The sequence below is a fragment of the Planococcus citri genome, chromosome 5 (assembly GCF_950023065.1).
Source record: "Planococcus citri chromosome 5, ihPlaCitr1.1, whole genome shotgun sequence".
Taxonomy (NCBI): domain Eukaryota; kingdom Metazoa; phylum Arthropoda; class Insecta; order Hemiptera; family Pseudococcidae; genus Planococcus; species Planococcus citri.
Window position 1 is genome coordinate 46,656,368 of NC_088681.1, and position 144,179 is coordinate 46,800,546.

At 34.9% G+C, this 144,179-nt stretch overlaps 1 long non-coding RNA gene across 1 annotated transcript; it reads left to right on the plus strand.

Annotated features, from left to right (window-relative positions):
* Window positions 1-331: 331 nt before the first annotated feature.
* Window positions 332-121,236, plus strand: LOC135849154 (uncharacterized). The gene is made up of 5 exons (XR_010559498.1): window positions 332-472; window positions 655-709; window positions 36,850-36,922; window positions 84,717-84,807; window positions 121,174-121,236. It is a non-coding gene; the product is annotated as an uncharacterized LOC135849154 (long non-coding RNA).
* The last annotated feature ends 22,943 nt before the right edge of the window (window positions 121,237-144,179 follow it).

The following is a 144,179-nucleotide window of genomic DNA, read 5'->3' on the forward strand; positions in this document are numbered from 1 at the left end:
TTCCCATCGTTTAAAAATTGCCAACTAAACTATATTAATTTGCTATATTATGCACATTCATTTGACATGTACGTCGTATATCGCGTATGGATTTGCGATTTGCGATTACTTTGCAAATAGTAATAATAGACGAAGTAAAGCAGAGTGAAATGAAATTCCAATCCTTCAATCGTACTGGGAATAAGTGTTTTTGCGGGTTGCAGTACGTTTCCGCGAAGGGTGTCGTATTTGTTAACTTGCCACTGCCACTGCCACCTCTCGCAGTACTCGTTTGAGTTTAAATACGTGTAAAACGTGTAATTTTCCGATGAAATTGTGCCAAGGGTGAGAATGAAAAAGCAGACAGCAGGGGATGGCAAAGTGTACAGTAAAAGTTATTCGATACCATCTGTGTATTTTGTATCGCGATGCAAAAGTTGTTGTTATGTTTTCAATTACTTAAGTTTGTATAGTATATACGATATACTACTATGTAAGTAAACTAAATGGCGATGTAAAATGTGTCATTTTGAGTGAGCAATGTTACACCATACGGAGTTACGGTGCTTTTAAAATTATTCATGTAAAAACCAACCCTTCTTATTCTACATCTGAACTGTGATGTTTGATATTTCAACGTCTTGTATTAATAATAATGTAATATTTTGTTTGCAGAAGCTGCAGTGCATAATTAATTCCACGAATCAAATGTTGAAAATGTGACATGTAGGTGAGTTGAAGTACATTTACCTAGCATTGTTCTTACTTTAGTTATGTAATTTTATAACTTAAATATGGAGAAGTTTAGCTCTGTTCATGATAAGCCCATAAAAATTTATACGAAGAGAAATTGCCAATTGGGCTTATAATAGAATGTTTGATTGCGAATACGTCCATCTACCTACCTTTAGAATGTGGCAAAAATTTGCCTTTATTTGTCCTCTCTGTTCTCTTTTGGTAGAAAATTTACAGATATTATTTTTCAGTTTTTTTTTCAACTTTCTAGAAACTTGAAATTTACACGAATCATGTATCAAAAGTACGCCTCCTGTTTTTTCCTCTCTTATAAAAATGCTGATGGGGTGTAGAAATGAAAGCATGGTATCAAAAGGTTTAGATGAATAATTTCCAGGCAAAAAGGTGAAATAAAAACTGCAGAATAATCCATTGCAGGGTAAATAAATGGATTGGGGGAAGGGGGATGATCGAAAAGCGAAAGTCGTCAACCGCATTTTACCCTCAGAATTCAATTTTCTTCATTTTCCCCAAATTTTTCAAATCATTGTGTTTTTGTTTCTTCTATATCTACTTACCTTATTTGAAAAATGTCGACCATTTTGGAAATTTTCAACTGGAGTTCAACTGCAGAAGTGCAGATAGTTGATGTTCATAAATTCATCGAAATAATTATCTATAGGTAGATATATCCAAAAAAAAATATTGTGTTAAAAGTCAGAAAAAGAGATAAGAGACCGACTTCACCTGCATCAAAATTCAGGCATTCAAAAATTTAGGTGCTTGAGTATATTTTCAGAAAAAAGAGGAAGGGAGAAAGGAAAAGAATTTTCTTTCGCTAAAAAAAATATATTAGGAAAATAGGTGCAATGTAAAAAGACGAACAAAAAGAATTTTCCATATCAGCAGTAGATTTTGGGAAACATTCGATTGATTGCTGCCTTTTCGATACTCAATATTTTGGTAAACGATTTTTAAAAACATTTTATTAGTTGATTTTTTGGGAAAATATTCAATTACATGATGGATTTTAAACAAATTGTATAATTAGATGGTTAATATTCAATTGATGATTTATCACAAAAAATCCAATCATTAAATTTTTTAATATTTTATAATAAGTAATTGAGAAATAAATTTTATCCGTCAATTTTTCAATCAAGTGATCAATTTTTAGACGAACTAACGTCTAAAAATTGGTAGGTAAATATTTTCATTATTGATTTTTAAATAGAATTTTTGAAAATATTCAGTCGATCGATTTAAAGAAAAACCGAACGAAGAAATTTAAAAAACAAAAAAGTAAGTAGGTACCGACTAACCTACCTACTTATTGAATAGTTTTAGTTCAAAGTTTAATCAATAAATGTTTGAGAAAAATATTTGAATTAGATGAAAATAAATTTTATGGGCCAATGAATTTTAGAAACATTTTCAACTGATTCAAGGAAAAATCGAACGACAAAATTTCGAAAAAAAATACTGAACGCTCTTACGGAAAAATTTCATTTGTGAAGTTCGAAAAAATCAATTTTATGGGCCAATTTTTTGATCAAATTATGAATTTTGGAAACATTAGGTATCAACTGATTCGAGGAAAAATCGAATGACAAAGTTTGAAAAAAAAATACTGAACTCTCTTGGGGGAAATTTTATTCGTGAATTTTGAGGGAAAAAATGATATTAAGTATGTTAAGTTGCTGAAAATAAATTTTATTGGTCAAGTATCTAATTGAATTAATTTTCAAACGAACTCTTTTATCAAGTCGACGAGTAAAAGATTTTCGATCCACTAATTTGGAAAAAAATGGATCTACAAAATTTCTATACTTACGTACAGAAGAGAAATTTTGTTCATCAATTTTTCAGAAAAATTTTCAGTTAGATCATTCTCTCCCCCTTCCCAGTTTCAATTGGCGTAATTCGTTATCAAACGAACTACGTTATCAGTTGATATTCAGTGTACACTTACCAATTGAATAAAAATTGAATCGTGCACTTTTTTAAGTGTATACTTACTTACTTACTTACCTGAGTCAATTCGTCAATTGAAAAAGAAATTTAACGTGGTTGATCGGCATTTCAATATTAATTCCCATTAATAAATCGATTTTATCCATTATGAAATTGACATGGGAAATGAAAACTATTTATTTAAGTATTATTATTTTTTCAAAATTTACAAATTGATTTCTTTATTTTCTAACTTTTTCAAAGAAATGTGTAAATAATTTTTTTTTTCATCTTTTTTGAATAAATTGCTACTTGAAAAAAAAATGAAATTTCCTCTCTCTAAGGAAACTTAAAAATTTTTTTTTTCGAAGTTTTTTAAAGTCTGACACGAGTTTATAATTATTTTAATTTGCCAAAGTGGCGAATTTTGACTGAAAATACCTTCTGCATTTTCAGTTTTAAATGATTTTACAAATATTTTGTGCGGCTTTGAAGAACTTGTAAAAAATTGCAATAAATTCTTGCCATTATGTCAGACTTTCAAAAATTTTGAAAGTAATGACAAATTTTATTTATGTATAAGTTTCGTGTCATATGACTCTTGAAAATTGTAACATGTCTATTGGACTTTTAATAACTTGAAAAAAATACTTACAATTTTATGTCAGAGTTAAAAATACATCCATGGCTCAAAACTTTCCTTGGATGGGAGACTTCACATCCATTTTTTCAACATTTTGAAAATTTTTCCACATAACTTGTTGAAATTGTGTATTTGTATCTGTATCAACAGGATGTTGAGCCCTCGTTTTATTTTTCATTAAAATACGAGTAAGTATACTGAAAATTTTTCGTGCTCATGAATATTTTTTTCGTCGAGAAAAGCTGATCTTTAAGAAAACAGTTGATATTTTTCAATTTGAGTGAAACATTTTCGAAATTTTTGAAACTTATGAAGAGCTATTCTTTTTTGAAAGAGGCATGGCGAAGAATAAACGACATTTCTTCACCCCCCCTCCCCCCTACAAAAAAACTTCTAGAAATAGAAGTTGAAAAAATGCAAAAAAAAAAACGTTTTCTAGTATCTTCACCAATTATCAATCATGAAACTTTTGGAATGGTCATTGGTCATGGATCCACCTGAAATGAAAATTTTTCGGACTCCTACCCCCACCCCGTCAACTCAATATCATGACTGCAATAATCAGAGACCCCAAATAGCTACTTACATGACTTCAATGTGTACCTAGACCTACTCTGGGCCTTGAAAAGTACTCGTAACAAGAATGAGGTGTGTAGCAGTCATCAAAATTAAATTTGTGCTCTAAAAATTGAAAAATTGATCAAATTCTCGCCCCTGCATAGCTCAAAATCTCCATTAAATGTGAACGTAGCTCGAATACAATGCAATAGGTGCTGCATAAAAATGTGTAGATATAGTGTATACTGTATAATGGTAGTTTACGTACACGTAGAGCGAGAGAGATACTTATACAGACGTATACGTAGTCGACAGTCGTACATGATACACGTATTACGAGTAAATATGTATACTTGGCTGTACGGAGGTATGCGATTGCGAGCTTTGACGATGACGTCACGCTTTATTACAATATCAGCAGCAGCAAATTGCAGCGTGTAAAATGTTTCCTTTCCAATTTGGAACGAGCCAACAGGCGTTTTCAAAGCTGGTGATAAAAAGTTGTGTACGATGTATATGTTGTACCGAGATTCTTATTTGTGTACATGGTAAATTAAATACTACATACGTAAATTGACTACGTTATCGATAACCCAATTGACGTCAATTTGTACACCGAATAGAACAGCTGATCGGATGTACAGACACAGAAACAGACAGAGAGTAAATGATTGTGTACGAATACATGGCCTTTGCATGTCTTATGTGAGTCCAAGTACATGTAGCTGATTGATAGTGAGCTGATCTTTGCTCATTGCCCACTTGTGTATAGATCTAGACAGACATAGACTTCTGGTATCATTTTGAAAACAGATTATGTCTCTTTATTTTGACTTTTTTATGTTTGTGGGATTTTTAGGACAAGTAGGAGTTGTAAAGTATCTATCTGCATTTGCAAATTTAAACTGTCTGAGGAACCAAATTGGTCCATTTACACATAAACACTTCTTTTTCTCCAAAATTTGACCCTCGTGGGATAAAATTAGAATTTTTACATCAATCAAAAGCTCCCCATCAAGTGCTCCAGTACACGAGTGAAATTCGTTAACAAAAATATGAAACTAAAGCCAGTACACTAATTATAAAATTTTTATTTTGCGTGCAGATTGCTACAGCTTTTTTTTTTTTCAATTCGTTGCATACATTAATACGTAGACGTACCTATATATTTTAACAATGCATCCAATTATTTTGTGCGTTTTTGACATACATAGACCTACCGATTCTTTAAAATTCTCATAAATGCAACATGTTATTTCATTTAATAAATTATTCATATTTTTTTTTAGAAAAATAATTTATCAATTTTGCCATCAGCGCAATGTTGGTTCCCTATAATCGGAGGAAATGTACATAACTAATTAGAGGTGGTTTTTTTTTGCATGTAGTTATCAGTCTGTATGTTTATTATTTATGCATTATTATTTGATTAGGATGTACGGTACGTGCAGTAAACATGACGAGATGTATATTATATAGGAGAATAGAACCAGTAAAGGGGAGGATTTCAAAAGATAAGAGATCCAAAATACTTACTCGTATAGGTGGTATGTGTTTTGTATAGGCAATAATTCAAAAAAGTAGAATGGCAAAAAAACAAAGGAGAAAAGATGTTGGTTCGAGGAAGAAGAGAAGTAAAAAGACAATGTGAGGATATGTTAATGATGACGATAAAATCATAATTTTTTAAAATATTCAAAGTCTGGACTTTTGCAGAAAATGTTGCGAATATGTTGCCAAAACTACGTATAATTTTACGAGTAACTGCTCGAGTTTTCTTTCAAGACCGAGTATAGGTACATATTTGTTGAAATATTTTGTCGTTTTGTCTATTTGTTGGGTGGGGGGGGGGGTATGAGAATTCAAAAGGTTCGATTAAGTTTGTGAGTAAATCACCTATTCTAATGTACTCAAGTATTATTGCTTTAAAATCCTTCGTGCTTTCATTTTTTGAAGCAATTTTTCCATTTTTTTTCTTCATTTCCCAAAAGTAATAAAAGTTTGCAATGAGAAATTTAAATGAGACTCAGAATGTGACTGGTCGAAGACCATTTTGAAAGAATGAGAGGAAGGAGAGGGCGATTAAATAAAATATTACAGAAAATTATAGTTGCAAAACTTTCATTCAAAGTGTTTTAATTTTATTTTTAAATTTGTTCTTTGATTCGAAACGTAAATTTTTATCATCTTCAAAGTTTTATAATTTTTTTTTTTTGGTTCAAAGATGATATAGGGAAAGGAAAAATTATTTTCTGATGGAATTTGATAAAAATTTGAATAAGTACATATTTTACTTCTTTTTTTTTTTTAATGGTATAAAGAAGAAGTATAAAGAGAGTCAAGTCGAATGGTTCCCAAGTTTTGATGAATATACCCAAGATTATGCGATTGTTTCCTTTTTGTTTGATGAACAGATGAACAAGAAATATTCTATACTTTTATTAAGCATTTTCTAAAAAAAAATAATTATTATTACCTATAGTAAAAAGGGCACGATAATAAAAATGAATTGAGATTAGGAGATGTGGAAAGTTTCTTTATGAGAATAATTTTGAAAGATTCAAATCAATTTTTTTTTTTATGCATCAGTGGATCACACAGAGAGTTGCTTTTGTAGTCTTTTCGCATTTTAATTAATTTTTTGGGAGGTGGGGAGGGCTAGAGAGAGGTCATAATAAGCAGAAGAGTATTTTGAAGCTAAAAATGTTTTCAAAAACTAGACAATTCTGGCTTATTCACATTTTAAAATTGAAGATAATTGTGGTTTAATTTTTAGAATTGCAATTTTTCAGAAATTCTTTCACATTTAAGAAAGTTTGAAATAATAATTAATAAAGTTTCAATTTTCATTCATGAAATTTACTTATCAAAAATTCTCAGCTTAATGTATTTGAGTTTTAAATAAGAACATGGATCCTTTTCGAAAAAAGAAAACACTCCTCTGGCCCATCCCAAGCAATATTTATCCCCCCTCCCTGCACAGAACTCTTCAAAATTGAGAACAAATGAACACAATTTAACAGAAGGGTGACAGTTTTTCAAAAATTTTAAATTTTTCCAACCCCCCACCCTATTTTAAGAAGAAATCTTCCATGGCTTCTCAGTAGGTACGAAAGTCCCACAGTTTTTAAAAAAACCAAAAAATTTGAATGACAATTTTTTTCTATAATTTTAAGTTTTCAAGTTGAAATTTCTGTAACTAAAAACTTTTTTTTGTAAACCCCGCCCCCTCTCCCCAAGAATCTTGGATTGGATTGGATTGAATTGTATTAGACAATGGTGGTCTTCCAGTGCAGAGCTCCATGGAGTTGAAAAAAGGGCAAAAGAGATCGTAAAAGAAATTTTTCAAAAAAAGTTTGGGGATGTGGGGGAGGTTTTTTTGAAAAAAAGGCTTATTTCATAACCTATATTTGGATAAATCTGAAACAGAAATTGAAATTTAAAAAAAAATGTTCATCGACTTCTCTTTTATTACTGTTTTTTTCAATTTTGTCGATAGTTTCATTTTTTTGTGGGGAAACGGATTATTTGGCAGAATTCTGACGTGAAAATTGAGAATTTTGAAAAAATTTCGCCAACTCTTGAATATTTAAGCTCATTTTTACTTCTTACTGAGAAATTTGAAATTTCATGGAGAAAATTCAAAAACTTTCTGAGGGCTCCAAAATGGTCTAATGGTCATGTACATAGACATAGACACATATCTCGACCAAAAAAAACCCACATGTTACATCGTTTTTGAGAATTTTTTTCTTTTCTTTATTGGTGCAAAATTCAGTATTGAACTGGTGTTCCTGGAAGTTCTCAAAAACTGTCTAAAATGGTCGAGAAAGTGCCCATTAAGAGCCAACTTAGGTTAAAATAAATGCTGAAGTTAATTTTTTATCATTCCAGGGGAATAGAAATACAATTTCTGGGGGAAATTGATAACTCTCTTAGGGCTCCAGAATGCCTCGAGACTGATTAATTTTCGAAGTAATGGATGAGGGAGGCAGATTCACCTGACGTGTTTACTCACTCTGGTTAATTTTGTGTAAAAAAAAGTAGGTATATTTGAGAAGAAAAAATCAAAAAAATTACCTCAAAATAAATTAACAATTCTTTTTCATTTTCAAAAATTCGACAAAAATTCAAAAAATAAATTTCAGCTCATGAAATTTTGGCTATGGAAGTTTTTATGACATACCTACTTTTATTCTTATCTGGCAACCAAGTTTTCAATTTTCACCTTCCCCCTCCTCTACTTTTTTTGTGCTGATGAAATTCCCTTATTTCAGTTATAGTCTACCTTTCACTATTGAAAATGATAAATAAAATATCATAGGTAGCTATTTTTTTCTACTGACAAGGGAACCTCTTGAGGTGTCACCCTCCGATTTGAACGGGACTGCGATTTTTGGAAAGAGCATAGTCTAAAACCCCCCAAAACCAAATTTTCAGCTGCCCAAGTTCATTTTTCGATTTTTGGCGAATTTTTGAAAATTCAAAATTGACTGTTTTTGGCGATTTATGTTTTTTTTGGAAGTACATACGTACTTGATCAGTAAAAATGGTCAAAATAAGTCCCAAACCTAATATTAATTACCCGAATCCAAATTTTACCATTTCCAGCCATTCTGGAGCCTCCAGCACGATTTTTCGATTTCTCCAAAATTTTGAATTTGCTGCAGAAGGCGTGAATATGAAGTTGGGCAGCTAAAAATCGAGTTGTGTATTATACTCGATCTGTTTAACGAGTTTATCCACATTTGAGTCGATTTTGGGAGTGACACCTCAAGAGTGGTTTTTGACCAGCTTTTTTCAAAACTAAAAAATCCAAAAAATCAAAAGTTTCCCGTTTGTGTGGAAATTTTTGAAATTCACGCGAATCGCTGTATTTTATTCAAAACCAACCCCCAAATCCCGCGGTCCCGTTCAAATCGGAGTGTGACACCTCAAGAGATTCCCTTTTGAGAAATCTTTCGAAAAAAGTTTCAAGTTGTAAGCAAGTCATATTTTCAACAAAAAAAAATTGAATTGGTTTGGTTGGGAGAGGGGGAAGGGAAGGTCAAAGTATTCAAACTTATGATTAAATATCGTCATCCAGGAAAATGATCATTTTTTTGTCCACTTAAGTCATTAATTGATCGAAAAGTTGGGGGCTTGTGATTTCTTAACCCTGGAAGAATGCAATGAAGAGAAAAGTAGGTACGAAAATATTTCTAGGGTGATTCAGAAATTGGACTTACTATAGCACATTTTGCCAACTTGTAAGGCATGAGCAAAAAGGCAGTGTCGCAGTCGCACATTGATTACTCGGGCAATTTTTCTGCTCCATTTATTCGCGAATGCATTTCGAAAGAAAGAAAGAGTGAGTGTAAGAGAGACAGAACGAGAGACGAGACGACGACGCGTTAATATGCGTCGCCGACGTCGTCATCATCATCATCATCGTCGTCGTCTGTATACTTACTTACTTACATTGTGTATATATGCGATATAATATACTACATAATATAGGATTAATATTATACTATGTATACATCGTACAGTATACGTAGGTACGTGGCGATTATTTGGCAATAAATTGATAAAAAAAATTCGCGCATTGCATTCGTTCATAGTATAGGACTTTTAGTCGACGATTACACCATCGCGATCTTTTTATTTTTATTTTTTCTGTTCGTAAATATATAATTTTTTTGAGGTCAATTACTGATGCGAAGGCGCGCGAGTATACACAGACATTGCGTTGTTGAAAATTCGAGTTGTGTACGGTACCTATATTATGTAGTGTACTTTGTTTGGTATATGGTGGCGATGAAGGGGGCGAGGGGGCAGCAGGAGGATGGCACAGCAGCGTGGCGGTGGTATATTTATGTATATTGTCGATTTTTTTTCCTCAACTGACTGCGACGTTGTGTTTAGATTTTATGGCATTGCCAGCTGAGTCGAGAGTTTAACGAAAAGTTTTCGAACGATGATACGAAATTGGATGAAAAAAAGGTCCAGACGAACTCTACCAATTCGTAGGTAGCATTTCGAGCCTTTGAGTGTACGTTTATGGTAATACGAAGGTAGAGAGGTACCTTCGCTTTTGGCTCGAGGAGTATTTTACGTAGCCCCGGATCTGTGTGTGGTGAAAACTTTTGCACTCAGCATACGAAATGAAAGGGTGCGAGTATATAAGACGTTCGAGCATGAGGAAGAGGATGAAGTTCATATAAGAGAGGATTTTCCGAAGGGATGTGGTAACTTGGAACCCTTCCTAGAATGTTGGTCGGGTTGGTCGGCGTTTTCTTTTATTTATTTATTATTTTTTTTTTTTCGAAAAAAATCTACACGCTGCGAAATATTCCCTAGTAAGGGCCTCCGCTTGTAGCGTAGACGACGACAACAACGTCGCGAGATTACGTAGACATACTACCACACGTTCACACATTGTTATACGGACGTATGCACACGACGGTAAGCAGACGAGGGCGAAGAGCGATGGAGGTGATGGCGGCTCGATATTGTGATAATGAGTACCACTGACCCGGTGGCCGGCCGGTCTTAGTGGGGCCACTATTGGGAGAGTTGCAGCAACTTTGTAGCAACGACACGCCGCCCAGGTGTTCTCAAAATTTTACCCAGGCTGAAATTTTATACGCCCAACGTCGTTGTCGTCGTTCGTAATGCATCGTGTCAGCTGGCGTTCGTTACACAAAGAAAAATTTCCCAAAGCTTGGTTTGCGAATCGTCGTGACGTTAGATGCAATTTGCTCGAGCGAATTAAAACGAGGTGCAGTGCACACTGCATACTGTGCTCGAGCCATCAGCTGTGATATTGCTCAAATGTGCAGGTCAAAGGTTCCAGGAGTTTGATTGTTGTACATTTTTATCCTCTGGAAAATGAAGAATAATTCGCGGATACTTTTGATAGAAAAATTCAATTCGAAATACTCCGAAATATAATGAAGCTTGCATTTGAGTAATCTGCCCTGTTTTTCGTCCGCATTATAATAAGGTTTTCGTATATAAGTATTTCAATATGTTGAGAGGTTTTTTCCCCCAATGACGTGTGCGGTGCCTACCTCTGACCGTTTAATATACGAATATTTTGAAATATTACAAGTTGAGGTTCTATTTAATAGGCTAATTTTTCTTTGTGTTTATGTCAAAGTATACTCGTACGTAATAAATTTCGTATAATTTATATTCACCCAAAGTATACCTATATTATACGCCAAGTTCGTAAGCTGCAGTCGAATATATACTCGGGTAATTTGGTGAAAGTTTGAAAATTACTCGATTTAAAATGTTGTGTCGCAGACGTCGTCGTCGTCGGACAAATAAATAGCTCGGCGATATTTTATCATAATTTTACGATCGTCGTCGATGAAATTGGAAATTATTTTAAGAGCTGGTGAAAATAGCCATTGGTCACTGATCTTTGATGTTTTGAGGGCTGAGGAATAACGAACGAGAAAATGTGAAATTGATTATTTTGCTGAAAAATTGGAACGCTGAAAGGTGACCTTTTTTTGAGGGGGAAAATTGGAATCGAATGTAATAAAATTTTTAAAATTGGATGTTCGAACGAAATTATTTTTTTTTTTGAATTAATCGTTTGAGAAAATTATTTTTGAAAAAATTATCAACTCATTTGGCCAATTCTTTGCATTCTGTGGACTTTCGAGTTGGTTTTATTTTTTGAACGAGATAAAAACCGTGTGCAAGTCTTTTTGGCTCATTGTCCATTGCGTCTATGATTTTGAATTGTTTAGATTTCGTCGAATGTTCATCTGTAACTTTATGAGATTTTCAGTTCTGAATAATACATACATATTTTTTATGTTTTGAAACGAATATGATTGCATTGCATTTTTTTTCGTGATCAAATCCGTTGATGGGATGATTTGGAGGCCAAATTTGAAGCTCGTTTTTCGAAACGATGCTCAAGTTTTCAAATTCTATTCACCCTTTCATCTTACTCATTTTTATTCTATGTGTATATATTTCACTCCAGGAAATCGAAAAAATCAATCTTTTTTTTTTGAATGAATCTGTTTCTATAGAAAATATATCATAAATTGAATTTTATTGAGGTGGTAAAAATTTCGTAATTTTATAAGAGTTTTGTGGAATTTCTTGTTAAAAATATTTTGAAATTCTTAAATTAATTTGCAAGATGAGTAGAGCTGGGATTTTTATGCAGAAATAATTATGATGAAAATTTGCAATATTTTATGCAAATTTTTTCGTACACAAAATATGCAAAAAGAATGTAAAAATTTCAGTTTGAGTGACGTATACTTGAGAAGGATTTTTCAAGCTGAAAAATATGAAAACTGTTAATTTCAAAACAAAATGAACCCATTGATGAAAAAAATACTCATTGTTCTTTTTAAAAATAGGCAAAACAAGTCATTTAATATAGGTGAATTCATGAATTATTTCGGGAAAAAGTTTTCTTGATGATATTTTAGCAGTGTTGCAATTTTTTGTTAGCCTTTAAAATCTCAATTTTTGCAAAATTTCCGTAAATATGCGAAAAAATACTAAAGAATGCTCAAATATATAGATGCAAAAATATGCAGGTTTTCCCCTAAAATATGCTAAAATATGCAATTTGGTCTGAAATGTGCAAAACATGCAAAATAATATTGGGTTAATTCGTTAGCAAATTTCATAATTCGTGGAGATCTTTTTAAATGTGCACTTAGTCTATAGAAAAATATGCAAAACATAAAAATTCCAGCTCTAAAGACGAGTTTTTTTTTAAAAATTGGGGTGAAATTTGTGGAAGAGGGAGGGAGGGGGAGTTCCTGTTTCCAAAGTAATGATTTTACAATTGAATATTTTAATTGCAAATTTTTCGTCCTGAATTTTAAAAATTTTTCATTAAATTTACTCGAACATGAATTTTTAATCGTAGAATGTACTGTATAAGTAGATGTGGCGGTGTTGCTTTGTACTTATGTATTATTTGGTGGTAAATTTTTTAAAAATTTGGATGAGGATGAACAGGGGAGGGAGAACTGGGAGAAGTAATGCAGAAATAAATCTAGATCAGAATTCGTATGTAAATTCATTAAATTTTTCAGAGGCTGTTTGATGTAATGTTTTTGAAATTTTTATGGATATTCCCATTTTGTATTTTAATAGCAGTGTTAAATTTTTGATAAAATTATAAAATGAGAATTTGGATGGTTAATTTGGTGGCATTTTTACGATTTTTATTTCTTTAAATGTCATTGAAAGTGCTTACAATTTGGAGAAAGAATAAAATTCGGACTGAAACATGATGATTCTAATTTAAAAATAATTTAATGGATTTTGTTTCGGGTGGAAAGAGATTATGAATTTTTATTTTCGAAAATTGATTTTCTCTTTGTTTTAAGTATGCTATAAGTATACAAAAATTCAGCAGAATACGAGCGAAATTTCTTCGAAGTATTTTTTAAAATTGTAAAATGGAAATAAAAATAATTTTAAAATGCAAAAATGTGCTCTTTTATGATCGATTTATTTATAAAACTTCGTGTATGTTTTTAGTCGAGAGCGTTGCTTTGGTTCCATTTAGTTTCAAATTGTAGTAAAAATATCACGAACAGTTTGTTTTTAAATTTTATTTCAGGTACTCTCTTAAAACTGATTAGTTTTTCAAAATGTTGTATCATTTTTAATTTCTCTTTCTACTTTTTTGATCGATTTCGAATTTCCGTTTAATTTCTATCAATTTCTGAGTTTGTTTGTTTGTTTTGTTTTTTTTGGTAATCTAAAAAAAAATGATGATTGAGCTCTGTCAAGTGTAAATTTTTCTACATAAGTATAAAACAAACAAAGATTGAAAATTTTGCTTACTTACTTGATTTATGCATTTGAATCTGTGGACATAGAAATACGTAGAGACAGCTGCAGTGGAGTTGAACTTTCAACAAAAATGTTGACAAACATTAAATTTCTGTATTGTTTAATAATGTTTAAAATCTGCCTATTTAACCATCTTGATGAATGTTTAAAATTGTAGATATTAAAAAAAATCTCGAGATGCATTTTAATCTAATCATGTTTTTATTTCAACTTTTCGTTGAAATTGTGAGAAAAGATGAGTGTTTTTCTCTATTAAAAAAATATAAGAATTAAAAAACCAACCCAGACGTGAGAAATTTTAGAATTTTTCTATTCCTAAAAACCGCCATCTTGTTGCCAATATTTTCGCTGCAGGCCACGTAGGATAGCACAAGAATATCCGAAGTCGAGCAAAGAGAAGAGAAATTACGTTCTTCGTTTTCCTTTCGTCTGATTGGCTAAATATCTCGTATTCAAACGTCCAAGTTTGTATTCGCTTTACGTAAGCATAAAAGTTCATTTAGTTTCGTTTCGTTTAAAAGTCGAAAAAAATTAGCCTTTTCTCGTTGCATATTGCAACGATGGGTTGGGTAGTTTCTATTAAGTAGGTATTTTTTTGCCACCCGCTGCAACCAAGACAAAAAGTATAACTACGAATAATCGAATACTTATTAAAGTCTGGTGCACTTCACCTCTCCACCATCCGACTTGGACGCAATTCGAATGCAATTATTGGAGAATATTTGAAAATGATTGAAAAATTTTTCGTTGCGAAGTTGCAGAATGAAGGAGGAAAAATAGGGTCTCGAGAGGATACCATAGTTATTGTTTTTCCAATTTTTGCGTTCATTACTTTTTTTCGAGAGCTTTTTCAATATTTCCATTTTTTTTTGTGAACGTGTAATTATTAAATTGTTTTTTACTTGTGATTATTAATAGAGATTCGTGTTTTTAAATCGAGGTTGCGAGGGGAGGGAGTGAAATCAATGAAATCGATGGTTTCGTTATCTTTATTGGACGAATAACTACTGATTAAAATTTTCCCGAGAGAAAAAAAAACAAAAAATTTTCCACGTGCCTACTTACCATAGGGAATAGATTCACCATTTGAAGATCTAATTTTATATTAGGGGAATTCAAATGCTTAGATAATGATTTTTTTACTTTTTGAGGTAGAATTTAATGATAAAAATTGAGAACAAAATTGACACAGTTTTTTCCACGAATCGATGTACATAGGTGCCTATTAAAATGATTTTAAAAAATATGCCCAACATGTATGTACCTACTTAGACTTCGCTGTATAATTTAATTACTCGTAATCGCCAATCGGTACCTATTAAATAATTAAGTATGCAGCAATAATGAAATGCTATATGCCCACAAAGTGATTGAATTTTTATGTCAACTTTATGGTATTTTCTTCGAATATGCAGCTATTAATCTAAAACCATCGTCGAATCATAACATTGGAACGCGGATTTCGAAATTTCATTGGAAAATTGTGCTGTACCTACCTAAACAAAAGGTGAAAAAAAAATCGTGACTAAGAGACTTCCATGTATTACACATTATACGATACTTTTTGGTCATTCGACGAATACGAATTACGCGAATATGTCGGTGGTCTTGATATATCTCGAATCAAGATGGCTGGTTAGATTTTCCTTTGAACGAATGAGTATGAGTTTAATGGTATTTGCGAATCTGGAATGAAAAATTGCCGAACCGGTTTTTTGCGCGTTAGATACCGCGATGAACTGAAGTGATTTTTTTTCTTACTTGCTTGCAACAATGAAAGCTTCCATATTGGATTAGAGATGAGCTGGTAATGGCTAATACGATTATGACGAGATTAGTGGTGAGTGTCGAGGCTTTAACCTATGAATGAATGTAAGCGATGAATTGATCGATGTGCATTTTGTGTCGGATGATATGTGCAGATTTTTCAGCTCCGAAGATGGTAAATACCATGAAATATAGCGTGGTGGGAGGTTAGAAATGTTTTTCGTGGTGGAATTTTTATGATAAAATTTTGTAGAATTTAAAATATAAGTATTTGTTATGATTTTAAAAAAATAATGATAATTTACCCATGTTCCTTTTCTCTCCGAAGATATTGAGAAATTTATTTTATGACTATAAGTAGGTCCTTTTTTCTCCTTATGTTTAATTTCAAAAAAGATCAATTTCGTGTTTTGTGTCTAAAGAAACTCAGCTAGATTGAAAGAGCATGTAAAACTCCCTCGAGAAAACTTGAAGGTCCTAAAGTTAATTTTTTGATTTTTGGCGAATTAAAATTGTTGAAAATTTGAAAAATCACTAAAACGCTGTTTTAGGTCAATTTTCAGGGTGTCCACAAGCCTGGAAAACTTGGAAAAACCAGGGAAAAGTCAAGGAATTTTGGAAATTTACACCATTTTTTACTCAAAAGTCAGGGAATTTTGTGAAAGGTTATTTCAAACAGATTTTTCCATTTCTTATAATGAAAAAATTCACATTCGCTTTGCTCAGCAATTGGTCGGTTTTGTCATAAATTGCCAAATTCCCAGATAGTCTTGTTTTTTGCAAAAATTGTTGAAGTTTTGTATTTTATCAACTTATAAGTTATAAGGATCATTAATAAAGCTCGCTCTTTAGCGTTAAAATGTTTCGCTTTTTTGGTAAAAATAGTTAAAAATCTCCGTCTTTTACTGAAATTATTGTGGAAGTCTCGTTTTCTGTCAAAAGTAGCAATTAGTCTCGCTTTTAAGACTAAATTGTCAAGAATTTTCTTCATTTATTTTTGCAAAAATTATGCTAGGAATTGTGTTGTTTTTTTGCATCCGAAAACTCCCACTCTTTTCCAATAATACATAGTTCTAATGTGTCGTTTTTTCGCCGGAAATGGCTAAAAAAAATCTTCTCTTGTGCTGAAGTGGTCAATTTTTAGATTTTAATTAAAAACGAAAAGTTCTGTTTTTTTTGATAATTTTTTTTTGCAATGTTTTGTCACTTTTTTTTGGTTACTTTTTTGAGCGTTTTAGGTTACTGAAGTCACTTTTTTCGGAAGAAAAGTGAATGAATGAATGAATGAATGAAATTATTTAAGTATATTAGGACGCTTCAGCATCTGGACTTTTTTGCGTCCACAATAGATTTACACAGGGCTGTTGAATTACCGTAATTTATTTGCTGGTAAAATATGGCGGTAAAATACCGTAAAATACGGTATTTTACTGTATTTTACCAATTTGGATATGAAGAATTATTTGTACAGTGGAACCTTCGATAACTCGAAATCCAAGGGGAATGGTCATTCATTCGGCTTATAGAGGTTTTCAAGATAATCGGTTTCAAGTTATGCAGTTAAGATTTTGAGAGTGTTCGAGTTATAGAGGTCTTACGAAATGAATGAATTGAGATATAGGTATGTAAGTGCATAAAAGATAGAAGTATGAATTGAAATATTCGAGTTATAGAGGTTAACGCCAGACAATGTACGACTTACAGAGGCTTTCTCACTATTTTTGGAAAAAGTTTAGCATTGAGTTACAACTAAGATAGGTAAGTGCATAGAAGTATGAATTGAAATATTCAAGTTATAGAAGTAAACGCCTGACAACATACAACTTATAGAGGCTTTCTCGCTATTTCAGCAAAATTTTGGCTTCAAGTTATGACTGGTTTATGTAGCCCATTTCGACTTATCCCGTCGACCATATATAATGGAGGAATAATTCAACAGTGAAAAAATGACAAAATGTGACGGCTAGATTTTGGATACAGAATCCTGGAAACCTTCTGCTCATGCGCCAAACATGATGCTTACGGTGCTGGTGGAGAGAGAGAAGTGAACTGTCTCTCTCTCCACCAGTGCCGTAAGCATCATGTTTGACGCATGTGCAGAACGTTTCCAGGATTCTGCATCCAAAATGTGGCTGTCATTTCCTGCGATTTGAATAATTCGTCCATTATACACGGTCGACGACTTATCTGAGTAAAGTTAACATTGAGTGTTACAGAGATTTCATGGGGAATGGAGGTTGGTTCGGCTAATGGAGGTTTTCGAGTTTAAGAGTTTCGAGTTATCAAGGTTCCACTGTAGTTCAACCTTTAGTTTGACTTCAAAGTTCTAAACTTCTGACCTGCCCATGAAGTGAATTTTCATCTGTTGGGTTTTATTAGAGATTATAGGAAATTTTCCATGGACATTTTTTGGAGATTTATAGGGAAAATTTTTGGTAAAGTTTCTAATTATAAATTTCCACGGAAATTTGGAAATTCGTGATGGAAAGTTGGAAAAAAAGTGTTCAATTTTGCTTTTTGGTAAAATACGGTAATAAACTTTTGGTAAAATACTGTAAAATATGGTAAAATACCGCCGTAATTTACTGACATAAATTACCTTACAGCCCTGCATTTACATTAATAAACAAAATGAACCAAGTACAGACAACATAACAAGTGAAAAATAATTCACAAAATAACATAGCAAAAAAATAAAGATTCACTAATAATGAGGTTGTAGATCCCAATGTATTTTAAAAAGGTGAAAAACTTCTGACATATATCTTCATTGTCTGTTTAAACATCTTCATAAGTGAGCTCCCCTAGAATCTGCTCTCTGTCTTTCTTATATGTACGTAATACGTATTAGGGATGGTGGTTAATCAGGTGTATGTGTACAAGCTGTGGAATTTCAAAAAACTACCTATTGAATAAATTTGAGTAATGTTGACATTAAAAAAATATATTTCTTTATGAAGTCGTCCTTTTTTTGGAATTGTAAATTTTCCAGAGCTTTTGCCCTTGCTTTGCTCAGGCCATTTAACATTGAAAAGACGAGAAGAGACGAAAAGATGAGAAGAAACAAAAAGAAGAAAAGATTAAAAGACGACATAAAATAAAATAGATATCTAAAATAAAATTCGGGATTGAAATAGAATAAAATAAAAATTTCAGTATTCAGTTCAGTATTTATATAGTTCAGCATTCAGCTTAGTTCAGTATTCAGTTCAGTATTCTGTCCAGTTCATAATTTGTTTCAAGTTCCAATGAAAGATGTTTGAGGGTTTAAGTAAAAATCTTAAAAAGTTTTTGAAAAATTATGTTCTTCCATAGTGTCTATGCTTGAATGCGAATTATTAATACATACAACTTTTGTTCTTTCAACAGAACGCCTCTCTTTTTAAAAATTTTGATACCATCGATTGAGCTCAGCACGTTAAAATCTTGATTTTTCCCACTAAAAAACTCCAAAAAAAATGCCCACCAAGTTTAAATATTGAGCTCACAGTCATGCTTGGAAAAAAAGGGGCACAACCAGGGCTGGTGACCGAAACGATCGTTTTGTTCCGTTCCGTTCATGAACAAATCACTTCGCATTTTTACTGTTCTGTTCCGTTTTGCTCATCATTTTTTTGTTCCGTTCTGTTCTGTTCTGTTCCGTTCCGTTCCATTTGTTCTGTTCTGTTCTGTTCTGTTCCGTTCCGTTTTAACAAGGGGGGGGGGTAATCCTACCTGGCAGACATTTTTTTAAATTGAACTAGACAAAGCTAGATCCAATCATCGAATGAACAAATTAAATTAACAATTAACATGCAAAATTTGACACCATCCAAAATTCTGAAAATTTCAAAAACTGAAGTGCATTTTGTTTCTCATTTTTAGATGAATTTAATTTTTTTTAACTCAAATTTGGTCCCAAAATGAGAAAAAAATCAAAATTTTACGAAATTGTTGGCAAAATTGGTCTTGTAACCGTAACGTATCGAAAAGTGTTCGGTAGTTCTAGTTTTTATTTTTTAAATAAAAATAAATTTCGTTTCGCGAATTCTAAATATCGCTGGTTACGTATTAATTGAAATTTTGTCTTTTTCGTAAAATCGCGTAAACTGTTGGCTGTTAAATTATCGTTATTTTTTCGTTGTTTTCGTTAGTTAATAAGTTCATTCGCGTTAATATTATTCTTGTCCTCGTAAAGTAAAGTCGTCGAGCATTTTTGCTCAATTTCTTTTGTCTGGTTTATTGATCGTTAGGTCAATGACCGTTTAAAATAAATATTTATTTATTTTGTTGAAGTTTGTTTTCGATTTGTCGAATGTTAGGCAAGTTTAATATTGTTGTGAGTCAGGAGTTATCGTTATTAGTCGATTCTCCGTACATGGTAGCGTAGAGCGTAGTTCGTAAAAGCTCTGTTTCGCAATTCGACGTCCTGTGTGGAATTTTCTGGCTTGTGTAGCTTCAGCGTATTGGTTCGTGTAGTGTTCGACGAAGTAAATGTCGACAGTCCTGTCCTATTTGCGGTCAGGAAAATCGGTCAACGTAGACGACGACGATAGTAGTTCAGATAAGCGTAAATCGAGCGCTGAGTTTCGTGGTTTTTCTGAAAAAGAAAAACCAGAACAAAGTATACCGAAGTCGAAAGGTAAAAGTAAAGTAACGTTACAGCACGTATCTGAGTCAGCAGGTGATACCGAAGCTGGTACGAGTTCCGCGGGTTCCGGTGATATTTCCAACGATCCGTCGATCCCTGTTGATCCCGTTCCTCCTCCGTCTAATCCGTCATCCGGTCCTCCACCTCCTCCACCTCCTGGTCCATCCGACGACGAGTCCGAAGGTAGTGAAAGTAGCGACGACGAGTCCGATGACGTAGCTGTAGAATCCGATTCGAGTAGTTCGTCGAGTGAAAATATGTTCGGTGCCGGTGATAATCGTGTAATGGAGTCGATGATCTTTCGCGGTACGGGCTTCGTGGCCTGGAAGAGAAAAATAAAGGTTATTTTGTCGGCCAAAGGACTTCAAACCGCGATTCTCCAAGTAAATTCGTTATCGCCGCGTAAAAAAGCGAAAGCTTTAGACATTTTAATTAGGCACGTAGCTGAGAACGTTTTTTGGTTGGTCAAGGAGACAGAGGATCCGTACGTATTCTGGACGGAGCTCAACTCCTTGTACCAGGCGGAAAACCAAGCAGCGATAATCGACTGTCGAACCCGTATTTCGAAGATTGTCATCGATATGTACAAGAGTCCGAAAGAGTTCCTAGAGGCATTTTATACGCTAGTCAACGACATGGAGAGTCTGGACGTGAAATTGACTCCATCTGAAGTCTATACGTATCTGATCAATGCGTTAGGCAATTCGCCTAAGTACGAGTCAGTGCGTATGACTGCTCGAGGACTAGTTCACGTTACAGCTGGAGACCCAAATCCGAAAGTAATTTCGTCGTTGCTTTTGAGTTTGGAAGATGCCTCGAAGAACTCCTCGACTTCGAAGGGCTCGACAAGTACCGGTTCAGCGATGGCCGCATCCGATCAATCCGGTAATAAAAATAATCGTAATCGTAATCGTAATAAGTCGCGTAATCGTAGTTCGAACTCGTCCGGTAATTCGTCGAACGGTAACGGTGATCGTAGTGGTAATAATGGCTTCGTACAAGCCAAAGATCGTACCTGCTATAAGTGTCATAAACGGGGCCATATGGCCAAGTCTTGTCGATCCGCCGGAGGGTATTATAGAAACGATACCAACCCTCGGGGAAGTATCGTTTGCTATCGGTGCAATCAGACTGGGCATATCGGTCGTAACTGCCCACAGAACGGTGATTCGTCGCGTAATAACGGTGGTAACGGTTCGTCGAGTGGTACGTCGGGTACGTCTGGTACTGCAGGTTCGTCCGGTTCGTCAGGTCCTCGTCCGTCGATCGCGTTAGGTCTGTATTCGTCGTCTCCTGAAAAAAAGGAAAAAAATCTCTCGTTTGAAGATTGTCGTAGTAGTGATATCGTAGAGAATTTTTTGAAAAATAGAGTCGGTCGTACTAATTTCGGTGACAGTGTCGCGATATCTAATTTCGGAAATTCGCGTAACGTAAATATCGGGTCGAACTATTTTTTAGGTGACTCGACTGCTTTGAATCTCGGTGAAGAAAACGCGTACGTCGAGACAAACGACGACGACGGCGTTGATTTCATCACGTTTGTCGTCGATAGTGGTGCGACGTCGCATTTTCTGAAACATCGTGGAGTCTTGCACGATGAGAGGAAAATAAACGAAAGTTTACAATCCGCTCATTGTGAAGTCTCTTTGATCAAAGAAGGAGTAGGTCGATTGAGAGTTCTAGCCGATGACGGAAACGTCTATTGGTTGAACGAGGTATATTACGTACCTAGTCTTTCTTTTAGTCTTCTGTCCGTATCGAAAATCGTAGCGAATGGTTATCGTTTCTTCTTCGATGAAGATCCTCGTTTGGTCGATCCTGCGGGAAATTTAGTGTCAAAATTAGTACTTAATGATAATGGATTGTATACGATTCAATTTATGATAAATATACCTCCTATGTTGTACTCCTGTACCAATTATTCATCTGCGTTGATTACAAACGATAATAGTGACTCGACAAATGTAGGTAATACTTCGACGACGATAGGTAATGACTCTGGTGTTGTAGTTTCGAACGTTTCAAGTGTAGGTATAGGAAATACCAGTACGTGTAGTGACAGTGATGTAAATCTGAAAAACAAAAGAAAAATAATTAGGTTGAAAGGTGAAGGTGACATCTGGCATCGTAGGTTGGCTCATACGAGCAAGACGGTACTAGATAAGATTCCTGAGTTACGTGGATGTGATTGCCCACCCTTCAATCAGTGTCAAATTTGCTGTAAAGCTAAACAAAAGAAACATACCTACGATTCAAGTAGGTATAGGTATCCGAACCCGCTCGATCTTGTTCATATTGACGTAATGGGTCCTATTACAGAAGGACTAGAAGGCGAGCGATATTTGATTGGCTTCGTAGATGACTGTACGAGATGGGGAGTAACGTTCGGAATGAGAAGTAAAGCCGAAGTAGGTACCTACCTAAAAAAATATGTCAATATTAGTGAAACGTTGTGGAATACGAAAGTAAAGCGTATCAGGTGCGATAACGCTAGTGAGTTTATTGGAGGTACCTTTAAAGAGTTTGTCGACGAAAAGGGCATATCTATGCAGAACAGTGAGCCGTATGAGAAGCAGCATAATGGCACCGTCGAACGTTTCTTTCGAACCATCCAAGAAAAAATGCGAGCTCTGTTGTATGAAGGAGGTTTAACGAATAAATTCTGGCTTTACGCTGCTTACACGGCAAACTATGTGTACAATCGTTTACCACATTCTGCCTTGAACGATTTGTCACCGTACGAGCTGTGGAATCGTAGAAAGCCGGATTTATCGAGAGTGAGATTGTTTGGAAGCGTTGCACGAGTTCTGGTACCGCCTGAAAAGAGAAAGAAAACCGATGAGAAGTCGATTGATATGGTGTTGTTAGGTTTTACAGAGACAGGTTATGTATTGTACGATGTTTTACGAAATAAATTCACAAATTCGAGTTGCGTAGAAGTTGATGAAACGCGTAAGATACACGATATCATCAACGATCATTTGTTAAAAACATCGGTAACAGTTAGTGTTAGCGACGTAGAGATCGTACCTACGGTTCAAAGTGAAATACGTAGTTCAGTGGAGCCAGCTCCTGGGTGCTCATCTTGGGTAAACCCAGATGAGTTGAGCGAAGCCGAACGTAGCGGTGAAATTCACGTTGATCGTAGTATGATTGATACTTCAGCTACCGACGATCGATCCGACGATTTTGCTGATTTTGCATTGGCTAGCGTCGATGATTTATCGTACGAACAAGCTCTGAACGGTCCAGAAGCGAAGTACTGGAAGGTAGCGATTGACGAAGAGTTAAAGGCGATGAAAGTAAAAGACGTTTGGTATCCGGTATCTGAAAGTAGCGTAAAAGGAGAAAATTATTCGAAGGTAGACAGTAAGTGGGTTTTGAAGAAAAAAATCAACTCGAATGGTGGGGTAAAGTATAAAGCGCGATTGGTTTTACGTGGTTTTAAAGATAGTCATTTTTACGAGTTAGATGAAATATACGCGCCAACCCCAAACCAACCGATCATTCGATCGATGCTAAATCTTGCGGTAGTAAATCGTTGGCAATTACGCCAATTGGATGTTAGCACAGCGTTCTTGAACGGTGACATTAATCGAAATGTCATGTTTAATCCACCAAAAGGGACTAACGAAGAGAAAGGAGTAGTTTACGTTTTAAAGAGATCTTTATACGGTCTCAAAACAAGTCCGAAGTCCTGGAACGCTAAGCTAAACTCGTACCTGTTATCGTTGGGTTTTTCTAGAAGCAAAGTAGATCCTTGTGTTTACTTTGATTCTGAGAATCCGCTTCGATGTGTATTCGTGGTCTACGTCGACGATTTTCTTATCACAGGATGCGATGATCGTCTTATCGAATGGTTGGTTAAGAGTCTGAATGAACGTTTTGGAATCAGAGACCTGGAACAATGCAAGAAGTTTATCGGCATGGAAATTAGTCGTAGTAAAAATCAGTTAGAAATTCATCAGAATTCTTACATAGAACAGTTAGTTAGTGAATACGGGCTGTCTAATTCGAACAGTATCTCAACTCCAATCGAACCGAACTTGAAGATAACTAATCTCAAGCTCGATAAAAGTTATGAAACCAAAGTGCGTGGTCTCTTAGGAAGTTTAAGTTACATAGCAAGGGGAACACGTCCTGATATTGCTTTTGCTGTAAACTTCCTAAGCAGATACCAGCACTTGGCAAATAAGGAGCTGTTCGAATACAGCAAGCGTATATTAAGGTATTTACGTAGTACGTTAAACGTGAAACTTACCTACGTAATACCTGAATTCGTCGATAAACACTCTGTAAGAGTGTACGTAGATTCAGATTTCGCCGGTGATTGTTTAGATAGGAAGTCAACGTCTGGAATTTTCATATTGCACTATGGCAATGTAATTGACTGGGTAGTCAAGAAACAAAATTGTGTAAGTCTTTCGTCGTGTGAGGCTGAATATGTCGCTTTAAGTACGTCTGGTAAGGAAGTCTTGGCATGGCGAAATTTATTTCTTGAATTGGAAGTTCGTATTGATACCGTTCCGGTGTATTGCGATTCTAACGCAGCGATTGCCGTAGCGAATACGGTCGAATCAAAACGTACTAGACATATAGATGTCAGTTATCACCATATTCGCGATCTGATTCTTAAAAATGTGATCTATCTACAAAAAGTTTCATCGATAGATCAACTGGCTGATTTATTAACGAAAGCCACTACCAGTACGGTGTTCGAACGTTTATGTAAAGTTTTATATCGCGTTTAACTATTGTGTTCGAGTCGATTTTTAAGTATATTTTAAGTGAAATTTTGCTGTAAAAATATTTTTTGATCGTAGTGTTTATAAACACCGGTAATGATAAGAAGCAACAAGTTTTTCGTTTATTTAAGTGGTACGCGTGTTAGGGAAAATATTTTTATGGTGGGGTGTTGGCAAAATTGGTCTTGTAACCGTAACGTATCGAAAAGTGTTCGGTAGTTCTAGTTTTTATTTTTAAATAAAAATAAATTTCGTTTCGCGAATTCTAAATATCGCTGGTTACGTATTAATTGAAATTTTGTCTTTTTCGTAAAATCGCGTAAACTGTTGGCTGTTAAATTATCGTTATTTTTTCGTTGTTTTCGTTAGTTAATAAGTTCATTCGCGTTAATATTATTCTTGTCCTCGTAAAGTAAAGTCGTCGAGCATTTTTGCTCAATTTCTTTTGTCTGGTTTATTGATCGTTAGGTCAATGACCGTTTAAAATAAATATTTATTTATTTTGTTGAAGTTTGTTTTCGATTTGTCGAATGTTAGGCAAGTTTAATATTGTTGTGAGTCAGGAGTTATCGTTATTAGTCGATTCTCCGTACAGAAATCCTGAAAATTTATCTAGAAAACCAGAATTTGGAATGTGCTATGTACTTATAGGTAATCTTGTCTCGCCGAATCAATTGAAAATGATTTTCAGCCATTTTGAGCAATTCGGCATTTTCTGCAACCTTCCAGCAGATTATTGACCTTTTGAGAATCGAAATTTCCACTAAATTTTACCAAATGAAGATGGAATTTGGAAAGCTGAAATTTGTTCTGTTCTGTTCCGTTCCATTTTTTTTTCTGTTTTGTTCTGTTGTGTTCTGTTCAAGAACACTTCGTTATCTTATTTTTTCTGTTCTGGTTTTGTTCATTTTGTTATGTTCCGTTCCGTTCCGTTCCGTTCTGTTCCGTTCTAAATAAGATTTTTCCCTGATTTGTTTATTGTTCCGTTTATTTGTTCCGTTCCGTTCCGTTCCGTTCCACCAGCCCTGGGCACAACTGTAGATCTATTAACGATATTTGGAGCTCATGACGTTTGAAAAAATTTGACCCCTCTCCCCCCACCTGATCGCATGTGAAGAGTTATATTCCAAAACTCGCTTTGTCCATTTTTATCAAAGTTGAGTTTTCAGTGGTACCTGGTAGATGAAGTATTAACTCACATTCCTACATCATCAACCTACCAAAATGAGGTGTTAAACTCACATAAATAGCCAATTCACTAAAAATTAAAAAAAAAATAATGTTCCAAAACGCGCTTTGTCCATTTTTATTGAAATTTTTTTCAGCAGTATTTAGTGGATGAAATGTATACTTATACTTACACTCCTACATCATAAATCCACACAAATAAAGTGCTAAACTCGCCTAAAAAGCCAATTTACCCGTTTAAAGGGAAACTGTTTTTCCTCTCTCCTGAAAAGTTGTGAAAATGGACAAAGCGAGTTCTGGAATATCACTCTTTATGTGTAATTCATTTTTCAAGAATCTGGAAAATTTGAGAAATTGGTCTGGAAAACCTGGAAAAGTCAGGGAAAATCATTTCCAGAAATGAGTGGGCCCTCTGGTTTCGACCTTCCAGCCCCATTTGACCCCTTTCCCTGGTCAAAAAGTGGATTCTTGAACTATTTTACGTGTTTTTTTGATGTTAAGGAAAGCCTACAGCCTCTCCAAATTGACTTAGAGGGTCCAAAAGTTTTACAATAATATACCTACAATGAGAGGATGAGAAACTGAAGTGCCTTTTGCAGGTTTCGACCTTCCAACCCCATTTGACTCCTTTCCAGGGTCAAAAAACTGGATTTTATGGCTATTTTATCAATTTTATGTGTTACATGACCTTTAGGACAGCCTGTAGCTTCTCCAAAGTGACCTGGACCGTCCAAGTTTTCACAGTACAATGGGAGGGTGTCGCTGAAGTGCCTTTTGTAGGTTTCAACTTTCCTAATATAATTTTAATTTTTTAATTAATAAACACCGCTATCGTGTTTAAAAACGCTTTTACGTAGCGGCCGACTGCTTCGTATTTTTTTTTCTTTCGCGCAAAAGGCGCAGGTTAAACAGCATTTTCACAAACCTATAGCATTCTCAATATGACGCGATGGTCTGAACTCGAACTCGACGCATACAAATGCACAAAACAATACGTAAATTACTTCCAACTTAGGTGATATCTACTCGGCAAACTTGCAAAAGCACCAGATGCAATCTGCCATACGTGCCTTTCTGTATACCTATTTACAAATATCTCACTTTTCCTCCCAAGTAATCGATTCAATTAGGCTCGAATACTCTTCTATTGTATGTACACTTCAGTTTAATACCTCCTCCAAAAAACTTATACCCATAACCACTACCACCGCCACCATCGCCAAATTTACACCCCACTGATCAAACACTAAACGATTTTTAATTCAGGAAATGAATAACGAAGGTGCGTGTGAAACGAGCCACTTTATCAGTCGCATCGACCTTTTTTTTGTGTATGTAACGAGCAAAAAAAAAAAAAAAAAGAAAAAGAAAAAAACACAGTAATTAAAAATCATCTTATCGTATTACCATTTTCGTAATATAAATAGCCAATTGGTCATCGTCGAGTTGAAAACACGAACGAACCAACCGACGCTTACAAATAATTAGTAAATTAACGAGAAACCGAATTTAAATCCTAATAATTCTGCTTTTTGGCATATTATCATCGTGTACTTGGACTTACACTGTACCGAGCTATGTATGTACAAAAAATACACATTAAGTGCCCCCTATCTAGTACTCGTCGCCTGTACTTACTTATGTACGTACATTTAGAGATACATATTCTCTGTCTTATGTAATTCGTCTTATAACGATATCAAGATCGCCTCACACTCTCGGACTCGGACCGACTACCAAATTGGCGTAATTATCATAGAAGAACACAGGTGAATAACAACTCGAAACATTGTTTGTACCGTAATTTTCATCACAGATACAAAGTAAATTTCAAACGTAGAAAATTGAGTATGTTGAACTTGACTCGCTTGTTTCGACCAGAACTCGAATAACGCTCCTATTTTTAATGGAATTTCTGCTGTTTCTCTATCTCTATACTATACACATTTCTCAAGGTTATCGATGTTTATAATCGCAGGTTTTTTCTCTCTCTTTTGGCCAGTTTTTCCATCTTTCTGTTTCTAGTAGTAGGTCTACCTCTCCGCAAACACAAACAGGTATGAGAACAGATAAATGTGCCTAACCTAGCGACACATCAACCCTATGATATAATGACATATTCTCGCAACCCATGTCACCTTATTAAACATTCAAAGGGTGCCAACTTTGTATATATGTACTATACGAACACTTTTAACAAAAGAATCGAATCGTAGGTACCTATAGTTGATGTCACTGAAATGGTGAATGGATGGAAGGAGACAGGAGGGGTTGAATTAACACGACCGTCAAAATCAGATCAGATCACGAACGAGGTGCAATATAATTATGGTGCTTATTGTTCGATAAAAAAACTTTAATAAAGACATTAAGACATTATGAATTATGCTAGATAATCCGAGACTTTGCAGGAGATCAGATAACTAAAATAGGAACAAATCCCAAATCCTGTATTTATTAGGTAGGTAAGGTACATCCTTGATCCGGATTTGGCTTACTGGGGAAGTGGGGAAGGTTGTGAAATTTATTTCTCAAAACTTTTGAAACATATAGGTAAATATTTGTACCTATGTATCTCACAGCCTCCAAAAAGGTCAATGACACCAAGAACCATTTTCATTGCATCACTTACGTAGTAGGTAATCAGCACCAATTCGCTAATTCAATTTTTTTCTATTGCACAAATTGTTAAAGTTTTCAGCTTTCGAGGGCTGGTACCCCTTCCCTCCCTAGTGGTGGACTGGCCTAAGGGGCCTCACGTTACAAGTAAAACCAAAAACATACTATTTTCAATCTCAATAAACATGAATTTTTGCAAACTTTTGCCCTCGCTTCGCTCAAGTTTGTTTGATTTTCTTTTACTTCATAATTGAAAATTTTAATTACCCAAATTTTAAAATCGTGGAGTCAAAAAATAGGTAGACTCGTCGTAAAAAAAAAACATTATTTTTCATCTCTCAAAATACAAATTTTTGAAAGCTTTTGCCCTCGCTCCGTTTGGGCTCCTTTCCTTTTTTTTCACATTGAATTAAAAAAAATATATCATTCAAATTTTTAAAAAAATGTTGAGATCACCCCAAGTTTATTTTGTTTCAAAATGATAGCTACTTTTTTACAAGACTTCCACTACTGGGGTCAACTACTGGCCAGGTTACCTTATTCTGTTTTTTTTTGCAATTTTTTTCTGTATCATAATAGTTTTGCTCGCTTTTTGTCACTTTTTTGGCCACTTTTCAATTACTTTTTGGCCAATTTTTCGAGCTTTTTCAGTTACAAAATTACTTTTTTTGAGGGAATAATTGAGTACAAGCCCTGCCCTCGTTTTACTCGGTTCTGTTTCTTGGGGTGATGAGCAAATCTCCATACTTCGACAAAAAAGCTTACTTTCATGTAAAAAATGCTTACTTTTTGAAAATTTTAGCCATAAAAACTTTTATGACAAAATTTTGCCGAAAAATCTGTTTTTCAACTTTCAACAGTTTCAGTTCATACAAACAAGTGAAATTTTTTTAAATTTTGGCCAAAAAAAGCAAGATTTTTTGATAACCTTTAGATGTAAATTTTGAATCTACAACTATGTCGACCAATTTTCAGAATTAAAATTTCTGTTTTAGTGTTTAAAAGTTCAGTAAACGTTTAAAAATATCGCTCTTTTCTTTTATTCAAATAACATTTTGTCAAGTGATCAACTACAGTAAATGCTTGTTATAACACTCTGCAAGGGACTGGAATTACAGAGCGTTATAAGCCAAAACACGCTATAAGCAAAAGTCTTGTTTCAACCCTGATTAATGTAATAAAAGAAGTGGAAACGTGAACTTAATTTTGAATTTGAACAACTGTTCCAGCTGGAAATAAAAAAATCTGAAATTTTGCTTTGATTTTGAGGTCTGCTATAATAATATTCCTAAATGTGTCAGTTTTACAAAACTGTTTTCTGTGGTCAAAATTTTCAGAAATCCTTGCTTTTTTGTTCCAAATTTTCCAAAAAGTAATCAGTTGCTTACCAAAATTTTGAAAAATTTTACTTTTCAATTTTCTTCTCAATATTATGACAAAAAATCTAGAACTTTACTGTTTTGTAAAAACTTTAGATAGGTACTTACCTGCCTTTTTTGTAAGAATTGTAATCAAGCTTTTATTAAAAGCCAGCTTCGATGTGAATGTCGGCCCATCCACATCCGTCACTTTTGGATGCCACATGTCGATGCGAATTTCAACTCTGTTTCGAGTCAATTGTCGATGTAATTGTCGCCCCATTGTTGATCGGCATTTATGTCGACAATTGGCTCAACACAGGGTCAAAATTTACATCGACAATTGTGGGATCCAAATGTGACGGATGTGGATGGATCGACATTGGCATCAAAATTTACATCGACCTCCAGCTGCACAAAATGTAAAATTTTTTGAAAATTTTTTCCCAAAAATGATTTTTTCTTACCCCCCTTAGTGGCCATTGCTCGTGCTGAAAGCAGCATCGACGTGGAGGCCACTTCTGAGAAGTATAGACAGAAAGTCCATACAATTTAGTAGTTGAACATTTAACTCTTTATATTGAAAGGTGCAATAACTTATCTAAGAGTACTAAACTAATACACTTTCATGTCACATCATGTCGATGTTAATGTTGATGTGAAATTTGACATCAACAAGTAAGTACATCCACAATATCAATGTAATTTTTCAAATTTCAGAAATCTTTGAAAATTTGGGCGATGTTGGTGTTGATGTATTTGTGGATAATCGACTTTCACATCGAATGACGTAACATCAACAACTCCAAACTCCAAACTATGGGTAACAAATAATTTTATCAATGTTATTAAAAATTTGTTTCTCTCTTCAAATAAGATCATATTTATAAATGTTTACTGAACTTTTAAACACTAAAACAGAAATTTTAATTCTGAAAAATTGGTCGACATAGTTGTAGATTCAAAATTTACATCTACATGTCGAGATGGCATGTCAAATGTGTCGGAAATAATGAGAAAATTTCGAAAATTTTCATCAATCTGGCTTCTTTACGGACAGAAGATTCCTATTATATAACTTATTGGTCACTTTTCCATCATTATGTTGAAAAAAAACGTGGTCGATGTAAATGTCGACGTCGACAATTGTTGAACAGGAAGGGTATCAAAAAATCTTACTTTTTTTGGCCAAAATCAAAAAAATTTCACTTGTTTGTATGAACTGAAACTGTTGAAAGTTGAAAAACAGATTTTTTGGCAAAATTTTGCCATAAAAGTTTTTGTGGCTAAAATTTTCAAAAAGTAAGAATTTTTTACATGAAAGTAAGCTATTTTGTCGAAGTATGGTGATTTGCTCATCACCCCAAGTTTTTTTTTGTTTCAAAATGATAGCTACTTTTTTTACAAGACTTCCACTACTGGGGTCAACTACTGGTCAGGTTACCTTATTCTGTTTTTTTTTTGCAATTTTTTTCTGTATCATAATAGTTTTGCTCGCTTTTTGTCACTTTTTTGGCCACTTTTCAGTTACTTTTTGGCCAATTTTTCGAGCTTTTTCAGTTACAAAATTACTTTTTTGAGGGAATAATTGAGTACAAGCCCTGCCCTCGCTTTACTCGGTTCTGTTTACTTTTTATTTTCAAAATTGAAATTTTTAAAAACTCGTCATTCAAATTCTAAAATTTTGGATCGAATGAAATGAACAATTTTTTTCAAAGATTGTTTTTACCTCTTGAAACCTGAATTTTTGTAAAATTTTGCCCTTGCTTCGCTGAGGCTTAGGTCAATTTTTATCTCCAAACTTGAAAAAATCCCAGTTTGAAACTTCCATAAAATAAATTCAAAAATGAAAATAACTAACAATTTTTTAATGAACCCAACTCGTCATTTTATTCGGATAAATTATAGTAATTTTTTTTCTTATAGCAGTCGACAAATTTCCAGTCAACACACCCCCTTCCACTCTACTCCCCCAAAAGAAGTGCAGTTTTTTCTTGTCAGATCGACTTATTTTCACAAAAGTGAATAAAAAATTTAAAAAATCAATTGTACTACTCGCATTCAAGTATCCGACCCTGAGAAAAAAACGTTAAGAGAAACATGAGAGGGGAGGGGTAAAATTTTGAGGGCCCCATGGGTGGACATTTTTAAATTAAAATTGGAGTTTGTAGACTCGACATTCATTCTGCATTTGGCTATACGTTGCTCGTACCTATTTTACAGCGTTATTAGTGAAGTGTCGTTGAAAAAATCACATCCAAAATTTGGTAAATTCAATAACTGCAGATTATGTTGGCTATAAGTTCCTTCCCTTGCTCGTATGAAAATTTGACTATTTTGCAAGTTCAATGACTCATAGTCAGTAGTTATCTACGTTGTTAACGAGAATACAACTCTACGATTTGATAATGTCCGTAATACATAATTATTTGACGAATCTATAGTGTCATCAATCAATCACGATATTATAGTTCATCTATCATCAGGTTATGGATGTATGTAAAATGTACATTTATGTATAATGAACTTATTGAATTTCCTGCAGAAACTGATTTCATCGTTTACATCTGCATGTATATATGTAGTTTTCTTATACAGCTGTCATACCGCGTTGTTGTGCTTCTCTTATTAAATCGTAATACGACAGAAGACGACGACGTATCGTTTTCTCGGAGTCGAATATCAAAATATTGGAAAATACTCGACAATGGAGCTGAAGAAATGCGAAACAAACCCTTGTATTCTGTACCTACACATCGCAGACGTGACAAATGTATTGTCTCGGCTGTCATTGTTTTTCATTAGTGTAATAAATCAGTACACTGTTTAAGGTTCATCGTCTCTTGACAAAATTTTTAAGTTCGTTAGAAACAATGAGATAATATTTAACTGTGTAGAGAATTACGAAAAGAAAATCGTATTAGTCGGGTTCTTTATTGTATATATTGTGTGTTGTATGGGGTTTCTTTGTAAGTTTTTTAACCCTCTTTTTGTGTGTGTGTGTTTTTTTTTGTCAAGGGGGATGAGAGGTTAATTTGATTAAAATTAGTAAGTTTTTAAGTACCTTATTTTTTGAATACCTTTGGATAAAAGTACTGTAGTATTTGGGTCAAATCCTGCGAATGAGATTCTTATACTCGAGGATACGATATTTGATCAAATGGATGGGAACATTTTTTTGGGTATTTATCGATATTCGTATCGTACATACGAAGTTGTACGGCGAAAAAGCAAGCAGGCGTGTTCAGGTATATAATATAACCATTCCATATTATAAATATTATAAACATCTCGATATTCTGGGTATCCTATCCTATTTTGTACTATAATCTAGGACAATAAGAAAGCTTCTTTTTCTCTCTCTCTCTCTCTCTTTCAAAAGACGAGGGTTTTACGTAAATAGGATCATTGTAATAAGGTTTTCACGTCCTAGGAATGGGTTGTTTGGCATATTGAGAAGAAATAAGTGAAAAAAAAACCATCGTCGATATTATAGTACACATAACGCGGTAGGCTGAGAAATTCCAAAATACACATTCACATACGACGAACACCGCACCATGAACAGGGAAATGAACAATGCTACTAGAGGGGTATGTGTATGGTGGATGTAGTGGCAGCGCGGTGGCAACAGGTGGCGTGAGAAAATGGTACAACGAACCCTTCTGCAGGATCTTTTACCCTCTGCCCACGACCTCGTCTCTTTCGGCTTTAGTGTGAATGTAGTTCACCAGTGTTCATTATAAAAGCTACCGGAATGGATTCTCAAAGTGTTTTAATGAATTTATCGCCGCTCTAGTATATGTGTTTATTTATGTCGCCATGGATCGGTTTGCCTTTGCCTGCTGAAGTTCTCTATCTCTTTCTCTCTCTATGGATGGTCGGTGTATTGAGCGAGTGTGTGTATTGGTGATGAGAGGGTGGGAAAGGGTGGATTTTATTTTATGGCTTTTTGTTATCATTATTTCGAAATCCTCGTCTTGGTGAGAGATTGATATTTCGAATGTGGTGTAATGCGACGAAGAAGTTGAGGAAGGGTGAGGGGTTGAAATTCACTATATCTTTTGAGAGAAAGCTGATTGTGCGTAGGTCACCTCTTTCCAAAAACTGAATTCATGAGATGTTTATCACAAATTCGTATCGAGGATATTGCATCAGTTGTGGGAATATGAGCCCGAGATGGTTATTATAATGAGAAGTTCAATGATCCCCTTTTTATTAGGTACATGTAGGTACGTATAATTGTATACTTATAGTTTGAGAAAGGTCCCTGTGTGTGACATAGTTTTTCTTTTCAGAAAACCAGGAAATGAATAATTTAACAATGCCCAAGTCAATTTTTTTGATTTTTTTCAAGAGGGGTAGATACTTGTACAATAGTTTCAACATTTTTCTCTGTGAAATATTTCCTCTTCCTCGTCCTATTCAACTTGTCAAATGATTATTAAACGTGTATAGATTTATTTTCGTTGTTGATTTATATTCGAGAATGAAGGACTAATCGTTGTAAAAACCAAGAAGTTTTTTTTGGAATGGAATGGAATGGAGTGGAGTGGAACTGAAAAAACTTTACACGGATGGATCAATCTGGAGCACTTACCTGGTGGTAAATCTAATCTTCTTTGATCCTTTCCTCTCCCTTCGATGCTAAAATCATACGTATGTTCAAAATAGCTGCCAAGTTAAAAAAAAAAAAAAATGTAAATAAGTAGGTATGCTTTTTAAAAATGAGTAGGAAAGTACCTAAACAAAGAAATAGGTATGTATTTTAATTTTAATACTGTTTTTAAAATAAAGTGCATTAATATCAAATTTTGATTTTTCGTCTGAAGTTTTTATGTTTTTGAAAAAACTCATTTCTTGGTTTATTTTTTCTTCTGCTCATTTCTCATAAAAGGATACGCAATGTTCTTTTTCAACTGGCTGCACTGCTTTTTCAAGGTTATACGGTTACATACGAAGTCAATGTCTTGCTTCCTAATGAAAAAATACCAAAAAAGGTGCCTTTTGCCAAAAATTGTCGATTGAAAAGTTTTGTTCATTTGCGAAAAATTCCAAGAAATCTTACTTTTTACCAAAAATTGACCAAAAGTGTTGCTTTTTGGCAAAAATCACCAAAAATTCCAATTTTTTAGCGCTTTTAAAGTCTCATTATTTTTTTTCCTCAAATTTCCAAAAATTAAGAAGAGAAGTGTCGTTTTTTTTATCAAAAAAATAATCTAAAGAAATTTTCAAAAATTATCCATAACTTTCTCTTTTTCACAGAAATTTTCAAAACGTACCACTTAATTTTCAAAAAGTCCTGCTTTTTGCCAAAAACTGTAAAAATTTTTCACTTTTCAACAAAATTGCAAAAATTTTATCTTTTTTTTTGAAAAAAATTCCAAAAAATCTAACTTTTTCAAAAATTGTCCAAGTTTTGCTTTTTTACCAGAAGTTTCCAAAAAGCTTTTCCTTTTGTTCAAATTTTCTTAAATCTTGCTTTGTTTTGCCGAAATTGCCAGTTATTCAATTTCTTCATTTCAAGTTTGTCCTCCCCTTCCTATCTTTCATTCCTTGAAATACAAAGTTTATACAAAGACTAGAAACGTTGGAATTAAGTAAGTGAAGAAGAAAATCCATCGAAATTTGAAAATGATCTTTTGAGGTTTCAAAAATTGTTGATGGTGGGTGAGAGGGGGGGGGAGAAACTTTTTAATGAACCTACACGAATACCCTCTAAAATAATTTTTTTAACGTTAAAATTTTGTACAGTGAAGGGGGGATTTTCATAATTGAATTTGAATCACACGTTGTGATTTGTCATTTTTCTTTTTTGGAAAAACCAACATTATTTAATGATAGACCCCGGATGGTATTTTTTACGCTTACATTAAACCCCCTCCACCTCCCTCACATAAAAAAAAGTAAAAATAAAAATGAATTCAGCGAATTCAGAATTTTTTGAGAAGATTATCTGTTTGAAGAAGTCCACTTTTAAAACTTTTCTCAAAATCTAGAAAAATGAAACATGTTTAGGAAGAGGAGAAGGAAGTTGGTTTCTGCCTGAATATTAAGTCCTCATTTTGTGAATTCGGTTTCAAAATAAGACTTTTTCTTGTTTCCATGATAAGTGGATCGATGATGTATTTTTTCATTTTTTTAAAAGAATTTTCAAAGTATTTTTTTTGTTTGTTTCTAGTTTTTAAAAAATGCTGTCTAATTTTAATCCTTACAATTTTTTTTCAAAGTTCATCAATCATGTTTTTTCATCTCTGAATTTTGAGTTTGGTAAAAATACCTATCCACTTTTGAGCAAAAAATCAACCATTGAAGTATGTTCATTAAAAATGCACTAATTTCTGTAAAAAGTATTGAAGTTTTTGAAAAAAATTTGTAAAAGTATCAATTTTGCCAAAAAAAAAGTTGTATTTTGAGGTAACTGTGCCTCGTTCATTTTTTTTTTTTTTTTTTTTTTTTTTAAAGTTTGAGTATCTAATTGTAAGTACATTATACAGCTACTCAAATACTTGAATTTTAAACAATTCTGAAATAAAATTACGTATACATCAGATCCTTAATTTTTTATTCAAGACTTGACGACCTCATTTTATTACAAGCCTCGTAGTACATTTGCTTTAGGTGTAGGACTAGAGAAGTGTAGCTCTCCCCCCATTTCAATTTCTAAAGTGGCTCTAAAATTGAGTGGGATGAAAAAACAGGCGTAATAAAAACTTATTCATTTTCTTAAATTGCTTATCCCCTGAAATTTCTTTCATTTAAAGAAATTTTCGTAGGCAACTTTTCATTTTTCATACTAACTAAATTAAACTTTAATACTGTATTTTTATTTTGCAGAAAAATCGTCGTACAAGCGAAGAGAAAAATTCACAACCAAATTTCCTGTCCGTCATCGTCGTCGCCAGATAGGGTATGTTCATTATGTATGTAGTTGTTTTTTTTTTACCAAGTAATCGTTTCTTTTGTGATTATTTAATTCAGAATGGTTAAGAAAGAAAAATATGTAATACCTAGAAATTAATGATAAGAACGGGAGAAATTCCCTCTTGATTTTTTGTAATAATCTCATCATGATTCCTGAAAAAATTCTTCCTCTTTCATCCTCAACGCCCCCCCCCCCTCCAGTCCCAAACAAATGTCATAAGTTATTCAGAATGTTAGGCATCTTTACATGTCATGTAGAGAGTGTTTTTTTTTTTCAGCTCTACCTTTGGTTGCATAGAGTGGAGAAATGGAGTCGAAGAAGGAGGAAAAAGAGGACTCCCTTTTCTTCCGAATGCCTCGTTTCAGAGCAACTTTTATTCACATATCTCGTTGTCAGAATGTGAAAAAGGAATAAGCATGAAGACTTGGGGAGAACAGATACAGTTTTTAATTAAATAGGTACCTTTAATGTGCTGTTTATTTCCTGCGGAAATAGATGTTGTGAAATTTCAAGTCTACTGCAAAAAAACTAGCTTCCATTTTCTCACTTCTCATTTCTTCAGCTCCACTCCTCTTTCTATCGTTTCACTACTCTCGTTAAATATTTTTGAAAATCACTCCAGCGATCTGTAATTGAAGGGTTCCTTTCCAAGTCGGCCTAAGTCCATTTTTTTCGTTTCGAGAAAAACACAAATAAGTGTTTTTCTCGCCCTTCCGCTTCAATAATAAATGATGTGATTATATGGTTGTGAAGCTTGATCTTTCTGCTTTAAAGTACCGTATTGGTATTTTTTTAATTTTGCGTATTTTCAGCTCCAGAGCGCGTCAAACAGACAGAAAAAGTGGACTTAGGCCCATTTGGAATTATCTGATGTTAAAAATTTCGAAAAAGAGCTGAAAAACGCGTTTTTTCAAAAAAAAAATCACGAATCATTAATTTAATACATTTCTGAAACAATTTCATTCGAAGCACCTTCAAATTTCGTCTCTCGAAAATCGTTGAAAAACTTGGAAAAAAAACCGGCACAACCGCACTTGTATACAAATACTCGTAAAAAATGGATTTAGGCCACTTTGGAATAATCAGCTGTTTTTTCGAGCCGGCAAAACAGCGCTCCTGAGCGAAAAAAGTAACGCCAGGTGTTGGGACAAGGTGATAAAGGTGTTAACCGACCTGTACCAGCAGATGGCGCTGCTAACTCAAAAATGATAAAAATGGACTTAGGCCGACTTGGAAAGGAACCCTTCAATTTTACTAAGATTTTTTTTATCCAAATCAGTTCGTTTTTTTTTTTGGAAATGAAGAGGAGAGGGAGGGGAAGGGGAGGGGGAGGGGGAGGTGCATGCTGAGAAAATGAAAAAAAATGGCCAGGTTTCTTGAAATTATTTTCTGGGATGTAACTATTATTTGTTTTAGGGGGGTGGATAAAAATTTAAATTGAAATATTGATTTTTTTTCAATTTTGTTCAAATTGAACAAGTGGAAAATTAAAACTGTCTGCGAATTTTTTTTGAGAATATTTTTTGTGACTGAGATGGTAGTTTAGACTTTAGAGGGGGCTTTTGTAAAATCTTTCAACTTTTTTACGAATAACGAAAAAAAAGTTGTTATTTTTTAAACATACTGACCTAATTTTCGATCCCCAACTATATTTCTTACCTTCGAAGTATGGGTTTGATTTCATTATAAAGTACAAATATCGATGTCTCATTTGAAATTTGAAGATCCTTTGTACCTATAGCTTGTAAACACATGTTGATATTGATTCAAGTATCGAATTGAGTTGATCAGCTGTAGGAATATCCTTCAAATTCGGAGCATATTGGATTCATTTATTTAAAGCCTTATCCTTCATGGCAGATTGCTTGACACCTGACGAGCTTTAGCCTGTGTACCTGTACAAGGTACCTTAATACTCTATGTTTTATCGCTGAAATAGTACGAGATGAGACAGCTGAGTTAATACGATGCGAATTTATTGCCGCTAAATGAAAGTCTTCTCGATGCATTGAAGTACTTACCTACCTTAAAAAGATGAAAAAAAGCTCCGGATTTAAAGATGGTATATCTGCTCGAGTCGTATGTAGATTTTCCTAAAGATTTTCAGAGACGATGACCTCAAACGAACGATTTAATATCTCGGTTTTGTTTTTCAGTTTTTTCGATTCGAGTTAATTTATTTAAAGTACGAGTAATTTTCGCTCCCGAGAGCAAAGAGCTGTACAAAAAAGAAGTAGAAATAAGTGAACTCGAAATACTCGTTGCTCGCAGCTGAAAAACGAGAAGCGGTAAATTAATATTAGATTAGAAATTCGCGTTTTTAAAGCTCAAGCTCGACCTGATCGTACGAGTATTCAAAAATGAACATTTTAACTGCACCAGACAGCGGCGTGTTGCGCTTATGGTATTAATCTTTTTAAAAAGTTACCATTTGTGACAGCAGCGCAGCGTGAAACTTGGAGCTTTATTTTGAATATGTCATAAACATCAGCTTATGGTTCGTTGCTCGGAAATATACCTGAAGTTAAAGTAGCATGGCACACTTTGTCAAGAATATACGAACAGGGTAAAATAAAGGTACCGCTGCTAAGGTTTCCTTTAATTTAGCAACTTTTGAAAGTATGACAAACTGATGAAGGGTCGATTAAAGAGCTCAGCGTAGTTATTCGTGTCTAGAAAATTTTTCAAATTGACCGCTCGAATTTTAAACGCCTTCAGTGTATCGGTATATTATAAGAGTTATGCAACTCAATTAACATCTACCGGGTGAAATTTTTTTAATCATGTTGTGCAGATTGATCGCTGACAGCGAATTGGCCACGTTGGTGTGTTTTTTTTTATTCAACTCGGACCAGGGAAAGGGTTGAAAACGAGAGAAAATCCGTACATAAGAGCGCGAAATCGTAAAGATGGTTTTATTGCGAACTCGTGAAGCTCATTTAAGAGTTAATTATTATATAGCGAAGGGGTAAATTGCGCTTTGCTCTTTTTCATAAGTTCTTTTACCTTTGTATTGATTTTTTGCCTTCTCGCTATATACTTGGGTACTTTAAGTGGTTCTTTTGTGAAATAATACGCCAAATTTGCAGATACTCTTACACCAAGTGGCTGCAAATGTCGAGTGTGTTCGTTTGCCTGGAATTAATTTACTTTTTCATATCGATAAGAAAAAAGTATCGGGGAGTTTTTTCTGCGTGAAATTCTCTTATGGTAATTTTTTTACCTTCTATATTTTAACGCGGATGATTGGATTTTACAAAAGTATCGGATTTTGTTTAGATTTCAGTATTTTTACGATTGGTTTATTTAAGAAAGAATATCGTAAGAATTGTTTCGTTATTTAGGGTAGCCGGTAGAGTACGGGTCGAAGGGATTTTCTAACGAAAAATAATGAAGTTGAGAAGTCAAAGTGTTAAGATATTGAATACAATTTAGATTATTTTGACAGCCTTTTGTTTACATTTTCGTCTTGTACAGAAATTTTAACTCTTTTCTTAAAAGAGCCTTCGTTATGACTAGATTATTCTTAAGGAATCATCAACTGCCTAAAATTGAGAAAAGGGTGGAGTCTGAATGACTGAATGATATTCTATTATTGCTGATTTTTAAAACTAGTTTGTTATTTGTGAAGAAATAGGAACAGGAGATGAGGAGGGAAGAGGGTCGTAGAATTATTTCACTTTTTTTTTTTACAAATTTGAAAAATAACAGAAGTTCTAGAAAATCTTGAGGAGAACCCTTTCAAAAACTGTTGAGGAGAAAAAAGGACATTTGTGATGAAAAAATGGAAGAATTATTTAAGTACATGGTGCCCAGAAATATCGAGTACCCCTAAAAAAGTTTTCTACTAAAACACTTCGGTTGGTCACAGTGAATGATAATAATGATAGCACATGATTGGTTGTTGGACTGGAGAGATAACATTTCACCAATCATATGCATCTATTTCACGTTGCCAACCTATATTTTTAATGAAAAACTTTCTTAGGGGTACTCGATATTTCTGGGCACCCTGTAAGTATGAAATGTAGCACAAAAAGCCGAAAAGACGAAAAGTCGAAAATACAAAAAGACAAAAAGACAAAATGACAAAAAGTTGAAAAGATGAAAATACAAAAAGTCGAAATGTTGAAAAGACAAAAAGTCAAAAAACAAAAAGTTGAAAAGACGAAAAGACAAAAGGTCAAAAAGAAAAAAAGTAGAAAAGACAGAAAGACAAAGACAGAAATACGAAAAGAAGAAAAGACAAAAAGACAAAAAGACGAAAATACAAAAAGACAAAAAAACGAAAAGTCGAAAAGACAAAAAGTCAAAAAGTTGAAAAGATGAAAAGACGAAAAGTCGAAATGTTGAAAAGTTGAAAAGACAAAAAGACAAAAAGTCAAAAAACAAAAAGTGGAAAAGACAAAAAGTCAAAAAGACAGAAAGTCGAAAAGACAAAAAGACAAAAAGATGAAAAGACGAAAATATGAAAAGACAAAAAAACGAAAAGTCAAAAATGCAAAAAGTTGAAAAGACAAAAAGTTGAAAATACAAAAAGGCGAAAAGAGGAAAATATGAAAAGTCAAAAAGTTGAAAAGATGAAAAGATGAAAAGACAAAAAGTCAAAAAGACGAAAAGACGAAAAGCGAAAAGACGGAAATATGACAAGACAAAAAAACGAAAAGACAAAAAGACAAAAATCGAAAAGACAGAAATACGAAAAGAGGAAAAGACAAAAAGATGAAAAGACGAAAATACAAAAAGACAAAAAAACGAAAAGGCAAAAAGTCAAAAAATTGAAAAGTTGAAAAGTCAAAAAATCGAAAAGACGAAAAGAGGAAAAGATTAAAAGTCGAAAAGACAAAAAGACAAAAATCAAAAAGACAAAATGATGAAAAGACGAAAATACGAAAAGACAAAAAAAACGAAAAGTCGAAAAGAAAAAAAGTCAAAAAGTCAAAAAGTTGAAAAGACGAAAAGTCGAAAATACAAAAAGATGAAAAGAGGAAAATATGAAAAATCGAAAAGTCGAAAAGACAAAAAGTCGAGAAGTCAAAAAGACAAAAGGTTGAAAAGACAAATAGACAAAAATATGAAAAGACAAAAAAACGAAAAGACATGAAGACAAAAAGTCAAAAAGTTGAAGAGTTGAAAAGTCAAAAAGTCGAAAATACAAAAAGAGGAAAAGAGGAAAAGACATAAAGACAAAAAGATGGAATGCCTGAATGTATGAAATGAATGAATGGATGGATGAATTAATAAAAACAATAAAATAAAATTTCCGTATTCAGTTCAGTATTCAGTTCAGTTCAGTTCAGTCCAGTATTCTGTCCACTTCAGCATTCATTTCAGGTTTTAATGAAAGATGTTTGAGGGTTCCAATAAAAATTTTAAAAATTTCTTGATACTTAAATGATTTTTTCCATCACGTCTATTCTTGTAAATTTTGAAAAAGTCACTCCATGTAAGTTAAGTGCATACAATTTTTTATGCTTCGATGAATGGATTATGGATGAACGGATGAGTGGAAGAATAGATGAAAGAATAAATGAAAGAAAAGAATGAAAGGGAAGAATGAATGAATTATGTATTAAAAAATAAAATAAAATAAAATTTCAGTATTCATTCGCTTTAGTTAATGTTTCAAACACTCGAGGCCAATTTCACTTCATTTTTGCAAAAATTTTAGATATCAATTTTTGGCAATTTTCAGCCATTTTCATGCCTTTATGAGTAATTTTTACCAAATTCCATCCCATTTTGGTAATATTTGATCCATTTTATTGATATTTTTTGAAAATTTACGAAATTTTTCTCGATATTTCATCAATTTTTACTCATTTTTATTGTTCTTATTCAATTTCAACAATTTTTTACGTTGTTTTATGCAATTTTTTGTGAAATTATGTTCAATTTTATCAACATTTCATCACTATTTGGTGATTTTCAAATTTTTTACAATACCTACTTTACCGAAATATTCTCTCAATTTTTTTGACTAAATCGCTGAATTTTTCAATGACCCGCTCATCTATGGGGTTCCTTACTGAGTATAACTAAGAAATTCTCTCATGAGGTCCACTTCCCACTTGAGTAGTGCAGAGGAAAATTCCTCGTAGATTTGAGTCTTAATTAAATTGACCAAAAAAATAATAATGATAATCTACCTAAAAGTTGAATTCGATATACGAATAAACCTCGATATTGTTCAATATTCGCAAAATGTTTCCTTAAACACGAATAATTGCACAGATGTTCAATACTTGCAAAAACGTTGTATTGTTCCGAAAACCGAGGGAAGGGGGATCTTTGAAACGGTTGTGGTTTCAAAAAAAAAGGGAGTGTACTTTTTAATTATTGGAATTTTTGACGATGATTTGTTGGATTGTATTAGGATCTAAGAGGGTGGGGGTGCAGCAGTCCTATTATCGAAAAATTAATTATCTTTTGTTGATTTTTTTTTTGAAAATTTCAAAATCTTGAACCTTTCGCTTGAAAAATGAAAATTTGTTTTAGAGGCTCAAAATGTGTCCCATGATCATCAGACGTCAACCTTCAGCTTTATTTCAAACTCCTTCATCAGTTTCCAAAACAAACTTCAAAGACCATTCTATTCTTTAGCCACGAAACAAATTTCGTTCATCCCCATTCCCTCCTCCTTCCTCGTGTCATGGTATAAATTAATGGATTGCAGCGGCCCAAGATTTTTTTTCTGACAAGAATCGTGCAAAAATTACGTGATATGTACAAAACGCATCAAGTGATCGATTCTCCAGTCTTCTACTCGAGCTAGGTCTATCACACGATGGAATTTTCATTTGGGTTGCCTCTGCGATCGACGCATCTTTGCGAATCGCGAAAACGCTACCTTCGCCTTCGTCGTAGACTCGTAGTCGTACTCGCGCCGTAAAAACGCGTAAATTTAAACCGTCTCTCGACTCGTCCAAAATAAGAGGTCAACATCCTACAAATTACCTGTAGTACTCAAACACAAAGAACGTTACCGGCCAAAAAAACTGCATATACTCTCGACCATGTATACTCGTACTATACACCATCTATACATTTTCGTAGGTTCAGCACAGGACGGTTATTTCTCCTCTATATTTTCTTCGCCTCTCTATCTACCTATAGATTACCTACCTCTACATATAGTTTACCCACGAATCGTGCAAATCGCTCAACTGACCTGCGGATTTTTGGTACATGGAAAGAGGTGTCTAAAAATTAAGTTGAGGTTTGGCCGCGGTCGTCAGGCACGAACATCATCGACCAAATTATACGCGATGGTCGTTTTCGTTTCCATTGTTCTACTTTGTGTGTGCCTCGTTCCACCCATCACGACTAACGAAATTTATTACATAAGCCGACAGTCGTCATTTTTATCAAGGTTACAATTTAGCGAGCTGGATATCGGTGATCGGCGGCAGGGTATAGATAGGTTATTTTTGTTGCGGCAGCTTGGCTGGCCGAGAGAACTGACATTGTTGCAGGTCTACGACTCGACTGGCAGGAAGGGTTCGCTGGCTGGCTGCGTGTTTTTCAATTATTTGTACGTTGACTTTGTATTTATGTACGAGAAGGTATCCGGGTCTTGGGTCACGATTTTGGTACGAGTAAATTGAGCACTAGGTAAGGTACGAGAAGGAACAGAGAAAGGTTGCTATAATTTTGTACGTCTGTGTGGCTGCGAGAGCTGGTGAGGAGCAGTCATCAACTATAAGTTTGGTGCTCTGGGAAAATTCGCGAAATTGTTGCGAAGGTGGCTGGATTTTTTTTTTTGAAATCTATACTCCTTACAGAGCTTTTTTTTTCGTCTACCATAGGCTGTCGTATGATAATAGAAATAATTGCACCAACCCCCCTCCCCCACCGATCCTCTGGGAAAACTTTTTTCTTAAAGGAGCATTCTGAGGAACATTTTAAAGCAAACTTGCCAAAAAAAAGGTAGGTCCTTGTAACAAAATGGCGGCCATTTTGATACAAAAAGTCAGCCGAAGAACTTGACAAAACTAGATCGAAAGAGCATGCAAAACTTTATCACCAGCCAAAAATTTAAGCATTTTCCAATTTTTGGAGAATTTTTGAAAATCAAATTCAAGTCAAAAATGAGTAGAAAAATCAAAACTTCATCAAATTGACCTAGAAAGCTGGAATTTGAAATATACTCTATTTTCAGCGTGCCAAATCGATTGGAAACAGTTTCAAACCGTTCTGGACAGTTCTGGAGTCTCTAGCAGATTTTTGAAACTGGAAATTCCATCAAATGATATTGGAAATCCGAAATTTACGCTGCTTTCCAACTTAAACATGCTATTAAGTGGGCTGCTGATGAGTTCAAGTCATTTTGGAGCCTCCAGCGACTTTTTGAAAGTTGTTGGAACCTCCAGTAGATTATTGAAACTTGAAAAATTTCATCAAATCGAGCTGGAAATCCAAAATTCCCTCTGCATAGTTTCAAAAGAGTTCATGATTTATGCTTGAATTGTAAAATGAAAACACCTGATTTTCTTCAAAATTGCAAAATGTCGTGTTATTGAAAAAATTGCCAAAAATCCTGTTTATGGTCAAAGTGTTCAAAAAAAAGTCCAGTTTCCAGCCAAAATCTGCAAAAAAGGTCTTGATTTTTATCAAAAATTTCTGAAATGTCTTGTTTTCTACAAAATTGCAAGAAATCCCAAGAAATCATGTTTGTTTGTTTTTCATTTTTTTTTTATTCGCCAGTCCAAATTTCAAGTGCTAAAGTATGAATTTTTGAAAATCAAATTTACCTAAACCAAAAATGAGTAGAAAAATCAAAATTTTACCAAATCGACCTAGAAAGCTAAAATATGGCATATACCCTATTTTCGCCCTGCCAAATCGATTAGAAACGGTTTCAACCCATTCTGGGCAGTTCTGGAGCCTCCAGCAGATTTCTGAAACTTGAAATTTCCACAATATGTCGTCAAATTAAATTGGAAATCTGAAATTCACGCCGCAGTCCAACTTAAACACGCTATCAAGTCGGCTGCTGGTTAGTTAGGGTCATTTTGGAGCCTCCAGCAACTTTTTGAGAATTCTTGGAGCCTCTAGTAGATTTTTGAAACGTGAAATTTTCAAATGGAGTCGAAAAGCCGAAATTCATTGTACACATTACGTGCTAAAGTTGATTTGGATAGATTTTGTGACACTTTTTGAAAAATTAAAATGTCTAAAAAGCCACTGGGGGCTCCAAAACGGATTGAAACTGTCTGCAATCCACCTTGGAAATATCAAAAATAAGATGTGAACTGAATTTCATCTTTCTACCTCAAACAGAGGCGGAAGAATAATTTTTCAGACTTTCATAGACATATGAAATCGATGCACAAAAATATATTTCAGACCGTAATACTCAGATTTTGAAAAAAATAACGATTACCTTATCGGCTAAGATCGCCCAAAAAGTAGTTGGAAGCTTCAAGTCGACTTCATAGGGTATTGAAGTTAGTTTGCAGAGTGAATTTCGGTTTTCTATCTCCATTTGATGAAATTTTGTGGAAATTTCCAGTTTTAAAAATCTGCTAGAAGCACGAGGATTTTTCAAAAAGTCGCTCGAGGCTCCAAAATGAATTTAAATCTACCTGCAGTCGACTTCATAACGTATTGAAATTAGTTTACAGAACGGATCTCGGCTTTCCAACTGTAAGTAAGTATTTGATGAAATTTTGTAGAAATTTTAGGATTTTAAAAATCTACTGGAGGCTCCAGGACTGCTTAAAGTGGTTTGAAACCGTTTCCAATCGATTTGGCAGGGCGAAAATAGGGTATATGCCATATTTCAGCTTTTTAGGACGATTTGGTAAAATTTTGATTTTTCTACTCATTTTTGGTTTAGGTAAATTTGATTTTCAAAAATTCATCAAAAGTCAAAAAATGCACTTTAGCACTTGAAATTTGGACTGGTGAATAAAAAAAAATGAAAAACAAACAAACAAACAAACAAACAAACATGATTTCTTGAGATTTCTTGCAATTTTGTAGAAAACAAGACATTTCAGAAATTTTTGAGAAAAATCAAGACCTTTTTTGCAGATTTCGGCTGGAAACTGGACTTTTTTTTTGAATACTTTGACCATAAACAGGATTTTTGGCAATTTTTTCAATAACATGACATTTTGCAATTTTGAAGAAAATCAGGTCTGTTCATTTTACAATTCAAGCATAAATCATGAACTCTTTTGAAACTATGCAGAGGGAATTTTGGATTTCCAGCTCGATTTGATGAAATTTTTCAAGTTTCAATAATCTACTGGAGGTTCCAACAACTTTCAAAAAGTCGCTGGAGGCTCCAAAATGACTTGAACTCATCAGCAGTCCACTTAATAGCATGTTTAAGTTGGAAAGCAGCGTGAATTTCAGATTCCCAATTTCATTTGATGGAATTTTCAGTTTCAAAAATCTGCTGGAGACTACAGAACGGTTTGAAACTGTTTCCAATCGATTTGGCACCCTGAAAATAGTGTATATTTCAAATTCCAGCTTTCTAGGTCAATTCGATGAAATTTTGATTTTTTTTCTCATTTTTGACTTGAATTTGATTTTTAAAAATTCACCAAATATCGAAAAATGCGCTTTAGCTTTTGAAATTTTGGTTGATGATGAATTCTTGCATGCTCTTTCGATCTAGCTTTGTCCAGTTAAAAAAAATCGTGTGAGTTCATGTTGGAAAGCAAAATCTGATTTTGGCCGACCTGTCAATCAGAATGGCCGCCTTGGTACTCTCAGAAAATTCGCAAAATTGTAGCGAAGATGGCTGGATTTTCTTTGCGATCTGAGGAGATATGCATTCCCCCTCCCCCCTACTACAGTGGACGAAAAAAAATGCTAAATTTTACTCGTGTTTGATGTGGGATATTAATAATATTGGTAATATTGTTTAGTCTGTGACATATTTGTAATATGTTAAATTCCGTCGCGTCGTGCCGCCATCAGCCGTCGTCCATTGCCTGTTACCTCTCATAAATATAGTAAATACCTGCACATTTCAATAATAAAAAGAAAAAAGACGCGTGTGAGCGTCGAATCGATGATGTATTCGTTTTAAATTATTGCGGAGTGAAATCTACGCGGCTAGACGAGATAAGCACCGAAGAGTTTCCCATCGTATAGGTTTATGAACTACACAAGGTATGAGCAAATGGCTGATATGGGCAATATTGCTATTATAAACATTGTAGGTAAAGGTATATACGGCGATGCTCAGCTGTAAAGAGAAAAAAAGCTCCGCAGACGAATGGAATGGAATGGAATTGCTGAACAAAATACCAGCCAACGTGCTAGACGTTGAGCTCAGCAAGCACGTTCGTTTCCGGTGTAAATGTCTCGTGGTCTCGCCTGCGTTGCGAATTTTCCATCGTTGCAGAATGTCTGCGAGATGTTGGATCGAGTCTAATTATCAAATTCCTAGAAGTAGCTGACTTCTGATAAATGAATGTACTCGTAACCATCTCGAGCTAGAGACGTAATCGTAGACTTTTGAACGTTGTAATTATACCACTCGATATGAAATGCTATCAAAGAGAGTATGACGTGCATGGTGCATGTCAGAGAGAACACAGACCTACTAGATCTTCTCATCTTTCTTTTCTTTTCCCAGAAAAATATATAGACTTTGGAACGACGACATCGACAATCAAAGGTGTTGAACAAATGCTTTTTTTTCCTTCTTTGTCAAGACCCGATCTCTGCAAATATTCCTAGTACACATAGCCAGATACTGTATCATTATTTGATCGCAACAATGTATTAATGATAACGATCTAACATGATTAATAGCGATGAAAGATAACGATAGGTTCTGCTGTAGCATACTTGAGATGAGGATCTTGGCGAATTTTTTTTCTGCGGCTTTAGAATAGCTGTGGCAGCGTTAAATTTCGCATGATCGGTTTCACGAAACCAGACATGTTTATTATTTTTCAATTATGTATTCTCAGGTTTGCGTGCTGTTGTTGTTGTTGTTGTTGTTGTTGTATATTGTCTATGTACTACATGTAGGTACACAGACTGAGAAAAAAAAGTGCCATGCCACAGAGAAGAGATAGTGTCTTTATGTTCATTAACCGCATCCGACAATCGGAGCGGCGGCGTATACGCCTCCGCGATTATGTTGCATTGTTCTTGCATTGTATTCTTTATTGCGGTTTTATTCGGCGACTTTTTAACGCTAAAATGTGTTTAATAATGGCGCTATATGGTCGGGTGGAGTGTGCCTGCCTCTGCCTCATGGCTCATACCTGTGCCGAATTGTTGACTAGCTGTAGTCGTGTTGTCTTTTTTGGTATTTTGTATGTGTACGTAGTACAGGCGAGTGGACTTATATTTTACAAACGTATGAGAATAGTAAAGATGTATAGCGTATATATATGGTGTTGTAGGTGTTGAGATGTAATTAGGTTTTTTTTCTTCTCGAGGTGTTGCGATGGGTCAGATGATCTGGTGTGTCTGCTGATACGGTTCTGGTTGTAAACTACCAGCTAAGATGGGAAGAAGGGTGTCGAAATGAGAGGAAATTTCCGATGTAGGATGTGACATGGGAGGAGAAGGAGGAATTTGTTGAGATTTAAGTTTGATGATTTTCTTGGTGTAGATTCCGTGTAATATGTCATGACACCTACGAGTGAAAGATAAGATGCATAACTAGCCGTGGAAACAGTTTGATGACTGTCCGCGTATCAGTCGTGAAGATCCATTAAAAACATCATTTTGTTCCGTAAGTTACATAAATGACTGGTTTCTCAGAAATTGTGATTTATTTGCGAAAAGTTTGGAAGAAGTTTTTTGATAAGGGCTTGATATTTGTATCGCGAGAGTGTAAGTAGAGCTTTGATTAGTGAGTGAGCTTGAAGGCTGTTCTTCTAGAACTGCTATATCCACAAAAAATCTTTGGGAAAGAATTCCAACCCCCGCCCACCCACTTTAGAAACATTTAAGTATTCTTAAAATAGAAATAATCTGAAAAACAATAAGTATCAAAAAAAAAAAAAAAAAAAATTTCAATATAAAATTTACTGATATAAAGAGAGTGTGACCCCGCCATTTAAGGCATTATAAAATTATTTAATTATGAATATATATTTTGATAATGTAATTCAGTAAAATAATGACTGCATAAATGATGAATTCACTGTCAAAGAAAATAAAACAATTTTTATAATTTGATTGATGAAAATATATGATTCAAATTTGTTATGTTTAGAAAAATCTACATTAATATTTTCTAATAACAAAATAAAAAATAAAAAAAAGGGCGGACAAAAGCCCTTTCCCCATTTTTTTGTATCTACATATTAGATAGAATTTTATCATTTTTTTCACGAATTAAGTTATAATAAAGTGTAAGGCTTTTGTCCGCCCTTTTTTTTATTTTTTATTTTTTTATTAGAAAATATTAATGTAGATTTTTCTAAACATAACAAATTTGAATAATATATTTTCAATTTTTCATCAATCAAATTATAAAAATTGTTTTATTTTCTTTGACAGTGAATTCATAATTTATGCAGTCATTATTTTACTGAATTACATTATCAAAATCCATATTCATAATTAAATAATTTTATAATGCCTTAAATGGCGGGGTCACACTCTCTTTATATCAGTAAATTTTATATTAAAATTTTTATTTTTTTTCAATTTTTTTTTATATTGTTTTTCAGATTATTTCTATTTTTAGAATACTTAAATGTTTCCAAAGTGGGTGGGCGGGGGTTGGAATTCTTTCCCAAAGATTTTTTGTGGGTATCAGTCATTTTTTTTTATGAAGTAGTCAGCACATGTGTATAATTCAGTAACGTTAATTTGCATTTAATCACATTCATTTTTTGGGAATACGGATGCTTTAAGGTAGTTCGGAAAATTCTGAAAAAATATATATTGTTGTGGTAATCGTACACGAATTAAATTCACATACTCACATTTAAAAACTCACTTTAATTATGCGAAATTAAACAGAATACATATTTACAATGTGCATAAAATACGTTCTAAAGATAACGATAAAATTACGTATATTTGGCTTTCTGAAGGGGGGATATTTACCACAACCCTCCTTTAATTTTGAAAATTCTCAAGCCATTTTGGGGGTTTTGAAACTCGCGATGACCTGCGAAGTAAAGGTTCTTCCGGCGGATCATTAGCTTGATCGGAGACAGGTTCTGACACAGGAACATTATCTGGAACCGGAGTTGTAGGAGTTGCAGGCATTGCACGAGTATATTTTTCGACTTGATTTTCATGACGTTGAATATTTTTCGTAGGCGTTGCAATATTAACAACCGGACCATTTATCGCTTCGATTACGCCTATTTCATCTTCGAATTTACTTTGAAACTTATTTTTGGTAAACGGACGTTCGATTAAAACTTCATCACCAACTTGAAGTTTCTGATTGAGCGGAAGAGGTTTTCCACTCGCCATAATCGATTTACTTTTATTCAGCCGATCTTTCTCGCGAACCTCCGCTTCCTCAACGAATGGCCGAAGGGTAGGTAGCTTATCTTGAATTCGACGATTGAATAAAAGCTCAGCAGGACTTTTCCCCAAAGTTGAGTGGGGTGTTGAACGATACATAAGTAAGTATTTATTTAGCTCAGACTGAATATCCTTCTTCTCCAACACTGCAATTTTAATGATCTTTTGCAAGGACCGATTCTGGCGTTCAATTTCACCATTAGCTCTTGCCCAATACGGACACGAAGTGTAATGAGCAATGCCTAACGAACGTAAATATTCCTCAAATTTATTTCGAAATTGAGGTCCGTTATCAGAGGTTATAGTTGAAGGTATTCCGTGTCTAGCAAATAATTCGTCGAGAAAAACAGTAGTATCTTCGACAGTGGTACTCTTCATAATTTTCACTTCGACATACCTGGAGAAATAATCAACAACTGCGCATAACTCTTTGCCATCCGGCAAACTTTTGAAATCAATCGCGAGCTGCTGCCAGGGGCCATCAGGAAAATCACGACGCGAAATTTGATCAGTAACAATCTGTTTGCCAACTTTTTGACATGTATCGCACGTTTTGACACACGTTTCAGCATGTTTATCAATGTTCGGCCACCATACCTTCGAACGTAGCCTGTCTTTTATTTTATTGATACCAGGGTGCCCTTCATGAGCATTTTGTAACACTCGATCGCGTAATTCCGCTGGTACAATTATTCGAACACCACGAAGAAGAACACCTTCGACGACACACAATTCTGAAGCTATTGCGGAGAAGGGTTTTAATTTAATTTCTTGATTTGAAATTAAACTATCGCATATTTTCGATAATTCAGGGTCGTTTTCAGTCGCTTTCCGAATTTCACGTAGAGTAACAGCTTTTGGAGCCAACTGGGTTACGAAATTGATAAGATTTTTTTCGTACATATCGTTGATAGTGTGCGTAGCTGTGGATGTTTGAAGTAAACGAGAAAGAGGATCAGCTATGTTGTTTTTTCCAGGAGCATATCGAATAACATACTTGAATCCCTGCATCCGTAGCACCCATCTCTCTATACGAGCGCATGGTTTTGACCTTGTACCAAAAATCGTCTGTAAGGGTTTGTGATCTGTCACTAACTCGAATGTTCGTCCAAGTAGGTATATTTTTAATCGTTCAACGGCAAAAACAAGGGCTAACGCCTCTTTCTCCGTCTGCGAATACCGACGCTCGACTGCTGATAACGATCTACTTATGTAACAGATAACACGTACCTCGTCACCTTTTCGTTGTAAAAGTACTGCTCCTAGACCCACCGGACTCGCATCTGCCATTACGATGGATGTTAACGTAGGATCGAACAAGCTGAGGTGAGTTTCATCACTAAGAAGTGACTGAATATGAACGAACGCTTGTTCATCAGCTGCGTCCCATTTGAATGGCGATTCACGAGCAGTACGTTGTAACAGGTCAAGTTCAGTTGATAAATGTGGGATAAATTTACCAACATATGAAACTAATCCAATAAAACTTCGTAGTTCTTCAGGTGTTTCTGGAGATCGAAATTCTTTAATGGAAGCAACTTTATCAAAACCAGGTTGGATTACACCAGGTTTGATAATATGACCCAGGAACGTAACTTCATTCATACGAAACTGACATTTCTTCGGATTTATTGTCAGTCCATGTTCTTCTAAACGATGAAGTAGATTTCGAAGATTTAAGTCATGCTCCTCTTGCGTTTTACCGAATACGAAAATATCATCGATAAAGTTGAATACACCAATTAGACCGCTTAAAACACCTTCGAGAATTCGTTGAAACATCTCTGGAGCGCAGGTGAGACCGAACATGAGTCGTTTGTATCGAAATAAACCCAGGTGCGTGATGAACGTAGTAATTTCTCGCGATTCTTCGTCTAATTCTGCTTGATGATAAGCTCTGATAAGATCGACCTTGCTGAATACCGTAGCCTCAGCTAACAACGGAGCTAAATCATCCATCACAGGGAGGGGAAATTTCTCGTCTAGAACCGCTTCGTTTGCTCGTCTCATATCAACGCATAATCGAATATCGTCTTCACCGTCAGCTACTGGAACAATCGGCGAAACCCAACGTGAGGGCCCTTCAACTCGTTCGATAACATCAGCTTCTAGTAATTCGTTGATTTGCTTCTCAACTTTAGCTCGAAGTGCGTAGGGAATGCGTCGAAAAGGTTGAATTACAGGTGGAACAGACTCGTCAATCGGAATATGAAGTTGAAAATTTTTCAGCTTACCCAATGGTTTCATTAGGTTCGGAATAGCGCGAATTCGGGTATCTTTACATGCATTCAAACCAACACGAAGTACTTGTAGGGCTTTGGCATCTTGACGACCCAATAACGATTGAATATCTTCTTCAACGACAACTATTTCAGATATAACGGTCTGATCGTTGCATTGAATTTCAGCTTGAACAGTAAACGCAACAGTGTACTGTTTTTCGCCAGTAGCATCGAAGAAATTTATTTCAGGGTTACGTACAAAACCTTGAAACTGAGCGCCATTTCGTTTCAATTTCCGCCACTGTTTCCGCGATAACATCGTATACAAAGCACCGGAGTCAACGAACATTTTAGTACCAATATTACCAATGCGACATGGTACCCATTCTTCGATCTCGTCTGATGAATCATTTCGAACACAGAATATATCTTCGTGAGTAACTTTCTTCACTGACTCCTTTCTCTGCTCATTTTTATCACGCGAACTCGAATTAGATTGGCCAGCTGCGGATGAATGACAAACCTTACTGTAGTGACCGTTTTTCTTACATTTTCCGCATACAGCTTTCAGTGCAGGGCACTTAGGATCTTTCGCTCGATGACCGGAATGACCACAGCAAAAACATCGATCCGTATTATCGCGATCGGGACTCGAAGCTCGTTTGGAAGGTTCCCTTTGAAACTTTTTCCCTTTAGAATTTCGTTTCTTGTCAGGAATTCGGCATACGTTGCTCGTATTTGCGTTAACTTGCGTGGAATTGAACTCACCACTAGCCATCGCAGAAGATTGAGAAGTAACAGTTTCAAGCGTTCGAGCTACACGTTCAAAATCGGCCAACGTTGCGTCTTCCTTTTGTTTCATGAGCTCGGTACGTACTTCAGCTGAACTGCAACCGTTTATTAACTGACCTTGGACAGCCTCGTCTACAAACGTACTCGCAAAGCTACATAACTTAGCTTGATTTCGGAGCCGGGTGATAAAAGCCGTTAACGTTTCACCCTTTCCTTGTTTTAAAGTTGATAACACATGACGTTCATACCATTTATTGCTTTTCGGTTCTATCTGGGAGTCCAACCGAGAGAGCGTAAAGTTGTACTCGTCAGAGTCAGCAGGAATAGGAGTATCTTTCGGGAACGAATAATAGATGTCTTGGATTTCTGGTCCACCGAGTAAGAGAAGTTCCGCCTGTTTTCTTTTTGCATTAGATATATTCTTAGCAGTAAAATAAAACTCCAGCGTATCTTTCCATCTTGACCATTCATCGGCATTCGACATCTGCCGAACCGAAAAAGGTAAAATTAACCTCGGATCGGACATCCTCAGTTCACCTCGTCGCCATTTGTGGTAATCGTACACGAATTAAATTCACATACTCACATTTAAAAACTCACTTTAATTATGCGAAATTAAACAGAATACATATTTACAATGTGCATAAAATACGTTCTAAAGATAACGATAAAATTACGTATATTTGGCTTTCTGAAGGGGGGATATTTACCACAATTGTGACCAATTTAATTTACTTGTTTAGTAATCAGTTTTTCAGTCTCACTCTTTCACTCTTTTGTTTTATCGCTCAAAAAGAAAAAAACTACATACTTAGTAATTTTCATCTTGGATTATTCCTTTTTTTTTTTTTACGATCTGTACTCAATTTTTTGGTAAAATTACAAATAATAGTATAATACTAATAAAACGTGAAAATCATAGCAAATTTGATATATTTATTTTCTCATAAAATTAATTTTTTTGAATAACAGTAAGTGACTCAAAAAATTTTTTGGGTTTCAATTGATGTCTGTATATACAATGTTTTGAGAAATGCTTAGAAAATGAGAAATACTCGGTTGCGAATTTGTACCCCTCTAATAAACAAAATTGTTATCAAATTGTTATCAAATCATATATGGGGAATGAAAATACAACTTGTGCTTTTATTATTAACAAATAAAAGAAAATAAAGTATTGATTTATTTTATAAATAAAACAAGGCAATGATTGGTGCAATATTTGAAGCTGCAGGTATGTCTAAAGTGCGGTCAAAAATGGCAAATCGTTACCAACAATATTTCGAAAATCAAGTAGGTACAGGGTGTTCCAGAATAACCTTTCACATTTTGGTAACCACTGATCTGTGTTCAAGTGGAGCTAGGGGAATGGTAAAGGCGGTTCTAGGTAGCCAAAGCATGCCGAATTATGTTTCAATAGTTATTTTTTGTCCTGGAGAAGTAGATGGCTGTACAGTGTACGTTTACTGTGAAGGTCTTTTTTTAAAAATAAAGACTCCTGGACCCCTTCACTCTTTACTCATCGGTAACGAAGCTCATTTTTATCTAAACAGTGAAGTGAATATACAGAATGTGCGCTTCAAGTGTACAGAGAATCTTTTGATAATACTCGAGAAACCTCTACACGCCGTCAAGTTGACTGTTTGGTTGGGCGTGGCTAAAGTTGGTGTAGTGGGACCATGTGTGTTTAATGAAACAGTGATGGTGAGGGGTAAGGCAAAATGTTGAACAAGTTTCTTGTTCCTGAACTGAAAGGCAGATAAAATAGAGTTACTTACTTGGTTCCAACATGTTGGAGCTACCTATCATTCAGAGACCAACACAATATGTTTAGCGCGTGAGCACTTTGGACATTGAATAATTTCGTTGAACACAGAAATTTAAAGGCCACCTCGATCCCCTGATTTTTCAGCCTATGATTTTTTTTTATGGAGTTACCTCAAGTCAAAAGTGTATCAGGATGAATCTAGGACTCTGAAACATCTTCTAGGTAATCTTAATCGTGAGTCGAGACTGATAGGAAGAGAAGTGTTCAATAATTTGAAAAAATGTTCGGTTGAATGTGTCAAAAATGATGGAAAATATCTCGATGAAAAAATTTTTAAAACTTGATTTTTAATGGAAACTCAAATATACGGTCTAAAAACGGCATGTTTCTACTTCATTTTGGTTGTAAAAGAATTTTTGTAAACATTTTTCTCTCAGAGTAATAAGAAAAACAAATGTGAAAGGTTATTCTGGAACACCCTGTACTTCTTTAGACAAATGTACATCTTTGAATTTGGCACCAATAAGGCTGAAATTTGGATCAAATGTACTTCGAACATCGCAGAAGTGCCTTTTCGTATTCGTAAACCTGTAAGTATTTCTTTTTGGTAGTATTTTTAATTAGTACAGTGGTGATTTCTTTCAAAATTAGTCATTTCTTACAATCTTTAAACATATCTAAAATTTTAAGTAAGTAATTGAGTTACAAAACCGATTTTTTGGAGGAATATGTAATTCATGATAGTGAAGAGATTTTTGATGTTTTAAACAAATTTTGAAAATTTTTAGGGGCCAAAAAAGGGGGTGGAGGGTCAATTTTCAAAAAATTTCAATTTTTTTTGTTTTATTCAGTAATGGATGGAAAATCAAAGCCACATTTCAAATTTCAGAAAATTTGGTTCGGCCAATCTTTCTATCTTCAAGTGAGTGTGGAAAATGAATTTTACCAAAATGACTACAAAATTGGTATTTTAAACTTTGCAATTACCTATTCATCAGAGAAAAAAGGTTCTTATGTACTCTAAAAGTTTTTTAAAAAATAAGAAAAACGGTGTTCTTAATTTTTAAAATAAATGTATAGTTTCTGAAAAAATTACATTGGCGTAATGCTCAATAGTGTCCCAAATAATTTGAGAATATACTCCGCGGTGTTGCCATACCGCCACCTACGGTTTCTGGACCGTGGGAGGGCGGGGGGGGCAACACTACCGCGTCGCCTGATCGATTGGATTTTTTTGCCTTCAACGAGTTTTAGCTACAAAAATGGCATCCTGAAATTCAGACTTTTCTTACAAAAAAAAAAAAAAAATTGAAATCGATTATGGAGGGTCGCGAAAAAATTATTCACAATTTTGACTCAATTTTTATGGAATGCAAAGGTGAAAGGCAACAGGGTTAAATTGAAATATTGAATCAAAATCCGATTTCTGTACATTAAAAAAAATTGTAGAATGTCGAGTAAAAAAAATTCCATCAAAAATTCTCAGGTCATTAGAATTCCCCTAATTGTAAATAACTCCAGCTGAAATTTCAGGAAAAAGTCAAAAAAATTTTTTTTTTGTCTACCATTTATTTCTGTTCTTAACCTAGGAAATTTTTTTGAAACAATTTTCAATTTCTGTGTTAGAATCACACATTTTTTTTTCATGAAAAACCAGCTCTGGTCTCTTGAAAAATATTTTCCTTCCAAAAAGGAGCGCAGAGTTGAAATATAAATCAATAAAACGTAGGCCATCTAATTATTCATATAGAAAATTTGGGGAGTGAGGAAGGTTTTTCTCAAAAAGTGAGATTGTTTGGTGAAATTTTGACAAAAAATTGAAACTTTTTGAAAAGTATATTTTTGATTGGAGAGGGGGCACTGCGCATTAGAATCAACATTGGGGGGGGGGGGGAATCAAATAACTTTTTTCTCTCGAAAATGAGCTTTTTATTTGAAAAAATTCTGATATAGAACATTCAAAATTCTTGAAAAATTTTAATTGATTCTTCTTCAATATTATTTTTACCTCCTTTCAGAGCATTTTGAAGTTTTATAAAAAAGAATTGAAAACTCGATAGAGGTTCCGAAATGGTGTAATTGCGTTATTTTCAATGTCTGTTGGGGTCATCCAGGACATACCAGACGATATCTTGCAAAAAGAATGTTTCGTGGTGTGTCGTTTTGAAAATTTGATTTCTTCGACTTCTGTTTGATTTGCAAATTGGTGAGAAATTCACTTTTGAAAAGACACTCCTAGAATTTTGGTTCCCTATGCACCATAACTTGAGTTACAGGTGCTGAAGTTAATTTTTTGCCCGTTCAGAGTAGGTAATTTGAAATTTAGAGGAACTTAAAAACTTGCTGGAGTTTTCAGAATGTACTGGAAAGTTAATTTTCGGGGAGTTGGAGAAGGAATGGGAGAAATTTGAAATGTTTGCGTATTATGTAGTTCATTTTGTTTGAAAAAAAGTATGTTACAAAAAAATTGAAAATCATCGTGAGAATCAGCTGTTTTGAATTTTTCTGAATATTCAAAAATACACCGAAAAAGTATCTGAAATTTAGATTTCAAAGGTTTGGAACGTGCTCTTTTTATATACTTAGCTTGATTTAGTTCAAATCGTAAGGTATCAGCTCAAAACGTCCAGGATCTTCTTAAGTGATTAGAGGAGAAGAGGAGTTTTGAAATAACAAAAAATTGGCTCAAAAGTCTGTAATAATGGTGAAAAAAATGATGAAAATTGAAATCTTATTGGAACTGTACGAAATGGCTCAAAAATGTCCAGTTGAAAATTTTTGAGTTTTAACAAAAGAAGAGAATACTCACCAGACTGAAATAATGCCTTAATATTGACGAAAGATTTGTTAAATTGACAAAAAAATTGAGTTCATATCCCTAATTATCAGATGTTGACTTGATATATCTCTCTAAAGGACCTTTTTAATTAAAAAATTGGATTCTAGAATTTTACTAGTTCGATCGAAAATGGCATCATGAAAATTCTTAAAACATAATTAATCGAAGACCATACTTACGTATAGCTCAAAAAAATGATCACCATTCAGTTTGAAGTTCAGTGTTCCCGGTTCATAGTTCAAATTTCACAGTTCGACGTTCACAGTTCCAAGGAGTTCTTTTGAGTTTATTATTCGTTCAGCCTTTTTTCGAGGGTTGGATTTATTTCAATTTCTGCGCGTGAAGATTTCTTTTTGAAAAATGTTTTGATGTATTGTAGATGTAGAAAAAATTATGTTCGATATTCATAAGTAATAAGTATGTACTGTTGAGCAGGGACTACAAATTTTGAAGGAAAAAATATCAAAAATTATCAAATTAGCTTTTTTTTAAAAAAGGTTTAAGTTGAATATGATATTTCACTACCTACCTACAAAAACAACAACTCAATATTTTGGTTATATATGTACGAACAAAGATATGAGATAATCGTCGATGAAAATTTTCAGAATACATTAGAGATGGTTTGGGCGACCTTGCTCTAAAATACGATTGATGATTTAACATTTATCGTCGCATCATCGTGTCGTTTAATAGCTCCCAAAACGTGAATATAAAATGTTGGAAAATCCTTATCACTGTAAGTGGGATGAATAACTATCTCATTAAAAATAAACGTCGTATTTTATCGAAAATTGTACATTTTGACGCTGTCTTCACAGTTCACTCTCTCTATGGACTTGATATCAGCATGGGATGTGGGTCAAAAAATGATATTACTTTTAAGATAGATACTTACCTAATAAAACTTTACATAAGTACGAGTACGTATAATGTATGCAATGGAGCTTTGTTTGAATGTAATATGTACTCTGTTTCTTTACTTTCGTAGCTTCTTGCATTGCATCTTGCCTACTTACCTATGCTTATGCCTTCCTATTATAATTCCGAGACGAAATAAAACAAACGACGACGCAGCAGAAATACATTATAAAATATTATGAAGGAAATTTTCAACGGCCGGGACTGAATTACAGGCAATAATCAAACTTTTCTCTCTATTCTAGCGTAGGTACAAGATGTCAGCCACTGTTTACCTTTTGTCAAGTTGACGGATCCACCCTTACGCGAATTTTTGGACCGATGCCTGATACGTTATTTTACAATTTACACGGTGTTTGAAATTCATTTTCATTATTTTCGAGTAGTTATCTTCCCCCGCTCATGCTTGTTGAGTGCTGATGAAACTGTACGAAAAGGGGTCGAAATTAAAAACGCATTAAGAAATCGATTTAGCGAGCGGCTGTGTAGTGCGAATCAAGTACTTTCCTCCTACCTACAGTGTCGAGAGGCAGTATAAGTATCAAAGAATAAATGTACATTGTGTAGTAATCAGAAATATCATTACATTTGCAGCATTGAAACAATCACTTACACATTGTCAATGTTTCAGTGTTAGTGTTATTTATTGTCTGTTGGTGAGTGCATTTGTCATGGGTATGCCATTAGGTGGAAATTGGGTAGCACTGGTCAGTGAAGCTTGAAAATAATCAAAAGACAGGAATGTTGGTGACTTGTGAATTTAATTGATGTACATACAAATGCAAGCAGACGGATCTGTCATAAAATTGAATTGAAATTATTGCTCCTTGTGATGTTTTATTCCTGAAAGTTGAAGCCCCCTCAAAATTAGAAATTGAAAAATGTGACCTGAATAAAATTATTCATTAAAAAAAAAAATGAGCATCGCTTTCAACTATATTAAAAAGAGTAAATCTATCACTAACCATATCAACTAATAACTTCCTCCTTGCAAATTGTTAATTCTCTCTTCTTCCTTTGTCCATTCCTTTGTCAAACACTTTTGCTGGGGAAATCACTCCGTTCCATAGTTATTAGATGTTGTGACTATTCTCCCATTCCTCCTATTGTTTCCTTCATAAACGAGAACGAGACAAAAACATTATTCCGTTGGATGCCCTACTATTATATGAATTACTCCCCTCCTTGACAGAGGAAGGGAAAGTGAATGTCCCGCCCATTTGTCTGGTCTTAACGCAGGTTAACTATTGTACAATAGGAATGAAAATAATACTCTTGATTATGGGTTTTTAAACCTCTCTTCCATGTGCTATTAATAAATATGTAGTTAATATTTAAATTCCTTTGCTGGAAAATATTTTTACGCACAAAGGATTTTCATTTCAAATTCGCTTCAAGTTTTGCTTTGACTAGATAGAATTTTCAAATTAAACACAACGAGGAAGAAATTCAATTAAATTTTCAAATTGAAATTTTCATTTCGATTCTTGCTCTTTGCAAGCAACGGGTTATGGTTGGTACATATTTCAATCCCGTTGGTAATGTTTTCTATTCGTCTGTAGTTTGGTGTGAAAAATAAAAATCTTTTTAAAGAATCTGTGGTAAAAGTAAAAAACTTTTATGGGTTGGAAATTCGAGTGTTTCAACAAACAAGACTAAGACTATAAGTTCAAAGTTGTGTGTCTCAGAAGTTTTGCTGAGTCTGAGTCATGACAGCTAGCTCTTATTCATATTTGGTTGGAGGTGATTGGATAATTTTGAAAGTGTTGCATTTGATGTGGTGAGTGTTTCAAAACTAATGCTCAAATATCAGCACTACAACATCAAATGTAATTTTTTGAAGATTCGTTTGAATCTGTTTTCTTCAGCCGAGAATGTGGATAAAATTGTTGAGTCTAGTTTTTAAAATTTTATTTATCAGTCTGTTGAAAAATTTCAGCAAATTGCTACATTTTTTTGAATGTAAAAAAATTATAAACTGCAATAAAACCTGTCGGAAGTGAAGTAAAATTATTCACAATTTTATTTAAATTTAACAACAAATTTGCTTAAATAATAGCACGAAAGTTCTTAAAGTAGGTAACTAGATATGTAACAGGAAAAATTTTTTTAAGTAGATACAAATGATTGATATTTTTACCAATTTTTTCAGGTTACCTATAAACATTAAAAAAAAAATCCAGGTGATTTTTTCATGTATGTACCTATTTGTCTTCACTACATTATTTTGGCAGATTATAATGTTTCTATGAATTTTTATTGTAAGTATTTTCAGTGCTTGAACAGTTTTGCTGTAATTTTTTTAAATTATTGGAATGTTTTAAATACTTTTTATGAAATTTTTAATAGTTTAAGAGGCAGTTTTTGCAATTTAAATGCATATCCTTTAAATTTTCAATGTGAAATTCTGTTAAAAAATTTTCAAATTTCCATCATATTTTGGATAATTTTACCAATTTTTGTGGTTTTATGTTAGAATTACCTCCCTGTTTTTGAATTCCTTAAAATTTTCAGTAGACTCACTTTGTTGAAATTTTTGGAATTTTGATTAATCTAAAGATGTTCCCCGGGCTCGCTCTCGATTTGCAAAAAATTTCAAGTGTCTCAGTTTCTTTCCAAAATTTGCCTAAAAGATTAGCTTTGTGGCCAAAAATTTTCAAAAAGTCTTACTTTTTTTACCAAAATTGTCAAAGTGTTGCTTTTTGTCATTATTTTTCACAAAAGGTAATTTTTTTCTACTTAAAAGATGCAAAAATTCTTTTTTTGGAAAAATGATCACAGAAAAGTGTTACTTTTTTGCCACTGGTATATTTTCAAAAAGTCTTTCTTTTTGCCAAAAATTGACAAAAATTCTCGTTTTTTCCAAAATTATTGTTTAAAAATTGACTTACAAATGCCAAAAATGATAAAAATCTTACTTTTTTGCTAAAAATTGCTTAAAAGTTCCACTTTGCTGATAATTAAGTACTAAAAATTGATGCTGTTCTGTAAAAAAGTTTCAAAAAATGCCAATTTTTGGTTCCAGAAATTGCTCACAATCAATCAAAACTTCTGTTTTTTTTTGTTGCCAAAAACGGCCCAAAAAAGCGCTGCCTTTTGCAAAAATTGTCAAAGTCTCGCTTTTTTTCTTGAAATTCCCAAAAATTCTCACTTTTATCTCCAAAACTGCCAAAAAAATCTCGCTTTTTTTTCAATTCCAAGAAGCATCGAAAGTCTTACTTTTTTGACGAAAATTTGGAATGAAGTGTAATTTTTTTGCCAGTAGGTAATTGTTAAGAAGTCGTGTTCTTATATTTTTTTAATGTTTTCTGGCTTTTTTGGTGATTTTTTTCTACATTAAACTGTTTTGCTCACGACCTCACGTCTTGTAACTTTTATAGTTTTTTTTACAACTTTTTTGATTATTGAAGTTACTTTTTTTTTGTTTTGGAAAAAACACAGTTCGAGCCATGTGTTCCATCCATGGGAAGGGGGAGGGAGATTCTTAATTGGGATAGTTTTCCTCGGCCTCGCCCATCTTTTAAAAAAATATGTGTTATATTATGATAATTTGCCTATCTTGTGAATTGAAGGAATTAGGTAAGGGCTTTCCAAATCTGGAAATGTACCAAGAGTCAGAATTTTCAAATTGCGTCAGTTCCTCCAATTTTAAAAATGGATAATTTGTGATAAAGGCATACTTAATATTCTTTTTTGTACGTTTTTTAAAATATATGTTTACTTAAGGGTTATGGCCTATTTTCGGTAAATTTTTGCTCAAAAAAATGACGAATCTTTTTCAATTTACAGATTCTTATATGTAGTAGGAAAACGTTTAGATCATTTTAAATGAATCTCCTAACCCATAGTACTCAAAATCGAAAGGATGAATTGCCTATCTTCAAAATTTAAGGGGGGAACAGAATTTGAAAAGTAAGAATTTAAAAAATTTGGGGCCCTCCAAATTCGGAAGTTTTGAATTAAGTTTATCCAGGTTTTATCCCTTCAATTTTGAAGATAGGCAGGCAACGTGGTGTGATAATAACATTTTTTTGCTCGTCCAATATTCGAGTACTATGGTTTAATGGCATGATTTAAATGATTCAAACAGTTTCTTATTTTTGATGAATTTTTTAAAAATTGGTAGGAAATTTTCAGTTTTGGAAAGCAGACAACTCCTTCAATTCACAAGATTGGCAACTTATCATAATAATGTTTTGGTCCAGAATGTTTTTAATGTCTGGGGGCTTCAGTTATTATGAAAATGCCACCTAGAGTGAGCCAATAGACTCATATTTTGAAAAATATGGGAGACAGAGGTTATCCTTTGATGTATTTCTAACATAAGTTTTTTTTTTTTTTTGGCTTGATTTTATTATAAATCGAAGGAAAACTTCTGGTTTCATTTTAATAAGGGAGGCATCTCAATCAAAAGATTTTTGGATGGTGTGGGGGGGGGGGGCTGAAAAGTTCACAAAGTAAGAAAAATGTTCCACTTAGATGAAATTTTACTTGAAAATTTTTTTTGAATTTTGACGATTTTTCAATTGAGGCGTTCTTGAAATTGAGATTTTATTTTCTCGTGTAAGTAACGTACCTACTTCCTCAATTTTCGATCATCGAATCTTCCAATTTTTAATAAATGACAATATTTAGACCTATTTTGAAGCTTCTAGTCTCAGGGAACAAAATTTTTTAAAATAAAAATAAAAATTTGCAAATCATCTGCTCGGTAATTTTCATTCGTAAAAATGGACACACTGATTCTCATTGTTTATTTTTTTCGCCTTGTGTTGTCACTTAAAGTCTGCAGCTAAAAGAAGAAAAAATTTTTTTTTCTTCATTCAATCTGTTGATGGAAAATATCAATTTAAGTCGGAAGGCAACTTGATTTGTTTGTGTTGTATGTTATTAGAGCTCTTATTGAAGAATTTTTCTGAAACCAAAATTCAAAAACTCGAACTGAAGGCTTCAGGATGACTCGAAACTTCGGCTAATCAATTGAGTCAGTGGCGATTTCACAAATCGGTCAAATGAGAAGCATTTTCACGAGTGAAATTAAATTTTCTAAACATCCGCCAAAATTCTCAGCTCTTAAAAATTCGCATGATTCTGTATTTTCAGACGCTCTTTTGATTTCTTACATCCCATCTCTCTTATTGAATGTACCGTTTTTTTTTTTTTTTGAATGACCACTTGACCAGCTTTCATTTCTGACTTTTTTCACTTTTAACTTAATCAGGCGTCTGTGTCCTCAATTTGAAATGATTACTGCAAATAATCGTATGATTGCATTTTTCTCGTGTCAAGCGAAGCAGCATCGATCAAAAATGGCTATTTTAATTAGTTTTACGATATATGCTCGCCATCTGATACGGTTAACGATGAAAATGAAATTTGTACTTTGTAATTTGTGTATTGGCCGTTTCACAGTATCTTACGTGAAAAAGGTTATATCCGATAAAGACGATACGATGCTTCTCCAAAGAATCGAATCGAAAAACCAACGATATCGTCGTCGGTGTAATTTCAATAGATGAGTTTTTCGTACATGAAGGATTTTATCAAATTGAAAATTGTACAAATCGAATTATCGCTGCGTGAATGTCGTGAAGTCGTCGAATGGCGGTAGCCCTCGTGTGTAATGCACGAGATGTGTGTGTATAGGGTACGATACATCGAAATGATATAGCGATTTTACGATACAGCGAAAGTAATTTCATCGGACGTCAGTTACACGTGTGGCTCGAGAGAAAAAGACGACTTTGTATGCGAATGAAACGATATACTCGTATAGCACCAGAAGGAGAATGAGAAAAAAGAGAAGGATTTCAAATGCAGGAGCAGGAGCAGAAGAACGCGGTTGTATAGGTATTAACCTTGGCGGACAATATAATATTATGTACATACTATACACACGCATCGCACACGATAAAGTCGATAAAAAGTTTTATATCTGCGCCGCCGGTGAAAGAGTGAAAAAAAAAAGAAAAAGAGATGCGGTATGGCACGAGACATCGTATCGTCGTCGTCGTCGGTCGTCTTAGGCAATTCGTAATTTCGCGCCCGGGTAAACATCACGGAGCGGACGACAGGAGCACCCATATCTCGAATTTGGCACAGGACATTGCACCCATCCGTCTGGTTTCATTTGGCAAGCGTTGACGTCTGCTCTATTTTCGGGATGTCGTTAGAGGTATGGAAGATGGTGCCGAGGCTTTCGGGCGGACCATTTACGCTTTATTTTTATATTTTACACATTCGCAGATGAAGCAGTTTCGTTGGCGATGAAGTGGTTTTTTAATCGAAGGATTATGTTTAATGATGAGTTTTTTAGTGCCCTGATTATGTACCTACAAAAATATACTCACCAAGTTCACCATTGCGGTACACGAAATGCCATTCGATGGGTGATCCTTTGTAGATTCGAGTTACGTAAGGAGATTTTTTGATTTTTTTTCTTGTTTGGTGTTGAGTTTTTGGCGCTGGAGGAGTTGTAATTGGTGGTAATTTTGATGAAGTTGATGATTTCCGGACTTTGATTTTATCGAGCTTGGTTGCTGATTGAGATACCTATTATTGTATGTGTTCATCGGGTGATGTGGTTTTTGAAATCTCGTGTTGAGTTCCTTCTATTGAAGCATTTGTGATGGCTTTCGTCAGTTTTCTCTGCAGCTGTTTGCTGATAAGTTGATATTCAATCTTGCTTCACAAAATGACATTGTCAAGAACAGTGTTTTTATGTAGCTTTTACTCCAAATCCAACAGAACTTTTTGCAAACTTTGCCAATTATTTCGAATGACGGAAGTTTCGCTGGAAAATATACATGAATTTTCTTAGTTTTGATTACTATAAGGTGTTTATTTATAGCTATTCAGCTGCAGCTTCAAAATTGATCGTAATTTTTTAAAAGTCATACTCATGGTAAAAAGTACCTATTCGAATTTTGAAACAAAATTCTATAAAAATCCACGACTTTGACGAAAAGTTCATACATCCAGTCACTAGTCTACTCTACTCGTAAGAAGACTGAAATATTGAGAAAAAAGTACGAGCCGATTTTTTTTCGAAGTAAAGGGACCCCCTTGGGATAGTTCGCCTCAGAATGGGCGATCGAAAAACTAGGTTCGAGTACTGTAGGGGTCCAAAGGTCTCGAAATAATCATAATTTCAATTTTTAGATAATTCTACCAACAAAAAAAAAAAAATGAATATATTTTATGTCTGAAATGGTAAAATAGCGATTCCTATTATTACATATATTAAGCGTCAAAAAGTTACAATATATAAAATATTTATTTGGCCCAAAATTTTTGAAAAATTGCCCGAAAATAGTCGAAAAATGAGATTTTTGACGTTGTAGCTGCCCAGCCACTTTTTTCGACCATTTTCAGACAATTTTTCAAAAAATTGTGGCTTGAAAAATATTCTTTCGGATGTTCGGACTTTAAATCGCGCCCAAATTCGAATAAATTCTATTTGCGACTAATGAATATGAATTCCCAATAGGTATAGCTGCCCAATCGAATTTTATGTGGACAATTCTTCAAAAATGTTGGGCAAAAAAATACTTTATGCTGCGTGTTGGGAATCATCATTTTAATGTTATAGACGCATTGTTCCATTATTTGATGAAAGTGGTCAATAATTGACATTTTTGAGGCCTTCGGACCCCTTTGAGACCCATAGTTTTGTGATTGAGCTGCTGTAAATTTTGTGGTAGGTATACTATTCTCGAGATGCTCCCATTTCAGGGGGGAAAAAAATGGATCTAATCGGTTTCTGCACACTCGCGAGGTTCCTTGTTTGTGCTGTCAAGAATTTTTGCAAAAATTAGTGACGTTGAAGTCGCAAATTTTTCATAACGAATTACGTAACTATTGACAACGCAGTGAATTTTGTGAAGAGCTGTGATTCATTGTTACTGTACCACGAAATGTTTTATATTATTCAGTATTGAGGTCGCATCTTCTTTTGTTTGCAGCTTCTTTAGGGAGAAAGCTAATTCTCAAAAGTTGTAAGTCCATAATTTTTTATATCCTTTCCCCAAACCCAAACATCCAAAAAGAATTGATTTTCGCCTAAATTGTTCAAAAAGCTCTCTTTTTTTGTTTCGAAATTTCCAAACAAGAAGTCCTGTTTGTTTGGCAAACATGCTTATAATGTACTTACTGGTGTTTTTTCCTATTTTTTTTTGCCAAATTTGCCACAGTCAAAAAGTGTTGATTTTTGGAAAATGTCAAAAAGCATCAATTTTTGGTAAAATAGTCAAGAAGTGGCCATTTTTGGTGACATTTTCAAAAAAGGCAAATTTTTGCCAAAATTGTCAAACAATCCTGTTTTTACCAAAATTTCCTAAAAAATTCCGTTTTTGCCAAGATCGTCAAAAAATATCCCTCATTTTGCCAAAAATGTCAGTAAAGTGTAATTAAGACAGTTTTTGTCATAACAACGCAATTTTAGAGATGCAATATTGTGATACCTAAATTTATTAATTAATTAAGTAAATGTAGGCCTATAGAAATGCCAAAATTTTGAAACAAAAAGATTTTATGTTTTTTTTACATTTAGAAAAATTAAATATGTAACAACATGATTTTTATTGATCATGCAAAAAATATATATACAAATAGAAAATGAACATTACAATATTAGATTACTGAGACGCATCTGAATCAGAATATGATTCTAGTTCTTCTTTTTGTGGTGACATTGACGGACAAACATTCTCCAGTTTGCAGTTGTTGAAACAGCGTACGCGTACTTGACAAGTACCCGTACGCTGTTTCAACAACTGCAAACTGGAGAATGTTTGTCCATCAATGTCACCACAAAAAGAAGAAATAGAATCATATTCTGATTCAGACTTGATCAAGTTTCATAGAAATATTCTCAATTCGTAGTGTGGCTTCAATTATGTATTTCGTGAATTTTCCGATGCTGGTTACTTTATACATATTGGACTCAGCTAGAACTGTGACTGGAGTATAATGACCACCAGTGGCAAACTTTGGAGCAGGTTTTATGTCACCAGGAATTGACATCATTATTGTTTCAGAAATAAACTGTTCGATTATACTAAACATAGCTTCTTCAGCATCTTCTAAAATTTTTTCATTTTCTGACATGAAATGTGGCCTTTTTGCAGCATTCCGGATATATTGACGAATTGGACATAGCACGTCTTTAGCCACATATTTCAGAAGTGCACCTTGACGAAGGGTTATCCTGACAGCTATAACGTTGAGTTTCAACATCTCAGGTTTGCAATCAAAATCACCGCCTTGATTAGGGATGTATTTAGGATGAATCGTATGAATGTGATGATCTTTGCATATAGCATAGACAGGTTCATCTGATCTCTGTGAACTTAACAATAAAACAACATGGAATATTAGCAAAAATTCATTTGGAATCATGCATACAACATTACATCAATATCTAATCCATATCATGAAATTTGCTAATTAAATTTAAATTAAGAGGGAAGAGGCATTATTTTATCGACAGTTTGATCAGATTCTATTTACAATGTAGATGCAATACACCATTTTTTTTAACCCTCTGAGCCATGAGGACATATTTTCTCAAAATCACCATAACCTTATTGTTTTATAGGTAAATTAGGTAGCTCGTTGAAATCAGTGTTCATTTTTCATTATAATTCTATATTTGACAAGTTTGATTAGGGTGACTTTGGGAAATCATTTTTTTGCTTAAAATTTGAGTAACCTATTTTTTTGCCCTACATCATGATTTTTTTACCCCCCTGTAGTGGAAGAAAATGAACCCACATGATGTTTTGAAGTTTTTATAAAACACAAATTAGGAGAGTGTATCACACATTACATTTAGCCAAACTTTACACGGCTTATACTTAGTCGCAAACAGCTTCAAGGGAGCAAGTCCCACAATATGTTTTGTTTAGGGTATAAGACCTTTAGACTTTCAGACATACACCAAAGATCTCAAATACTTAGGTACAGAAGCAGCCACAATGAGAATCAATGAAAGTGCATGCCTACTCAAAGGTGATCTATCAACACCAATGCTTAAGCAGGCTTCCCTAATTCAACTACACTTGAACTAAACTTAACTCTGTATTCTTTGTGTTAACGTTAAGGGAAGAAGAATACTCCCTAAGGCTCTTTCAGCTATGCAAAGAAGATATCAATTCTTTGATACCCAGAAGAGATCTGATTGATTTTTACAGTGATTTGGCTGAGTTGATACTGTGACTACACTCCCCTTTTTTTTTGAAAGATGTCTGCTTAAATTCTCACTGAGAAGTGGAAAAGTGTAGTCCATTTAGATTTTGAAAAAATTTGGTCTTTTGTGGTAGATACAAATGGACTTTAAAAACAGAGGATGGAAGATAAATTAGCCATGACCAAATCTGAATGAAATAGGAAGAAAATTTCTTACATCATTATAACTACTTATTCAAATATTTGCTTACAGTAATTTAAAATCTTACCTTGCTTATGAAGTCTGTTGATTTGATTTGATCAATCAGTGCTGACATAGGACTCATAATTTTAGAAAAACAACTGATGATTTGATCAATAGGTGCTGATACTGAACTTATAATTTTAGATAAAAAATTGATACTAGTCACGACAAATAACTTGAAGAAAAATCGTACATAAAAAATTGATACTAATCGCAACAAAGAACTTGAAGGAAAATCTATAGACCAAGTGATGTTGACTGTAGGGTTACCAAAGCACTTAATAAATTGTATGAGCCTTTTGCTGTTTATATAAGGGTTTTGCGAGGGTTTTCTTCTGGAAAATGTGCGTCATGGAACCAGATGACAACTGAGAATTCCTTAATGATGTAAGTAAATGTGTCAAGGTTGCTGGAAAAGATACAAGAGAAGAGTTTTCATGTGCGTAAGAGCTATAGATTCGTACGTAAGACATTTCATAATACGTTTCAATAAAAACTGTAGGAATCTTTTTCAATTATTTTCACAAGAATGGTTTGCCATGATTTGACGTAGGTAAAACTTGAAAAACACGCATACTCACTCATCTCATTGGCGTACATCGTTATGTTTAAATTCAAGACGTTGGATTAAAAAAAAGATTAACGAAAAAAATTAATTGTGTGTTTGAAAGTATCTTATAAAAAATTTGAGGATACCAGCTCGAAGGACACTAAGGGAATTATAAATTTTCAACTGCCGAGTAGTCCCTTGCAAAAAATTCAAAAATCTTGAAAAATTGGAGTGATTTGAAAAAAAAAAATGTGAAATGATGTCAAAATCAAAACTTGGAAAATTTGTTGTCGGTACATAATTATTTTAAACGTCATTTTACCGACTTTTCGGAGAAAAGTGGAGTATTGTATTTGTTGCGATAGTGGAAGTTGGGTCGGGGAGTGACTTTTCTTTGCGTTTCGAGGGTCTGGGATCACGATAGGCTCATTCCCAAAATTTCAGGTTTCCTTATATAAGGTTTATATATATATATATATATAAATATTCTAGGGGGTAAACTCGTAACTTTTTTCTAGATTAACCAGCAAACTCATAACGTTTTGACAAACTCGTAACCTTTTTAGGACGTGACTTTTCGATGAGGTGCCATATGAATCTACAAGGTGTGGGGAGTCTACTGGCAAAGTTTGAGCAGGGACGTGAGATTGCTGTTTATACAATTTCACTTTTGACTCAATTTTCAAATGAGTACATTGCCTAATTAACAGGTATGAGGATATGAGGAAAAGGTTTTTATTGCCAAGAATCATTTTTTACGTTTTTTACGTTCTTTTTGGTGATTTTGGTGGTTGAAGATGTCCTCTTTCACATGGCGTGGTCAAAAATCGTCTAAAATAAGTTTTTGACTGCTGAATTTTAATTTTAAGTTGATTATACAGGTCCAAATTTTCGTGTTTTTCAATCTAAACATTGATTTTATGGGAAAAGTATGCACCCTAGGAAAAAAATGCCATGAAGGAAATTGTAGAGAATTAAATTTCCTTTCTGCTCAGAGCTGGTTATTTTTCTGTAGGATGCTTTGTTAAAAAAGCATTTGCGAAAAACAGAGACGTATGAGACTTTAAAAAAAAGCTTTTCTGAAAAATTGATGTTCTGGCAATGAAATACCTTTCCACAGGTGACCCAAAAATCAAGTTAACGAATATAACGCGGCCTAACATAGAGTACTATCAGGCCTATGGGGTGACGCGTCGAGCGTATGCACAGCAACGAAGTTACAGAGGGGTCTTGAGATTGCTGTTTATACAAAACGTTATGAGTTTACCTGTATGCGGCTATATATAGAGATATATATATACAATTTTTTTTTTTGAATTTTTGATTTAATTCGAAAGCTACGAACTTTTGGATCGAAGTGAATATGCGAAATTATAGAGATCGTAGAGGCCTACTTAGATTTCAAGTTTCATCAAAATCGGTTCAGCCGTTTTCTAGGTAATGAGTTTTGAAAAATTTCGAAAAAAAATTTTGTCGCTCGATAAACTTGGAAGCTGCGTTCTTTTGGAACTTGATGATGATGCCAAAATGTTCGGCTAGTAGCCTAGTTGTGACATTTAAAATTTTATCAAAATCGGTTCAGCCGTTGCTGAGAAATTAAATTTTTAAAAAATTTTGTGCAAAGTCACCCCCCGAAAATTTGAAAAAGCTCATTTTTGTTTTCGATTACGTAAGAAAGCTACGAACTTTTGGATCATGGTGCAAGTGCGAAATCATAGGAATGGTGATGGACTTGTGATACTTCAAGTTTCAGAAAAATTGGTTCAGTCGTTACTCAAGGTAATGATTTTTAAGTGAAAAATGTCGAAAAAAAATTTTGTCGCTCGATAAACTTGGAAGCTTTGAACTTTTGAAACACGATGATGGTGACAAATTGTCCGGCTAGTATCCAAGGGTTGACATTTTGAGTTTCATCAAAATCGGTTCAAAGGTTCCTGAGAAATAAATTTTTAAATGAATTTTTAAGTGAAAAATGTCGAAAAAAAATTTTGTCGCTCGATAAACTTGGAAGCTTTGAACTTTTAAAACACGATGATGGTGACAAATTGTCCGGCTAGTATCCAAGGGCTGACATTTTGAGTTTCATCAAAATCGGTTCAACCGTTCCTGAGAAATGATTTTTTAAAAGTTCAATTTTAAATGAATTCGTGTGCCAAGTCTTTACTTAAATATTTAAGTACTCGTATGTGATGAGGTGAATTTACACATAAAATTTAATTTCTCAGCAACGGCTGAATCGATTTTGATCAAATTTGAAATTTCAGAACTACACTACTTAGCGGAGATTTCGCCATCATCATCAAGTTCCAAAAGTTCAAAGCTTCCAAGTTTATCGAGCGACAAAATTTTTTTTCGACATTTTTCACTTAAAAACTCATTTAAAAATTTATTTCTGAGGAACGGTTGAACCGATTTTGATGAAACTCAAAATGTCAGCCCTTGGATACTAGCCGGACAATTTGTCACCATCATCGTGTTTCAAAAGTTCGAAGCTTCCAAGTTTATCGAGCGACAAAACTTTTTTTCGACATTTTGCACTTAAAAATCATTACTTTGAGTAACGACTGAACCAATTTTTCTGAAACTTGAAGTATCACAAGTCCATCACCATTCCTATGATTTCGCACTTGCACCATGATCCAAAAGTTCGTAGCTTTCGCGCGTAATCGAAAACAAAATTTTCAAAAGCTCAAAGCTTTCAAATTTGTCGAGCGACAAAATTTTTTTTCAGAATTTTTCAAAACTCATTACCTAGGAAATGGCTGAACTGATTTCGATGAAACTTAAAATCTCACTAGGTTTGCTCGATTCCTATTAAGTATACGACCCTCAATTTTTTGTGAATCATTCGTGAACGAATTGATCAATTTTTTGAAAGAACCATTCGCCAACGAATCTGTAATTTATGAATAAATTCGTTCGCGAATGAGTCACTAATACGAATCAATTCGTTCGCGAATGATTCATTGAAAATTGAGTAAATGAATCAATTCGTTCGCGAACGAATCACATGTCTGAATCGGTTCGTTCGTGAACGATTCACTTGTATGAATTAATTCGTTCGCGAACGATTCACTTGTACGAATCAATTCGTTCGCGAACGATTCACTTGTATGATTCAATTCGTTCGCGAACGAGTCACTTATACGAATCGATTCGTTCGCGAACGAGTCACTTATACGAATCGATTCGTTCGCGAACGAGTCACTTATACGAATCGATTCATTCACGAATGAGTCACTTGTACAAATCGATTCGTTCACGAACAAGTCACTTATACGAATCAGTTCGTTCGCGAATCACTGTTTAAATAACAGTGGATCAATTCGTTCGTAAAAGATATTTATTTTACGAAAAGTCGGTCTTCTCACGCTTACTGCGTGAGAGTTTTTTTATCTTACTGTTTTTTTTTTTTTTTTTTTTTTTTTTGGAAAATTTCAAAATTTAGTTCTAATTAGAAACTCAAACTTTTTTTCCAGTTTCAGTGGCCTTTAATGTTACTCCATCGGAGAAACGAATCATTCAACAAGAAATGTTTAAGCTGGGGCTAAAAGTGTGAAAATTGGATTTATCGATGACACATCCCCCCCTCGATGATGGTGAGATTGTAATTATAAGTTCTAAAAATTATTCTCATGTATGCTCTCCTGCTTAACTTGTGCCTACATACATACAAAGTTCCAGAAAAGTTTTAAAAAAATCGACGTAGGGTGAAATTGAAAGGGTAACTATTCCCGGAAGATAGGTGAAATGGCCCTGTGCCCAGATTTGGAAAATCATGATGGATTATTGTTGGGTACCTCCAATAAAAATTTTCGAGCGGAATTTCCGCCCCCAACCCACCCCCCCCCTTGGTTAGTATAGCCAAAAAACGCGTTTTTTGCGAGAAAAATTCTGTATCTACGAGTAGTTGGGATACAATTTTGGTACCACGCGGAATGTGTAGGGGAAGTATGGACCTTTCAAAATAATTTTTTTCAAAATTTTTTATCGTAGTGGTGGGGGTAAAATTGACAAAATAAAACTTTGATGCGTCACAGCTCCGGAGTGAAGGGTACTACACAAAAACTGTTTTCGCCAAAATGTGTCTTTTTACAAGTACTTTCATCCTATTAACCCATAAAATTGAAATTTTGTCTGCAAAAGGCTCATTATTGCAAAAAACTCTAAAAATAATGCGTTTTTTTTGCAAAATTATGCGAAATATGCGGAAAATGTGTGGAACAATTGTCACGTTGGCCATGTCGCTACATAGTATGGGGCGAAAAATCGCTACTGCAAACTTGTCAAAAATTCCTGTGTTAGCCAAAGTTATTAGAAAAGTCACTTTTTTGTCAAAATTATTAGAAAAATCCTAACTTTTGTCGAAATTGTCAAAAAAGCACTGTTGTTGGTATCTAATAATTGTCGAAAAATACATTTTCTTCTGAATGACGTTAGCAAAAAAGTCTTAATATTTTTTGTAAAAACGAAGAAAAAAAAACCTGTTTGATTGCCAAAATTATCAAAATATCTTCACTTTTTGTAAAAATTTTCAAAAAAGCACCTGTTTTTTCGCCAGAATAATTGTCTAATAGTCTCATTTTCACCAAATGGAAATTGAAATTTGTATTTTCTGCAATTATCGATTTTTAGTTAGATTTCTGAATAATTTTTGGGTAATTTGCATTCTCAGTCTTTTCATTTTAAACACGTTTCCAAAATGCTTGATGAAAAAAGTACTTCAGAATGAAAATATCGCAAGTCAAACTTACAAAAAGTTACCAAGAATTGGCAAATTACCCAAAAATTGTTAAGAAATCTAACTCAAAATTACAGTAATTGCAGAAAATAGAAATTTCGATTTCAATTTCAATCTTCAAAAATTTTAACAAAATCTTTTTCCAATCCAATTGAGGTACCATACACATACACACATGTTCAACAAATCTTACCAAAATTCAACAACTTTGAAAAAAATCCCAAAATTATACGTACTAAAAGTTCATCAACGGGTTGATTCAAAATCAGATTAATGACCCAAAATCAAGAGGTAATTTACGCGATTATAGAAAAATCAGGTCAACGTCTCATGAAAGTGACGTTAGGAATTTTTGACAATTTTTTCAAAAGTGTACTTTCACTCTATTTTGGCTAACAATAAGATTTTACTCACCATTTTGGCATAAAATATAATTTTTTGGATAAAACTCATCAGAAAAAGGCATTTGCCCACAATATTCTGTCAAAAAAGTGCGAGTTGCAGACAATTTTGACAAAAAGCAGGTGTTTTGAAAATTTTGGCTACAAGCAGAAGTTTTTTTTCAATGTGTAATGTATTCATTTTGGAATAACTATGAAAAAATAAACAGGACTTTATAGGAGAATTTTGGCAAAAGCAAGAATTCTTGCCAATTTAGGCAACAGGATTTTCTGAATATTTTGGCAAAAAGCAAGATTTTTTGTGGCAAATTTTACAAAAGTTAGGAGTTTTTTATAATTTAAACAAAAAAGAAACATATTTAATTTTGACGAAAACGAGATTTTTTTGACAACTTAGGCAAAAACAAAAACTTTGCTGATAATTCTGGAAAAAACATAACATGGACTTCTTGGGATCATTTTGGCAAAAGCATTGCCACAGTTTTTTGGTCATTTCTGCAAAAAATATTAGGACTGTCTTAGTAACGTCAAAAAAGGTATTTTTCAACAATTTTGGAAAAAAACGGGACGTTTTGAAAATGTTGACAAAACTTGGGATTTCTTAATAATTTTTTTTACCTATTTTTGACAATTATTATGGTGATAAGATTTTTTGAACATTTTGGCAAAAAACGGGTGCTCTTTTGACAATTTTTACAAAAAATCAAGATTTTTTTATAACTTTGGCAAAAGCAGGAATTTTTGACAATTTTGCAGTAGCGATTTTTCGTTCCATACTACGTAGCGATCGACATGACCAACGTGACAATTATCAAATAGTGCAGGTGGCATAATACCTCATATCATGACTTTGCTGCAAAGACGTGATGCGTGTGCGCGCTTAGCTCAGTAGATGAGCGTCTTGACAACCTTTTGAACACGTTTTCTGGGGTAAAATTTTACGCTCAACATTTTTGTTCCACACATTTTCCGCATATTTCGCATAATTTTGCAAAAAAACGCAAAAAACGCATTATTTTTAGAGTTTTTTGCAGTAATGAGCCTTTTGCAGACAAAATTTCAATTTTATGGGTTAATAGGATGAAAGTACTTGTAAAAAGACACATTTTGGCGAAAACAGTTTTTGTGTAGCACCCTTCACTCCGGAGCTGTGACGTATCAAAGTTTTATTTTGTCAATTTTACCCCCACCACTACGATTAAAAATTTTGAAAAAAATTATTTTGAAAGGCCCAGACTACCCCTACACATTCCGCGTGGTACCAAAATTGTATCCCAACTACTCGTAGATACAGAATTTTTCTCGCAAAAAACGCGTTTTTTGGCTATACTAACCAAGGGGGGGGGTGGGTCGGGGGGCGGAAATTCCGCTCGAAAATTTTTATTGGAGGTACCCAACAATAATCCATCATGATTTTCCAAATCTGGGAACAGGGCCATTTCACCTATCTTACCCAGGAATACCCTTTCGACACTCTCCAGATCTGACAAGGGAAGCCCCCCACATGAGAATCTCCGATTTGAATGAAACTTGGACTGTTGGAAAGAGGACCTCAAAAAACACCCATCCCCCAATTTTCAGCCGCTCAAGTTGATTTTTCGATTTTTGGCGAATTTTTGAAGTTTTGTGTACACAGGAAAAGCTGTTCAACTCACAAAATGGGAAAAAACTACAAAATATCCATCTCTCCCGCGTATCAACTTCCGGAGCTCAAATTTGGGCCAAAGGTAGTCTTTTAGATACCTGATCGACTCATACCACCATTGGCCGGATCCGGCCTTCCTGTCAGAAAACAGAATTTTTCACTTTTTTCCTCATATTTTCGGTGAATTTGAAAAATGGCCGTTTCTCCCCACCACATTAACTTGAGTCGCTAAAATTTTGGTCGAAGGGTTTATGCTTGATACTTAATCGATTAATACTTCCGTCGGCCGGATCTGGAATTATCATCAGAAAACATATTGTTTGTCCATCTGGTTTTTTATGCCAAGGTCAACAAGATGGGCAAAAAAAAAGATTTTTGCTGATAATTCCAGGTCCGGCCGACGATAGTATTAATCGATTAGGGATCAAGCATAAACCCTTCAGCCAAAGTTTTAGGTACTCAAGTTCATGTGGTGGGGAGAAACGGCCATTTTTCGAATTCACCGAAAATATGAGAAAATAAGTAAAAAATTCTGTTTTCCGACTGGAAGGCCGGATCCGGCCAATGGTAGCATGGGTCAAGTTGGTATCTAGTACAGATCGTTTGACCAAAATTTGAGCCCTGGAAGTGCATTAGATGAGCTGCTTTAACAGGGTTTTCAATTTTTCCAATGACTGACATCAAAAACCAGATGCATAAAAAATATGCTTTCTGATGTAAATTCCAGATCCGGTCGACGGTAGTATTAATCGATTAGGTATCAAGCATAAACCCTACGGCCAAAATTTTAGCTGCTCAAATTCATGTGGTGGGGAGAAACGGCCATTTTTCGAATTCACCGAAAATATGAGAAAAAAATTAAAAAATTCTGTTTTCTGACCGGAATGCCGGATCCGGCCAATGGTGGTATGAGTCGATCAGGTATCTAAAAGACTACCTTTGGTCCAAATTTGAGCTCCGGAAGTTGATACGCGGGAAAGATGGATATTTGTAGTTTTTTCCCATTTTATGAGTTGAACAGCTTTTCCTGTGTACACAAAACTTCAAAAATTCGCCAAAAATCGAAAAATCAACTTGAGCGGCTGAAAATTGGAGGATGGGTGGTTTTTGAGGTCCTCTTTCCAACTGTTCAAGTTTCATTCAAATCGGAGATTCTCATGTGGGGGGCTTCCCTTGTGAGAAAGATCCGCGAATATTTTACGTTAAAATTTTCAGGGGAACGTCGAGGTTGGAATTCAACCCTCACGCGCTGGCGGTTTTTCACGCATCAATGGAGATGAAAATTTTTATGGACTCGAACAAATTTCGAGCGTTTTTTCACAAACGGGCCCGTCTCTGGCTCATGTTCGTATTCGAACGATTCCAGGAACAAAAGACTCGATATTTTTACTACCTATTTCGGTGAATTTGACCAAGAGATGATTATTTTTACGGCGAAGAATTCAAAATACTCCGAGTTCGATGGTCCATCACGTCGTTAAAGTGTACGTGGAATGGACGTGCCCATCAACTCGTAATGAAATGTTCTGAATGAATCACAGCAGCGCTATTACACGAGGCAGGCGCTATCGGTGAAGGAAACATAGATGGTAGCAAATTTCGCCAAATCTATCACCGAGTTCCGTTCTGAAAGGATATGACAATATGACGTAACTTTGCCAAAATGATACGTTATTTCGTCGAAATGACGTAACGTTATATCGATGACATCATTCTCGGCGTTAGTTTTATGGTAACGAGTAACGACGAGTGTTGTATATGATTCAAAATTGAAACGCCAAATGCGAAATGAAACAACCGACAAATTCGTAAGTACGCCTCCGCGTAAATTTTATTTCTATTTTACAGGTTTCTTTTTCTTTTTTTTCTTTTTTCGAGGGGCTAATGTGCATGATTCACGTATATGTAAAGTATACACGGCGGCGCCGGGGTGATGGCTTTTCGTGGAAGCGAAGATTTTTCGCGTTGTGTATTTTGAAACATTATGACGTCACGGTTTTTTGGCCAATCGATATTGTTAAATTGCGTAAAAGGCGTCTGATACGCGTCGCTGCGTTTCGTTCTTGCCAATACCTTAATATATAAAAAATTAAGAAATGTCTCGATCGAAAGAAGGATTATTAAATCGAAACAGAGCAAGGTTAAAGCATAGCATAGCACTGTATACAGTCGACGAGAATGCGAAATTCTCTATATAATAAAATTACTAGGCGTCGTTACGACCGACGTTTGGAAAAGCCAGCCAGCGCCGCACGCGCGTCACCATAGAGAGAAAATTTTTATATGTAAATGTAGACGGGGCAAGATAACGGGTGAGGGGGTAGTAAGGCGCGGCACCATAGACTCGACAGAATATCGAATTTTTCGTTAATTTTTACAGTGAACGACCTCGACGAAAGGATTAATGTTGCCGAGTTGCGTATTTTTATAGTCTTAAGGGGCGCGGGGGGAGGAGTTATTAACATTAGATTGCTCCCTTATATATAGAGGTTTTTTACCCTTTGGTCGGCGGCGGCGACGACGTCTTGTATCCGACCAATATGTGGAATATTTTGTACCAAGTGTCGGAATCGGTGCAAATTGCAGTCCGAATAGAAAAGATTATAGCTTAGGTAGTCGAGAATCGGTGAATCGGAACGACGAACGTGACCGTTTGGCGTTTACATCCCGCCGAGGTGTTCCTTATTCCGGACGCGTTTTCGCAGGTGAAATAATCCGGACGAGATTTTGATTAGGACAATGTCGCCGTGCCGGATCGAGCACCGAACGGTGATGCGAATGCGACGTCGCCAGACGAAAGAAAATTGCGTTTGTCTAGTAAATTATAAATTACACGTTGCAAAGAAGAGAGAAAAACACTGTATAGAGAAGAAAGTCGTTGTACGTAGCCAAGTAATGCTAGAAAGTGATTTTTTTTAGAGGCAGAGTGCCCTCTGTACGTACAGTACATGACCACCGTGTATGCCAAATTAACGATTAAAATAATCTCGTCGAGAAAATATATCTACGAGTTTTTTTTCTCTATCTCTCGTGTGTGTGCGCGTTGTCGTCGTTGCAAAAATTAGTGTAAATGCAACTTCTATCGGCTGCTGGGTCGATTTTGGGAACATATGTTTGCTATTTTTGAGGTATATATTTTGAAAATTTGTGCTGTACAGATTACAGAACCATTGAAAGCCAAAATGAATCTAGAGCACGTGTAATTTTGGCCTCCTTCGTGAAAAATTCACTCGAGAAAAAATTATAAAGCGGAGAGTTTTTTTTTCAAAGGGCATTGTAGGTTAAGATAGGCGAATTGGCCCTTGGACCCTAGACGCAATTATCGTTGTGAGGGCCAAAATGTGGTTTTGAGGTTTATTTTTCCACTTTTCGCCATTTATATTCCTAGTGATAGAGCCTATGGGATTTTTTTCAAAGGGTACCTTCGGTTGTACGAGTAATTGGTGAATCGGCCCTTGGCTCAGATTTTGAAAATAATCATAAGGTGTCCTAGGGAGAGGAGGGGGGGGGTGTAAAAAGAAATTATAGGGCTGAGAAAATTTCACCCAACTCTCCATGCGATAAAAGACGTGTATTGACCAAAAATTTTGAAATCTCTACTGTATTTAGAGGGACCGGCGACCAATCCATGGAATTTTTTCGATTTTTTTTGCACTGTTTTTTAGCAAAAAAAAAAAACAAAAGAAAATTTAAAACTGCTATTGCTCCGAAACTAAATGCAGCGCAGGCTAGATTTTCTCGCCAAAATGCCAACTTCAAGCCATGGTAGTATTTTTGATCATTTTTTCAGTTTTTTTGAAATGGTGGGTTAGGTTTAAAAATTGAAAAAAAAACAACTTTTGGAGATTTTTTCCAATGCGTTCGAGTGCATAAAATGTAGGAAGTATCGAATGGCTGGTTTCAGACTTCTTTGTTGATTCTCTACCCCCTCACTCTTTTCTTTAAAAAATCGAAAAATTACTTAAATTCGTCTATTTTGCTCAAAATGTTCTCTCGCATTTGCTAAAATGAGTGGAAAAATATGAATTTTGAATATTTATAGCCAAAGTGACCTCGAAAAAAGTGTTCATCGGGGTATTTTACTATTTTAACCTGCTATGCTAAACGGGAATCTAACGTAATTTTTTTATAAAATGAATTTTCAAAGGCTTTCTTCATTTTATGCATCTAGGTATATTTGTTTTTTTTCATTTCAACCCCAAAAAGCAGGACTAATATGTTCATTTTTTGCGATACTTTTTGTTTCAGTTGTTTTCATTTTAGTTATGTAGGTATTTATATTTTGCTTTTATTTTACTTGTTAAATTTTTTTTGAAAAAGTTTTATTTTATTTTTTGTCTGAAAAAATAAAATAAAAATAAAAATTAAAAATTTGCTGTGAAGGGCCTACTGCATCTTTTTTCATTTTTTTCCCCATAATGTAGGATTCAGAGAGTTACTTCGAAAGCCCTCCCTGAAAAAATTTTCGTCAATTATCGGAGCACAGTTCGTAATGAAAAAAAGTGTCCAAGACTATCCACCCTTTTACATACAATTTATTTTCGTTTATTCGAAATAATGACGTTCTTTACTGCTGAATAGGAAATTAATACAAGAACGTGGGTCGAGGGGCGAGAGGATGGAAAATCAACAAAAAAAATCTGAAATCAGTCAAAAGAAAAAACCCTTTAACGGTTGATTTTTTGAATTTTTAACCTTGACCCACTACTTCTAAAAAATTTGAAAAAAATAGCAAAAATACTATGGCTTGAAGTCGACATTTTGGCAAAAAATCAAGCCTGCACCGCTTTTAGTTTCGGAGTAATAGCAATTTTTAATTTTCTTTTGGACTTTTTTGCTATACTTACACATAGAAAACAGTGCAAACAAATTGCAAAAAATTCCATGAATTAGTCCCCGGTCCCTCTGTATACCTCAGAGATTTCAAAATGTTTTGGTTAACACTAGTTTTTTTCGCATAGGGCCTAGGGATGACCGGGAGAGGGAGGGGAGTTGAGTGAAATTTTTCCAGCTCTAATACAATTCTTTTCTAGTTCATCATAAGTAAGTATCCTGTAATTATTTTTAAAATCTGAGCCAAGTCCCGATTTACCTATCATAACCAGAGATAGCCTTTTTTTTAATGATTTCTTACTGGCTTGTTAGGACATTTTGAAATTTTCCAGACGCCATTTTGTAATGAAGTTTCAGACGTACAGTTAGCATTTTTTCACAAAATATGTGTAATTTATCCTAAAATATCTCTTACAAATTATGAATTTTCGATGTTAATGACTTTCTTTCAAGGAGACCGCAAAAAACATCAAAGATCTGGAATAAAATTCCGATGAACTCTCAATTTTATTTAATAATTTTTATGGATTGAAAAATCGCGATTTGCAAGTGACAATTTTTATTTTTTCTAGCCCTCCTCCCTCCCTAAAAACATCACCCAATCTTTTTTCGGCTCATTGAAAATGTTTTGAGGAAATGAGAATCCACATTTTGTCACTGCACTGAATGACTTCTTGAATCCTAAATCCAAAAAGTACATGAAAAGCCATGCAACCTTCAAGCATAATTTTGATTTCATACAAGCCCGTTAGAAAGGGGAGGGAGAGGGGGATTATTCGTCCAGATTGTTTTTCAAGTGAAAAAAACTACTTAGGTAATTCAAGCGTTTAAAACAAATGATTTTTGGAATAACATTTTTTATAAATGTTTAAAAATCCAAATTTGCCGAAATTTTTGTAGAAAAATCAAAATTTGCTAAAATTGAGATAATATGTTGAAAGCTGAAATTTGGTTCAATGTCTTATTTTATACGTACCTTTCGAATCGATTGGTGGTGATTTTGAGTTGGAAACTTTCAATATTTTTATGGAATATTTTGGGATAAATTAGACACATTCTGTGGGAAAATGGCGACTGTACTTTCAAAACTGAATACCAAAATGGCCGCCTAAAAATCTCAAAATGCCATAAGTCAGGCAAAAATCATCGAACAATTTTCTAAATATCCCAGAAAACACGAACTTTCCATCTCAATTTGATGGAAAATGAAAAAATCGACTTCAAAAATCACATTTTGACTTCCCTTACCCGAAGTAATTGCGCCGGAGTTCCGACGAAATTTCGTCAGAACTTTTTCTCATTTTAGTTCATCTTTTGGGTTCAGTTTTCTTTAAGCTGTAAATGACCGATTCAACTATCTTGAACTGCCATCCTCTTTCTTCCTTTCTTCCCTGAAAAAGCTCAAAGGTCCCATGCTTTTAAGAAGAAAATGCCTTTTCGTCGTCACGATTTTTCCACAGGTTTAATTCTTCCAAATCCTTCGATGGATTTTTGGATACTTACTCCAGTTAAAAATTTCATGGGAAAAAGTTCCTACCTAATGAAATCCAACTCCCTTAAATATTTAGAATCTATTGTTTTCGTGTATCTTTCGCTCTTTGATTGTATGGTGCAACGTGCAAAATTCTCTAATTCCATCTCTGCTAGTTCAAATTAAATTTTTATGGCATATTTTCTCATGATTTGGGTTGTAGGCTCTAATTGGCCGAAAATGGGGTGTGAATTTTCACAAATTCGTCAAAACCAAAAAAATGGAAATTCAACGCTGAAAGTTTTGACTGGTGTTTTTGAATATCCTTTAATTTTTTGTGTAATTCCAAAATTTTTCTGCCAAGTTGGTGTATTTTTTTGTCAGGAAAAATTATGATTGGCGTTGATCATCCTTTTTCTGACTTGAGAGCATTTTCTGCTTTTCATGAAATTCCTCTCCCCTCCCGGTTGAAAATTTTATGTTTTGAAATGTTGGTAAATAATAATTCCAACAGAATTGCTGAAATTACGAATGATCATTTTTGTAGTATTTGGAAGATGTTGGTGATAGTTCAGAAAATTGGGGAGGAGAGGAGAGGGGCAGAAAAGGGAGATTTTGCAATTGATGACTGATGTCAGATGTGATGAAATGTGTAATAATGATTTTTATTTTTTTCTATTTTCCAGAATGCGGTATAGTAAACGGGTACCTATATCTGGATCTGTCAACATTGTTGCTATACGTGGTCGCAACATCGAACATCAACATACCTTTTGGGTAAGTCCTGAATTCTTCACTACCACTACCTCCCTTTTGACTTTTGACATAAGTAACTGGTAACGATCGATAAACCGAATAACATACCTACTATGCACATGTATAATAAATATGACGGGTGAAGAAAAAATCATACCTAAATCTCGATTTATTGGTAAGTATGAAAGAACGAGGGAAGAAAACGGTTATAAATACCATGTTAGCCGGGCTAAAATTAGAAAAGAGACACCGAAATGAGACATCATACGAACAAGTCACTCGGACATTTCATTTCCGACCGACTCGAAGATGTACTTCAGACGAATGCACACCTACATACGTAGACGCAGCCTCAGCAGCACGTTTTTCCCTTCATCTTTATATATTTTTTTTCTCTCTGTAAATCTAAAATGTTTGAAAACTTGGAGAATTTTTATACGTACATGTTATACATAATTTCGTACGGCGATTTTTGCCTCATCGTCTCGCGAGCTCTCTTCTCGCACCTCTGTTTGTCGTCCTAGTTTTTCCCTTCCGGCGAATGCGGTCGTTACACGGACTGCACGCTCGATGCACGCGTTTATTAACGATGCTTTCTTATGTATGTAGAACTCTCGTGCTGCTGTAGACGCGGGTTCGTTTAATGAAAAAAAAAAAGAGAGAAAAACCTGCTAAATGATTACTTTGGTTCCTGTGTTGTGTCGTCTCGTTAATGCTGCGTTATAGAGTGTGTAATTAAGTGGTTTAAATGTCCGCTTTGGCCCCTTTTTTTGTGTTGGTGTAATAACGGGTCTATGTGTGTGTGTATATGTGTGAGAGAGAACCTGTCAAGGGGTTTGCTTGCGAACTGGGGTATTATTGGTTTCGGTTTGTGTAAGAGGGAAGTGTTTTTCCAGTTTGAGCTTAGGGTGATATGTTGTGTTAGTTGTCATGTCAGGTCTTGTCTTTTCTTGTTTTACCTGTAGGTATAATGCTGCGAAATGGGCGTGAGATTAAGTGCATCGGTGTGTGGATGCCTCGGGGTGTCTATTTTGCGCCCAAAACTGTTATTATTTTGGCCAAGTTGCCAAAAATTAGACTGAAAATTAACTCGATTGTATTTCGGGTAATCTCTGGAAGATCTATATATAGAAAACAGAGGCAAGGGGCAGCTTGTCCCCGGTTTCGATTTTTTAAGGGATTACATAAATTGAAAGTCGAAATATAAATGATGAATTAGAAGTTGTACAAACATACTTATTGAAAAATTAAAATTTCCAAGTTTTTTAAAAATAAAACATCAATCAAAAATTGATTTTCTCATTTGGCAAATGGATGCTCAGTAAATACTGTTCTTAAAATTTCGTTTTATTTTTGTTGAAATTCAACTTCAAATGTTTTGGGTGTGCTTTTTTTGGGGGGGGGGGGCAAAATCGATAAAAATTTATGCCTAATTTTTACATTTTTAATGAAGCTTTACAATTCTCTATTGGGTAATATGTACCTGACTTCGAATACGACACACATTTACCCATTTCCTTCTCTCTTAGCATCTTCCATGACTTTTGAACGCAATTGGTGGATTTTTAAACGACTTATTTTCAGTCAAAATCAAGGTTTCTTTCAGCTTTATTTTCAAGAAATAACTGAATACATTCTTGAAAGGCCTTTTCTGATCCTTTCTATGATTTTTGGTTTTTTCCTACCAAGGACTGTTGAAACAAAATTATCAACTTTCATGATTTTTCATTCAGAAAGAATATGACTTCTATGGCATTCAATTCAAAATCAAACCTACCTACCTATATTTCCTCAAATTAAAATAAAAATCCAAAACTTCAAAAAAAAAAAAAATTGTATTCAATTCAAACTCTGTGGTGATTTAATAAATTGAACATGCGTATTAAAATGACTTCTGAATACATTTTTTAAACAAGTTTTCAGATATTATTGATTGAAGGGAGGTGAGAAGAGGGAGGAAGAGAGATGAACTTTTGAAAATTTGAAAAAAAATTTGATAAATTCACAATAATTTTCAAGCTCATGAACAACTGATTTATTGATAATGTTGGAAATTTTGATGAAATCTTAACATTATGTGGGATTACTGGGGCTTTGCCTCGGTAATTCTTTCTGATTTGTGAGAACTTGAAAACAATTAAAATGAATGCTCAATATTACGCCAAGACTTAAGAAAACTTTGAATAGATGTAGAATAATGGTTGATTTATGACAAATGGAATCACATCGTGAATTACTCGTAATTTAGGGGTCTCGGTTTTTTCCAAAAAATAAAAAAAAAGTAACTTCAGTAACCAAAAAAGCTCAAGTACCCAACTAAAAAAATCACCAAAAAAATAAAAAAAACGCGAGAAAAACACTTGAGTGCAAAAAAAGTCACCAAAAAAAACCACAGCATTCAAATTAAAACCTTTTTTTTTTTTTTTTTTTTTTTTTTGGGTGTATATAATTACAAACCTGATCATCTTAATAATAAAGATGAAGACGAAAAGCTCACCGAATTTTCATTTGGCCCCTCCTATTAAAGCCAGGAAGCAGATTACTTTTCTTTTAAATCAAAAGCTCTCCACTCGTACTTGCACCTGAAATGTATAACGAGGGCCCAGTTTTTATTTTAAGGGTCTCAAATTTGTGGGAAAGGTCTTAAGTTTAAAAAAAAAAAGTTTTGAAAACTTAATTTTTTTCTGAACTGTACTTCAATTTTAAATCCAAAATGTGAACATGTTTGGTTCAATAGGGTCCGAGATATGCCCCAAGAACGAGATTTTCCAATTTTTTGGACCCCCTAACCCAATTTAAATTTGAAACGTTTTGCTTATGTAAATTACTACAATCAAAATAATGAAATCGATAGAAAACTTGACAAAATTAGTAAAAAAAAATATGACTTTTTGGAAGCTATTGGCAAAAAAGAGACATTTTTTCAGAATTTTTGTCAAACAAGTATTAGGATCATTTCACAACTTTCTGTTAAGAATATAAGACTTCTTGCTAATTTTTGGCAACAAAGTGAGAATTCTGCAATTTCCATCAAGAACCCGATTTCGACAAAGACCGAGAGGTTTTTTTTGGCAATTTTCAAATTTTCAAAATTTTGAACAATTTTTGAGAAAAAAATAACATTTTAAAAAATTTTCTACAAACTGTCGTTTTTTGCAATTACATATTGAAAAAAACGAGGTTTTTTGATTGCTTCGGCAAAAGAAAGGACTTTACCTATGTTATTTTTGGCAAAAAGCAAAATTTTATTGACAACAAGTATAGCAAATGACAGGATTTTTGCAGCAAATTTTTGCAAAAAAGAAAAACTTTTTAGCAATTTTGCTACAAAAGCGGAAAGTTTTGTCATATTTTGGAAAAAACTGCGAGTTTTTGACAACTTTAGTAAAAAGCAAGACTTTTTGTAATTATTGGCATAAAAGCGATATGTACCTACATACTTATTGACACTTTCTGGCGAAAATGTGAAAGTATTTTTTGAAAAGTTTAGACCTTTTTGAAATTTTTTGTTGAAAAAGCGACAATTTTTAAGACATTTTTGGCCAAAAAGATTAGTTTTTCGTTTTTGTGAAATAGATCATTTTTTTAGACCAAAATAAGTCTTTTTTTAATTAAAAAAAAATTTTGACCAACGAAGATCATTTTTTGAGAAGAAAGTTGGAAAGGCTATTGTTTGGCGCAGAAGGTAATTTTCTGGTCAAAAATATGCTATTTTTTGATGAAAAAAGGAAGTTTTTTTGTGCCATTTATTTGATACAAAGGTGATTTTTTTCCCATTAAAATATGCCGTTTTCGACCATGGATCAGAGTAGATAATTTTTTAATGCTTTACATTTCATCAAAAAAAAAAAATTTTTTTTTGACATTTTTTATACTGGGCGTGTATAATTGCCAGGATTTTTACGCCCAGTTTCGAGTGGTTAGTCTAGATTTGGTTTGAAAGATTGATTTCTTTGATGTATTTAAGAATGTTTTCCATCTGCTTGATATTGTCAGGAATTGTAGGGTTGAGGTCTGAAATGTTTAGGGATTGACGTTTTTTTTTTGAAGGAGGGAAAATATAATAGAAGATGTTGAGTGGAGATTATTTCAGAATTACAGAATTGACAGGTGGGTTTGGGAGCTTTGGTGTACAAATGGCTATGGGTTAATTTGGTATGACCTATTCGGAGGCGAGTGATTATAATTTCTTCTGATCTGTTTAGGTGACTAAGGTGCTTCCAAGGGAGGATTGATTTTTTATGGGTAAATAGTTTGTGATTTGTTTTTGAGTTCCATAGGTTTTGCCAATTGGAGTTTTGGATGATTTTTAGAATGTTAATAACGTCATCATGGGTCACAGAGAAAATTTTAGAGGGGGTAACAGCTGTTTTAGCTGATTCATCTACTGCCTGATTTCCTTCAATGCCTACATGGCTTGGGACAAACATAAATTTAATAATTTTGTCAGTAGTCTGAAGTTTATAAATAATGATTTGATGGATCTTATGAACAAGTTGATGTTCAGAAAATTTGTTTTGAATTGATAAAAGAGCAGAGAGTGAGTCTGACTGAATCAGGAATTTTTTGTTAGGGCTTTTCGAAGTAGAGATCTTTTGTATAGGCAATGGAGTATAGCAGAAACTTCTAAATTGAAAATTGAAGAATATTTATGAGCTGTGAAGTTGGAAATTCTATCATCAATAGAAAAAGCATAGCCTGCATATTCAAACTCATTTTTAGAACCATCTGTGAAGCATAAAATAAATTCATGATATTCTGCTATGATCTCAGTATATTTTTCTTTGATGAAACCAGATGGATACTCATTTTTTTTGTATTGGGATAAGGATAGATTGAATTCTGGTAAAGTTAATTCCCAGGGAGGAAATTTATTGTATTCAGAAGTGAGGTCTAATAGGTTTACATGGTAATTTTCTAAAGAATTTTGGAGAATACAGGAGTGATTTTCAGAATAGTTTGAAATATTTTGAATTTGTTTTTTGATTAAAGTTCTGACTGGTTTGTTGGATTTGTTGTTGCTGATACAATGAATTTATTATTAATATAGACATTCCTGAAGTTTGGAGGGGGTTCACCAGCTTCACAGTATATGCTGTCTATAGGAGAGGATGGTAATGCTCCAATACATAGGCGTAAGGCAGCATTTTGTATTACTTTAAGGATTGATAGGTTTTTATCTGATGCACTGATATAGGCTGGACAGTCGTATTCTATTTTGCTTCTAATTAGAGATCTATATAACTGAAGTAAAAGGGATCTTGAAGGGTTATATTTTGGATTTTTAATCACTTTCAATAGATTTAGGGTTTTCATTAAGTTCTGTTTAATGGATAAAAAGTGAGGTGTCCAATTGAGCTTACAATCAAAAATCAATCCAAGGAATTTTGTATTTGATTTGAATTCAAGCTTTTTACCTTTGAGGGTTAGGAAAGGAAGTTCAATTTTGTTCTTTCTAGAAAAAAGAATGCAATGAGTTTTAGACTGTGAGAATGAGAGACCATTTGAATCTGCCCATTCTTGAATTTTATCAAGGGTTTCTTGAATAAAGAGCTGTGCTATTTGTAAGTCTTTGAAACATAGGGAGATGTTCATATCATCTGCAAATGAGGAGCGATATTCCAAAACGCCCTTAGTCCACTTTTTGAAATTTTACAGGAGAAGGAAAAAACGTGGTACGTAAGAGGTTATGTTACATTTGGCATTGGTGATTGTTCTGTTACCTACCCAAACACTTCCCTGGTGCTATGCTTTAAACATTTTTACGCGATATGTTGATTAGTGCCTCTGAGCGTTCATGAAAGTGACCTATGTTGACAAAGGCCGTTTTGGAAAATTTTTTTCAAAATGTAAAGTGATTAATGTTTCAATAGCTATTTCTCAACTGTTCGTCGAGATTATTTTTTTTAAATTTGTTTTTCATTTCATCGGGTGAAAGGGGTTTTTCAACTTTTCCGACAGATAGGTACGTAAAAATAGGGGTCAAATGGGTCAACTTCACCTATAAAAACTTTTTTTCATGTTTTGAATAAAAAAATCGCGTTTTTTTGCAAACTTTGAATTTTTTAAAATCGACTTTGCAACATGTTACCATGCCACTTTTTTAATATTATGTTGTTCAGCATAAAAAGTTGTGCATAATATATTTTTTTCAGAATTTTTGAGAGTCCGAACGATATGAAAACTATGTTTTGAAACTTTTTGAGCTAATTTCTTGTACAATATAAAGTGGCAACACCAGGCATCGTAGCCGGTCACTTTTATAGTGACTTAAGTCACTTTTATCACGAAATGTAACTTTTGGTAACTTTTTTCATCAAAAAATCACTATTGGTCACTTTTCTTCCAAAAAAGTCACTTTTTTGTTTTTTTTTTCGTTTTTTAAACAAAATTTTCATCCAAATTATCGTTTTTTTACTCATTTTCAAAGGATTTTATGACAATTTTCTTTATTAAACAATTTCAGAATTTTAAGAACACAAATTTTTACTTTTCGAAACATCAATTTTCGAAAGCTTTTGCCCTCGCTTCGCTCGGGTTTGTTTTCTTTTCTTTTTCAAAATAAAGAGAATTTTTTTTAAAAATCAAGTTCTAAAGCCAAAAAATAAACTTCTTACAAAAAAACATGTTTTTTTGCCTCTCAAAATACAAATTTTCAAGAGCTTTCGCCCTTGATTAGGCCTATCTTTTTTCATTTTCAAAATCAACTTCCTTCAAAAAAACATCATTCGAATTCTAAAATTTTAAAAATAAAAAAATGAACTCCTCGTTCTTACATTTTTGTTTTTAAACGGATTTTCCGGTGGGGCCAGGCGGGAGAATAAAGTAATAATTTTTAGGTGAGATATTGAAAGTTTTTTTGCTTTTGTTTTTCAATTTTTTGCTCTCCTGAACGCTGGAATTTAAAAAAAAATGGTCACTTTTTTGGTCACTTTTTTCACTGATAAAAGTCACTATAGTCACTTTTTTTATAAAAATTTGGCTACGATGCCTGGGCAACACTGATTTTTAAGATATCACCAAAAAACCTTTCAAAACCCTAACTATGAGAAAAAGTTCCATTTTGATAGGTATCGCAGTTATATTGAGTAATCCACTGTTGAAATGGATGATATTTGAGGATCACTGAAACTGGCTACCTTTAAAAATGGGCTAGAGGGATGCGATTTGCACCATTGGTCATCCCTTCGGAAGGTCTTTCCACAGGAAAAATTTCAAAAAAATCGCCGAACCCCCTACCACTTCTTGGTCCAATTGACGTGGAATAGCCCTGCTCTTTAATTAAAACACATTTCCAACAATCACTGGATAAAGGCCGTTTTGGCGGGACTTTCATTTTTTAATTTTTTTAAAAATTGGCTTTTTAGATGGGATTCGCGCTGTATTTGGGTAAATTAGAAGTGTAGGTATGAAAGTCCATACATTATCCACCAGAAGGCGCCAAAAAACGCAATTCGAAAAAAATGGTCTTAAGTGCGTTTTGGAATATCGCTCCTCAAATAATCTTAGTGACATTGGGGGAGGGATAATGCTATGAATGCTATCAATAAGGAGAATAAAATGAGTTGTACTCAATACAGAGCCTTGAGGAACACCATTTTGAATTTCATATACTTGTGATAAGGTAAGTATTATTTATTCTGACTTGAAATTTACGATCAGAAAGAAAATTTGCAATGAAGAGAGCAAGATGTCCTCGAATTCCAATTGAGTGGATTTTTTCAAGAATTTTGTACCTCTATGCTCTATCATAAGCCTTCTCTAAGTCAAAGAAAATTGAAATAACACTTTCCTTATTTTCAAAGGCAGTGGAAACCTCTTGTTGAAGAGTAAAAAGATGATCAGCGGTGGATCTTTTCTTACGAAAACCACTCTGGCTATTATTGAGGGAGTTTGTAGATTCAATGAACCATACAAGTCGTTTACTCACCATTTTTTCTAAAATTTGGCAAGGTACAGAAGTAAGAGAAATTGGTCTATAACTAGAAGGGAACGAATTTTCATTATTTGGTTTTAGGATTGGAATTATTACAGCACTTTTCCATGAGTTAGGGAAGGAGTCTGAAAGCAAGATTCTATTGAAGAGATTTAAAAGCTGTAACTTTGCCTGCTCTGGAAGGTATTTTAGCATAAAAGGATGAATATTGTCCGGACCAGGGGAGGAATTTTTAATGTTGTTTTAAGCAAAGCAGGTCTTTTTCTGACAAAAAATTCATTTTTTTTCAAAAGGAGGTTACTTTTGTCAAAAATATGCTTTTTACACCAAAATAGGTAAGTAAGTCATTTTTAACCAAAAAAAAATTTTTTTTGAGAAGAAACCAGAAATATTATTGTTTGACATGGGAGGTAATTTTAGGTTTAAAAACAGGCCATTTCTTGTCAAAAAAAATCATTTTAGACGAACACCTACAATCTACATCCTCCTCCTCTTCGTAAACTTGAAAAATCCGTCAAATCGAAATTTGTTGGCCTGATTTTCAATAACTCGGTTCTGTTTCGACTGAAATGACCCACGCTATGAGAAAAATCTTGACATTCGAAACAGATTACGCTGTCATCATCCTACCTACCTATAATACCACCTAATCGAGAAACGATGCCAGTAGCCCCCACAATTCGTTCGAACGGTTCATTCATACGTACTACTAGACTGGCAGCGAGTCCCACAGGGTAGGGGGCTGTATACACGATCAATTTTCAGTACAATTTTTGACACTTGTCCACCGCACACATCCTGTATATGATGAACCTTGGCGCGGATTGTTTCGTCGATAGGTACATAAAATGTCTCCCTATATGTAAAAGGTATACTATTTGGACGAGTAATGAGGTTCTGTTTCTATACGTGCGTTGTTCGAATTGCAACATCCGAGGCCGCCAGAAAGAGGCGACATTTCCGTAGGCTAAAAATTATGCGACCGCGACGTGCGACGTGACGCGGATTCGGCAGCGTGAGCGAATTACAAATATTTAAAAATAATCTTATATACTTATAAATTTCGTTTGTGTACATCGCGTTGCGGAGGTGTAAACTCGAATGGGACACATAGACCACAAGTAAACTTCCTACACGACTTGGTTTATACATACGTACGTTAAATATAGGTACAATAAACTAGTAAACTTCCGGTCTGTCTCTTCTATGTATATGAGTGCGATACGATGTGGATGGCGGTGCTGAATGACGATACGTCTTATTTGTATAAATGAAGAAAAAATTTTTGCAGCGGTGTGAGATATGCGGTGATAGACAGAGAGCGCGGCGGGGTGAGGTGAAAGGTTTTGATACAGAAGAATTTGCAGAGGAAGAGGGGGGGAGGGGGAGGGTGAGTATTGATGATATGATTTATATGGTTGAATGACCGATGCCTGTGTACTTACCGAACGTTTCGAAGTCCATCGAGAAGAACCAAATTTATATTTCGAAGGTTAAAAGATCTTTTAGGTCTTCATCGAAACAGTTTTTTAAGTCATAAAAGACAAAAATTATGTTCTTCTTGAAAAAGGCATCGCTTGAACCCAATAGAATGGGTTACAAAAAAAAAAAAAAAATGAAAATTATCATCTGAAAAAGGAACTCGAAGATTTGAGAAGTGAAACAGCCTGTTTCAAAAATGTCTGAAAATATTTTAAATGAATTTCTGGAATCTGGAACCATGAAAATCAGCTGAAAATAGTATAATTTATTAAGTATTTACGTATCCTGATTTTTCTAGTCTTTGATGTTTCTATAGCTCGAGCTACGTACGAGTAGTACGTTTAATCTAAAAATTATGTGCAACTTTAAAATACTCGATTGGATCGTGCCGCATTGTTCCAAAGCAATGGTATGCATCGTGTCGTTTGTTACTATAATACCCTCTAATGGACTTCAGATCAACATCAGTTCGACAAAAAATTTCGATTATACGAATCCACAACAACGACGACGACGACTACGACGTGAATTCCAAATTTAATGAATTTTCCAGCCGTGTAGGTACGTGTAGGCTACATAAATTCGACACCCTTCAATTAACTGAAAAGCTTCGGTATTAAAATGAATTATTCGCGGGATGTGAATTAATCGTTGAATTTATGTGAAAGATAAAAACGCACTACTACTGTTAATACATTTTTAATCGTAAATTAACCCAATTAACCATCTCGTACCGTTAAAACGAGTCGTCGGCTTCCTTTACTCGCGCGAGCGTAGATTTCTCGTAGGTGGATCCATGCAATGCAGTACTTACATGTCGAGGCTGCAGGGTAGGGTATTCATCGCGTAATGTGCAACTGCAAGTACATATTACTGTGGTCATAATGGCGAATCGGTATTGTAAGTAATCAGATGGAGAGGAGTGGAGGTGTATTTTGGAAAATTTTAGTCGATTTAGATGATTTTCGATGACTTTTGTAGGCATTTGTGTCAAATTTTAACACAATGTTCCGCACCTGATATGCGATATTTTCAATTCAAATTCTCGTATCAACATTCGAAGTGAATGGACTCCTATAGAATAAGGGATTTTGAGTTTATCAAAAAGGTAAGAAAATTACCTGGTGATTAAAAAAAATGGAAAATTGAATAATCGTTAGAACAATGGGCGTTTGAGTGATGATTTCAGTGAAACACGAGAGAAACATTCATTTTGCATTGAAATAATAACTCAAACGCACATTTTTTCGATTGTTATTCGATGTTTTAATTTTAACTTGAGGAAATCAAAACCCCTTTTTCTTGGACACACTGTAATACATAGGAACATTGATCAAAAATAAACTTCTCGTCAAAAAATTAAATTTTGGTCAAAAATGACTAACGATAATAATAATGGGTCATAAAAATGACTTTTTGGTCAAAAATAGCTCTTTTGTCAAGAAATTACCTCCTTTAGCAAAAATGTGTATGTAGGTATGTACTTGTTTTACAAAATGCCAAACAATGATCTCATTCGTCAAAAAAAAAGATTTTTTTTTCTGATGAAAAGAAGAGGTTTTTGTTGATCAAAGGTCGTTTTTTTTTTTTATATTCCGAATGTGGACTTTTTTAGTAAAATAGAAGAGGGTCATTCCATGCCAAATCGGCGGATTTTTGCACGAGGGGTCTTCGATTTTTTTCAAAATCAGATCATGTGTAGAGGTCATCAAACGATGACGAATGACGCAAACCGGACATTTTTTCGATTTTTTTTGACTGAGCTGTGGGGCTTCAAAGTTCTCCAAAATGGCCGAAAATGGAAAATTTCATTTGCGAATTGCTCCAGTTGTACGTGGTATAGAATTTTGAACTTTTTTTCAAATTGTAGTACTTTGAGAAGGTAATCGACGAATGATGACAAAATCAGTGTTGCCACTTTCAAAAACCTAAAAAAATCGATTTAAAAACTTATACATAATTTAAATATAACCACGATGTCCCCTAGTAAAAATTCTGAAAAATTTCTCAGTTTTAGTCCATTTTATGCAGAATAACATATCAAAAAATTGGAGGGGCATTATTTTTCATTTTCGAGAAAAAAAAATTTACAAGTTTTACAGGTATTGCAAAAGTACCATTAGAAACCTAAAAAATGAAAATTTTTGAATTTTTAAATATTTCATCAATGTGTAGACGAATATGTGAAAAAAATCCCCCTCCCTCCAATTTGTCAACGAATTGACGAAAAATGTAATTTTTCGTGCTATAATTTTATTTTAAGAGTGAAATACTCGTATATGCATTTTTTGTCAATTCGTTGATTAAATTCGGTCGAGGGGGATTTTTTTCACATATTCGTCTACACATTGATAAAATATTTCAAAAATGCAAAAATTTTCATTTTTCAAGTTTCTAATGGTACTTTTGCAATTTAAATTTTCCATTTTCGGCCATTTTGGAGAACTTTGAAGCGCCACAGCTCAGTCAAAAAAAATCGAAAAAATGTCCGGTTTGCGTCATTCGTCATCGTTTGATGACCTCTTACAAATGATCTGATTTTGAAAAAAATCGAAGACCCCTCGTGCAAAAATCCGCCGATTTGGCATGGAATGACCCAGGACTTTTTCAGTCAAAAATCACATTTTTTAGTCAAATAGGTATAGTCCAGTCATTGTACAAGTAGTATAATTTTTAGTCGAACCTCGAAAAAATTGGGGGAAAGCTGAATTTCACATTATTTGTTCAGATTGGTCTCTAAAACAACCCATCAAAAGTTGCATCCCGCAACTTGCCGGCTATAACCCTGCAAGAGGTCATTAACCTTTGCCGATATAGTGCCCGAGAGGAAAAATGTTCGAACAAAAATTGTTCTACGCTAATTTAACTATCAGCATGACCAGTTCAGTTTTTCCCAAAATGGCGATTTCACCCTTACTGAGTATGAAAATTGTTTTAAAAAATGAAAATCGACAATTTAAAACGTGTACTCGATTTACGGTAGATTCGAAAATATTTTGACCAAAGTTGCTCACCGCAATTTGTCTGCTACCCCCGCAAGAGGTCATTAACCTTTATCAATCTACGTACGTTTTTCGGTTGTATCGCCGAAATGAAGGGTCAGAGGGAAAAAAGCGATTCAACTAAAATTATTCCACGTCAGATTTCCTATAAGCATGAGCAGTTCGGTTAAAATATATTTTTCGATTTTTGGTGAATTTTTGAAAATCAAATTTTGGCCAAAAATGAGAAAAAAACCAAAATTTTACCAAACTGGCTATAAAGCTGAAATTTGGGACATACCCTATTTTCGACCTGCGAAATCCATTGGAAACGATTTAAAACCGTTTTGAACAGTTCTGGAGCCTCCAGCGCACTTTTCAAACTTGAAATTTCCAGAAAATGTCATCAAAAGCAGTTGGAAAGCTAAATTTCATTCTGTAAACTAATAATTTCAATACGCTAGGCAGTCGACTGCGAGTAGATTTCAAGTCGTTTTGGAGTCTTCAGCAAGTTTTTGAAAATTACTGGAGCCTCCAGTGAATTTTTGAAGCTTTCAATTTCTACAAAATTTCATCAAATGGAGTTGGAAAGCCGAAAGTTAATCCGGATAGATTTTGTGGCATATTTTGAAAAACAGATGTTTCTAAAAATTTGCTGGAGGCTCCAAAACAACTTGAAATCTACCGGTAGTCGACTTCATAGCGTATTGAAATTAGTACGAGTATACAGAGTGAATTTTAGCTTTCCAACTGCTTTTTTTTAAAATGAAATTTCAAGTTTCTAAAATCTGTTGGACGCTCTATGAATTTTTAAAAAGTTGCTGGAGGCTCCAAAATCACCTTAACCAATTTTCGATTTTTTTTTTGACTGAGCTGTGGCACTTCAAAGTTCTCCAAAATGGCCGAAAATGGAAAATTTCAATTGCAAAAGTACCATTAGAAATTTGAAAAATGAAAATTTTTGCATTTTTGAAATATTTTATCAATGTGTAGACGAATATATGAAAAAAATCCCCCTGCCCCGAATTTAATCAACGAATTGACAAAAAATGCATTAACATAGCACGAAAAATTACATTTTTCGTCAATTCGTTGGCAAAATTGGGGGGGGGGGATTTTTTTCACATATTCGTCTACACATTGATGAAATATTTCAAAAATTCAAAAATTTTCTTTTTTAGGTTTTTAATGGTAAGTACTTTTGCAATAAATGAAAAATAATGCCCCTCCAATTTTTTGATTTATGTTATTCTGCATAAAATGGACTAAAACTGAGAATTTTTTCAGAATTTTTACTGGGGGACATCGTGGTTATATTTAAATTATAAGTTTTTAAATCGATTTTTTTAGGTTTTTGAAAGTGGCAACACTGATTTTGTCATCATTCGTCGATTACCTTCTCAAAGTACTACAATTTGAAAAAAAGTTCCAAATTCTATACCACGTACAACCGGAGCAACTCGCAAATGAAATTTTCCATTTTCGGCCATTTTGAAGAACTTTAAAGCCCCACAGCTCAGTCAAAAAAAATCGAAAAAATGTCCGGTTTGCGTCATTCGTTATCGTTTGATGACCATTTCGGCGATATAGCCGAAAAACCTGTATCGGCAAAGGTTAACGACCTCTTGCGGGGTTAGCCGGAAAGTTGCGGGCTGCAACTTTTGATGGGTTGTTTTGGAGACCAATCTGAACAAATAATGTGAAATTCAGCCTTCCCCAATTTTTTCGAGGTTCGACAAAAATTTTTGCTAAAATGACTGGACTAGTATGGCCTTTTTGCAAAAAAATGGCCTTTGGAAAACAATTTTTTTGGGGTGAAATTGATAATATTTTTCTCCAAAAGAGGACTTGCGACCTTTCTTCTTAAAAATAACTATTTTTATAAGCTGATGCAGCATTTTTGAAATGAAAATAAGTACAATTATTTTTTTTTGTTTATAAATTGTGAAAAAATTGTTGATTTTAGACCAAAATACAAAAATCTAAAATTTTCACGAGAGAAAAAAGACGTAACTTGAAGTTTGCAACCCCCCTTCTGTTAGACATGTTCTTTCTAAATCTGAAAGACAGAGAGGTGCCTCAAAATTGCATGTGAATTTGACCTCGGTACCATAAAAATAATTATAACCATATCACATGATTTTTCAATGTATTTTTCAAAATTTTTAAAGAAGTCTCATTTGAGAAAGGTAAAAGAAAATGTCTTGAGATTTTTCAAGAATTACCAATTTTTCCAAACTTCAGCAAGTTTTATTCAGAAGTCATTTTATTATGTTCAACTTATTAAATCGCCGCAGAGTTTGAATTGAATACAATACATTTTTTTTTGAAGTTGTGGTTGTTTTTTCAATTTGAGGAAATATAGGTAGGATTGATTTTGAAATTGAATGCCATAGAAGTCATATTCTTTCTGAATGAAAAATCATGAAAGTTGATAATTTTGTTTCAACAGTCCTTCAGGGAGGGGGACAAAAAATCATAGCAAGGATCAAAAAAGGCCTTTCAAGAATGTATTCGGGTATTTTTCGAAAATAAAACTGAAAGAAATCTTGATTTCGACTGAAAAGTCTTTTAAAAATCCACCAATTACGATCAAAAGTCATGAAAAATGCCAAGAGATCGAAAGAAATGGGTAATTGTGTGTCGTATTCGAAGTCAGGTGCGCAATGATCAAATAAGTATGTACTTACTATACCTACGAGTACCTATTACCTATGCAGTATTTTACCAAGACTATACGACTACGTGAGCTGCGAGTTTTCGCGAATCGCATAATATAAAATAGTTTATGCATAAGTCCGTCGTCGTCGTCGAAACGATGACGTCGACGGTGCGGAATGTCGTCATATGGGCGCGCGACGCTATGTGATTCGATGAGTACATACGTACGAGTATGAGTAAGTGGAGATATTTAAGCAAATTTTTTTAGTCGGCTCCGTGGGTCGTTAAAAGTTTAAAGACGAGACGGAGACGCAGAGACGAACGGTCGAACGTATAGTCACAGCCAGCGACTAGCGAGAGAAAGAGACGCATCCTTGAAATAGTATTACAGAATATGCCCCTGCTATTGCCCCCCGGTCCACCTCTTATGACCGTCATAGCGCGAACTTTTGGCTTCTAACCCTCATACGAGAACGACGCGACGTCAGCTCCGGCAAACTTTTGGCTCCGCGTGAATTTTTTTTTCATCTGCGACCCTTCGAAGTCGAAGGGTACCTACGGCTGTTGCGAGTACGATGACCTGTCCTGTAGCTACTACGTAAGCTTAAATGAGGAAAATTTGGACGCTGGCGAGATGGATAGCGGTTGCGGTATAACCTTTCAGATATGATTTTGTTCGTATCCTCGAGCAGAGAGTGTACGACGAATAAACGATGTTGGTATAGGCCACCGCGATTTAATTACCGTGTTAAAAATTATTACTTATACCCAGTGACGACTAAAACGCATGTCATCAAAAACGCCGCTGCCGCGCCGCGTCGTCGACGTCGCAGTCGCAGCCGCGGCCGTGCTGTGCGCTGCGGTGAATGGACTCTGCGGGATTCGATTCGTCTGGATGCATTTGGTTTAATTTCTCCGAATTTACACTATGCACATTATTGTTGCTGATGTTGTTGTTGTTGCTGTTATCATTATCACGCCGCCGCCGCCGACGACGACGACGTCGTCGACGCCGCAGCTCGTAAATTGAGTTGTTTTCCAGCGCTCTGTGCAGAGCGCGATTATGCGGCGGATAACCTGTTGGTGCTGGATGCCGTGACGAGATGTCAAGTTGCATTGGTTGAGTCGAAATTTTGCATTTTTTCATCGAAAGGGTCATCTTGAAGTGTCACACTCCGATTTGAACGGGATCGTGATTTTTGGAAAGTGCATAGTCTAAAACCTCCAAAACCAAATTTTCAGCTGCCCAAGTTTATTTTTCGATTTTTGGCGAATTTTTGAAAATTCAAAATTGACTGTTTTCGGCGATTTGTGATTTTCTTTTCAAAGTACGTACTTGATCAATAAAAATGGTCAAAATAAGTCCCAAAACTAATATTAACTAATTACCAAAATCCAAATTTCACCATTTCCAGCCATTCTGGAACCTCCAGCGCGATTTTTCAATTTCTCCAGAATATTGAATTTGCTCCAGAAGGCGTGAATATGAAGTTGGGCAGCTAAAAATCGAGTTGTATAAGGGGAGCGGGAGGATGTTTTGGACACTTTTCTTTGATTTGAAATTGCAAACGATAGGAAACGCCTAGAAAGGTGGGGTTGGTCTCATTTGAAAGAGGATTTCAATGCGCACTTTTTGGCTGACTAGAAAAATTTCTAAGTTGCAAACTGAACAAACCATTGGACTTTGAAAAAAAACACCATTTTGGGTGGATGTGTTGGACAGCAGTGTGATGTTTTGGACACGCTGAGAAAAAACGTTTTTTTGAATGTTTATTTTTGGAAATCCCAAGTTTCAATCCATTAGAAATCAATTGTCAGTATCTGTTCACAATTTCACACAATTTCAGTAGACTCGGATTGTTTTTAATATTAGTGAGGCAATGTTGAAGAGTCGTCTTTTTTATGCCATATTTTTCAGCCAGTACTGGCCTGCTGGAATCGACATATTTTCAGGAGGCTACTTCAAATCGTTCTTGATTAGCATTTATCATTCCAGACTCATTAAAAGTCTTTCCTGGATTTTTCGGATAAAACTGAGGCATTCTTACACCCAAACATTACAAATTAACACGAATTTATTGCAGTGTCCAAAACATCCCCACTATGCCATTTCTACTTGAACTGGCTGTGGGAAAAAAGTATCAGCTTTTCACGAAAAGGTAATTAGTGATTATTGACGAGAAGGAATCAGAGATTTCATTTTACTTGGGCTCTTGACGAAATTCCTCACGGTTATTTTTCAGGAGCTCAAAATGCGAGACAAAATTTTTTTCCAAAAACAGCACTTCAAAACAAAATAAGCTGGAATATTTTTATCACACGAGTTGATATCCGGTAAATGTTATCAAATATCAGTTGTGGTACGACATTGCCAGATAATGGTGAAAACCCCATAAAAAAAAATCAAACCAACTTGTCAAACCAGCAACTGTCCAAAACATCCTCCCTCTCCATTACACTCGACCTGTTTAACGAGTTTATCCACATTTGAGCCGAATTTGAGTGTGACACCTCAATAGTGGCTTTTTGACCAGCTTATTTTTTCAAAATTAAAAATCCAAAAAAACGAAAGTCACCTGTTAGTGTGGAAATTTTTAAAATTCACACGAATCGCTGTATTTTGTCCGTAACTAACCCCTCAAATCGAAATTTCACAATTCCCAGCCATTCTGGAGCTTCCAGCGCGATTTTTCAATTTCTCCAGAATTTTGAATTTGCTCTAGAAAGCGTGAATATGCAGTTGGGCAGCTAAAAATCGAGTTGTGTATTACACTCGACCTGTTTAACGAGTTTATCCACTCAAGAGTGGTTTTTTGAGGTGTCATTCTCGCTCCAAAACGGCTGGAAATGGTAGAATTTGGGCACGGGGGTTGGTTCTTGAAGAAATACAGCGAGTCGCGCAAATTTCAAAAATTTCCTCACAAACGGTTATCTTTTGATTTTTTGGATTTCTTAATTTTGAAAAAAGCTGGTCAAAACGTCACTTTTGAGGTGTCACTCTCAAAATCGGCTCAAATGTGGATAAACTCGTTAAACAGGTCGAGTGTAATATGCAACTCGGTTTTTAGCTGCCCAACTTCATATTCACACCTGGAGCAAATTCAAAATTCTGGAGAAATTGAAAAGTCGTGGTGGAGGCTCCAGAATGGTTGGAAATGGTAAAATTTGGATTTGGGTAATTAATATTAGTTTTGGGACTTATTTTGACCATTTTTACTGATCAAGTACGTACCTACTTTTAAAAAAATGGCATAAATCGCCAAAAACAGTCAATTTAGAATTTTCAAAAATTCGCCAAAAATCGAAAAATAAACTTGGGCAGCTGAAAATTTGGTTTTGGGGGTTTTAGACTATGCTCTTTCTAAAAATCGCGGTCCCGTTCAAATCGGAGTGTGACACCTCAAGAGGTTCCCTTGTTAGATGCGGAAATTATGAGAAGGTTATGATTTTTGTAAAATTTCGAAATACTGAGTTTTTCCTCGAAATTTTGAAGAAAACGATCATTATCTATTTGGAGGGGAGGGATATTTTTTTGGAAGTTTTTGACAAAAATTCATTTTTTGTGATAAAAAATTGAAGGTGATTTCGGATTTTTCGTCTCTAACTATCGATTTCAGCGAAACTTTTTTTTTCAACAAGAGAAGTAGGTATCCATCGCAACAGGGTAGGTCGCTGTTAAAAAAACTCGGTGGATTTTGACAAAATGCAGCAGAAAGCTTTAAAAAAATCTTAGCTCCAAAGGTGCTTCTGGAGGGTAGAAATGAGCTCTCAAAGAGGAGGCATTTTTGAAAAAAATTGTGGTTTTTTCGTTGAAAATTTTTTCGAGTTTTTGAAATTGACAATAACGATTTAGAATTGGCGCCACTGCTTTCGAAAATATTTCCCCAGTTTCAGAAGCGATATATTTCAAAATTTTGGCATACGAGAATGTATTCCAAAATAAGCGATTTGCAAATTTTCAAACGCTCAGTAGAACCCTATGAATGGTCTATGGGATTGTAGCGGCAACAGCATAGATCGACGCTGAATCTCAAATACTTTCATTTACTCCTGGAAAGTTTTCCCAAAACGGGTTGGGTAGCAACAGGAGCACAAAAACCACAATTTTTCGAAAACATCCTCTCTTTGGAGACCCATTTCTTCCCTCTGGAGACACCTCTGGAGCTAAAAAAATTTTCTTGGTATTTTCCAACTCAAAATGAAAAAAATTCGCCTACCTTTTTTTGGAGGGGGGGGGGTCTACTCTAGTATTCAAACCAGCACAAAAATTTCTGAACCAGCCAATGAGGAGTCCATAAGTTCGAGGACCCCAAAGAATATCAGGCGCAGAAAAACATTTTTCGATGGTTTGGCGAGTTTTTGAAAATTCAAATTTGGGCCAAAAATGAGAAGAAATCAAAATTTTACAAAATTGACGTAGAAAGCTAAAATTTGGTTTATAACCTATTTTTCACATCTCGAGTCGATCGATTATCATTTTGAACCGTTCTGGAGCCTCCAGCGAATTTCATTTTTTCATTTGGAAATCATTTGTGCTTAAATCGGTTGAAAAAGTCACAAAGATGGCGAATCCGAGTTTATATGTAGGTGCTGAATTTCATGTTAATCTTACTATACGGAGTTTCTTAGAAAACAGGAGAATCTGAAATTGTGCTGGAGGCTCCAGAACGGTTCGATATCTGATGAGTGATGATTAATCAACTGGAGAAAGTTAAAAATAGACAGTGCTGGGGAGAGGGGAGGGCCAAAGGCGGCTGTTTGTCCTCGGTTTCATGAAATTGAGAATTTTTCTTGCCATTTTTTTGCAGTATTTTCAGGTGGGAGGAGAAGGGGTCAAAAGTTTCGTAAATTTAGTTTTTGGGTCCATGTACCTATCCTGTTTTATGAAACAGACACGTTCAAATTTTGGATTTTTAGTGGCACTATGTGATTTAAAAAAATAGTTTTTCATAATTTTTTACCTTCATTCAAGCTCTTCTCATCAAGTGGTCATAAAAAAAATCCCCACTCGTTAAGTGGATCCAGAAATAGTTAAAAATTCGATTTTCAGCTACTGAAATTAATTCCCATGTCATTCTGGAGTAATTTTGAAATTCTGGAGGGATCGAAAATCGAGCTAGAGGCTCCAGAACGACTCAAAATTGCGAAATTCGAATTTGAGGGGTTGATTTTCGACAAGACAAAGCCATTCGTGCCAAAAATTTATCTACGAACAGAAAACTTTTGATTTTTTTACATTTTTTTCCTCCGACCATATAATTTTTTGAATAAGCTCAATCGATCAGCCCCCCCCCCCACAAAAAATGATCAAAATATTTTTAAAAATGCAAAATGATGTGTGATACGTTGTTTGTTAAGTTTTCAACAGTGCTGAATTCTAATATCTGCTTACTTTATCTATTCGACTACTTTGAACTCTCCCCCCCCCCACCACCCCTAAGGTCGTCAAATTCAAAATGTGTACCAAAGTATTCAAAATCACTTGTGAAGGATCGTTTGTTAGATTTTGGAAGGTGCTGAGTTTGAATATTCACATCATTTTTTGATTCGACTGTTCCCAACAACTCTCCCCCGTCCTTTGTCCTTTCCCAATGGTAATAAAAATTGCAAAAAAAAAATCAAAATGACGTGAGACACTTTCTTTGGGAGGTTTTCGAAGATGAGTTCGAATATTTGCTTACTTTTTCAATCCAACTCCATATAATTGATCTCACCGAAAAGTTCGGTTTATTACTTGTTCACTCAGAAAATTACACAAGTCCATAGAGGAAACAATAGTTAACTCGGTATTCGCTTCTAACGTTTCAAACTTCAAGTTCATCGCTGAAGTTTTTCCAAAGGCAAAAAAAATTCCAGCATTTTTTATTAATTGTTTAAAAATTTCTTCGAGAGGGAAGATGAGGTGATTAGTGAATGGAATTTTACAAAAAAAATTGCTAAAATAGACCACGTTCTTACTGAATAAGCACTCTTGTTCATGGACTTTCAGTGATTTTTCATCTTGAAATTCGAGAGAGAGTTTGACTAAACTTAAACTTGAAAAAAATATTTCTACAGTTGAAAAAAAGTGGAAAAATTCCAACCTTAAAGATATACCTACTGATTTTTATCTCAAAACAGGGATGTAAAATCGAACGAAAATATAACAAAATATTATTTCAAGCAGTTCGATTCAACGATACGAATCTGTACTTCTGTACACCCTTTTACACTTGATTTTGTTCGTATCATCGCATACCTACCAACCTACAGTCAGAAAATGGGAAACTTTTGAAAAGCTGAAATTTTCCATTGTTGAAACTGTCTCCTCCCTCCTGCCCCTTAGCTTCTTCTCCATACACAAAGACACCTTTTTGTTTCCATTTCCGCAATTCCGCAATTCCCCGATGTCTTTTTACACTCGATAAGAAAATTACCACGTGCCGGTTCCAGTCGCACGAGGACGACGAGATGTCCGAACAAATGATATTTTCGGGTCACCAATTCCCTTATGAGTGTTTTAAAAACGAATTAATTCTGTAGCATTTTTTTTTCGCCTCTTGGCTTTTAGTCGCTTCCATTATTTCGCGATATTTTTTTTTATATTATATGTATTAATACCACACATACAAAATATCGCCAGGTTAACTCGTCGTCGTATCCGTAACAATAACGCGGTCGCGGATGATTAATTCTCAGTCACGATTAAACGACAGGTGCTAATTTCTTTCTCTCTTTCCCCGACATTGCGAGCAGCACAGACTGTATTTTCTTGTACTACACAGTCTACTCAATTGAACTCCATCGCCATAGAAAAATAACTAGCTCTCATGTTGGGAACTTAAATACCGAAAAATTCCTGGAAATTTCTCGGTTTTCCGTCGTCTGCGAGTCTACCTTTAATATACCTAGACCTGGGTTTCAGCGCCAGAAACTACGATCGTCCAACGGTTATATCGATTTTTTTTCCTTCGCTTGTATTTTTTTTTTTTTTAGCAGGTGCATCGGTCCAATAAAATTAACCTAAAGGAGAACTAACGTTAGTTGGTAAATTACCGATGAAAATATCCGCACCGATAGAACGCTACGCTGCACTACCCTCCGTCCCACCAAGTTGCATGTCGAATCACCTTGAATAAATATACATACATTTTCATCATCTCACTTAATCACCGCCGTGTTTCGAGAATCGTATAGACGTAAATGTACGTACAAGTTCCTCTTTCTATCTACGTGTACGTATATTTGGAATATCAATTACCAGAAATTTAATGAAAATCTTTATCGTTTTATTCTACAAACACACCTTTAACCCTTTAATTCCTGAGAGAATACTTGAAAAAAATTTAATTTCAGTGATCATTCATTTGGAAATTGAGGATTTTCCTCAATTTTCTCCAAAACATGTACCAAGTTGATTTCCGAAGCCAAATTCACAGATGCAGACGGAAACAAAAGGGCAAGTTGATAGTTTGCTACAAAATTTCATCATTTTTTTAAAAGACCCGCGAAGGAAAAATTTAATGCTCCAAAACACAGAATTTTAACTTCATTTTTCCACAATTCCGACGGCTCGCAAGGAAAAATTTTTATATCGCAATAAAATTGAAACAAAATAGGGTAAAATAACGCTGAAATTCTCAATTTTGATCAAATTTTATTTTAGAACAACTTCATTTTCAAAAAAAAAATTGATTAAATTTTTTTTTGAAAATTGACAAATAGTCAGGGGGCCTGCATAAGGATCAATTGCTTGCACTCCCTGCCGATTCTCTGGGACAACTTTTTTCTTAAAGGGGGAGTCCTAAGGAACATTTCTAGCTCTTTTCCTCAAAAAAAAAAACATGGCCCTACTCACCAAATGGTGGCCATTTTTGATTGACTGGTCAGCCGAAATTTGCAGATTTTGCGTTCCAACATAGGAAATTTTTTAAACTTTACAAAGGTAGATCGAAAGAGCAGGTAAAAATTTATCATCTGACAAAATTTCAAGTGCTTATTAAGTGCCTTTTTGGATTTTTGGTGAATTTTTGAAAATCAAATTTTGGCCAAACATGAAAAGAAAAATTAAAATTTCACCAACTTGACGTAAAAGGATGAAATTTGGGATAGATCCTATTTTAGATCTGCCAAATCGATCAGAAACTATTTCAAACCATTTTGAGCAATTCTGAAGCCTCCAGCAGATTTTTGAAACTTGAAATTCCCACAAAACTTCATCAAATGGAGTTGGAAAGACGAAATTCGTTCCGCAAATTAGTTTAAATCCACTACGAAGACAGCTTCAGGTGGGTTCAAGTCATTTTGGAGCCTCTACCGACTTTTTGAAAATTCCTGGAGTCTCAAGCAGATTTTTGAAACTTGAAATTTCAACAAAATTTCATCACAGTCGCTGGAGGCTCCAAAATGACTTGAACTCACCTGAAGTCGTCTTCGTAACTTATTAAAACTAGTTTACAGAATGAATTTCACGTCTTTCCAACTCCATTTGATGAAATGTTGTGGGAATTTCAAGTTTCAAAAATCTGCTAGAGGCTCTAGAACTACTCTAAACGGTTTGAAACGGTTTCCAATCGAGTTGGCAGGTCGAAAATAGGCTGTATTCCAAAATTCAGCTTTCCAGGTGAATTTGGTAAGATTTTGATTTTTTTCCTCTGACCAGTCAATCAAAATGGCCGCCATTTTGTGAGTAGGGCCATGTTTTTTTTTTTTTGAGGACAAGAGCTAGAAATGTTCCTTAGGACTCTCCCTTTAAGAAAAAAGTTGTCCCAGCGGATTGGCAGGAGGATGCAATTGATCCCCTTATGTGGGGACCCCCCCCCCCTAAAAGCCTTTGTTCTTCTACTTTGAATAAAATAGAATTTTGTGCAAAGAGAAAAAGCAGGGTCATTCCATGTGCATCTTGAGTTTATCTTGAGATACAAGATGCGTTTCCGTGATACAGGCTATATGTCTGTCATGTTTTTGGAGGAACATTCGAAGTTCTGATGAATGGTTTTTGATACCATTAGAGTTCCAATTTAGGATTTTAAGCGAGAATTTTGGCTGATTACTTGTTTTGTTCATTACTGCCAATTTCTTGAAGTAACTTCAATAACTGCTCTACAAGAGGAACTAGATGCACAATAAGTTGGCTAATAGCTGATACATTATTTGAAGAAGAAAACGTTAGATTGTTGGAAGATTTCACAACTGAACTATAGCTTCGTTGATGACTGACAATATTATTGTGCACAAAGTGTTGACGGTTTGTGAATTTTTCTTCAATGTATGACTTATAGGCTGAACATCCTTTGTAGTTAGCTGGATGATCACCTTCACAGTTACAGCATTTTGGGGAATCCAAACGCTTGACTGTATGCTCAGCAGATATGTGTTCTTCAGCGGATTTGACACATCGCGGCAGCAGATTGCAATAATTACGAGTGTGGCCAAATTTCTGGCATCTAAAACACTGAGGAATTGTGCGCTTTTTCTCAACAGTGATAATCGCATGAAACAGAGATACTAAGTTATAGATTTTAAGGTCATCAGCAGAATTTGGTACTGTAACGTCACATACAGGTATCACATTTCCATTTTTATGTAATCTGGTAACCATGATTGTTGGTATTTGAAGAAGCTCCAGCTCTGATTTGATAGCAGCTTCATCTATTGTAGTTGGTAGACCTTTTATTACAACTGATAATTTGTTTTCTTGAGAATTTCTGAACGTATAATATTTCTTAAGAAGCTGATCATACTGTCACATTAAGTTGCGGAAGTCGTCATGTTGGCGAGGCAGATTCGAATTTGCTTGTTCAGTAGTTTTATCTTGAAGTCATTAACAACAATACGCTTAATCACAGTTAACTCATGAATATAATCAGAGTATTCAGTAAGAAATATTGGCAGAATTTTCTCTTCAACTTCTTCAATTACAACTGGATTAGGGTTATTGTCCAGAACATCAGCAACTTGTATTGAGCTAAATTTATTTTTGATAACGATTGGCTTGTCTGCTTTGATGGAACTAGAAATTTTAACGGCTTTCTTGGGTTTACAAAAACCTCCAGCTAGGACATCCTTGAGCTCGGTCATAATTTCAGCCTTCTTCTTTTTGGCAATTTCGTGAATTCATCTTTACTAGGCATAATAAAAAATCAGAGTAGTTGTTGACGGCTCGGCATTTAAAAGAAAACTCACCTTCGGAAGTGATTTTTCAAAGGCTGCTAGGGGGTGTCAAAGTTTTCAGTGAACTTGAAATATCATCCATTTCAGCAAAGGATTACTCCATAACCGCGATACCTACCAAAATGGAGCTTTTTCCAATAGTTAAGGATTTTGAAAGCCTTTTTGGTGATATCATAAAAATCAGTGTTGTCACTTTTTTTCGTACGAAAAATTAGCTCGAGAGGTTTCAAAACGTTTTTTTCATATCATTCCGACTCTCAAAAATTCTGAAAAAAAATATATTATGGATGACTTTTCATGCTGAACCACATATTAAAAAATGGGGATGGCATTATGTCGTGAAGCCGATTTAACAAAATTGAAAGTTTGCGAAAAAATGAGATTTTTCAATTTAAAACACGAAAAAAAGTTTTGATCGGCGAAGTTGACCCTTTTGGCCCCTATTTTTACGTATCCGTTGAAAAAGTAGGAAAACCCCTTTAACTCGATAATATGAACTCGTCATCATAAAAAAAAGAAAATTCGAAAAAATTCAAATTTTCAATTCCAAACATCAAAAAAAGTTTTTTATTCAATTGTCTTATTTTGACCTCTTTCTGACGTACGATTTCATGAAGAAGTTGATAAAAATTACACTGATAGCAAAAAAATTGAAATTCGTTTATTTTTTCAATTCACTCAGTAATTGAATTTTGGAGGAAAACCTATAAGAATCTCAGGGAAATAATAAAGAGACACAATTTGCTAAATATAAAAAATATTTCACATCTTGAAATGTGATTCAGTATTGAAATAATTTTAGATCAAAAGTTGAAAAGCTTCATTTTCTAGCCAATTTTTTTCAACTTTACCACTACTCGCCTCAAATTTAATGAAATTTCGACGAATCGAATTTCACCACTCGTACTGTTAAAACAGATTTAAAAACCCATACCATATTGCATTTTGATATCGTCGTACATCGTCGTCGTCGTCGTCGCCCAGCCATCTATAACGACACACGTTTCGCATTCTTTTTATACCTTCGCATGCGATCGAATACCGTTCGAATTCTACAGCGATATGGCGAATTCTTGGCATTTCGCGGATACGTCGATTGAAAACCCCGCCAGCGCCATCACGACGGCAATTTCAATTCAATTGCAGCACGATGATAGAATAAGTTCGTCGACATGGTGTCTCGTATACTTATTAGATAGGTAGTATGTACTCTAGGTCTTCTCTTCTCCGATACATGCAGACATACCTCTGTTCCCGACATGGACAGAAATTCACGCCGAATTAGCCCCGAAACGACATCGACGACGTCCGTTATTGTGATCGCAGTCGCACATCACTTCTTATTCTTTTAGTATTTATGCAGACTGAGACTGGTGCAGATTCCTCCTCTCGATAGTTTTACCTACATTGTATTGTTAAACCTACATTCGAGAAGTATTATACTCGACAAAACCGTTGCTTCGTGTAGGTAGGTCTAGGTATACGCGACGTGCAAGTGCAAATCAATCATCTAATCGGTAGTACAAACGTCTGTGACGTAATTAGCGACACGACGAATGCGATTGCGATTTACGTAAAACATCTCTCTGTCTCTCTCTTGTCATTTGTAATTAACACGACATCGGCACCATGAAATCTAAATACCAACACTAGGAAAACCCGACGAGCATTGCAGGGAAAGATACAGCTACAGCTACGCATCCAACAGACAGACGGTTCAGTAATCTATGAGAGAGCTTGCGGTAACGGGGCGTAGGCGTAGGTATACGAGTAAATCGCCCAAACAACTGCAAAATCAGCTCGCTGTTTAACGCAGCATTGTCGTTTGTCGCCGCGCAAAGCGAATCGAATTTCCTGTATTGCAGCAGGTCAGGGCAATATTCGCGATCAACCGAAAAAAAAGCACCGTGGAAGAAAATCCATCTCTATTATACGAAATCTAAACCATCATCGTATATTATACGAGAATAAAGAATGAAAAACCACTCACGTATTTCGAGTTATAAGTATATATCGCGAAATTACGTAGGTGGTTGCACATTATAGTATGTATTGTCGTTGCATATAGTTAATTGCAGCGCCATATCCGCCTCTTGCTTCGCCCGCGATACCAACAAATGACCTTGGTTATCTTCTCGATGTACACTGCAATTTAATTCTCTCGGTTTTTTTTTTTTTATTATTATTCGCCTAGATACTTACCATACAAAGTTGTATGATTTGGTGTACGAGTGAGTCTTTCTGTATTGCAATTTTCGTGTCTGTAGTTTGCACCGAGTGCGGCGGATTATTTCGTTAAATTATTTTCACGCAGGCTTGCCAACGTTATAACGTTACTCCCAAGCATGCAATGAGAACGATCTCGACGACGACTGCAGCGTGGGTACATACTCGTACATTCGAGTGTAAAATTGCTTCTTAATAAGTATAGAAGCATCCGAAATTATCTCAATATACATATCTAGGTACCTATAGGATTTCTAATCTTTATATTTTTAAGACTGTCTTTAATTAAAGCAAAAAAATTGGCAAAAGGTCGTGTGAAAAGTAGAGGGGAGGAGGTGAACTGTGATAAATTATGCACATTTCTACGATGTAAATGTAAGATGAAATTGTTTTGGCAAATTTCGAAACAAAAAGAAGACTTTTTAGGCATGCAAGGCAAAAATCAGGGCTTTTTGGACATTTCGGCAAAAAAAAACACAAATTTCGTGGCAATTGTGGTAAAAATGACGACCATTTGACTATTTTATCAAAAAAAATGCTTCTTGAGAATTTGGTGAAAAAACATTACAATTTTTCATCAACTCGTTAAAAATTAACACTCTGATGATTTCGATAAAAAACGAAATTTTTTTGACAATTTTGGCAAGAACAGGATTGTTTGACAATGTTGGCAAAAATCGGCCTCTTGTGACAATTTTACCAGAAATAGGACACTTTTTAAAAATGTTGACTAAAACAGAAACTTTGTAACGATTGTGCCAAAAATGGATATTTTTGACTATTTTGCAAAAAATTGACGCTTCTATAGACTGCCCCCTGACACTTTTTGACAACTTTTCCATCCAAAAATTGACCTTTTTTTGGCAACTTTTCTAAAGAATTGACCTTTTTGACAACTTTTCCAAAAATTGACCTTTTTTGACAACATTACCAAAAATTGACCTTTTTTGACAACTTTTTTCAATAATTGACCTTTTTGACAACTTTTTCAATAATTATTGACCTTTTTGGCAACTTTTCCAAAAATTAACACTTTGACGATTTTTCCAAAAATTGACACATTTTACGACTTTTAAAATTGACACTTTTTGACAACTCTTTCAAAAATTGAAGTTTTTTGACAACTTTACCAAAAATTGACCTTTTTGACAACTTTTCCAAAAATTGACACTTTTTGACAACTTTTTCAATAATTATTGACCTTTTTGACAACTTTTCCAAAAATTGACGCTTTATAACAACTTTTCCAAAAATCAACACTTTTTGACAACTTTTCCGTCCAAAAATTGACCTTTTTTGGAAACTTTTCTAAATAATTGAACTTTTTGACAACTTTTCCAAAAATTAACTTTTTTTGACAACTTTTTTTTCAATAATTGACCTTTTTTGGCAACTTTTCTAAAGAATTGACCTTTTTGACAACTTTTCCAAAAATTGACACTTTTTGACAACTTTTTCAAACATTGATCTTTTTTGACAACTTTACCAAAAATTGATCTTTATTGACAACTTTACCAAAAATTGACCTTTTTTGACAACTTTTCCAAAAATTGACCTTTTTTGACAACTATTTTCAATAATTGACCTTTTTTGACAACTTTACCAAAAATTGACCTTTTTGACAATTTTTCCAAAAATTGACACTTTTTCAGACTTTTCAAATGATTGACACTTTTTGACAACTCTTTCAATAGTTGACCTTTTTTGACAAATTTTTCAAAAATTGGCACTTTGCAAAATTTCCATAAAATATGCAAAAAGAAAATGCTAAAAAATGTTCAAATATGTAGAAATATGCAAGTTTCCCCCTAAAATGTGATAAAATATGCAAAATGATATTGGACTCATTCGTCAGGAAATTTCGCGATTCGTGGAGATCTTATCAAATATGCACTTTTTCTAGTCCATAAAAATATGCAAAGCATTAAAATCCCTCTCTATTAATGAGCATATTACTGCAGAGCTCACTTCAATTCTTCTTCAAAGCTCGCCCACTCACGACACAATTACGAGTACTTCTGAACACTACGGAGATAATTTGGAAGCCATTTTTACCGTTCCAGTCTACAGTTCAAAAGCCAAAAAGTGCTCTAGAAATAAAATTTTGCTTGCATGTTCGCAACTCAAAAAATTCACTTTGATTTTGGCAAAGGCCCTAATATGTCAGAGGAGTTGCATAATATGGAGGGGTGTGGACCATTCAACCACCCACTCAAAGTGAGAATAAATCTTCGTTTTCCTGAACTCTGTATATCGAAGAAGGGAGCCAAATATCTACTCACATTATATCTAATTTTCCTCCCACTATATATCCCTGCAGGCTTTCACGATCATCCCTAAAATTTCTCAAAGCGGAATATAATATTTCACCTTGTTCGCAAGTTCGAATACAAGTTAATTCGATGATGGCCATCGCCCACTTTCTCGTTCGTGCTTTCCCTTCTTTTAATACTTTTTCGAATGTTCAAAAGTATCATTTTATAAGATGTATTAGCATTAAGCAGGCCCCCTACTTTCCTCATTCTCTTCAATAGACTCTCTCTGTGTACCTAATCCATTAACTCATTCATAGAGTGAACGCCAACGTAGACAGTATATCGGATACCGACGAAAATACACTGAGAGAAATTTGAATTTATGCGCGAAGTAGATACTGTGTAGCTCATGTGGGACTACCATACAGACGATTCTGAATAAATAATTTGTAAAAATATAAGGAAAGGCTCGCGATCGTGATGCGAATGGCGGGTATTTTGAAAATTTCGAGTGTTTTTTAACTTAGTTAGATAGTTATTGAGACGAGTAGGCGATTTTATCGCGTGGTAAGAAAGCTTTCGTCAATTTTTTCGCAACGTCAAGGTTGCTGTTGTAAAGAAAACGAGATGATTTCAATCAGAGCGACGTGGGATTTGCAAAGGCTGCAGCCGAACAAGAAGACAAAGAAGACAAAATTCGAGCTAACGTATTCGCGTGGTACGATTTTTTTGAAAAAAATACTCGTCGATTTGTTAACTCGAACGAGGAGGGCTTTTGATGACGATAATAATTTGTTGTTTTCGATAATCGAGGTGTGGACGGCGCTGATGCTTACGCGTTTACGAGAAATTTCGACGTTATTTACAGCCCACGATGAAAAATGAGAAAAATAACGTCAATCGCATCGTGTTTTTTACATAGTATTACGGCGCTCGAATCGAATTATAAGAGGAGGTTCGAAAGTAATGTAGTATTTTTCATTACGTTTGGCGATGACGAGAATTGTGCAGCTAGGGTAAGGGCAGGGTTCGGGGAATCTAAACGTATAATAACATGTTTGGTGGAGGAAAAAAAAACTCCAACTTCATCGATATACGTAACGCTGCCGTTGTCTCATTTACGTATTTAAATAACGTAATCGAGCTACGTGCGCGAATATATCAATATTTCATTTAATCGATCTACGTAATGAATTCGCGTAGTCGTCGTAGTTGTGCCACACGGTTTCGTGATGGAATTCGTATCTGAAAATACCTGCGACGAGAACGACGACGACAGTGTGAAGTAGTGTCGGTGTCGATGTCGGTGGCGTGAAATTTACGTAAATCCCATTGTACCCGTACGACTACGAGCCCGAGCGAGCCTGGCAAAGACGCCAGCTCAGCCTGGGCCGGGTGCCCATGCCCAGCACTGTCGTCGAGAATTCCCGGTACCCGGTTTGTCTCGCCTTCTCCGTGTGTTTCTGTGTATGGTACGCTGGTAGAGTGTTTTTTTGCTGAAAGAACTTCGAAAAGCACTCGCATAGTTCGCGAGCTGATGAGAATGAGAATGCCAAGTATTAACGTGTCAAGATGCTCTTATCGCCGGAAGCAAGTTGCACCGAGTTGACTAGTCTTGATATACGTTTCGCTATTTTCAAATTGTCGAACATTGTTCTCCCATTAGTATGCCCCGGTGTGTGAAGGGGCCAAAGGGAGCCACACCGGTAGTATGTTTTATCGCCCGACCATAGTTAACGCTGACATCTCGACGAATAGAATGAAAATTTCGATCGGGTTTGTTGTGTGCTTAACGAGTAGAAAGGGCCGAGGGAGATGGAAGCTGTGCAATGAGAAAATGTCGAGCGAGGGTTGATTTGCGTGACTTTCAATATTCAAGGTGGAAAGTTGAGAAATTTTTCGTTCGATTTATTCCCAATTTACCCGAACCATAAGGTGAATTTACTAACAATTTACAAATTTTACTAAAAGCTTATTTGTAGTTTTTTCAAATGTTTTGAATATTTATCACTTCAGTAATTTTTTTTTACTTCTTTCCTGCAGACTGCAGTGATCAGTGACCTGAGTTGTTCTATTATTATAAAATGGCGAGTAGAAGAAAGAGAAATACTGCAGGCACACTGAAGAGCTTAACGCAAAAAATGAATAAATATTCGAAATTCAGCGATCTCTAATAGTGAGAATCAACATGTCATACCTTGTTTTCATATTTTTTCGAAATTTCGCTTCAAAAAATTTGGGTTTTGTGTCTAAACAGTGAAAAATTCCAGTTTTTGACGAAAGTATCCGAAATCCTGATTTTTCCCTGTCAGTTTTGCCAAAACTGTCAAAATTTTTAATTTTGGCCAAAAATTCCAAAACTAATAATTTTTTTGTCAATGTTGCCCGCTTTATTCCCCAAAATTTTGATTCATTTTGCTTTAATAATTATCTAAAATTAGAATTTTACCAAAAGCTGTCAGAAGTTTAATTTTTTTGGCCAAGAAAAAATCCTGCTTGTCTTGATAATTTTGCCTAAAGTTCTGTTTTATTGTCAAAACATTAAAAATTTTTTTTGTCCAAATTGTCAAAAACCCTGATTTTTATCCAAACGACCAAAATTACAAAAAAATCCTGTCTGGGTGTAAGTTCTCCTTTTCGAGGAAAGTTTTGAATCATGGATATATTGTTTGGTCGAGTCAACCTAATGCTGAATGAGACGTGAGGTTCCGGTCTTATTTGGCCATCCAGACCACCTATTGACTTGCCTGATTGGCTTCCCAAGGCTGTTTGCCTGCCGTTCAGTCTTTCCCCTTAAGGTCATTGGCCCATTGGTCTGGACTCTCAAGATCGTCTTTTGCCTGATCTTCTTGTTCGGCTTCTGAAAGTCATTGAAAAGTCTCTGGGCTTCAAGGTCACTGTGGAGCCTCTAAACATCGCCCATTCGCATGCCCAGTCATTTAAGGTCATTGACCCGCCAGCATGGCTTCCCAAGAAATAGCATCTCAAGGTCATTGACCCGTCTGTCTGGCTTCTTAAGGTCGTCTGGTTTCCTAACTGTAGCCTCTCAAGGCTATTGACCCGTTTGTCTGGCTTTTCAAAGTTGTCTGTCTGCATGTGTGACCTCTGAAGGTCATTGACCCTTTATACAGAAGACTTCTTATGGCAGTCTGCCTTCCTGTCTGACCTCTCAAGGCCATGGACCTGTCTTCTCTATCAAATTTTTCAGGTTCGTCTGTCTTTTTGTCTGACCTCTGAAGGTCATCGACCCATCTATCTGACCTCTCAAGGTCATCGACACATCTAAATGACCTCTCAATGCCATCGACCCATCTATCTGACGTCTCAAGGTCGTCTGTCTGCACGTACAGCCTCTTAAGGTCATTGACTCGTCTGTCCCCCCTTAAGGGCTTCCCGGAGTTGTTGCCTGCCTGCCTGCCTGCCTGCCTGCCTGCCTGCCTGTCTGGCCAGTCAACGTCATCTGTCTGCATGTGTGGCCTCTTAAGGTCATTTACTCGTCTCTTCTCCAAAGAAAGTTTCAAATCATAGATATGTTTTTCGCTTGAATTGACTTCATTTCAAATAAAAATAAAGGCCTGACAAATAAAAAGTCATTTTCAAAAGTTTGACATAATTTTAGTTGTTCAACGATTTTTTCCAAGTTTTTAAAAGTAGTTGTAGGCATAGATATTTTTAAAACTTTTTAAAAGTCTGACATGATGTCAAGAATTCATCATAATTTTAATTGTAAAAATCAAGCAAAATTATGAGAACGTCAGAAATTGGTCATTTTTTTCAGTTTTTAAAACCTGACATACATATTTAATCACAATATCAAAAAATTTTCGTGAGTTTCTGTGTTTTGAGAAAAAAGAAAAAAACTATAATATGTATTCTGGAGACAAATAAGTAAATAGTTTATAGGTTGTTGGAAATTTTATTCTCTACAACTGTGGTTTTATGCATTTTTCACGTACTCGTAGAACACTTCGTTTAGCCTCCAGAAGTCGATTTTCTCCTGGGACGTCACATTTTTGTACGTTGATATTTTATAGGTAAACATTTTTCGATGTTTCAAAAGATCAAAAATTTAGAAAGGACTGTTTTAAAAATTTGTAAAATGTAATGGAATATTCAAAGAACAGATTAGAGAATTATTTTCCTGTTCAAGTAATAATATTTTATTCGTCTTTCTGAGTTGAAAAATACACAAAACTCAAGGATAAATTAGAAAAAAAATTGAGACTTTTTCAAATTTTTCTGAAGCTGCGGCCAAAAAATCTACCCATGACATTTTTTCTAGCAGCTTTAATACATTTGCTATGCATTTTGAATCGTTGAAATCACTCTTTTCTTCCCTCATTCATCGAGAACATAGATCCTGAAATGTTTTAGTAGTATTTCCTCCCTCCCCTCGGGATCTATATCTTTTCATAATTCGTTATTCGAGTAATGGAACAAATTTTGAACCAGTGTGTTGATAGGGTTGCCTAATCAAGTACCCAGGTACAAAAAATGATAGGTATAGGTAATTTCCAGAAGTAAAACTAAATCTAAAGAATAATTCTCATCATAATATTAGGTTCCAAAGAAATTAAAATGAAAATTGAACCACAAAGTGAAGGAGGAGACTAAACTTAGCATCGAATTTATTTCGAACTGAAACGTTTAATGGTTGTAGAACGGCTGCGGACAGAAAGGTTAATAAAAACAAGTAGACCCAAAGTGGACTTTAAACAAACGCTGTAAATGAATCAAAATCACATCCTGTCATAGAGAGAAAACTTTCATCGATGCATAATTCGCGCTGAGGAAATATCTCTTACGTACCTTTCTACCGCACAAAAGGTTAGGTATAAAGTAAGCCATAAGCCAAGATAATGGCGTAATTCCATTAAACGAAAGATCCTCGCCATATGTAGGTAGGTAATAGGTATATAGCCAGCTAGGTGTACAGCTTTCATAAGGGCGAGGGTTTTAAAAGATGGTAACCCGCGTGTAAAAGCTCTATAGTCGATTTCTCAACCACGTTGTATGTGTCTGCGTATCTGGAAAAAGCTACATTTACGAGTATAATGCGCCCTTTGAGATGGAAAAGTTAAATACGAGAGGTCTGGTAAATGGAGTGTGCGAAACCGACGACGCCGTCGAAGCGCGCGAAATTAAATTGGCCGCGTTCTGTATATTATGTACCTACATCGTCGAAAGAAGCCAAGAGTGGGGGGAGGGAAGGGGGAGGAAGTACAACAGCAGGAGAGGAAGTATGAAGAAGATGATGGCATGGCACGAATAACTGTATTTTCGATGTAATCGACTTCGACAAGAACACGCGGCGACCGATATGCAACGCGATGTGTGCCTGAGTCGTCGAAAAGATGATGATCTCCTCCCTTTCCCCCCTCCTTCCGCACTTCGACTACAGAAAATATGATCGAGTGAGGTGGGATCCTTCGATATATAAGAGTGATCGTCGTTGCATTGAAAATCATCTACAAGTGTGTAAATGTAAATTGTGAATGGTGGTTTTAAGGAAGAAGTGGGAGGAGAGGGGGGGTCGAGGATGAGCAATACGTGTATAGTAGAGTATAGGCATTTTCCTCCTTTTGAAAAGGCTCTCGTCGTCGAGTTGAATGTTTCTACGAAAATGGCGTTATTTTTTATACGTTGTGAGTAGATGAGAACGTGCTACTTTGAGGATGTTTCAAATTAGAGGCAAGTAGGACTCGCAGAGGAAAGGAGTAACTTACTCTAACGAGTATTATACGCGGCATTATGAAGTATGTGTGTACGATGAGCTAAAATACCTACTCGGAGAACTACGAGCGTCGATTTGCTTGGTTGCGCTATTGCAGGCGACCATGCCTCGCCACGCCGCATCAGATCAACGAACTTTGCTAGACGTGGCAACGCAGCCACCGTGCCGGGATTAGTTTTTCATTCATATGAGTAATAAAGAGCAAGAGAGAGAAATATTAATGGTATGTAACGACGATGAACCGCAATCGTGTCCTTCGAAGGGCTTATTCAGCGTAGATCTGTTTCTCTCGATGTGTATGTGTGTGTTTCTCTCTCGTTTCATCTCGCCCTCTTACTCACACATCTTCTCTATTTAATGTATTTGGTCCAAACTTAACAAATAATACGTACATAAGACGAAGATGGAGTAAAAAAAAAGACACGAGAGACTGGTTTACTCGTGTTTAGCGCCGTCGAGCTGGTTTTACACGATGTTTGGCGGTTTCGCTTCGGTTTTTGTGGGGTTGTTTGCGTTGTCCGAATTCGTAAAAGACCGGTTTTTTTTTGGGTGACGGAAAGGTACCTCTTATAGAGTCGATGTTATTACATTTTCAAGTCTTCTTAGGATCGTTCTGTGCAGCAAAGATCTTTACATTTTGTGTGCATACCCCGTTATATGTAGTATAGTTCGATGAGAAACTGACGAATGAGAGTGAGAAATAATTGTTACACGCAGGGTGTATGGCCTTTTTGGCCAGCTCTGGCTCAGGTTCCCTGTATTCGCGAATGGTGATATATGCGAATATTGGTTAGGGAGCTCATGTATGAAATATGTACTTGCTGTATCTGTATCTAGGGTTGGCTTTTTTCGAGCACCTTTGACCCACCTTTTGCTTTTGTAATCGTACTATACAAAACGTGCGTTTTAATTATCAATGGTATTATGTATTTTCAAATGATTTATTTATTCTGATTTCAGATATTTTTGCTGAAAGTGAAACGTAGAATGGCGGAGTTTCCGAAGCCTCTGGCAGATCATCAGGTAATAATTCATTTTTTTAATTTATCGTTTTACCTACGTAATATTTGGCAGGATTGTATGCTCAGATTGCAAATTAAATTATCGAATAGGGTATTATTCGACCTCTTTTCTTCCTTGTCTACTTTCTGAACCTTTGAGCTATGTATCAAAGCTCGTCTTGAAGCATGAAATTCATGTTATAGCATAATTTGGGGGACAATCTGTACAAAGTGGTGTTTTATTTTTAAATTGGAGTTGATTTATTTCAAGTTTGCGCAGGGTGTGATTTGAAAATGACCTAGATTTTCATAATGGAGGAGAATTTAATTTATGAAAGTTGATAAGTAGATCTGGTGAGGTAGTAAGGAAGACGAATGAACAATATACCCCTTAAGGCATATAGTGCAGAGTGTCTAACTGCCTACTGGCAAGAAAATAGCAAGAAAGCAAGAAAAAGGTGATAAATTGACATGGGTAGCAAGAAAGCAAGATAATAGTATAGAAATTCCTTCGAAAAGTAAGAAAATTTCTAAAGAATTTACATCAAAAATCTCTGAAAAAAATTGAAGTTATCTCACTAATTTTGAAAAATGTTGAGATCAGAAAAATTGAATCCTTTTATTAGAATAATTGGTGTTGTTCGACTTTTCAAATTACATACGAATTTTCCATCATCTATGCATAAATATGAGGAGGGGTACGAAATTTCATGTTTGAAAGCAAGACAAAGGCAAGAAAAAAGCAAGAAATTTGCGTTTTCGGTTTCAGTGGACACTGATAGTGACATCCAAAAAATATTCTATAAAATGTTTGAAAAATTGCATTTTTTTTAGATATCTGAACATACTAGTTTCAGAAATCAGAAAGTTATTCCTTGCTAAAATCATGTCAAACCCTTAAAAGTTGGCAAATAAATGGTTATTTTTGGTAGTAAACTAGTATTATTAGGAAATTTACTAGTAATTTTAGGTTAAAGACTGGTAATCTTGGATAAATTACTAACTGATAATTTTTGGTAAATTACCGGTAATTCTTGGTAAAGTGCCAGTACTTCTTGGTAAATTACTTATTATTCTCGGTAAATTATCGATAATTCTTGGTAAATTACCTTAAATTTTGGGTAAATTATCGGTAATTCTTGGTAAATTACTAGTAATTCTTGGTAAATTACTGGTAATTCTTGGTAAATTACTGGTAAATGTTGATACATTACTGGTAACTTTTGGAAAATTTCTGGTAATTTTTAGAAAATTACTGGTAATTTTTGGAAAATTTCTGGTAATTCTTGGTAAGTGTCTGGTACTTTTTGGTAAAGTTCTGGTAATTCTTGGTGAATTTGCTGATATTTCTTGGTAAACCATGTGTAGTTCTTGGCAAATTAGGTGCTGGGAACTATTGGTAAATTACAGGTAAAATTGGTAATTTTTTGTCATTTTTTTTCGCAATTTATGTACTTACTAGTAAATATTGGTAAGTTTCTAATGATTTTAGGTAAAGGTAAATTGTTGGTAATTTATGGTAAATTACTGGTAAATGTTGGCAAATTACTGGTAAATTTTGGTAAATTACTGGTAATTCTTTGTAAAGTTCTGGTAGTTTTTGGTAAAATTTTGGTAAATTTTGGTAAATCTTGGTGAATTTTCTGTCATTTCTTGGTGAACCATGTGTAGTTCTTGGTAAATTAGATGCTGATAACTTTTGGTAAATTACAGGCAATTTTTGATAATTTTTTTGTATTTTTTTTGGGCAATTTACTGGTAAATTTTGTTAAATTTCTAATCAAGTTGGGTAAATTGGTAATTTTTGCTAATTTATTGGTAATATTTTGTTAAATTACTGGTTATTCATGAATATTTAAACAATGGGTTGATACTTTTCTGTAAATTACTGGTAATTTTGGGTAAATTACTGGTAATTTTGGATGAATTACAAATGTTTTTCCTTTTTGACAGGTTAATGGTGATTTTTGTATATTTCCAAAGATTATTTTTTTGGGGGAAATTGTTATGGATAATTTTTGAGAAATTGCGGATAAAATCAATCAATGACATTTCATAACCAACATTCAATCAAAAAACATATCCCTGATTCAAAATTTTCCTGCCAGAAAAGACCTTTCATGTACTTTTTGTCCTACCCTCTGAAAAATCCGAGTTACTCGATTGCATTCTATTGATCAAGTTACATAATAAATCTGGATTTTTGAATGAGTATCTAGAAAAAAAATTAAATTTTAAATCAAATTTCAATGCTTTTTTTTACCAACTCCTTTACTCCTTCCTCTCTGCATGATTTTACTTTACTTACAACATCTTCAAAATCGAATTTCAAGCTGTTGGAGCGGATTTTAATTTTTTGGCAGTTTTTTAAAGATCGTGGAATCATCGGTTTAAGCTAACTGGTTGAAAAATTCTCTTTTCTCCTGAATGAGTAGGTGATGAAGGAGAATGAGAAGACGCTAAGGGGATGCAAAATTTCTTTTTTTAACCACGAAGTCACTTTTAGTGCTAATTATAAAATAAATGAAAAACGCTACAGACACGACCTTCTATTTTTTTCATCTTTTTTCAACTTATTTTATTTCGACGTAATTTGTTTTTTATTTTCGCAATCGAAAATAATAGTTCTTTTTTTCATGGAAAGGGTCTTTAGAAATCTCTATGTATAGAAATTTATTTTTTAATTTCCTTTTACGATGTGAGGAAATTTGACAAAGAATAAAAAGGAATCGAATAGCGAGATTATTTGCTAAAATCTCACCTTAGTATCCTTGAAAGGTTCTTAATTTAGAATGAAGAGGTTGCTGGAAGCCACGTGTGCTTATTGTCTATTGATAAAAATGATATTTTTTGAAATTTAAAAAAACATTTTACAAATAGACACGTATCCACGTACCCACAATTTCTCGATTATACTTGATAAATTTTTCGATTGGAAAAATTGAAAATTGGATGGAAGAATTGATTAGTTTTTCGTTCGTAACACTGAAAAAAATGATTCATTTTTTTCAAATTGTTCACCTAAAGAAGATGAAGAGGTGAAAGGTGAATAAACAGCGAAGGGTGTATTACGAGTAAGAGAGGCATTTTAAAAATTAGGTACACTTTCAAGACTTTAAAAAAATTGGATTCTGGTGGACTGAGTACCCCCCCCCCCACCTGTCCTCCTTCAATTTGTTTAAAACTTTTTCTATGTGTTTTTGGAAAGAAAAGAGAAATTTTGTGTGATGTTCCACCATTTCAACTTTGTCGAGTACCTAAACGGAAAGCTGGGGGACTGACATGAACGATCGATAAGAAGAAAACTTTAGCTCATTTAATAGATTAATTCCTTTAGAATGGCTAAATATGAAATTAAAAGTAGAAAAACACTCGCAAATTATGTTTGTATGCGGTACGATACCTAAACTCTGCCTCGTGGAAAACAGCGAAGAGCAAAAAAAAAGGTACATAAACGAGCAGTACAGAAATGAATAATAAACGACACTGTACGACGAATTCCTCCTAGCATGCTGTAAATTCAAACAACAACAAGAATAATAAAAATAACAACATCAACATCGCAACTAAAAAGTAAAAACTGTGCATACGCTCGTGGATTTTGTGAAGTTACATTTTGAATTTTTAATTAGCGCAGTGTGAAGACTGAAGTTTAAAGTTGATTCGGAATGAAATTCAGGTACGAGGGGGAGGTATATAAGGGTGATATTGCGGTACCTTGTGGCGTACAGTGTCGTACAAAAGTTCGACAATTTCTGGATTAAGGGTATAAAATGCTCAAAAAATCATATTATGTTTATGTTTCGTGATTATTGTACAGGAAGAAGTTTTTAATTGTATTGATAGCAGTGGCTTAAAATTGAGATACTTGTACATAATTATTCCTGAAGACAAAGGATATTAATCGAAGATAAGTTGCCTTTCAAAAAAGAGAAATTTTTATGGATATCACTCATGTATGTACCTCAGATTTGAGCGAAAAAAATTTACATAGGTATTACTTTCACGATATCACACTATCCTTCTTACTTATTATTTTTTGTGCAATGTTGACCATCTTTGTACAAATCTTGCACTATTTTCACCACTTTTTGAACAATTTTCTTTAATATTTTTCATGTTTCGGGAGTTCTTGGTCGTTTGCTATTATTTTTTAGCAATTTTTTCAAAGTTTTATTCAATTTTTGCAATATACGTATTTTTGGGGGGGGGGGGGGGAAACATGAGAATCTTGTGTACAAATGTTACAATTTTAGCAAAAATCAACAAATTTTGGAAATTATTGGCATTGGCAAAGAAATTACATTGTTTTGCGACTTTTTTTCCTCAAAAATCAACTTTTTTTCTTGTAATTTTTTGTAACTTTAGGTACCCATTAAAGAAAGTAATTGTTATACGAAACTGGAATTTTTGGCAATTTTTGGCTAAAGGCCAGAGACTTGACAAAGTGATGTGTCGTGGGGGGGGGGGGGCGAGACTGGAATTTTCTTCAACTTTTTACCCCAGATTTCCCCCTCTATCTCTCGGATGTTTCTAGCTAATTAGCCAGATGTGGTTCGAACTAAATTAAACGTTTCAAAAACAATGCTTTTAGCTATTAGCCCAGTCAAATAGCAGACAAAAATAGGTGAACCCAAACATTATTGCGATCAAAGGTTTTTTGGTGAATATTGTCTAGGGTGGTATACTGAACAACATACTAAAAGTCCCCGCCCCTACCCCCGAGCTACCCCCCCCCCCCACACAGTGGATTGAAGCCCCCCAAAATCAGTTTTTCGTCCAAAACTCCTGAAGTATTGAATTTTGAGTAAAATGAGCTCAGTGATCATTTCATCTCCTCTCCGATACCTATCAAATGAGCTATCGATCAACTCCCTAGCCTCAAGGGGGTGGCGCTACGACCCCTAAAGTGACATGATTTTAATAATTTTACATTTTATGACTTGGGACTTGTAACCTGTTCTAATTGATAAAATGCAGTCAAACTTGGGGAATGGGATTCTTTTGGGAGCTAGAGTTGACCTCTGGAGTCTGGAGGGTCTAAGTTGAAAATTACAGAAAGGTCATTTCTTTGGAGGGGCATAACATGACCCCAAATGGATGATAAGGGTCCAAAATCATACCATCGGACAGTACCCGCCATTGTGATCAACATATCCCAATTTCAGCTTCCTAGGTCATCCTCACTCCTTTTGGGATGAAAAAACCGAAAATAGGGGCAAAATAAGGGGATTTTCACCTTGATTCCGCATTAAATGGGGTGGGGATGACCCAGGAAGCTGAAATTTTAATAGGTATGTTGATCACAATGAGGGTACTGTCCGATGGTACGATTTTGGACCCTTTTCATAGGTATTGGAGAGGAGATGAAAATGATCACTGAGCTCATTTTACTCAAAATTCAATATTTCAGGAGTTTAGGACGAAAAACTGATTTTGAGGGACTTTGATCCACGGGGGGGGGGGTTAGCTCGTGGGGTAGGGGCGGGGACTATTAGTATGTTATTCAGCATACCACCCTAGACAATATTCATCAAAAAAACCTTTGATCGCAATTACGTTTGGGTCAAATATTGCATTTTGACTGGGCTACTGTTGGTACAATTACAAAAAATTTGAATTGAAAAGCTCCCGAAAATTCACAATTTTTAATTTTTTCCACGATATAATTTTTACATTTTCAAAAAGAACTGCTCTTGGCAGAAATCAGAAATCGTTTCCGATTTTCTGCGAAAAATGAGACATATTTCTTCATACAAATATTTTAACGAAATTCAAAATTTTCTGGCAGTTTTGGTTGGAACGCATTGGATTATTTTTTGTGTGGAAAATTTCAAGTTAAACATCATTTGGCCAGAGAAAGGATGAGAAAAGTTTTTGAAAACTTATAATTCAAGAAGTAAAAGGTCATGGTTTTTGGTGAAATTCTTTGATTTTCTCAGCTTACACAACTTCATTTCAACTTTACCCTTTCTCAACTTTTTCCAACTCACTTACTCAAGTTTTTGCTATTGTCCAAACCCCTTCCCCCACCAACGTTTGGCACGCCTCTGCAAGACTTGAACAATTTTTTAATTTTTGGCAAACTTGAAAACTTTTGAACAATTTTTGGAAAATTTTTTGTCACATTTTGAAAAAACGAAAATTCTCGACTACCTTTGGCAAAAAGTTAGACTGACAGTTTTTTTTTAAAAAAATAGGATTTTTTGGCAATTATTCGCAAAAAAGTAATATTTTCGCTTCGTTTGTTGAAAATGAGAGACTTTTTTTCGATTTTTAGTTAAAAATCGATATTTTTTGCCTTTTTTGGAAGAAAGGAACTCATCTAGAATTGTAAAAAAAGACAGGGTTTTGTAAACGTAGCGTTGAAAATGTAGTGTAGCCGATTGAAAAATAATAAAAAAGTGTATATTGTATGCTTTTGAAAATTATTCACAGTTTGCTATTATTTCCACCACCCCCCCCCCCCCCCGCCTGCTTCAAAATGTATAAAACACAATTTGAAAATTTGTAAAAAAAAAAACAAGAAGTTGTAGTTGACTAAAATGTAGATTAAGTAGCCAAAACTTTAAAGGAAATAAAACACAATAAAAAAAACGCAAAAAAATTGATTAATTTGTTTTCAAAGTATCTATCACTGCACCAATTCCGGGTGAAAACTGCCCATAACTTTGTTTCGAATTTTAACAACCTCATCGTCGTATCCAAGCATCAAAAACGTCGTCGTCAAGCCATTAATCCAACGCCAGAATACGCAATTTTCACCAAGCATTCGTAAGTTGTTCCACGAATCAGACTTAACTTTCCTATACATTTGCACTTGACTCTTGATAGTCCGGCATATGACAATAGGAGTAATTGCACCCCCCCCCCCGCCGATCCTCCGGGACAACTTTTTTCTTAAAGGGTACATCTTAAGGAACATTTTGAAACAAACTTGCCAAAAAAAAAGTTGGCCTTATTTACAAAATGGCGGCCATTTTGATTGACAGGTCCGCCGAAATCGCAGATTTTGCGTTTTAACATAGGACTTGCACGAACTTTTTCAAACTTTACAAAGGTAGATCGAAAGATCATGCAAAAATTTATCACCTGTCAAAATTTCAAGTGCTAAAGTGCGTTTTTCGATTTTTGGTGAATTTTTGAAAATCGAATTTAGGCCAAAAATGAGGGAAAACATCAAAATTTTACCAAATTAACCGAGAAAGCTGAAATTTGGCATAATACCCTATTTTCGACATGCCAAATCGATTGGAAACGGTTTCAACCCGTTTTGAGCAGTTCTGGAGCCTCCAGCAGATTTTTGAAACTCGAAATTCCCACAAAATTCCATCAAATTGGAGTTGTAAAGCTAAAATTTATTCTAAAAACTAATTTCAATACGCTACGAAGTACTGCAGGTGAATTTCCAGTCGTTTTGGAGCCTCCAGCGACTTTTTGAAAATTCCTGAAACCTCCAGCAGATTTTTGAAACTTTAAATTTTCACAAAATTTCATCAAATGGAGATGGAAAGCTGAAATTTACTCTACACTCCCATTTTAACACCCTCTGAAGACGACTTCAGGTAGGTTCAAGTAATTTTAGGGCCTCCAGCGACTTTTTTGAAAATTACTGGAGCCTCCAGTAGATTTTTCAAACTTGAGATTTCTCTAAAATTTCATCAAACTAAGATGGAAAGTCGAAATTCATTCTGCAAACTAATTTCAATGCGCTACGAAGTTGACTGCTGGTGAATTTCAAGTCGTTTTGGAGCGTCCAGCAACTTTGTGAAAGGTTGTATGATGTTTTTTGGAAAATTGAAATTTCCTAAAAGTAGCTGGAAGCTTCAAAACCATTTGAAACCACCATGTAGTCTGCGAAGTAAATTTCAGCTTGCCAAAACTCCATTTGATAAATTAATGTTGTGGAAATTTCAAGTTTCAAAAATCTACTGGAGGCTCCAGTAATTTTCAAAAAAGTCGCTGGAGGCCCTAAAAGGACTTGAAACCACCTGAAGTCGTCTTCAGAGGGTGTTAAAATTAGAGTGTAGAGTAAATTTCAGCTTTACATCTCCATTTGACGAAATTTTGTGAAAATTTAAAGTTACAAAAATCTGCTGGAGGCTCCAATAATTTCCAAAAAAAGTCGCTGGAGGCCCTAAAATTACTTGAACCTACCTGAAGTCGTCTTCAGAGGGCGTTAAAATTGGAGTGTAGAGCCTTAAATTTCAGCTTTCCATATTATCCATTTGATGAAATTTTGTGAAAATTTAAAGTTTCAAAAATCTGCTGGAGGTTTCAGGAACTTTCAAAAAGTCGCTGGAGGCTCCAAAACGACTGGAAATTCACCTTCAGTACTTCGTAGCGTATTGAAATTAGTTTTTAGAATAAATTTTAGCTTTACAACTCCAATTTGATGGAATTTTGTGGGAATTTCGAGTTTCAAAAATCTGCTGGAGGCTCCAGAACTGCTCAAAACGGGTTGAAACCGTTTCCAATCGATTTGGCATGTCGAAAATAGGGTATTATGCCAAATTTCAGCTTTCTCGGTTAATTTGGTAAAATTTTGATGTTTTCCCTCATTTTTGGCCTAAATTCGATTTTCAAAAATTCACCAAAAATCGAAAAACGCACTTTAGCACTTGAAATTTTGACAGGTGATAAATTTTTGCATGATCTTTCGATCTACCTTTGTAAAGTTTGAAAAAGTTCGTGCAAGTCCTATGTTAAAACGCAAAATCTGCGATTTCGGCGGACCTGTCAATCAAAATGGCCGCCATTTTGTAAATAAGGCCAACTTTTTTTTTGGCAAGTTTGTTTCAAAATGTTCCTTAAGATGTACCCTTTAAGAAAAAAGTTGTCCCGGAGGATCGGCGGGGGGGGGGGGGTGCAATTACTCCTATTGTCATATGCCGGACTATGAGCATATCTACAGGACGACAATCGCGCGACGAATTAAAGGAAAACCCAGTCTCGGTATTAATTAACTCGCAAATAAAACAATCTCTCGACATGATTGCACTTTCATCCGGTTCTTTCGCGTTACAGTATACTCTGGAATTATTATTGCGAACGACCGCGAGCGACCTCGTCGACAAATCCGCTAATACAAATAAAACGTCGCTCCAGTTTGACCCTCTAATTGATTATAAAGAGATAGGTATAGTGATGCAGAGTACAAGACTGACGAGACCTTGGTATTTCAATCTTCATTCACAAATATTTATATAGGTATACGAATCTGCTCGGCATCCGGGTCGTAAAATATATACGAATCCCATTCACGATTTTGATCGGGTCACCAGTCACCATCAGCGCCGATTCCAGCAAATTCTCGGATACGATTGACATAAAAATTGGTCGCATGTTTAAACGACGGCTCAAAGAGATAGAGAGAGAGATGAGAGAAACCGTTCTCTCTGGACGATTGATTTCGCGAGTAACGGGCTAAGTACCTATTACATTGTATCAGAAGAGTATAAAAAACTTGTACGAGAGACTCGGATACTTGAAATTGTATTGGTTATTTTGGAATAAAGGTAATTTTATTTCAAATGTGGATTAAATGTTTAGCCATTTGGACGATCGACGATTAATTAAAGTATATAAAATTCGGTGTCGTAAAAAAAAGTCCAAGAGGTGAAACAGACCCCGGGCCCAAGGTAAGAGATACGTAAACATTTGGCTAACAAAACGTTCGTTTATGTCACGAGGTACCTACCTATATGGCTATATATAACTTAAGCAGAGGAAAAAAATCAACGGCAAAAAAAACCTGAGCTGCGGGAGAATAAAATTTATATTTCAATCATTAGCCTACATTGTGAATGAACGACCACGTCATCCATCGTATCAACCCGAAGAATGCCATCCGCAGAGACTTCCAACAACGGAATATATGCTTTTTATACTCGTACAGGAGGTTTAGGTACCTCTCTTCTACCTGTACGTACCTTTTTATACCTCTATACGCGACTCGTACACGCCATCATCAGCCATCAACCATCAGCTCACCATCACACACATAGCGCATAGCATAGTCTCGCTGTGTATTTGTATAGTGTACGATAGCTTAGTAAGAAGAAAAACGAAACAACACGAAAACCGTAAATGCATTTATGGTACCGGTTCGACCAGTTGTGCTAACCAGAACAAACCGGTGTTTCATGAAGCGTGGAATGTGAACAATGCGTTTTGTATTTTGCCGAATATTTTTTGGCTTAACCATCGCATCGGGCTCGGGCATCGGGCATCGCGAACACAACGCAACTTCCAACGCGGACAACACACGAAAATGGAATTGCGGTATGCGTTGCTCTTGCTCTTGCTAGCTGCGTTTCCATTGCCTACCAACCAGCGAGAGTCTTCGAGAACTCGAGATGTACCATCATCCAATAGTCCAGCAAGAATAGTTGACGAGATAGCCGTAGCTGAGGCAAAAAATGTACAATACAAAAGGAAAAAAATACACGCGTACTCGATACGTCGTTTTCGTTTCTACGAAGTGAAAAAAAAACACTGCAAATAAATGATTTTTTAATCTAGTACGCGAGGTTTTTTTTCTCATTATTTTCGGTCTCATTCTTTCTCCATTTTTTGTACCATGTTTTGAGCTCTATTCAGATCATCTTCTTCCATCGTCTTATGTTTCTCTGATAGTTTACTCTGTGGCAAGTGTACGGATACGTAGTCGCGAGTCTACATCGTCAGTGGATCTTTTTTTTTTCTTTCAATTTTGTGTTCTGTTTTTGCAAAGTTTGCATCGAGATAGAGAATCTTACCTATGCTTCGAATACTTTTGAAGTGGAATTCACGAAAACAGGCTAGATCGATCAAAGAGCATGTCTCAAAACTCCAGTCACCAAAATTTCAAATTCTTCATATAAAGCTAATTATTTTTGATGTTTTTTTGCAAATTTTTGAAAATTCAAAAAAATTTTTAAAAAATTTTAAAAAATTCAAAAAAACGTTTTTGATAGAGATTTTTAAACTCTTCCGATTTCAATGAAACCAAGCTAGAAGGAGAGATAATATTGTCCTAAACAACCATAACCGAAAATTTTTCTGGAGTTCACAAATTAGTGAAAAATTTACTTTTGAACTCACACTCCTAGAATTTCTGGTCGGTGGAGTATCCAATAGGCACCGACCATATTTCGATCAAATTAAGCAGAGACCTTCATCTTGAGTTGAAAGTTACATGGAAATTTTTTTAGCTCCGGTGGTGCCCTTGGAGGGGTGTAGTGGAAAGAAAACGAACACACGAAATGTTTTCAAAGTTTTTATTATATTTTGAAACACGAAATACGAAATTTATTCGCGGGTTACACTTTACCGAACTTGCGCGTCTTATACTTAATCGCGAATGCAGGTAAGGTTAGGTTAGGTTAACTTAACCTTTGCACGTTCAGACAAACCAAAGATCTCCAATGGTACTAGGTATCCACTGGGAGGATCAATGAGATCCCTATAAGACTAAACCAAAGATCTCCAATGGTACTAGGTATCCACTGGGAGGATCAATGAGATCCCTATTCGACAAACCAAAGATCTCAGATGGTACTAAGTATCCACACTGAGGATCAATGAGATCCCTATAAGGCTAACCAAAGATCTCAAATGGTACCGAAGCAGCCACAATGAGAATCAATGAAGTGCGGCCTACACATAAGTGAAGTTCTACACCTATGTTAAGGTAGGCCTCCCTAGCTCTTCTAGCTAAAGAAGATTAGACTTCGATAGCCAGAAGAGAACTGATTTTACCAGCAAATTGGCTGAGTTTATATACTCTGAAAAAGGTGGGTGCACTAGCTTCTCAGCTGATGAGGAATCTATCTCAGCTGTTTGAGAATTGGTATCAGCTGATTAAGATGTGTCTCAGCTGATTAAGTTCATCATAAAAATGTATGGTTAAATAAGACCTATCAGCTGACTGAGTATGCTCCTTGAAGGTCAAATAAAACAGCTGACTAATCATATTGAAATTAGTTATAGTAGACTTCCCATAGGATCGCTAAGTAGATTAAATATCTGACAGTTTGTTTATTTTGATAAATCAGCTGATTGTTATGATGAATAGTTTCATTACATGTCCTATAGGATCGCTAATGGTATTTAAAGTAAAACAGCTGATTGTTTGAAAAATAGATTAGGTAGAATTTATACCTATAGGATCGCTAAAGTATTTATTTAGTTTTCTTCCACTACAAGGGGAGAAATGGGTTCTCAGAGACGGGACATTTTTCGAAAAAAGTATGGTTTTTTCGCTTCTGTCGCTACCCTACCTGTTTTGGGAAAAATGGCCCAGTCCCCCAAATAAAAGTAATTGAGATTCTGCGTCGATCTAATATACTATTGCCATTAGAATCTACTAAAAAGACCGCTTTTGGGGTTCCACTGGGTGGTTGAAAATTTGCAAATCGCTTATGTTTGAATTAATTCGTGTTTTGGAGGAATATTTTGAAACGCGGTGGTGCCAATTTTTTGCCATTACTGTCAACTTGAAAAAATCTTAAGTTGTTGGCTATTTTTCTCGATTTTTCCAAGTTGGCAGTAATTACAAAAAAATTGACACCTCAGTAATTAATTATCGTTTAGGACTGGGCCATTTTTCCCAAAACAGGTTGGGTAGTGACAGGAACGAAAGAAACACGATTTTTTCAAAAATGACCCTTCTTTAAGAGTCAATTTCTCCACTCCAGGAACACCTCCAGAGCTAAAAAAATTTCTGAGTAACTTTCAACTCAGAATGAAGGTTTCTGCGGAATTTGGTCAAAATCTGTCTACTTAGGAGAGAGGTAGTAAAGGGTTAAGTCCTACTTTCCGGCCATTTTCAATTATCTAGAAAATTGATACAGCGACTCAGATTTTGCGGACACTTAACAGGCTCTTTACTTATTCTGTCAAAGTTGAATTTGAACAAGTTTAACGTACATAATCTCTCTAATTGAAAATATAAAAATAAAATAATTTATTCATCATCATACATAGTAGTAGTAGTACATAGTAATATCATTTATTCAATCTGTTACTTGAGTAACATGTAACATTCAGAAAGCTTTCTCATAATTTAACTGAGTTGGAGGGAGTGAGGAGGAGGATGAGGGGCGGGCGGGGGGGTTAAATTTCGATAAATCGATTTCCAACATAGATAAGTTTTTTTATTTTGAGGAAAGTGGACGTTGAAGTGTTCATTTATGCGTGATAATTTCAGCTTATATGTATGAACGTTTTCATTGTTACGATTTTTGGGTCATTCTGCTCATTCTACGTCAATTCAACCAAGAAGTGGTAAGGGGGGAGTCAGCGATTTTTTTGAAATTTTTCCTGAGGAAAGACCATTCAAAGGGATAAATAAATACCTAAATAAATAAATTCCTTTATTGGCTTCGAGTACAAACATCAGATATAGGCCTACAGTTATCTCTCTAGTAAAAATAAGGCCCCAATCTTGAGCAAAGGATTCCTTTAGCCGGGCCCATTCAGCCCGGTGAAGCGCTATTCTGCAATAGTGTTTTGTCTTGAGGAATTTGACAATGTCATCCGACCACCTCGCCTTATGTCCTTCTTGCCTTCTCCCACCTTCTGGCATCCAATTTAGAATTTCATGAGGTAACACTCTATTACTCTTAGCTATATGTCTGAGGCTTGCCATTCTGATTTTTTGCTTTCTTGAGACACCCGATATTGAGCGAATCATGGCATTTTGGGTACCTAACGTTTAATTTTTCCTTGAGATTGCTGCTGAGAGTCCCAGTTTGAGCTCCATAAGAAATCACTGGGGTGGGAAGACACATGTGTTGATTAAGTACATTATATCAGCTTTTAGTTTATTTGAATAACCTTTTAGAATAAATTTTAAAGACCAAAATTTTCTCCACCCCATCGCTTTCACCATTTTGTTTTCAAATGAAATAATTTGACCCAGGTATTTTGTTTCTGTATCATTTTCAAAGTGTTCACCATTGGTATAAATTTCATTCCCTTCTGAACTCTCGGATAAGACCTCAGTTTTGGAAGCATCCATTTTTAGTCCTGCTTTTTGACATGCCATTTGCAATTCTGAGATCAGTTTTGAAAGTTCCTGTAGGCTTTTGGCCACCAGGACTACATCACCAGCAAATCTCAAGTTATTCAAATTTTGCTCACAAATTTTAATATCCCTATTCTCCCACTTTAATCCTTTGAAAATTTCTTCTAGAGCTGCGCAAGAGATGATCGGTGACATTGGATTTCCCTGTTTTACCCCTTTTTGTATGCTGAAAGGCTCCTCTTTGATTTCAGTAGTGATGCTGGCCTTTATAGTTCTGTGTTTCAGCATGAAGTTATGATTAAGGGAGTCAAAGGTCTTTTGGAAATCAATGAAGGCGTGGTGGAGGCAGACTTGAAATTCGTTATCACCTGATTAACTGTAAAGAGGTGGTCAGTTCTTGAAAAGCCCCTCCTAAACCATGCCAAATCTGGGGTTTGCTGAAATTCCAAGAAACCTCTTACTCTACGTTCAATGACCGTTGAAAAATTTGTTGATAAGGTTGAGCTCAAACTTATTGGTCTATAATTATCTAATTTGTGTTTAACCCCTTTTTTAATGGCGTTAATCGCAGCCCTCTATAGTCATTTTTCAACGATCCATTGAATCTACCAAAATGGAACTTTTTCTAATAGTTAAGGGACTCTCCAAAATTCTGGAAAAATATATTATGGACAAATTTTTGTGCTGAACAACATTATAAAATTGGGATGGTATTATTTTGTAAATTTGATTTAAAAAAATTGAAAGTTTGCGAAAAAAATTCGATTTTTTTATTTAAAACATGATAAAAAGTTTTGATTGGTGAAGTTAACCCATCTGACCCCTATTTTTACATATCTGTTGAAAAAGTTGAAACCCTCCTTTCACTCGATGAAATAAACTCATCACAAAAAATCAAAATTCGAAAAAATTCAATTTTCAATTCCAAACATCAAGAAAAGTTTAAATTTGTTTCGTTGTCTTATTTTGACCGCTTTCTGACGTATTTAATAAGAAAGTTGATAAAAAATACAATTATAGCAAAAAAATTAAAATTTGTTTATTTTTTCAACTCAGATTTTGATTTTTTTGTGATGAGTTCATATTATCGAGTTAACGGGCTTTTTCAACTTTTTCAACGTATACGTTAAAAATAAGCTTCAAATCGGTCAATGTCACGGATCAAAACTTTTTTTCACGTTTTGAATCAAAAGATCTTATTTTTTCACAAAATTTCAATTTTTTCAAATCGACTTTACGAAGTAATGCCATCCTGATTTTTTAATATGTTGTTCAGCATGAAAAGTTGTCCATAATATATTTTTTCAGAATTTTTGAGAGTCGGAACAATATGAAAACAATACGTTTTGAAACTTAATTTTTCGTACGAAAAAAAGCGGCAACACTGATTTTAATGACATCTTCTAAACATCTTCAAAAAACCTTTCACAACCCCTTACTATTGGAAAAAGTTCCATTTCGGTAGTTATCGCGGGTATCGAGTAATCCTTTGCTGAAATGGATGATATTTCAAGTTCACTAAAAACTTTGACACCCTCTAGCAGCCTTTAAAAAAGGGCTAGAGGGCTGCGATTTACGCCATTGGTCATCCCTTCGGAAGATCTTTCCACAGGAAAAATGTCAAAAAAATCGCCGACCCCCCCCCCCCTACCGCATCTTGGTCGAATTGACGTGGAATGACTCATTTGTGAAATTCCATGTTTAATTCTTATGGTTACTTAGACGTACTCAAAATTGGGGAAGTTATATTCGCAGTTTTTAGCGAAATTGCGTAAAATTTGAAAAATCGTCTGTCGTACCATTGCGTCGATTCCACCATAATTTATGCAGCGAAATTGGAAAATAACTCGTAAAAGAAAAAAATACGTAATAGTAGATATATTAGAATTTTGGAGCCTTCATCTGGCCAAACTAATTGACTGGAATTTCGTTTGGGTACGTAATTTATTCTATCCATTCTCGCTTCCCTCCCCTTCGCTTGCCCTCTGTTGAAAGTTCGCGGCGTATTCGGCATCGGTAATACTTACTGGTATTTTTGAAAATACTCGGATATATTTCGCCTATAGGCCTAATTAACGAGTTGGACTCGTGCGTACGAGGCTTAGGTAAGACCACGATGAGGGTCGGTGGGTCGGAGAGGCGCGAAAACGAAAACTTAGCATTCCGTCGTCGGCTGTACGGAGCTGGGCTGGTGCTAATGGTCGAAGACGTCGTCGTCTCGGACGTGCTCCAGCGAAGACATTTTTTTACAGGGCGTCGCTGGCTGGCTGGCTCTTTTCATTTCGCTGGTTGTTCGCGTATAATGTACGTAGTAACAAAGTAGGTGTCAAAATATTTCATTCTTTCTTTGGTGGATCGAGATACGTACGTACGGTACGTGTTATGGCGTTTATGGAGTAAATTAAATAGTGGTCGTCGGTAGCAGTGGCACTCGCACTGGCGAATGGCAATGTAGCAGGGCAACAACAACGTGCTCGAGAGTGAGAGAGAAAAGTTAACTCTTCCGTTTGCTGAAAGATATTTGTCAAGGCTGTGGCGTGACAGTTTAAAATAGAAATAAATATTGCGTTCGCATTCCAGAGTAGTTGAACGATGACGTAGTGACCGATGAATAATACTAAAATATACTATTAATACGTATACGTATAAATGTTATCGATGCTATTTACGTTACCCATATGTGGGCCTCGATTTCAATTTCAGGGATTCTAAACATATAGCGGTTTTCTTCGTCCTTATTCTCATCAGATGATGGGACCCTACTGCCAGGATGGCTGGAGAAAAAGAACTCGTTTTTTTTTTAGCGTATACTAAACGTTAATTAGCGCGATGAATTTTTTTTTTTCGCTCCCTTCCCATGCTGTTTAATGTACTTTAGTGTATGAAGATCGCCATGTTCAATCCCCTTTCGTCGACGACCTTGGTCGTGTCTATGTCTCACCGGCGGCGGCGGCGGCGGCAATACTCTCCCTCTGTACCGTATGTAATACGCATACACTAGAGTGCTCAGAGAGAGAGAGAGAGAGAGAACGTACCGCAGCAGTAATGAATGAATATGTGTACTCATTGATGCTCGATGGCGTGTGGTATTTATCAGTGCTCTGTGTGTATGAGTAGCGTTTACCATTCCGGTATACGTATACGTACTGTAAGTAAGTGCAGCGGAGAAAGAGGTGGGTTCTTTTTTTTTCATCGACCTGCGACTAAACGGATGCTGAAAATGGTCACTTGACGACCGCGGCGGCGCGACGACCGACGGATGTAACTGCGATCAAATCTTTTGAGAAGGAAATGCTAACCAAAGGGATAACGGAGGAAGGTCACGAAGGGTATAAGTACGAGATTAAGAATATTATAACCTGTTGAATGCATCGTACAAATATGGTAAATCCTCGTGGTAACATATTTTTAAGAGATATTGTGTCATTTGTAGTTCTTTTTTTTATTATTGTTGTTGTTGTTGCTGCTGATGTTGAACAACAACTCTGTTGATCTCTTTCTCTGCTCATAGTCTCACATTATACTCGCGGATACGATACAGATGCTTTAAATGGACTTGCGATGGTAGGAACGGTGTGGGATATGGTTGTCGTGTGGGTTTTACAGGAATTCCTGCTCACAGTCTCGTAATAAGTAATCATGATGAGTTCAATGGTATATTTGTCGTAAAAGTTGATGCGTATGAGTGAGTTGCTGACTTGTCCGGGATGCTGGCATTGCTCACTCGTAAGGCGACGATTTTATACTGGTGAATGGGAATGAAAGTGGAAGTTTTCAAGTAGGTAATTATAGCTTATGATTTTGGCCAGATCGAATGAAAAGATTACATGATTACGTAGGTATAATCTTGATGCTTCGATTTCAAGCCATCAGTTCATCGAGTATTTTGTAGATTTTTGCTCTAAATCGTACAAAACGTATCATTTTTGAACAGTTTTTCTTGAATTGAGATCTGAATCATTTTAGAGAAAAAATGATACCATCACTGTTTTCGATTTGGAATGCGGGAAAAGATTTCATAACTTTTTCGCTATTTTTCTCAGTTTTTTTTGAGGAAATGGCGAAAAAAATTGAAACCAATTGAATCTTTATAGCAATGGCTTCTTGGCCAACATAGAATTTCAAACGCCATTTTTTTATTTGTGGAATTCGAGTAGTTTTTCTCTAAAAGCAGATAGGAAAGGGAGTATTATGTGCTTTCTCTTTTTTTGAATATTTCTATTTGTACTTACTCCAGAGATACCTTCAGAGCTGAAAATTTTTCCAAGCGAATTGAAAGTTTTGTTTTCTTGCAAAATTGTTGAAAAGCCTTCCACCCTCCACCCAAAAATCACCCCCTTTTTGCCAGAAATTTCCAAAAATGCTTCACTTTTTTGCCAATTGTGTTTCCAAGAAGTCGTTCTGTTTTTTTCAAATTGTCTAAATGGTCAAAAACTCCCATATTTTGCCAAAATATGCAATAACTTGTCGTTTTATTGAAAAAAATTCCAAGTAGTCCCACTTTTAATTGTCTAAACCTGACAAAAAAGATATCAATTTTTAGTAAAATTGAGGTAGGTAATTAGGTATCCAAAAATATTGGTTTGTTGTCAAAAATGATCAAAAGTCTAGATTTGTTGTCAAAATGTGACCCTTTTTTCTAAAATTTCGTAAAATGGATAGCTATTACTTATTTCTTTCAACTAATAATTGCCAAAATCCCATACAACAATTATTGTCGACGTCGACATTTACATCGACTACGTTTTTTTCCAACATGATGATGGAAAAGTGACCAATAAGTTATTTAATAGGAATTTTCTGTCCATAAAGAAGCCAGGTTAATGAAAATTTTCGAAATTTTCTCATTATTTCTGATACCTCGACATGCGATGTCGACATGTTGATGTAAAATTCAATGCTTGAAATTTACATCCACAACTATGTCGACCAATTTTTCAGAATTAAAATTTCTGTTCCAGCGCTTAAAAGCTCAGTAAACATTTGAAAAGATGATCTTTGTTTGAAGGGAGAAAAATTTTTTAATGGCCCTGATAAAATTTTTCACTTTTCCATAGTTTGGAGTTGTCGATGTTATGTCAATGTGAAAGTCGATCGTCCACAAGTACATCGATACTAACATCGACCAAATTTTCAAAGATTTCTCATTATTTGAAAAATTAAGTTGATATTGTGGATGTATTTGTTGATGTTGAATTTCACATCAACATTAACATCGACATGAAAATGCATTAGTTTAGCACTCTTAGATAACCTATTGCACCTTTCAGTATAAAGAGTTTAATGTTCAACTATACTGAATATGGACTTTCTGTCTGTACTTCTCGGAGGTGGCCTCCGCGGCTCCGCTCCGCGTCAGTGCTGCTTTCGCTTTCAGCATGAGCAATGGTCACTTAAGTGTGTAAGAGAAAATGATTTTTGGAAAAAAATTTCAATTTTGAAACTAAAATTTAACAATTATGCGTAGCTGGAGGTCGACGTAAATTTTGATGCCAATGTCGATCCATCCACATCCCTCACATTTGGACTCCACATGTCGATGTAAATTTCAACCCTGTGTCGAGCCAATTGTCGACATAAATGCCGATCAACATTGGTCGACAATTACATCAACAATTGGCTCGACACAGAGTCAAAATTCACATCGACATGTGGCATCCAAAAGTGCCGGATGTGGATGGGTTGACATTCACATCAAAATTAGCATGGTCATTGTTGTACGGGATGTCCTGATTTTTGCTATTAAATTGTCAAAGTCTTTCTTTCTGCAAAACAAATTTTCCATCTTTTTAGCAAAACTACTAAAATTTTTTTTTTTTTTTTAACCAAAAATCACTAAACTTCCTGGTTTGTATCAAAAAATAGCCGAAAAGTTCCATATTCTGCTAAAAAATGTTATAAGTAATATTGTCAATTAAAAATTTTCCTAGAGCTTTTCAAGGATCACATCAGAGATGGCCAGGAGCAGGGGCCCCACTCGGTGGATACTGACCAGCGGTGTCTTGCCTCCAGGCAGAAGGGGAAAGTTTGTTAGTATTGCTACAAACGACACCATTGCACAGTATTACCTGGAAAGGAGTATCTGAAACACTTTGACAATCATATTTATTAGTTTCAAGCATGGTAGATATACAACGTAAAATAGTAATATAGCACAACAATATATACTTAGCATAAGATAGATTCACAGGCTTGGTTAGGCAAGGCACTTTTGTATTTGTTGTATCTGTTTCACATTTATAAGTAAATCAACGTGTCAAAAAATGGAGATGAATAGATGGGCAGTGAGTTCCGGCACCCTGAAGGCCTCTGTTGCAGATCAGCTGCTAATGTGGCACAAAGATGCACATACCTATCCCTTGAGTAAAGGCAACACTCGCGGATGTGAATGCCTATCAATGTGTGGTCCAAACAGCCAGAGTATAACTGCAGCAGCACCAGACACCGTCCCAATAATAAGGATGGTAAGGAAGGATGTAAGCCCCACTATGACATCACGGTTGTAGTATGTGTGACAGCATACATCAAAATCGAGCCACATCACGAAGCTAAAGTCTCATCTGATCTCGCCCTCATCTTCCCAATCATAAAACCTACCGGAGTCTTAGCCAGACCAATGAAGGAAAACTAAGTAGAATCAACGAGGCATAAAGAAAGAAAACTAGGGAAGGAGAGTAACTCCACATAAAATAAACAAAAAGGAAAAGTATGGGAGTGACCTCTTGACTTGGAGAGCTTTCAATAAGTCTCGCGTTTACCCAAAAACTGACTAAAAATCTTAGGGTTTAGAAAAATTGTGAAAAAGCATAACTTTTTTTTTATCAATAAATGTCTGCCAAAATGTCAGCTGCTTTTTGCAAAAATTGTTGAAATCGTGCTTTCTGCTAAGGATTGTTAAAAAAATTCTTTCCTTTTTGCAAAACAGCTAAAAAGTTTTGCTTTTTTGCTAAAAATTGCTAAGAAGCCCTGTTTTTGGTGAAAATTATTATCGAAGTCTCATTTTTTGTTTAAATTTTTTTTTTTTTTTAACAAAAATTCTGGAAAGTCTGATTTTTCCTTGGGTTGTCCAAAAGTCTCGCTTTTTTTACCATTAATTGCCAAAAAAACCATTCTTTTTTTGACATTATCGTTGTCATAGCCTCGTTTTTTTTTGTTTTTTTTTTTCAGAAATCGCAAAAATTCCGACTTTGTAGCCAAACATTGTCAAATAGTTCCGCTTTTTTATCAAAAAGTTGCAAAATAATCAGACTTTTTCAACAAAAACTGCAAAAAGTAGGTATCATTTTTTTGTCAATAAGTGACAAAAAGTTCTGCTTTTTGCTGAAATTGTCAAAATCCCTATCGAGTTTCTTTACTTTTTATTAATTATTAGATTTTAGCAAAACCAGAACATTTTAATTAAAAGTTTAATGTTTTTTTGTTTTTTTGGTATTTTTTTCCGCATTAAAATGTTTTTTTCGCATTTTGTTACTCTTTTAGTTAAGTACTTTTTTGTATGTTTGGTTTTTCGAGGCTTTTTTGGTTACCAAAGACATTTGTTTGTTCATTGTTTTGTTTTTTGTTTGAAGAAATTGAGTAGGTACTTCAGTTTTCTGTAAAACTATCGCTAATATCTAAAAACTTTCGAATTCGTAAATTTTTGTAACTTTTCGCAATATTTAAAACTTGATCGCCAATATTGCCAAAATATTGCAGAAATCCATTCAAAATCGTAAGTTTTCCTCTAACTTCCTCAGTTTTCAAGAAAGTATAGCCAAAAAATTACCAAAATTTCTGATTTAATTCTGGATTTCAACGAAGTACTTACGAGCTTTGTTTAACGTCATGTGAAATTTTTTTCTGACAATTCTATCGATTTTTTTGAAAAAAATTAAAAGAACTGTTCAAAAAGTTTTTGCCCCACTCTTTTGAGCGAGAAAGAGGAAAGGGTGAATCTAAACTCCGAAGTAAACCTACAGTCCTACATAGAGATAAAAATCGAAAAAAAATCGTCTATTCAAGTCCATGAACACGAATAGGAATGATGCAATTTTTTTCGATCCGTTTTTTCTTCCTTTTGAGTGAATGCTGCAAAAAATCTCCCTCCTTCTTTCTTTTCAGATCTTTTTATAAAAGTTTGCCCATATCTTTACTTCTAAGCATTCTCACCTTTTGTCATGTTTTCCCACTTTTTTTTTTTTTATTCTTACGAGCTCCTTTAGTTTTCTTATTTACATGAAAAACTTGATAAGAAAAATACTTTTTGCGATGCTTCAAACTACTTATAGATGGCTTTTTGCACGAGCAAATCACCTTTCATTAAGAGCATTTTCTGTACTTTCACGTCTCGAAGTTAAAATAAGAAAAAAATCTTCGAGCGTAAAATATTCGCTAAAAATAGCTCGTTTTATGTTCTTAATTCATTAAATATGCTTATTCGAAAATTTCTGTTACCGTTTGCAATATCTTAGGTAGGTACCTATTTATTGTAAGTAGATATCTGAGAAAAAGGAACAGACACGATAGCGACATCGACATCGGTATGCGGAAATTACGTAAAGAAAATTACGGAAATTTTCTTTCGCGAGTTCGCGAAGTATTATAAAGTACAACTTGCGCTTTTTTATTCGTGTTGTCGCGAAATAAGCGAAAATGATGGAACTCGATCATTAAACGAATGTTTTATTCGATGTTCGCTCTCTCTAAAATGGAATGTAATTATTTAGTCAACCGTATACAAATACTGCGATATAATCAGCAGACGTTCTCGGTTCTTTACTCCAAAAATTGATCAAAAAACAAAAAAAAAAAGGTCAAAAGATTTGAGATATACCCGACAACGAACGCAAAGAACCGAGAAAGAAATTTAAACTGTTGTCGGATGGAAAAATATACGTATTTTTTCGACTCGCGATATCGAACCGTTTATACGATAAAACGATATACGATGACGACAGGACGAAAAGTACCATAGA